Consider the following 144179-nt stretch of genomic DNA (forward strand, 5'->3'; position numbering starts at 1 on the left):
GGTGCTGACTTAGAAATCTACACATCATGTGTGCTTTCCTATATCCATTTTTGCACTGATGCTGCCCCTACCCACAAAGACAGAATGTTTCCTAACCAGAAACCATTCAATTTTTCAATTCAATTTTATTTATATAGCGCCAATTCATGAAACATGTCATCTCGAGGCACTTTACAAATTCAAATCAATCATATTATACAGATTGGTCAAAAAAATCCTATATAAGGGAACCAGTTGATTGCATCAAAGTCCCGACAAGCAGCATTCACTCCTGGAGAAGCGTAGAGCTACAGGGAGAGTCGTCTGCATTGTCCATGGCTTTGCAGCAATCCCTCATACTGAGCAAGCATGAAGCGACAGTGGAAAGAAAAACTCCCCATTAACGGGAAGGAAAACCTCCAGCAGAACCGGGCTCAGTATGAACGGTCATCTGCCTCGACCGACTGGGGGTTACAGAAGACAGAGCAGAGACACAACAAGAGAGACAAAAAAGCACAGAAGCACACATTGATTCCAGTAATCTGTTCTACATTAGATGGTAATAGCCGGTGATATGTCTTCTCTGGATGATGTCACAGTCAACAGAACGTCAGACCAGGTGTACCTACTATGAACCTACCAGGTGTACCTACTATGAAAAAAAAGAACAAAAAGTTAAAAGCTGAAATGAGCTTTTAATGGAAGGTTATGCCAAATTTGAGTTATTAATTAAAACAACAGGTAAGGCAAGGCAAATTTATTTGTATAGCACAATTCAGTACAAAGACAATGCAAAGTGCTTTACATGATTAGAATATAGCAAAATAAAACAGAATAAAAGCAAGTAGGAATAAAATGTAGATAGAAAAAAGAACAAAAACGTGGTGATTCAGTTAACTAGAACAGTTGAAGGCAATCTTAAACAAATGTGTTTTTAATCTTGATTTAAAGGAACTCAGGCTTTCCGCACCTTTACAATTTTCTGGAAGTTTGTTCCAGATAAGTGGAGCATAGGAACTAAATGCTGCTCCTCCTTGTTTAGTTCTGGTTCTAGGTATGCAGAGTAGGCTGGAGCCAGAAGACCTGAGTGGTCTGGATGGTTGATACACTGATAACAAGTCTGTGATGTATGTAGGTGCTAAGCCATTAAGGGATTTATAGACTAACAGAAGTATTTTAAAGTCTATTCTCTGAGATACAGGTAGCCAGTGTAAGGACTTTAGAACTGGGGTGATGTGCTCTACTTTCTTAGTCTTAGTGAGGACGCGGGCAGCAGTGTTCCAGATTAGCTGCAGCTGTCTGGTCCACTTTTTAGGCAGACCTGTGAAAACACTGTTGCAGTAATCTATTCGACTAAAAATAAACGCATGGATTAGTTTTTCCAGATCCTGCTGAGACATCAGTCCTTTAATCCTAGAAATGTTCTTTAGGTGATAGAAAGCCGACCTTGTTACTTTCTTTAGGTGCTTTTGGAGGTTCAGGTCTGAGTCCATCATTACACCCAGATTTCGGGCCTGATTAGTGGTTTTTAGTTGAAGTGACTGAAGCTGTGTGCTAACTTTTGATCTCTCCTCTATTGGTCCAAAAATTATTACTTCTGTTTTGTTTTTTTTCAACTGAAGAAAATTTTGGCACATCCAGGCATTGATTTCTTCTAGGCATTTACTCAGTGCTTGAACTGGTTTATAGTCACCTGGTGACATGGTGATGTAGAGCTGTGTGTCGTCTGCATAGTTATGGTAGCTGATGTTGTTGTTTTTTATTATCTGAGCTAGAGGGAGCATGTAGATATTGAAAAGGAGGGGACCCAGGATGGACCCTTGGGGAACCCCACATGTGATTTTTGTCATCTCTGATGTAAAGTTACCTAATGATACAAAAAAAGTCCCTGTCCTTTAAGTAGGATTTAAACCAGTGGAGAGCTGTACCAGAGAGGCCGACCCAGTTCTCCATGCGCTCTAACAGAATGGAGTGATCAACAGTATCAAATGCTGCACTGAGGTCCAATAGAACCAGCACGGTGGTTCTACCACAGTCTGTATTTATATGGATGTCATTAAACACCTCAAAAGTCTGGCTTCCGTGCTCACCACAGTATAGAGACCACCCTTATCAAGGTAACACCTCAAAGTCTGCTAAAGCCAGGAGAGAGGGCTGGCAAAAAGTAGCAGACAAATTACGTGCATAAGTGCTGTCCATGGTAGATGTTTCTATCACTTTCTACAGTATGTATTTTTGCTTTTTAATAATTTCATATTTATTTTGTTCTTTAATGTCAGAGCCTCCACGGGACCCACTAGAATATGGGGCCAAATAAAAGTGAAGTACAAGAATATTCTACAGAATGGTAGCCTTTAATTATTATACTTTATTTTAAAAAGCCACTTGTTATGGCAACAGATCCAATATCGGTGTCATTCCTTAGACACTGGAAGTAAAGGACGCGTGCAAACCGGGAATTTAAACTAAAAATTATTTATCTCTAAAAAAATGAAGGTTTTCCTTTTCCAAGTCATACACAGTTTACACGGTCAAAAACTGTATTGCTCCATGTCTAGATAATCCATCCATAGTTTTTTCTAATACAATATACGGCTCGACAAGGAAGCAAGCCTTTCAAAGAAAAACTAAACTTCACAATAGAATGGCCTGAACAAATCATCTTACTGAATATGATAAAAATAAAAAGCAAACCATTTTACAAATAACTTCAATATTTTCTATTTATGGCTATATCACCACTTTTTCCTCTTTAAAAGCCACTGTTACATGATGTGTTTATTTATAACAGCCACCAAGAAAAATCTCTCTACAATTACACTGTCGCGCTACGCTAAAGGATCCTGTCTATTGCGCAATACGCGATTAATTCGAAAAGCTCTGAAATTATTCTTACACCTTCCGCAACAGGTTGCTGTCGTAAAAATGGACGACATGGATATGACAGACTTCCCTATCTCCTCCGCTTATAAACCTGCGATCTAATCCTGTTTACATGAAATAAGCCTGCTCTTGAGCAAACATTAAATAGGGTTGTTATTGAGCCAAGTTAATAACAATGCTAACAACTCCTCGTTACAGAGGAGTGGACCAGTTTCGGTCCAATCTGCTGGCTTAATGGCTTTAATGGCCTCCCATTACTAAGGGGTGGACTTGTTTCTGTTGAATTTGCATGTTATCTAAGCCATTACAAGGCCTTTATTTGGCAGTAGTATAAAGCGTGTTACTCCACATTACTCCAGACTTTTTGAATTGAGAAAGCTTCCTGGAGAGAAAGCGAAACGTCTTCAACTACGGAAAACAAGTCCAGTTGTTTTGTTTTTTACTTTTTTTGGAACTTCCAGGAAGAAGCATCACGCTTGGTCTGTGCACAATCGGCCCAGAAGTGTCCATGGGGGAGGCTGTGTTATCATAATATCGTTGATCAGCACGGATTATACCAGAAATCAAACTGGACCGTCCCCCTCGTAGTGTTTTGCTGCAGCACAGCAACATCCTTACTCCTCAATCTCTTCTCCAATATCCCTCAGGTGCTTCCTGATTTCTCTGAGGTCCTGCTCTGTGGATGATGTGCCCTTTCTACAGTGTGATTTGTGCCAAGATCTGCTTACCTTGGTTTCAGCATCATCAAGCCAGACTTTCAAACTGTAAGTGGTTGGGCTTACGACCTTAAAAGGTCCAATCCACCTGGGGTCTTTCCAAGTTCTGTGGAACACCTTCCTGTATATCCACTCACCAGGGGCAATCTGCTCCAGAGTCTCTCCTTTTGGTTCTCCGGTCAGGGCTTCCTGTGTGTTGTGAGATTAAAACTTCACAGCAGACTGCAACTGTTGAACATAATGTGTTTGCTCCTCTTTTTGTGAATCCAGACTGGGCTTACAGCCCTGCTGGAGAGAGGAAGTGAAAGGACAGGGCATTGTCCTTCCTGTCAAAGGTTCATGGGGAGACAATCCCATGCGATCAGTGGGTGATCATCTAATTGAGAACATCACCAAGGGCAGCACAGCCAGCATTGTCATTCTAGTATCAGCACAAACTTTAGCCAGCTGCTCTTTGATTGTGCGATTTGTCCTCTCGACAAGCCCTTGAGAGGCTGGATGATACCTCTGCTGACCCAAACCTCTGTTTGATCCCAAAGTACTCCTCCACTTGTTTTAAGGAGTCTGACGTGAAATGTTATCTGCAACGACAGCGTTGCAGATAACAGCATAGGAGGCCACAATACCCCCTGATGGGGTTGCGTGGCTGTGTCTGTGACCATCCGTAAAATCGTCAATGACACCTGAAATGGGTGCTGTCAAAACGGAAGGGAAGACGTTCATTTCATCCCTTACCAATGCTTCGCAGACGTGGGGTAAATGGTCCGATGTGGGGGCCACCATGTTAGCTTCGGTCCCTAAGTAGAAAACATTAGGCTGGAGCAAGATGTCCTGGAGTTTGCCTGTACGCTGCCTTCCTAGCATGAATCTGCTGCTTGAAATATAACTGACTACATCGTGGTTAGTGTGAACCCTGACATCTTGGCCACGAGTGACATGAGCTGTTCCCTTTAATGCTTTAGCGATTGCACACAGAGCCCTGGTGCACGTCGGATGTCCCTTTTCCACTGGTTCCAACTTAGTACTATAGTAACATAACACTCTCCTGCCCATAGCACCAGGTTGCCACAAAACCGATAAAACAAAACCATTTTCCTCCTTCACATCTAGCTCAAACATCTCTGTTAGATCAGGGGATGCTAATTCTGCAGCCTCATTCAGGTGTTGTTTTAGAAGAATAAATGCCTGCTCTCTGCCTCATTTGTCCAAATTAATGGTGCTTTCAGATGACCGTGCCCTGCCTCTGTGAGAAGTTTGCGCATGGGAGCTACAAGTGTAGTGTAGTCAGGAACATAATTCTTGCTGTAGTTTGCCATGCCTAATGTTGTGCAATTATACACTGTTAAAAGTTATTTAATGTTTCATAAATAACTCTCTGTCTGTTAAGTATTGTCTGGTGATGATCAGCTCTTAAGCTGATATCAAGACAACGGTTGAAAGGGATGAATTCGAGCACTAGCGATCTTTTAACAGCAAAACCTGCACACACATAGAATAAGAGGAGTGACAACTTCTTTTCAAGTTCAAGAATTTAATAACAGAAATAAAATGAACATCCAGAGAACATCACTATGTAATGCTGTTTACCTGAATTAACACAATATTTCGATTAAGAAATCCTCTCTACTAGACTAGTGAAACTTAACTAAACTACCAACCAAAATGAAGATAAAAAGAAGCTAAGCTAAGGAACTATTTACATGCAGAACAAACAAAAAGACAAAACAAAAGTGGTTGATCATAATCAGAATATTTCAGTGAATCCTGGTTCACTGCAGATCTGATTAACAAAAACATGGAATGGAGTTAAAACATTTGCCATGTATTTCAATCCATTCACAATGCAAAGCCCAAGTTGAACAAAACATTATTTGTTAAAATAATGTTCTGAGGACCGGTTTGTCCTGTAAAATTATTTAAACCCTTACGACCGAGTTTGTTAATGCGATTCTCCCTCCGGGCGCATGGGGTCGCTGTGGCAACTCGGTGGCTAAGAGGTTACAACATAAAGTTGCCGAAATTGCCTTGAAAACCGGCATTAATATACCATATTGATGCAGGAATAAGGCTTATAACACCATCGGAGGATGGCGGGGCAGAACAGTTACGCTTTATGCTTTAAAACAAACTCTTTGAAATGTCCGAGACCGGATGTTAGCAAGGCTAATAGCATGTTTGGCTAGCGCGAGCTACCGGTTAGCCCTTTTGTTCTAAACACCACGGTTTACAAACATTTCCCAATAAACCTTTTACTTCACCCTCAGCCCGCTGCCCAAACCTCTGTTCTTTGTTTCGTGTCAGTTCGGTCCAGTTTTGGCCATTCACGGGGAAGCGTTGAAGGAGGGAAGTTGTTGGCTAGCGCTAGCGGGCTAGCGCTCGGTTCTTGGAAGGCTAGCGTTAGCCTTGCAGCAGCATGTAGCTAACGGCGTGGTTGGGTCGGAGGCCTGGTGTGAGCACGTTCTCTTAACCGGCTGCAGTTCGATGAGCAGGGGTTTTCCTCAGCATCCAGCCTTCAGCTCCATTGGTGTTCACTTCCCTGTACAGGCTGAGGAAAAATACACAGAGCTGTTTCAGATGCAGGATTTTTTCCCTGCATCTGATTGTGAAGTTAGGACTGCAACTTAGCTCTGTATATGCCCGGACATGTTGTGTGTCCGGATTCAGTCAGGTCCTCTGCTGAAGCAGGCAGTCGAATCTAGCAGACCCTGGATCAAGTGTTGTTGGCCCAGGCAATCTTTCAGATGTTCCAGCAGATGAGGCCATATGGCCCCATGGTTCAGGCCCTCTCCCTTGTCCTGGAGAGGTGGTCTGTAGAAGAGTGCTGAAGAGAAGAGCTCTTTGTCTGTGCTGTGTCTTATCTGTTAGAAGGGCTCACAGCTGACCTCCTGCTGGGAGAAAGGGCCGTCCAAGCCTTGAGAGTCTCGTGTTACGGGCAGAGTGGAATTCCTTTGTGAATCATCCACTGTTCAGGATTCAATCTGTGTTATTATCATCATGGCATGTTATGGCACAACACTAAAAAGGACATAATTTCACGTACCGTGTGCGGCTTTGGGTGGACAAGGATGCTCTGTTTGTGACTGTGATTCCCACACCTGCTGCTGTGATAATTCTCCCAAGAAAGACGACCCCGGCACGACAACACTGCAGCTTTTCTCTGGAGACCTTGAACCCTTTAGAGTTTAACCAGGTCAAAAAATCTGCACTTAGTTGACTGACCTCTTGTTCCGTGGGGCCTGCCAAAAGGATGTCATCCACGTATTGCAGGATGCTGCACCTATCCAACAAAGGATGATGAAAACCCTGCATCAGCCTCTGCAACACATAATTAAAAAGTGAGGGGCTGTCCGTCAAACCCTGCGGTAACCTGGTGTAAGTGTACTGCTGACCCTCAAAGGTAAAAGCAAACAGCTTCTGGCAGTCTGGATGAATCGGAACACAGAAAAAAGCATTAGAGAGATCCATCACAGTGAACCATTTGAAGTCCCGCTCAAGGTTTGAAAGCATTGTGTAGGGGTTGGGCGTGTCATAATGAGTTGATTTTAGCTCAGAGTTTATCTTTCTCAGGTCATGCACCAAGCGATAGGTTTGTTTACCATGTTTTGCAACAGGTGTGATCAGGGTGTTTTAGGGAGAGTCACGGGAACCAAGACACCAGACGACAACAAACCGGAGATAGTACCTCTGATAGCGTCAACCTTCTCAGGTGAGAGTGGGTACTGCGGCTGGTTCACAACATCAGCCGTGGTCACCTGTAAATGGATGGGTGAAACATCAGAGCACTGCCCAACATCAAATGGTCCCTTGGACCAAACAGTGTATGGAACAGATTTCAGAAGCTGCAATGCTATCTCTGAATCTGTGTTTTCCCTTACGTGACTTGTGCTCCTTTTCACTCTCTCCAAATTAACACATACCTTACCCTCATAAATTAGTTTGTAGGTGTTGCATTTGGGGCCGTATTCCATAAGAGGTGTGCCCTGCACCTGTTGCCAATCTGTTGCTTCAACTGCTTTTTTGACAATGGGACCCAAGTTTTTTGCCTGTTCACAATTTGCAACCTTTAAGGTGAAGTGGGGATGCATGTCTGGATACAGCATCTGCAACTCCTCGGGTAATTCAGCTGCAGCGGCGACCCCTTGTGGCCCTATGAAAATGTTGCACCAACTCACCCACAGCAAAGGTTCATCAGAGTTGTACTTTTCCCGCAGAAATGTCATCATCATTTCCCATGCATCCTGATATCCATCAATGTCAAACACCTGTTCCGGGGATCTCAGATAGTTCAGCGTAATATGAAGGGGATCTGCTGGGGGAGAGTAGGGGCAGAGAGAAGTTATCCAACCATCCCAGCGCTTTGCAACTTCCAACAGAGAATTGTCAGAAGAATGCAACAAATTTCCCTGCCACACACACGCATTTTGTTCTTCAAGACATGGAGCCTGGTTCATTTGATTTGCGTTAGAGTTCTGAGTTCTAACAATCCTGCCATTTGGGAAAACCACGTCAGTGTAGGAGAAGGAGCAAACCACCGCTGCCCTTAGTACTGCTATCAAACCATGCGCTAACAAGTTTATAGGACACTGCTTTTTAATAAGAAACTCATGCAGAAACACCATGTCGGAGTCATCAAAAGGAAGCACACATTCAACTGGTTTTGAAAAATAAAATTTCTGGCTGTTACCGGAAAATCCCATAACTTCAGGGAATCTGTCAGAGGTTATGAGATCAAAATTTACAGTGCTGTAACGCGCCCCAGTGCCAAGCATAAAAGGGTAACTTTCACCTTGAATAAGAATGTCAAAAATCGGGGCAGGAAATTCCTCTAAGACCACTTCTGAAACGGTACTGTGGCATCTGGTCGTAATTGGGTGCCTGGTGTCCATATCACAGCTGTGGGGGTGGATTCTGAGGTGCTCGCATTTGTTGGGATGGGTACATTGGTTGCTGCGACTGTTGTGGACCCCTACAACAGTCAGGGCACCGTTTTTCAAAATGTCCTGGCCGGCCACACGCCCAGCACAAGCGCACATCATTGTCTTGCCAATGTTGGGGGCTTCTAATTGGTTTCCTTCTGCTATTTCTGTACCGCTGTGTACCAGGCATTTGTCCCCGCGGAGCCCTCTGATACATCTGATATGAGATATCTGTAGGAGTGGACCCATCTTGCTGCCCTAAGTGAAGCATGGGTTTGGAATCACTAACCATCTGAGTTTTCCCTGCCTTAATTTCCTTCTTCTTTTCATTGTTTCTCTCCCTTTGTTCCCACAGCTGTTCAGTTAAAAGCTGTTGCTTAAGCTTTTTTATTCCACTGCTACCTTGCTTCTCACTCTTATCCGCCCTCTCCAGGTGATGTACCAAGGTGGCCATCCACTGATCTAATGCCATAACTTCACCCGCAACCAGCCTTTCCATTTCTTCTTTCACAGCCCCTGTCTGACCCTTTATCATGGCCTGCTTAAACAGCTTCTGCAGCGTGCTTGACAATGGACAAGATCCTGTCTGTTCTTCCCATACTTTCAACATTCTGTTTACAAATGCTTCAGCTGCCTCTCCTGTATGGCGTGTGGTGTCATTTAAAAGGTTAGAATGTGTTCTTACCGGGTAAAACATCCTCAGGTTGTTCCAAAGTCGATGCGCCACCGGGTCCAAAGGGGCAGCTGCTCCTAGGTTGCTGATTTTGGCACAATCCTCAATGGCATGTATTTCATGTGGTTTAAGGTAAGCCGATAAAGCAGTTCTCGCTGCAAAGGGTTGCACGTAACTGTCTGCACCTGACCTGGAGCATTATAGGTTTGGACGAACGGCATCTGAAACTTATGGTTTGTAGCCGATTTTGAAGGACCCACTTCCTCACTGGAACGCAGATTGTATCTGGGACCCGACGCGTCCAGTGGCTGGGAGTAAGCTGCCTTTTTCTGCCGTAGCGCGTTTGAAGGCTATATTTTGTACCCCTCCCCCTTACCTTGTTCTGATTTCTGTACCTGGGCGCAGTCATCTGTGGACACAAGTATTTGGTTAATCAATTCTGTGCACTCCTCTATTCTGGAAGACATGTTAGTCTCTTGCTCAGTTGCTGCCCCAAGGTCAAGCAGCATTTCTGATCTTTTATGCTGTGATATACTTTCCTGTCCTTCCTCTTTTAACCCCCTTTTTTATCTGCCCTTTGTTTTGCTTTTTTCCGTTCGATATCTAATTTTTCAAGTTGCAACTGCAGCTCTAACCTTTTCCTCTATTTTTATCAGCTCTTTTTGTGTCACGTTATCGCCCTTATCTGCCCTGTATTCGCGTCTCTTAAAGTGCGTCCCGTCGGTTTCTATGTCATCTGATACTGTGGTTTTAAGGACGTTTCTTACCGCTCGTTCTATCGTATCCTGCAGCAAGTATCTTAGAAACAGCTTCTTCCCAAGAGCTGTTAGGGCAATTGGCCCCTGATGGGAGACTGCAGTCCAACGCTTTAAAATCACCCCGCTGTCACTAGCCCCCATACGTTACAATCACATTAATGTTACTTGCACACTATCATTTCATAATATCTAAATGCACATTGCTGTAAACGAAGCCTTAAATGATCATTGCTCAATAAGCACCTTACTACCTCATTATCTGCTATCTGTGACTCTTCTGAACGCTAAAAAACAAAAAATAAAAAACGAAACACTGTGACCCTTGTTCATTGTTTGTCAGTTTTTGCCTTCTTTATGTGTAATGTGAACCCAAGAGGCCAAAAACAAATTTAGCCATGGTGACAAATAAAATACTCTGATTCTCTGAAATGTTAGGGTTAAGGGCTGAAATAAAATTAATTTATGACATACTATTTGTGTAATTTATTAGTAAACGTCTAACAATTTAAAAACTAACACTAACTTTCTGAGCAAAGTTTAAATCAATGTATCTGTAGAAAATAATTAATTACCCAAGGATTAACATTAGATAGCTTTGACTGCCTGGTCAGCTGAAAGCCGGTAAAGTGAGCCGGCTTTTAGTGTATGTTAAGGATTATGAGATGACAGATACTGGAGCTGCAAAAAACAGTTAATGGGAAGACAACAGATAACCCTCAGACAATGGAGACTCAGAGGCTGACATACTTGCATTGGACAGAATAACTCATTAAGGGTAAATGTGTCAACTCCACCAATGTCATGTAGCAGCAGTGGACAAGAACTTGTAAAATAAACAACACTAAGCAGACATTTCCGGTTTTCTGAGCTAAATTCTTGCCAAAAAACTTTTTGAAAGTTACTGTTATGCCCTAGCAAGCGTAATGTATCCAACTTTATTCACATTTCGCTCCTCTCTGCTACAGCTGTTTCTATTTGAACAATTCTTCTCAACCTGCAATTAATCATGGGATAGGGTGGGGCACAAAGGATACACCGGACCTATTCTTCAAATTTGAGGAAAAGATGGTCCTCGTCACCATATTAAAAATGCAGCGTTTGAAGGATGCAGCCCCTGAATTCAGACACAGCTGTCATTTCGCTGTTCTAAACCTGCATGTGTTGACAATGCAACAAAAGCATGCCTGGGTTGCAACCAGACTTTGCGTTAGTTCCACTTGTAAAAACTAAAATATAAGTATCAGCACTTTTTAAGTTTGTTGAATATCGGCTATGTAATGTAAAAATGTCAAATTTGTTGTGTATGCAATTAATCTGCCATCTTATTAATGTATCACTAAAAGTTTTTAGTTACTTTAACCTACTCTGTTTTAATTTATTCACCTTTGTTTTTTCTTTTTTCCCTGAACAGCCAACAAATTCATGTCCACTAAAGTTTTTCGAAAAGACAGGCACACTGTGTCTGTTCTTGACCTTCCTGGGAGTGTGTTATTGGTTCCCCAAGACTCCTTAGTTGGTCAACCACTTGTCAACAGAAGGATGCAGTACAAAGACAGATGTGAACCATGGCTGGGTGCTCAACTTTTCTCAAACCTAGTTAGAGCCTGCAGACAACTCATGTCAGACTCAGCAAAGTGTTCAAAGGATGGCATGAAGGTTGAGCATGGAGTCTATGGGCAGAAACAGGAACTTATCTTAAAATCTCTGGAGCCACAATCGCTACTCTTGGAATTCTGAGGCACACTTGGAACATACAGGATTTGGTTTCAACCTAAACTCTCTTCTTGAAAAGGGTTTAAGAGATGCTTTGACAAACAAAAGATCTGTCAAGCTTTGTCAAGTATTACAGATGCCTTGTAAAGAAAGGGGAAGAAAAGAACCCTAGTATATTGCATATAAAATGTGATGGTGCTTTGAAAACCTCTGTATGGTTTTATAGTGTTCTACCATGTTCTATTCAGTTGCACCAAACCACCACTTTGTAAAGAGGCTTTTTTTTCCTTGTAAAATCCAAAGTTGGTCACAAATGTCTGGCATGTCCATTGTGTGCTGCATAATTTGGCAGACAGGATCAACAGGGAAAAGACGTTAAACAGTGGGATTTTTTTCAAGCTGTGAGCAACAATGAGAGGTCCATCAAGGAGTAAGGTAGAGAGGTTGTTTGTGCTGAGATAAAAACCTAGATGAAAGATTAAGGGTAACCTTTTGTTCTTTTTCATACTGTATAATTCAGAGAAAGACCACAATGTTCAATTATTTGTTGATAAAAAGGCATTGTGAATTATTTTCACCTAAAAACATGCATACATGACCCATGTTGCTTTTATTAAACTTAAATTGAAAGCCATCATCTAATGCCTCCAGTAAAATGTCAGAAATGGCTAAGTCTAGTTTAAAAATATACCTAAATGGGAATAAAGTGTAATCAAAAAGTGAAAGAAAACGTAGCAATTTCAGGTCATTTCAAAAAAGACATTGTATGTGGAACAACCAACTGTTAATGTTATATGTATGTAACTAGTCAGACTGTATATATAAAGCATAACATTGCAAATAAATACCGTTCTGGTTTTCTATCAAATGAGTGCTTCAAAGCATAGATGAACTATGTATATAAATATCTCACTTGGGATGTTTTCTTGAATATTCAATAATTTTGTAACATACTGCAAGACTTTTGCTGAATTACCCCTTGTAATGTGGATTTTAGAATTAGTCATAGAAGATTCACCAGCAACAGTAGATTACAGTGATTGTGCATTGAGTTTGAAATTCAAATCAGTGGCTGAAAGAATTTATAGCATGTTTCACTTTATTGTTAATAAATGCTTACATTTAGACTCCAAATATCTCACTTCAGAAAAAAGCAACTACTCCAGTAATGTTTAAACATTTTTGACTTGGTCTTCTCTCTTGTAGTGCTTTATGAAGTAAGAAACCATTTTCTCTTTCCCATAGCTGAAGCAGATCAGTCCCCCTCCCACAAACAGTCACACTCTCGTAGAAGGTTTCTCTGCCGCATTGTGGTGATGACTGTGATCCTGTTCTCGGACAGCTCCCGAAGCTCGTTGATAAGCTCCTGCACACAGGGGCTGGGCCAGGGGTGGCCATTAAGGTAATCTCTCAGGATAAAGGAGCGCTCAACCAGTAGCTCAAGCTGCACCAAGTGTCGGAGTTTGTGGAGACTTAGAAGGTCTTTCTCTGGCTCTCGGCGAAAGAATCTGCAGTAGACCAGATGGGAAATATGTTTGTATTGCATTATGAAATATCTGGAAATGTTGAGATCAAAGCCATCCAACGTCGATCTTAAATCTGAAATTAAGGACGATTTTTACCACTCATTTCACTTGTATACTTGTCTAAAAGGATACCCAAAACATAAAGATCTCTTGTGATTTTTCTCTCTCTACTGATTTAGAGAAATTAGACTCACAAAATTAAGTATAGGAAGAAAGTGTTCCTAGATACATTTGTACAAAATGTTTCCAGTTATTTATTCAAGGATTCTGAGGATGGACTTTTCTTTAGTAAGTGTATGGTTAAAAGCTATAGTGAGTCACATCCAACACATACAATAAAGTTTTCCCCCTCAAGCCAATTTTAGAGGAGAAAAAGTGTTTGGAACAAAAATAGTTTCTTCAAGTTCCCTTTTTAATTTTCTGTAAAATTTTAAACAATTCCAAAACCAACAGGCAAACAAACATGTTACCAATTCAGTTCCAGCATGTAGAAAATACCATCTTAATTTTAAGCAAATGTTTTCAGTCATACATTTGTTCTACCACTGACCGCATGAGTGTTTTTTCTCAAGTCTGCAATAGATATCACTGGTCGTTGCTGCATAGTCTACCTTACAAATCAGGTATTTCTCTGCTGAGCAACCAAAATTCATACCCAGAAATGTGAATAAACCACATTAAAATGTGAAAAATTCTAGAGTGGCTGCATGTTAGAGTAGTTCTGTTGTTTTTACTCTTATTATTTTTAAGGAATACAATTCCTGTTTTTTGTGGCTCATGACAGCATTTTTTAACAGTTTTCTCCACTTGTGTCGAACGCTATGCTGCTTAATGGATTTTTGTTTTTGTGTTTTTCATTTTTGGGACATGATGCGTAACCATAGCAACCCAATTGTTTTGTACAACTGGGAGCACCTGATTAACATCTTAAAAGCTGAGGAACTATGTCTACTACAAAACTCTGCCAACTATGTCCCCAAATCCCAAATAAGAAAAGGATGCAGATGCAGAGAAGGATGCAGAGAAGGAGCAAGAAGACGAGAGAGGAAGAAGAAAGTTAAGCAATCTCTTCCACTGATCATTATGGGCAATGTGAGATCTTAAGGAAACAAGTTGGATGAATGCCAGTCCTTAACAAGGACCCAGCCAGAATATCAGAAATGCAGTATTATGTTTTTCACTGAAACATGGCTGCAGGATCATATCCCCGACTCCAGCATCTCTCTGCCAGGCTTTCTGGCAGAGAGAAGAGCAGCGAGAGCAAAGGTGGTGGATTGTGAACAACAGGGCCCCTGTTTGAGAAAAAATGGCCAATCTAACCTGAGTAGAAAGCATCTATTCTCAGTAGTTCTACCTCATGCTGTCATAATGAGCATTTTTGGGTTTCAGAACAGATGATATCAATCGGGTAACTAAACGCAGCATCCTACTAACGCAGAGTTAAGCCTGAGCACGAGATGAAAGAAGCCCTCATCAATAGAAAGCAGATAACGCAATTCACCATAGCGACGACAGGAAATAAGCCTTGAAGTGTGCATTTCCCACAAGTGGAATTAGAAATCTTTAATGAAGGCATATGAAGAGTATTAAAACATAATTTGTTATAAGTAATGCTGTTGCTGTTGAAAAACCGAGATAACAGCAGACAATTGGTGAAAAGGTTAATGCATGAGTGATACGAGTGTTATTTGATGGAGAATTAAAGCTGTATTGTCACACTTCACACATTCAACACCCAATTAATGATGGGATGGTGTGAATTATTGAAATAACTGATATGTTCACTCATCTTTTTGGCAGAATTTGGCATTACCCATCCTTCTAAAATTTAGTTGACACTGATTTTGTTGTAGATGTATAAATTGTGGCAACCTCACTTTATATTAATCGTATAGGCTACATTTATATTTTAATTTGACATAAAGATGGTGTAATTTGAGTGAAGAAATGTGCCTCGGACTGGGGCTCCATGCAAGATCTCACCTAGTGGCGCATCAATGATCCTAAGGTGAGGAATCTGTCCAGATCTACACAGGAGGAGCTTGTCAATGACCTAAAGAGAGCTGGCACCACTGTTTCTGAGGTTACTGTGGGTAACACACTAAGATGTTATAGTTTAAAGTCACGCATGGCACATTAGGTTCCCCTGCTTAAATCAGCACATGTCCAGGCCCGTTTTAAGTTTGCCCATGACCATTTGGATGATCCAGAGGAGTCATGGGAGAAAGTTATGTGGTCAGATGAGACCAAAATAGAACTTTTTGGTCTTACTTCCACATGCTGTGTTTGAAAGATGAGGAATAAGGAGTACCATCCTAAAATCACCATCCCTACATTGAAGCAGGGGGTGGAAGCATCACGCTTTGGGGGTGTTTTTCTGCACATGGGACAAGATGACTGCACTGTATTAATGAGAGGATGACCAGGGCCATGTATTGTGAGATTTTGGGGAACAACCTCCTTCCCTCAAAGCATTGAAGATGGACACAGCGCACAGCAAGATAACCAAGGAGTGGCTCCGTAAGAAGCATATCAAGGTTCTAGAGTGACCTAGCCAGTCTCCAGACCTAAACACTATAGACAATCTTTGGAGGGAGCTCAAACTCCATGTTTCTCAGCGACAGCGCAGAAACCTGGCTGATCTGGAGAAGATCGGTGTAGAGGAATGGGCCAAAATCCCTGCTGCAGTTTCACCTGGTGAAAAACTACAGGAAACGTTTGACCTCTGTAAATGCAAACAAAGGCTGCTGTACCAAATATTAACATTGATTTTCACGGGTGTTCAAATACTTATTTGCAGCAGTAACACACAAATAAATTATTTTAAAAAATCATAAATTGTGATTTCCAGATTTTCTTTTTCAGATTATAATTTCAGACCCATCCATGATTTCTAAGTGTGAGAACTTGCAAAGTTGCAGGGTGTTCAAATATTTATTTTCCTCACTGTACGTTTTTATTCTACTGTTTCTCACTATACTTCTTCAGAGTTAATGCCACACTCCTTAATAACAGCAAGGCACAAAATGTAGGTGGGGCTCAAAGCAATTGCCTTACTTGGTCTGTGGAAAACCAAAAGCGGTACAGTGGAGCGGAGATCAGCAGGACCAGTAGAGTAGTGCATTCTAGACAATGGCCACGATTTTGGGGTGAGTTACACTTTAAGAGAGAAAGTAGCAGCCAGCTGAGATCAAACACTTATCAATTACATTAACTATATAATCATAAAGTCCACTTTTTCTTTACAACATATGATAGTTTTTGATAATTCTCAAATTTGATCCAATAGAACAAAGAATGATATAATATCCTAACATTTTAACATTTTCTTTCATTCGGTAGTGTTTAATGTAGCAATAATTAACATGTTAGGAGTTATTTTAGCTGTAAATCTAACCTGCACATCAAGTGGTTGAAAGATTAGTCGTCCATTCACTAGATGAGAGCAGTCTAGCATTCAAGTTTAACGCAGTCCTCAGTTTTAGGTATAATTTTTTATAATTCAATTGAATTTTATTCATATAGCGCCAATTCACAATACGTCATCTCAAGGCACTTTACAAAGTCAAATTCAATCATATCATCCAGACAGATTGGTCAAAAAGTTTCCTCTCTAAGGAAACTCAGCAGATTGCATTGCGTCTTGACAAGCAGCATTCACTCCTCCTGACACACCCATACCTCATACTGAGCATGCATGACAAGAAAATAATTAATGTTCAGGCTCACCGTATCCTAAGAGTCTTGAGCTGAGGAAATAGCATGGGGATTCGTCTGCAGAGGCTACCACTAGAGCGGTTCTGCTCTATGTCAAGGTGCTCAAGCCCTGGAACTTTAGGTGCAATGGAGTCCATGTCTTTCAGAGTTATAGCTACTCTCAGTGTCAGCCTGGTCACACTGGGTGGGATGGTGGTTGTATATGTAGCAAGGGAATTTCCACCTTCAGAGAAATAAAGAAATAAGTACATGAGATCTAACCAAAATTATATCAATTGATATATGTGTACCTACATACATTCTAAAAAAGATACACTGGCCACTTTCACTCTGCTGGTTCCCTTTCAAGCTTGGGTCTTTCACTATGTGTCTGGGCTGTATTTTAGCTGTTGGTAGTACTGCAGCCTTTCAGACAGAGATCTCATGGGTTGTTCCTGGAATCTGCTGTAGCCACCTCTCAAGTTTGGGGGATACAGCGTCCACTGCACTTATGACCACTGGCAATAGAGTGGCCTTCACTCAGCATTAGTGTTCTATTTTAACCCTTTTTTATTTCTTGAGCTCCTTGTTCTTGATACTGCTGTTGCTCGGGATTAATATATTGTTACTGAACTAATTTCTATTTTGTACACCACCACATTTTCTGGCTCTTTAGCCATCACCTGTTTTTTTGATTTGGATCTGGAGGTCCCAACGAATCTTAGCCCTATTATTCTCCATTACTCTGGTGATTTCTCCTACTTTGATTAGGGGACCTATAACCCTTACTCGGCACAGATGTTCCTGTACACTATTCTCGTCACTTGGTTATTACATTCCTTTTCCTGCCAGAATCTTGCATCCAGCTTATATGTACTATAATGTTTCAGGGGTATCTTTACACATCTTGGACTCTGTCTGGTCTGGAAGATTCCCTCCATAGTACTTGTTTTAATAATTATATGCCTAAACAAACTAAAGAATTTAATTTTCATTGCACCTGACAAAATGCTATTTTGTGAGGTTGCACAACTCACCAATGATGGTGAGTGATTCCAGCTGTCGCAGAGGACTCAGCCAGGACCTGAGTCGACACTCAATACCTTCTCTGATGTACCTATAGCGGATCGCAAGAGACCTAAGAGAAGTCAGACTCTTCAGAGCATTGTCAGGAAGGATGGTCTCTGGGTAGTCCACAAGCTCCAGGCTGGTGAGTGCTGGACCACCATACGAAGACACTCCTAGAGCATAAAAGACAACAGTAAATTGTCAGATCCAAGAGTCCAGAATGATGACCTTAAGACTGAATAACCTTATAAGCTATTTTTTTAAACATTTTTAATTACTCATTATGGAAACTAGTGGTTGCTTGCGGTCTGTTTCAGCTGGGGAATACATCTATGAAACTGCTATCGTTAATCAAAGATCAGGAATCAATCAAACAAGAATCAAGAATCTTTACTGTTATTAGCATTACCATAATGAAATTTTTGATGAGACCAACATCGGCTTAGAATGCACATAGATTACACATAACATGCAGACACAACAAGATGATCTTTCCAAACCTTTTTCCCCCTAAAATCAGTTAATTGCACTGAACAACAACACTTCCCGAAAAGCTTAAAGCATGCAAATAGTCCTTAACATTTAGTAAGACTCGATTTTCTGTCAAAATGTCAGCAGTGCCTTTACAGACGATATCGATTATCGTACAGTTGCATGAGTGTATCACATGAATGGTCGGTTGTTTGATACACTCATGCACACAGTAAAATACTGTGCAATTAATCTAGATATAGATCTTCCAAGTTACAGAACGGTGCAGAGAAGAACCTGAAGTGTGTAAATAGACATTAGAATCTGAGCGACAGTATACATAATTTTCACCTGGTCAAGAACATGTGGAATTAGTAGTACGTTGGTAACATATAAGACTATGATCTGGGCTGGTGGTTTATTTGTTCTCAGGATGGAGCCTAACAGCCCAGTAGTATGTTTGCCCGGGTGGTGGGTGGGATCTGTCACATGGGGCTATAAGTCTGTCACTTTTCTGGACTGCAAAAACCGTGGCTAAAGCTTGTGGACGGCACAATTTACCACAATTTCCTTTGCTGTCCTTACCACCTGTGCTAAATCCATACTCTTCTGTACCTTGCAGCCACCATACCACACTGTGATGCTGACACACAAAATGCTTTTTTGCATCTCTGTGAGAGCTCTGGGAATCATCTCCCAGAAAACAGTGATCTAAGTAGATGCCATTTTTGGCATTGTGGTGTATTTTACATGTTTTTAAACATCTGCTTTTACCTACATAAATAAACACTTCAACACAATACAAAAATGTAGAGACAGATTCCTCATATTCAGCTAGTGACCTTGTATCATCCTTGTATCACCACTGCTATGGCTGAGGTAATGAAATTAATGTTACACCTTTTATCACAATGACTTTTGGGGGTTGCATTTAACTTTTACATGGGAGGTAAAAGTTAAACTACCTCCCGTGTAAAACTTTCTTGATTTAGTTTAATTTTAGCACAGCATCCACTTGTGCCAAGCAATGCTGACAATCAACTGCAATGTTTAAGAATAATATTAACTTAACCCAATGAACAAATGCAATAGGGCTTGGGATTCGCGTTGCATTGTGGGACGTGGCGGCCATGTTGATGGCAATGCAACGTTAAAATACCTCTGACATAACGTTGTTGAACGAAGAGACGTAGAAGTAGAGTTGAGAAAGAATAGATAGAAAAAATATGTTAAAATCCCTAAAAGGATCTGAAATTCACCGGGACACATTAAATAGAGAAACCAGGGACCAGTATGTTGACAAAATCAGCATTATTATGGAGCGCCGACAACCACTTGTTGCCACTGTTTTGCATATTGGACGTGTTCGGCTACCTAGTTTGCGGTGTGAGCGCCTATACTTCAGAACAGTTCCAAAGCTACAAGTTCTTGGAGTCTCATGTGCAGTTCATGAATGGATGGGTTCAGGAGCGGCAGATCATAAAGCCAGCAAACAGTGGAAACACAGTAATTCACACAAAGGTAAGCTGTGCTCAGACGGGCTCTGGCACCTGCTAACCGTTAGTGCTAACAACCACTCACGCATGTAATGTACTTTTAACTAGCTGCTATGTGTTTCAAAGTTTTAGTTAGTAACGTTAACTGCCAACCCTCCCTAAACCCTCCTGGTTTCTCACGTATTTGAGCCTTTTCCCACTGCCGTTTTAGTATTTATGTGCATGTATGTGGTGTCGCGGCTGAAGGAAGGAAACAATGTAGGCTATAAAATATAAACCGTGCATCTTTAACTTACCAGAATGAAAATGGAGGGAACATACTCTCATTGACATCGGGATACTGTGGAAAGTTATGATCGGTAGTCTTAAAGCCGCGATCCAAGCGAGCCGACAACTCCATTGCGCTTGCTGTCTCTCCCGTGGTTCCGCCTCCAGGCAGGAAAGCGGTGGAAAGTTAACCCATTTTCTATGTTTTTCCCATGGCGATCATGTGTTGCGCTGTTACAGCCCACAACACAGCAACGGTTTACCATGGTTGAAATCAAGTTAAGGTAAAATTAATCAAATTAAAACACGGCTGAGAGAGGGAGTACAGTACGCGGTAGTCATAGGCAGTAGTCTGAGTAGCGGGGGCGGAGCCGCGGAGGCATTCAATATGGCGGCCACACAAAGTAATACGTCATGACGCCCAAGCCCTATTGTGAATTTAGGGCAGCATTTTACTATTTTCTTATTTAGTGATAGGCATACTTATACCTAAATTGACATGACATCATGCAGTGCTCATGAAAGAAATGAAAGGTAAAATTAAATAGACCTATAATTTTTATACTGGCCCAAAGACAATTTTCAGTTTAAGCACATCAAGAAGTTTAATCTAGAGCAGCACGCTTTGAAGCACATCATTGGGAACTTCGAGAGAAAATGGCACTCTATACATCTAGAGCAAGGATTCCCAAAGTGTGGTGCGTGCACCCCCAGGGGTGCATGAACTGCCACTAGGGGGTGCGCGAAATGAAAAATGTAATGGTGGTCTGACAGTGTTTTTTATTCACACCATAAAGACACGTAAATAAACATTTCCTTTGTACAACTTAAAATCACAAACTGTAAATTTAATAAAGTAATGTATTCACATGAAAATCTATTTATTTAGAAGAATTCTTCTACGCTTCATTTTAAGATTAAATATAGAGCAAGGTATCTTCTTCTACGCATTGTGCTGTAAATGCGCACCTAGCCTGTGGCCTCTACTTCACTTATTCTCCAAATATGCTCAACTGGCTGAAATCAGGGAAACTGTTATACAGGTGAGACATCTAAGGTCAACGTTAGAGGGGAAGGAAAGAAACCAAGAGCGAGTGAGGAATCGCAGGCAACAGATGAGAGCAATGGATCAGGGGGAGAACAAAACGAGCGGCAATCATAATTGCGTATTCAGATAGGAACAGGGAAACCGGCAACCGGTGGTAAGGGGTGCGGGGAGCAGAGCTGTGTTGCCATGGTGTTTACTTGCTGAAAGTAACCACTGTGAAATGCCTCTGCAATGGGGAGTCGCCATTGCAGAGGCGAGGACCAGTTTCAGGTCAACAATGATCTTAACGACTCCCCATTACTAAGGGGGTGGACCTATTTCGGTTCTAATTTGCATGTTATCTAAGCCATTACAAGGCCTTTGTTGGACAATACTATAAAGCTTGGAACCCCACACAACTCCAGACATTTTGAATTGAGAAAGCTTTCTGGATAGGAAGCAAAACGTCTTCAAACTTGGTAAAAAAAAAAAAAAAAAAAAAGTCCAGTTGTCTTATTTCTTTTACATTTTTTTAATGACCACGACCTGGATCACTGAGAATCTTCACCGGCACACTTCTTTGTGAAGAATATCCTATATCTAATGTCCATTTTGTCTGGGGAGGGATCAGATGTTGCAAACAAGTAATGGCTATCCAGGAATACCAATATATACCAGCCTAAGTATAGTTGCTTCCTCCTAATTTACTGTGCCCCAGGGCTAATTTTGAGCATAAAAAAATGTTTTAGCAAAAGCTGAACATTGTGACATGGGACTGACATCATCTACACCTGTTTTGAGCAGCCTGCACATCCGTGCACTTCATTTACACCACTGTTTGCCTGCCTGGTTGCTCACTACAAATTTAATTCTGGAGCCTATAGCTAAACTCTATAACAGGATTTGTAAGATCAACAACAGATAATGCTCTGCTTTATGACCGTGTGATTTCTTTACATTTCAAAATTACAGAATGAATGCAGGCATCAAACTGTATTTTCAAATCTTGCATAGTGGCAATCTTTGTTCCCGGCATCCTGTCTTCCACTGGTACTGTGGAAAGGATTTTCTCCTTTCCACAAACATAAGTGGACTGATGTGCGGAACAAATGTTCAGCTGAATTAATTAGAAGTGAGCTTATCATCAGTCTAAATTTATGAGATGTCTTGCTCAGAGTTTTACTCTGTAGCGTTGAAAGAGAACAACTCTTTACAGCAGGAAGAGCTCAAAACAAATACAAACTGGACAAAATACACTGTTTCCACGTGATGTAGTATTGCACTTTGTTGTTCACAAGTTCAATATTTTTTTCCTTTAACCTTAAGTCATGACCTTGTAGACAAGTATTTACGTTTCTACACTTTTTTGCACTAAACACACCATTACAGAAATGTTGTGCATTATTGTTATGATATTTAATAGTTTTTTTTTTTAAAGGTGGCCTATTATGACAAATTCACATTTTGTACTCCATTTGGGTCGCTACTGTTTTATATAAAAAAAAAAGAAATCCAGCCATTTTTTGGCAGTAACTAAGGCTACGTTCACATTGCAGCCTGAAGTGACCCAATTCCGATTTTTTTGCCCATATGCGACCTGAATCTGATCTTTTCATGACTGCACAACACTGATCAGATTTCTTTCTAATGCGACCCTGGCCACTTGGATATGTGGTCCTAATTCCGATACGTATCTGATCTCATCAAATGCGACCTGTGTCTGTATGGCCAGGTCGCATTTGTCCGAACTGTACATCACTGATACTCGACAAACGGCAATAATTTGCAGCCTACTATGCAAAAGCAGGAAGAAAAACGACACCCATGTCGGACAACAATGAGGACACAATTCTTCTCATTGAGCAGTCAATGGGGAAAAAGCTCCAGTTACAAAAGAAATTAAAGATCGCAAAATGCGCGCCAGCATTATAATCCAAGTTTACTTCCGCAAACACAGAGCACAATTGCTACGTGTGACGTCATAGCGTCCGCAATTGTGCACGCGGGACACTTAAAGTCTAACTCTTGGACTGAATGTATTTTTTGCCAGATGCATTCAAATAGTCACCAGAGTAAATAAATGTATATTATATGTGAATTATGTGCGCCGTTTGGAAGTAATTTCGATAACACTTGCTGTATAAGCGAAAAAGCCCGAACATTCTTCAATCGGGCTTTTTCGGAATGTGACGTCACAAACAGAACTAGTACCGTGCATCCAGCTGCTAACACTACGACTTTCGCTACCGATTTATTAAATTTAATTAATAACTCTTACTCTACGTACAAAAAATTTATAAAAAAAATGTCTGATACATCTACAAACTCCACCTCAAGCATCGGCGACTCCGATACCAAATATATATACAAAGAAACGGAGTTTGAACAAGGTGAACCAAAGGAGACTATATCTAACGCTGCCTAAGACATAGAGCCCATGCTCCATTGTAGGTACCCCTCACAATCCTCGCTCGTGAAGTGTGAATTGCATAAAACACTTTTGTCACTGCCGGCAATCCAGTCCTTTCGCGTTTCTTTTACGAATTTATCCTATTTCTTTCGGACCTTTTGATCCACCGGCCAAGTATGTAGCACTACTTTCTGGCCTGCACTAGACCGCGGTGAAGTTGGCTTGACATTGGACATTCAAGGTCCGCGGAGTCAGCAGAGCACTCTTGAGAAACAAAAATCAAATCAGATTTGTTGACGGTCCCACCGCGTATGGGAGAAGGGAGCAGCTGAGAGACGCTGGCCGAAATCGAGTCCTTCAACCGGATCAACCGTGAGCTAGATCCCGCTGACTCCACGGAGCTTGAATGTCCAATGTCAAACCAACTTCACTGCGGTCTGCACTACAGCCACTAACTACGCACCTAGAAGGCATTTTTTTTAATATACGTACATGTACAATGTATGCAAACCCTCTGGCATGAGTCTGTGAAAAGGATTAATATGACAAAAACACCGAAATAATCCTTAGTGAACAATGTTTGTTTTAACCTACCAGGCGGGTCGTCCTCTCTGCTGAAGCGTTGTGTGTCCACTGTGTCTCCGCTTTCTAATGTTACACAAACATGTCTGAACGTCCATCCATCCATTTTCTGACCCGCTTAATGCCTCATGGGGTCGCGGGGGTTGCTGGTGTCTGTCCCGATATAAAATAATTGTAGCCGTCCAGTGGTTTCATGCTTCCATGCTCTCTCGTGTGTACTGCCTGGCGTGTTTATTAGGCAGCTGTATATGTCGCCGTACGGAACCCTTGGCCAGCATTTCACAGACTCGCTCCGTCCCTTCAGGCTTTTGCTGTATAAATCTGGCAATCTGATACCATCAACCTACTCTTAAAACGATCTTGTGATATATTATCCAAAGAAGAAAAATACGTCGAGAACTCGTCAATTTCTTTCCAGTCCGGCGCGCATGTGCGAAAAACCCGGATGAAAACAATAGCAGTGAACTGGTCTATAAGCGACACTAGAAGGCATTTTATTGTGGTCTTAGTTCGGCGATTTTTTTTTTAAAGCACTTGCTCAAAGAAGACGTGAATCAGCAGATTTAGTGTGTGAAAGAAGATACTGGAAAGCATCCATATATCCTTGTTCACCGTACCGGTTGTACAACGTAAACGCCTGTGTGTTTCTATGCAAGTTTGCTGCGCGCATTCTCGGTGTTCTTGAACTGACGTCACACGTCGGAAATGGCCGATCGTAAACGAAGGCAGCACTCAAACGCGGAATACCAAAATTGGTGTCAAAAATGCGCAATATTTCATATTTAAACTGAATTTGAACACCTTTGATATATGAATATTCAAAGTTTACCTTGTTCTGGAAGTTATTCAACGGTTTTCAGGATTTTTTTTTCAGTCCAAGAGTTAGACTTTAAGTTGTATGAATTCAGCTCACACAGGAGATCACATTAAAGTCGCATATATTTGGAAATGTGAATGACCATGCAAAAAAAATATATATCAGATTTCACAACAAAAAAATCGGAATTGAGCATTAAGGCCTGCAGTGTGAACATAGCCTAAATGTTTTGTTGAGGTGCAGTTCCACTGGCTCAGCCGTTTTGGCCTGCCCTACTTGGCTCCTCCCTGTGTGGATTATCTTTCCCCAGTTAAGTGATTCCACTGGCCTAGAGAGGCCTGGAAGAGAGAAACGCCTCCAGGCTTTAGCCTCTGGCCCTCATCCCCCTACACTTTAATGAAATCTGCGAGAAATAGTAAATGACAAATAACAATAAAAGAAAAATATAATGTTTCTATACCTGTACAAGCAAGACTGTCTTGGATATTTTTAAGGAGTAATCCAACAGGATAAATATCTGGATCACACATCTAATAATAAAATAAGGAAGAGCCTGTCTGAACTCTGTCTGCTTTGAAACTATGTTTGAGAGTGTTGCAGCCAGTTCCCCGGGCAAACCGCTCCTTCTGCAGGCAGTTTGCAGAGTTAATATTTACACCTTTATATGAGATCCTTTGTCTCAACCATGAGGAGAGGAGAACACGTTACTGAAAAAGATTTTAACCACTGTGAAATTATTTTTATGGGTTTGATTTCATGAGACTCACAGGCTGCGGGTACCAGTGATAGTGACAGGTACGGACTGAGCCTGTCCCTGGAGCGGCGGCAGGTACCAGAGAAGGATGGTAAATGGTTAATGGCTTGTACCTGTATTGTGCTTTATAAAATCTGACAACCCCAAAGCACTTTGCACTTTACACTAGTCAGTCATTCACCCACTCACACCTTCAGGCGCAGGTGGTGAGCTATGTTTCTAGTCGCAGCTGCCCTGGAGCAGACTGAAAGAAGTGAGAATGCCATACATCGGCGCCACCAGACCCTCTGACCACTGCCAGGAGGCAATCCAGGTTAAGTGGCCAAAGGCCCCTTATCCACATGGATGCCCAACAAGTCATGTAATATGTGAAAGAATAAATGGTGCTACTTACAAGTGTACACCCTCTCCTCTCCGAACATTTTCATTGACTTTCATTAGTTTCGTGATGTTGGCTTTGCTTATACATCATGTAATGCAAAGGATTGTGCCGATAAGTGCTGTCTGAATAGTATAATGAGTAGAGAAAAAGCTAGAAATAGGAGCATGTAGGCTTCCTCTCGTAGCACATTAACCTTGTGAGGTCCCTTACTGACGCTAATGAGCTATAAGGAATACCCCAATCCTTAGCTCTGCCCTGGGCCACCACCTTATCGTGGTGAAGGGGTTTGAGTGTCCCAATGACCCTAGGAGCTATGATGTCAGGGGCTTCATGTCCCTAGTAGGGTCACCCAAGGCAGACAGATTCTAGGTGAGGGACCAGACAAAGGGTAGCCCAAAAACCCTTTATGATGAATGAGACAGATGGATGCTTTATTCCCTCGCCCAGACGCGAGTCAACGGGGCCCCACTCTGGAGCCAGGCCTGGAGGTGGCACACACTGAATGTCACCTCTCTGGTGAGGAAGGAGCCTGAGCAAGTGCGCAAGGTTGAGAGGTTCTGGCTAGAGATAGTCAGACTTACCTCGACGCATGGCTCTGGCTCTGGAACCAGTCTCCTCGAGAGGGGTTGGACATTCTTCCACTCTGAAGCTGCCCCTGGTGAGAGGCGCCAAGCAGGAGTGGGCATATTTGTGGCCCATATCTTGATGCCTGTACGTTGGAGTTTAACCCGGTGAACGAGAGGGTAGGCTCCCTCTGCATACGTGCAGGAAGACGGGATCTGACTGTTTGTGCGCCAAACAGCAGTTCAGATTACCCACCCTTTATAGAGTCTTTAGATAGGGTACTGGAGTGTGCCCCTCCTGGGGACTTCCTTGTTCTGCTGGAGTCTTCAATGCTCATGTGGGCAATGACAGTGAGACCTGGAGGGGCGTGGTTGGGGGGAACGGTCCACGTGATCTGAACTAGAATGGTGTTCTGTTGTTGGACTTCTGTGCTCGTCCATAACGAACACCTTGTTCAAGCATACGGGTGCCATGCCCATATGTACTCTTGGCACCAGGACACCCTAGGCCGTAGTTTAATGATCGACTTTGTTCTTGTTTCATCTGACCTGCAGCTGCATGTCTTGGACACTCTGAAGAGAGGGGAGGAGCTCTCCACCGACCACTACCTGGTGGTGAGCTGGCTCCGATGGTGGGGGTGGAAGCCAGTCAGACCTGGCAGGCCCAAACGTATTGTGAGTGTTTGCTGGGAATGTCTGGCAGAGTCCCCCGTGATACGGAGCTTTAACGCCAACCTCCGGGAGAGCTTTGAGTCTGAGTGGACCATGTTCTGTGCTTCAATTGTCAAAGCGGCTAGTCGGAGCTGAGGCCCCAAGGTTGTCGGTGCATGTTGCGGTGGCAACCCTCGGACGAGCTGGTGGATAACAGCGGTGAGGGAAGCTATCAAGCTCAAGGAGGAGTCCTATCGGGCTTTCTGATATGTACCGGCAGTCAAAGAGGCAGGCGCCTGTTGGTCACTGAGGCAAAAACTTGAGCGTGGGAAGAGTTTGGAGAGGCCATGGAGAAAGACTTCCGTACAGCTTCGAGGCGATTCTGGTCAACTATCCGGTGTCTCAGGAGGGGGAGGCAGTGCAGTACCAACACTGTTTATAGCGGGGGTGGTGTGCAGCTGACCTTGACTCGAGATGTCGTGTGTTGGTGGGTGGAATACTTAGAAGACCTCCTTAATCCCACCAACACGTCTTCCATTGAGGAAGCAGAGCCTGGGGGTTCTGCCATCCCTGGCGCTGAGGTCACCGAGGAAGTTAAAAAGCTCCTTGGTGGAAGGCCCCGGGGATGGATGAGATTCGCCCAGAGTATCTTAAGGCTCTGGATGTTGTGGGGGGAGTGGGGTGTTAGTTAACGTGACACTGCAACATTGCACAGACATCGAGGGCAGTTCCCCTGGATTGGCAGACTGGGGCGGTGGTCCGTAGGGTGTGTCCCAACTATAGAGGACTCACACTGTTAAGCCTCCCTGGTAAGGTCTATTCCGGGGTTCTGGAAAGGAGGGTCTTTCAGATAGTCAGATCTCAGATTCAGGAAGAGCAGTGTGGTTTTCATCCTGGTCGTGGAACACTGGATCAGCTGTATACCCTCCTGGAGGGTGCGTGCCCAACCAATCTACATGTGCTTTGTGGATCTGGAGAAGGCATCCAACCGTATCCCTCGGGGGGTCCTGTGGAGTGTACTCCAGAAGTATGGAGTACCAGGTCCTCTAATAAGGGCTGTTAGGTCACTGTATGACCGGTGTCAGAGCTTGGTCCGCATTGCTGGCAGTAAGTCGGACTCGTTTCCAGTGAGAGCTGTACTCCGCCAAGGTTTCCTTTATCACCAATTCTGTTCATAACTTTTATGGACAGAATTTCTAGGCGCAGCCAAGGTGTGGAGGGGATCAGTTTTGTTGACCTTAGGATTGCGTCTCTGCTATTTGCGGATGACGTGGTTCTATTGGCTTCATCAGAGTGTGATCTACAGCTCTCACTGGAGCAGTTCGCAGTCGAGTGAGAAGCGGCTGCGGGGAGGATCAGTGCCTCCAAATCTGAGACCATGGTCTTGAGCTGGAAAAGGGTAGAGTGACTTAGGGTAGATATACTGCCCCTAGTGGAGGAGTTTAAGTATCTTGGAGTCTTGTTCACCAATGAGGGGAAGATATACAGGTGGATTGGTGCGGCGTCTCCTGTGAAGCGGGCACTCTACCGGTCCGTTGTGGTAAAGAGAGCTGAGCCAAAAGGCAAAGCTCTCGATTTACCAGTCTATGTTCCTTATCCTTATCTGTGGTCCTTGGCTTTGGGTCATGATCAAAAGAACAAGATCCCGGATACAAGTGGCCGAAATGAGTTTTCTCCGTTGTGTGTCTGGACTCTCCCTTAGAGATAGGGTGAGGAGCTCAGTCATCCGGGAGGACTTGGAGTAGAGCCACTGCTCCTCCACACTAAGAGGGGCCAGTTGAGGTGGCTCGGACATCTGGTTAGGATGCCTCGCGGACGCCTCCCTGTTGAGGTGTTTCAGGTACGTCCCACTGGGAGGAGACCCAGGACACGCTGGAGGGACTATGTTTCTCGGATGGCCTGGGAACGCCTTGGGATTTCCCTGGAAGAGCTGGCCTAAGTGGCTGGGGAGAGGGAAGTCTGGGCCTCCATACTGAAGCTGCTATCCCCGCGACCCGACTCCGGATAAAGCAGAAGAAGATGGATGGATGGATGGATGGATGGATGGATGGATGGATGGACAATCCTTAGCGTGACGTGTAGAAGTTTGATAAACATCATTAAGGACATTCTGACATGGCTCTCAGCAATGGGAGTAAAGAAAGGAAACAACTGGATGTGGAGCGATAACTTTGTTTAACTGTAGTTTTCCAAGATATGTCAAGTAGCAGAATTAATCTGTTTTTGTACTCTTTGAGCTACGCGTTTCCCAGAAGTGGGTCCAGCCTGCCAAGAAGCTGGACGTCACTAGCTTGCAATACACACCAATGGAGGCACACATATTCTTGTTATAACGCACACACATCTGTGACTTACAAAGGTCTGTTCATGGTATTGTACTTTAGAACTTTTTGCTTGTACCCGTTTGTACGTGCAAGGTGTAATAACGGAAGTTCTCGTTGGCATTAGACAGAGGAACGATTTCTCCCCGAATCTTCTTTCTTTTTTAAGGCTTAATAGTTAAATAATCTCCCACACATGATGCAGAAGCACAGCCCATGCCCACCTCAGAAATTAATGTAAATGTCTGAAGAGAAGAGAGCGCACATATTACATGACTTGTTGGTTTTCCATGTGGATAAGAAGCATTTGGGCATCTCCCCCTTTGTGTGTACAGCAAACAAGATCCGATACAAAGTGTAACAGTGCAACAGTAGTTAGTTTTAAATCACGGGAAGCAATAAAATCGGCAGTTGGGATGTGATAAAATATAATGTATATATACAAATGTATTCCCCTTGAAAATTAAACCCTTATTTGTTTATGTTGTACGCATTGTTTTCCAGAAACGTGTATACAACATTTTCTGTTATAAAAAAAACCTAATTATAATAGGTAACCCTAACCCTAACCCATAATTAAAATATAAAAAAAAACATCACCACCCCTATGTCAAATCTATTTAAAAAGACAATAACACACAATTGGACCAATTACTGTTAGAACAAGAAAGTCTATACAAGTTAACATGTATTCATATGTTTTGGTTTGTGTAATGGCGAGCTTCAGCCATTCACTATATTTGTTTAACTGGCATGTTTTCTAGTTCTTAATTGGAAAGTTGTAGGCTTGGATTTGACACGTATCATCCATGTGTGTTTCCGTCTGAAATTGGCACAGCAGTCCAAAGAATGATTGAAAATGTTGTGTAGTGTCATTATGGAGGCTGGGTAGACAGAGCATAGGGCTGGACGATATAGAAAAAAAGCATATCGATAAAATGGAAATTGATTCATATTGATAATTATCAACAAAATTCAGTAAGTTGCAGATAACAGCTTTATGGTAGCTGGTCGTACTGTTAAAGGTTGAGTGTCGTCCGGCTTTAAAAAACAAGAAATACAAGAGCAGAGCATGAGCTTGTCACCGCCGATGGGGAACTGTCCAGCGATGTGTGAGAATTAATTTTGTTTTGACTGGGCTTATCTTTGCTGGTTGTGGAGGAGACTGCTTTCTGACTCTGACTTAGGATCAAAGATATCCGCCTGTATCATTGTGCATCTGAAATCTCATTATCTGAGAACTTTTTTTTTTTTTTTTTTTTTTAAATTTAAGGAATATGTTTGCTATAGCCCATAGACCTATCCTACATTTTTGAACGAAGCATAATAAGTCACCTTTAAATTAAGCAGGCAGGAAATCTTTTCAAGGCAGCTTTATGTATTTTCAAGACAGCTTTATGTATTTTAGTGTGGTAATCTCATTTGGCACTAAAATATTAATAAATTGTTAATTAATTTTGTTTTCTATGTATGTTGGTTCATACCATTAAAAAACATGCATCTACTTAAACTCAGGTTCGAGTCAAATGTTTACAGTCATTTCACACGGACAAAGGAGTGTATATGTTTGCAGGTGTAGTTGCAGCTTCCTGCCAGCTGGTGCCACTGTGGGACTTGCAGCCCTCCTGTGCCTCTTCCTGGTTTGCCTTCAGCCACTCCCTGTTGCAATCATCCTCATCTGGATTGGACACTGATCTGATTGCCCCACCAATCTGTGGAGAGACCTTATTTAAACCCATCTCTCCCACACAGACAAGGCAGCTGTGTTTTAGAGCAGCTTGCCTCTGCTGGGTGGCTTTTTAAACATCTTGAGCCTTAAAACATTATTGTTTAGCTGTGACACTTTGTAAACCTGTCCAAACCTGTCCAAAAAAAACATGGGTTTTTTTTTTTGTTTGTTTTTTTCTGTTCTGTCTCTCTTCGAGGTCGGTCGTGTCTTTCAGCGTTCCTGAGCTCCTTATCTGCTCTCCTACCCTGCCCCCTCTCTCCTGCTATTTGCTTTGTCTTGTCTTTCTAAGCACTTTCTTCATAATACCCGAACTCTGAAAAATCATGGATCTGGCAGTGTAACGCGGAAAAGCCCAACAATTTGAAATATTGGATTCGCTATTTGGAGCCAGCAAAAACTTAAAGCTGACAGGAAAGTCAGAGCAGCTTGCCTCATAAACAAATAAAGTATTTGGATTCTGCCTTCCCTTATCAATGTAACCCCTGGATTGTTATGGCTGAGACTGCTCAGAACTCTCCCCCGTTCCCTGCTTCCCCGCTGACACCTGTGGATGCTTTTCTGAACTGTTGGCCGGTGGATAACATCAGGGACAATGGCCTCTGGAGAGTGTTCACGCAAATATAAACACTTCACCCATACAGACACACATAACTGATGCTCACGAATACTGATGAACTTACACACGACAAATCTACAATGTTTCTTCTGCTATATGCGTCTCGTCTTATTTGTGATTTTTAAGAGGTTTTTTGATATCTCAAACTGTATCCTGTTATAGGAAAAAGTTTGAGTTATGTTTTTTACCCTCTCACCTTGCCTTTTTTGGTGGCCTTTATCTTTTCAAAGAGTAATGGCAGCGCCATGTGGGCACCGTGTAAGGCAGTTGACCTTGGCAGCAAGGCCTCAGGAAATCGTCTCCCCCTGAAATGTTTGTGATGTTTGTTTGTTCATGTTATGGCGATTGTACTGAAACAACAATTTCCCCTTGGGATTATTAAAGTATGTCTGATTCTGATTCAATGCTGGTTGTGTTACTAGTTTAGCTGTGACACTTTGTGAACCTGTTAATTGCCAGTTGTGTTACTAGGTCTTGCTTAAGGTAGTTGTCTTCTGAAGTGGGGTACGCTTTGTTTATATTGCTTTCTTGCCCTTTTTGTTTTGCTTAAGTGTTGATGCTGTTTGGAGCATCAGGACTAGGTTTTTGTGGCCTTAAGTCATTCTGTTTTTTTTTTCTTTTATTATTTGATTGTGTTGTGTCCCTTGGGGGTGTATTTATTGTTTCAACCTCCTTTGTTAATAACCTAAACTGAACAATAAATCATTAAGTTTTTTTAAACCTTCCTGTTCTTGATTTAAATCTTACTTCCCCTTTCCCCTAGATGAGTGGGGCGTAACAGACATTTTTCAACAGACTCACTTTGCTTGCCAATCAGTGTCAGTGGGATGGACCTGCACCCCCCATTGACTGATCCTTAAAAAGTGATTAGTTTTTCCTATCGGCTCCATAAACAGCTTACTATAGAGTGTGTCCTGAGCTGCATCCTTCGAAGGCTAGGCCTATTATGTTACAGCGGGCGACGAAGACTGTAAATGCAGCTGACTTTTGTGTCATTGCAGGTTGGAGAGCATTTGAAAAGCTGTGAATAAAGTTGTATATATTAAAATTTTTGTGACATAAAATTAACTTTCATAAAGGTTTTAGACGAAAGGTTAGCCATGTTACCCCGTAATATCTACTCTGTGTTTTGACATATTGCTTAATTTTAAAAATGCTCAGATGTGCTCGGACCTCGGCCCCCAGCTCGCCTAGTCGGCGTACAGTTGACCTGCTTCGTAGAGGCATTCTATGCCTCTACGAAGCGGGGAGAGAATGCCTCTCTCCCCGCCGATTCCTTTTCCGGACTCCCGCTGGCTTTCAGTTTTGCAGGTTGACTCTGCCCAAAGAGAGAATACCTTTCTCCTGAGTCCCGTCACATAGTTGCTTTCAGACTCCCAGTGGTTTAGCTGACTGGGGAAGTCTAGGCTCAGTATCCCAAGAGAGAACGCCTTTCTCCCAGCAAAATTCCTTTCCAACTCCTGCTGGCTTTCCGCAATGAGAAACAATGCAGATGTCAAACGTCACTGTTCAGTTAATTTGTTAGAATTCTCTATTATTTATTATTTAAACTTTGCTCAGAAAGTTATTGTTAAGTTAGAAAAGGTTTTAGGCTTTTTAATAAACTGCACAAATATTTCTCATCTATGAATTTTGTTTAGTGGTATATTTCTATATAAACAAATATTTGGTTGATTAATGTATGAGAATAAAATGAAAAATGTATAATGGAAAATTTTCTTGTATACTTCTAAATTTAAACCTTGTGCAACACGTCACCTTTAACAAAATGGCATATATAGTCTACAGCCTGTTTGCAGAGATGTAAGGTTAATCAGTGTTCAGTTTCTCAGTGTGCTTACATGGCCGTAAAGCATTCTTTGAACTTTATCTCTTGTGTGTGTCAAAGTGTGGGGGATAATTTAGAGTGGGAGAGGAGAGCTGGGTCCTACATAAGGTCAGGAGCCAAGATGGAGTTGTTTTATGTCACAAGAGGCTCTTTGTTCATCACAGAGGCTCCTCCCGTTTACGTACATTTGTTCCCTATAAAGAAAGGGTTTGTCTTACTGGGTGTGCATTTGGGGAAGAATGCACTTTGAATGCTGTTTGCCTTCAATAAAGACCAGTCTCTGTATTGAAAGAGTATCTTGCTTCTTGATAATAATTTTTTCATGACAGATGATAAAACATTATAAAAAGGATTGTGAGCCATAATTAAAACGGAAATGGAAAAATAATATCCGTGTACAGTCAGGGGCGGACTGGCCAGCCTTCGGGAGCACCGGAATGCTCCCAGTGGCCTGGCTGTGGCCTGGCCCGCTGGAACTAGCCCAGTCCGCTCAGCAATCGCAAAGGTTTGGTTCAATCTGTATAATCTGAGTTAATCTTCACTGCTGTTGCCGGTGACTTTCAGACCCCTGCTCCACAGATTTATTCATTTTCACTAAAGCAACTTCTCGTCTTTTTCCTGTGTTATTGGCGACTTCACGTGAAAACAGTTCTCCTTATATTATATTTGTATATATGTAATATTATATTATATGTAATATTATAGATTTTTCAGAATAAAAAGCTAACAGATGTGCATAATCAAAAAATATCAGAAATACAATTATAGAGCATTCAGTATTGTAAGAAAGCCCACACTGTTTCTGGATAAATACATTACTGTATGAGTTAAGTTGTATTCCGTTTTATGCCTCTTTCCTTGTAAGTTTGAAATGTCCCATGCTCCTGAATGCACCATAGCTTTCTGACGCTTCCGAATGCATCACACTGGTCTATGAACGCTGTGCTGTGTAGATGCATGTTTGATCTTCCGCTTAAAACAAAGCTTTGCAGTTTCAAAACTCACGTCTGCTCTCACGGTTTATTGTTGTGTGTGAATGACAAGAGACCACAACAAATAAATCAGCCGTACCTCACATAAAAACTTTGGATTTAATGTTGTTCATAACACCCGTAATTTTGTAAAAGAATCTGCCAAATAACAGTTTTTTATCCCCACAAGAGGTTTAATAAAACGTTTTGATATCATTAATTTAAGAACAAGTAACTGCATTGGTCACATTTTAATCTGTTTTCTTCGTCGATACTCAGTTGTACAGAGCGAGGAGCGCTACCGCGACAGGGGAGGCAAATCTCAGCAGGGATCCACTTTTCGGCATAACACCGGTCTGTGTTTTGATCGGAAAAGTACGATCTCGGTTGGAACAAGGACCCAATCACTCGTTAATGTTGCTCTAGTGGAGACAGATGCAAAGGTGATTTTTGGGATGTATAATCGGGGAAATGTAGGCGGCAGCAAGAGCTGCTATAAACGGCGATTTGCCGCCGTTGACCGGCTACTTTTGACTGCCCTGCAAGCCTCCATGGGGCCATAAGCAAAATTTGATTTTGGGGCAGTCTATTTCAGTCAATATTGATTGTTGAACATTCACACACCTTGGGCCCGTTCTTCGTACGTCGCTAACTCAGCTAGCTGAATTTGATTGTTGACGATTAGGCATGATCTTGGATCGTTTGGTTCTTCGAAAGTCATCCTGCACTTGCCGTCATAGCTAGGATTAAATTGCGGCTTTATAAGCGGAGGAGAAGGGAAGTAATTTACCAGTGGTTTTTAAAAATAGGAAACAGTGGCTTTTTAAAATGCAGTATAATAATTAAAGGCTACCATTTTGTAGAATATTCTTGTACTTCACTTTTACTTGTCCCCATATTCTAGTGGGTCCCGTGGAGGCTCTGACATAAAAGAACAAAGTAAATATTAAAGCCGCAAGCGGCATCGAGCGGCCCTCGCAGCCAAGCGCCACCCCGGCCTATTGGCCACCGCTTGGATTTGCGCACCGCCGGCCGCCAGCCACCACAGATGCTGTCATGCATTTTTCCCGCCCGTCCACTGGGCGATTCACATGAACGCGTTGGGCAGCGCTCCCCCACGACTCACAAAAAATCTGGTGCAGATCGGTCAATGGAGCGAGGAGATACAACCGTTGAATAATGATAATGCATTGGGCCACTGGACCGGACTAAAGCGTTCGGCGGGCCGGATTCGGCCCGCAGGCCGTATGTTTGACACCCCTGGTTTAAACATTAGTATACCAATTTAATTAAAGGTATCTTACTAGCTGTTAATCCAGCTTCATGTGAAAAGTTAACAAAACCTTTTGAGTTATTTAAAGTTGTTATTTCATGTGTTTAAGGGTTTCGTTTCTTGCATTAAGACAGCTTTTATAGAAGTCTGACATCTAAATTGGTGGATACACACCCAAAAGTAATAATGTAAAAGTAACACTTTAGCAATATTCCACATGTGTATGTTGTGTACCAACTTTCATAATTCCTAACAGAGCACTTCACTCTCAGACTGCAGGTCTTCTGGTGGTTCCTAAAGTCTCTAAAAGCAGAATGGGAGGCAGATCCTTTAGCTATCAGGCTCTTCTCCTGTGGAACCAACTCCCAGTTTTGTTCCGTGAGGCTGACACCCTGTCTACTTTTAAGACTATTCTTAAAACTTTCCTTTTTCCATCCATGTATCCATCTTCTTCCACTTATCCGGGGTCGGGTCGGGGGGGAAGGAGCTTCAGTAGGGAGGCCCAGACGTCCCTCTCCCCAGCCACTTGTGCCAGCTCCTCCGGAGGAATCCCAAGGCGTTCCCAGGCCAGCCGAGAGACATAGTCCCTCCAGCGTGTCCTGGGTCTTCCCGGTAAATCGAGAGCTTGGCCTTTTGGCTCAGCAACGGACCGGTACAGCGCCCGCTTCACAGCATACGCCGCACCAAACCGCCTGTCGATCTCCCGCTCCATCTTCCCCTCATTCGTGAACAAGACCCCAAAATACTTGAACTCCTCCACTAGAAGCTGGCTCTTGAGACCTTCCTTTTTGACAAAGCTTATAGTTAGAGTGGCTCATGTTACCCTGAGCTACCTCTATAGTTATGCTGCTATAGGCTTAGGTTACAGGAGGACATCAGGGCCTATAGTTCTCACTCTACCTAGTTCTACTCCAGTCTACTGTTCTCCAGTTTTGCATCACCTGTTGTCATTATAGCTTTTAACTTTTTGTTCTCTCTCTTTTTCTTAATAGTAAGTACACTTGGTCTGGCGTTCTGTTAGCTGTGGCATCATCCAAGCAAGACAGATCACCCGCTATTACCATCTAACGTAGAACAGATTACTGGATCAATGTGTGCTTTTGTGCTTTTTTGTCTGTCTTGTTGTGTCTCTGCTCTGTCATCTGTAACCCCCAGTTGGTGGAGGCAGATGACCGTTCATACTGAGCCCGGTTCTGCTGGAGGTTTTTTTCTTCCCGTTAATGGGGAGTTTTTTTCTGCTGTCACTTCATGCTTGCTCAGTATGAGGGATTGCTGCAAAGCCATGGACAATGCAGCCGACTCTCCCTGTGGCTCTACGCTTCCCCAGGAGAGAATGCTACTTGTCAAGACTTTGATGCAATGAACTGGTTCCCTTATATAGGATTTTTTTGACCAATGTGTATAATCTCACCCAATCTGTATAATCTGATTGATTTTGACTTTGTAAAGTGCCTTGAGATGACATGTTTCATGAATTGGCGCTATATAAATAAAATTGAATTGCATCATCTCTTTAGACCAAGTAAACCATCACATTTTATGAGACAGTTATCTCATTTTAAAGATATAACCATCTAACGTTATTACTCTTAGCAAGTTAAAGCTCCATAATAATTTTAGATCAGGTTTTAGTTCCACTCTTTTATTATGCACATCTAGGCTACCTATAAATATAAAGTATGGCATGCCAAAAAACTTTTTCAACAAAAGGCAATTTTAGTAATTGCCTTGCAATTTTATATTTAAGCCTTAAAATTTATAACATTTCACCAATTTTCACAGCAAGATTGAAAAAACGACTATCCAACATTTTAAGATTTTGTAAAAACTTTTTTCCTTTTTACCTACCTTTTGAAATTAATACTTGTTTCTACTTCTCCAAAATTATACTTCAAGAAAACTATTGTGCTGTCCTTACAACACGGGCCATATGAAGCTAGACAGCTAGGACAAAAGTTCCCCACACAAAGCTTCCTTTTCTTGCGTTCTCTGAATAACCTTTATTCACAAATCTGGCTTTAAACATTCTTTTTGTAAAAAGACGAATATTTTCCAAAGCAGAAGCGTGTAGAACAAATTCAACTTCAACATTAGCAGTTTCCCTAGCTTCCTCGCTGAAAAGCAGCTTTTACCAGAGCAAAATACATCAAAGATCTTTTTTGAGGTGAGAGCACTCACTATCTCGCGTAATTCACATAGAGATCTAACAAAGTTGTGATGTCTCACTCTGATTAAATATGAACCAAAGAACGTTTCTAACTGTTTTTACCATGGATTTCCTCTGACTAATGATTAATTAATATCTTATTTATGTAATGTATTCACAACATGAATTCCTTGCTGTCTTAACAAAAGGCAGAACAACTATATTGTTACTTTCTATAATTATTACAGGCTCTGCTGAGACGTCAAATTCTGGAGAGTGCTTAGCCACCCTGACACAAATATGGATTAACTTCATTTCATGTGCACTCGTGAACTTGTTTTAGTTGATTTAGTTTTCTTGATGTACTGTAGAGCGTGATGAGGTCTGTTGTGGTGTTGTGTGCACTGGATACAGCCGTTATAATGCATTTGGCCACCGGAGGCAGTGGCGACCCACCAGCTTAAAATCTATGTATTGACATCTTAAAAATGGTCTTATAGCTTAAAAGATCATCCTGTTTTGGTTGATTTTATAACCGAATAGAAGAGATGTTCTCAAAGCATTAAATAAGCCTTTTGACTTTTAAAAATGTTGTCCTTTTAAGGTAATTTTAAAGTTACTTTTCATTAAATTTGTCAATATCCTATGGAAGTCTGGACATATGGCAGCGGCGTTTGAGGTGACTTCCCCACGCCACCATGACCCCTGCTCCATCGAAACCAGTTGGGCCTGAAATCCACAACACACCAACATGTCTTCTGTCTCTGGACACAGTTTCATGTTGATTAGCTCAGAGGGGTAACATAGCAACCGTTTACAACAAAACATGACACTTCCTGTTTTCAGGGAGCGTGGCCTAAGCAATGTCATCATTTGACCATTGGATATTGTAGGAGACCTGATGTTGATCAACTACTGAAACTTTGGTGGCTCTGTGAGTTTTTGTGTATGAAATATAACAGTTTTGTGTTTCATGGCGAGTAGGTGAACTTTGACCCCTGCTAACCCCCTTTCACCATGCTCAAAAACTTACCATTTTGATAACTTGTAATTGGCCATGCCTTATGATCAGACTGCCTGAGTTTCAAGCCGCTCGCTCAAAATCTCTAGGACGAGTTCGATCAAATACCAATGCTATAAACGTGAAAAATGAGGTCAAATTACAACCTTCAATCTAAAATGGCCAACTTCCTGTGATACTTGCACTATGACATTAATTGTAAATTCTGAGCATCTTGTTGAGTTCTGCAACTGTACCAAATTTCATGTCTCTACGATGACGTAAGTGAATAGCAAAGGGTCCTTTGAAAATTTCTAGGTGGCGCCGTTGAGGCATTTCTTTTAGATTTTTGTGACAACCTTAAAATATAAAATTTTTAAATAGTCACCATGCATCGGCAAAGTTTGGTGAGTTTTTGAAAATAATAAAGCTTCCAAAAAGGCCCCAGGTTTGGCTCTGAATTCCACAGTTTTGGGCCGGGCTGCTTAAAACTCACTTGGATGAATCCTTATCCACCCCCCGACAGGAATCCATAACAAACTTTGGTGGGCGTGACCAAATTTCTCAATAGCGCCCCCTAGAAAATTTTAAATGATCAGCCCCAAGCCATGCTTTAAGCTATTCAATTCAATTTTATTTATATGGCACCAATTCATGAAACATGTCATCTCAAGGCACTTTACAAAGTCAAAATCCATCAGATTATACACACTGGATCAGATTATACAGATTCCTATATAAGGAAACCACTTGATTGCATCAAAGTCTTCACAAGCAGCATTCCCTCCTGAAGAAGTGTAGAGCCACAGGGAGAATTGTCTGCATTGTCCATGGCTTTGAAGCAATCCCTCATACTGAGCAAGCATGAAGCGGCAGCGGGAAAAAAAAAATCCACATTAACAGGAAGGAAAAACCTCCAGCAGAACTGGGCTCTGTATGAACTGTCATCTGCCTCGACCGACTGGGGGTTACAGAAGACAGAGCAGAGACACAACAAGACAGACAAAAAAGCACAGAAGCACACATTGATCCAGCAATCTGTTCTACATTAGATGGTAGTAGCGGGTGATCTGTCTTCCCTGGATGATGTCACAGCTAACAGAACGTCAGACTATGAAGAAAAAGAGAGAACAAAAAGTTAAAAGCTATAATGACAACAGTCATGCAAAACTGGAGAACAGTAGACTGGAGTAGAACTAGGTAGAGTGAGAACTATAGGCCCTGATGTCCTCCTGTAACCTAAGCCTATAGCAGCATAACTATAGAGGTAGCTCAGGGTAACATGAGCCACTCTAACTATAAGATCTGTCAAAAAGGAAGGTCTCAAGAGCCAGCTTCTAGTGGAGGAGTTCAAGTATTTTGGGGTCTTGTTCACGAATGAGGGGAAGATGGAGCGGGAGATCGACAGGGGGATTGGTGAGGCGTCAGCTGTGAAGCGGGTGCTATAACGGTTCGTTGTGGTGAAGAGAGAGCTGAGCCAAAAGGCAAAGCTCTCGATTTACCGATCGATCTACGTTCCTACCCTCATCTATGGTCACGAGCTTTGGGTCGTGACCGAAAGAACGAGATCCCGGATACAAGCGGCTGAAATGAGTTTTCTCCGTAGTGTGTCTGGGCTCTCCCTTAGAGATAGGGTGAGGAGCTCAGTCATCCGGGGAGGACTCAGAGTAGAGCCGCTGCTCCTCCACGTCGAGAGGAGCCAGTTGAAGTGGCTCGGGCATCTGGTCAGGATGCCTCCTGGACGCCTCCCTGGAGAGGTGTTCCGGGCACGTCCCACCGGGAGGAGGCCCAGGGGAAGACCCAGGACACGCTGGAGGGACTATGTCTCCCGGCTGGCCTGGGAACGCCTTGGGATTCCTCCTGAGGAGCTGGCCCAAGTGGCTGGGGAGAGGGACGTCTGGGCCTCCCTACTGAAGCTGCTACCCCCGCGACCCGACCCCGGATAAGCGGAAGACAACGGACAACGGACGGACGGGTCGTCACTGCCTCCGGTGGCCAAATGCATCGCTGCATCAACTGATCTGCACCAGATTTTTTGCGAGTCGTGGGGGAGCGATGCCCAATGCCTTCGTGTGTATTGCCCGGTGGACAGGCAGGGAAAATGCGTGACAGCTTCTGCCGTGGCTGGCGGCCAGCGGCGCGCAAACTCCTGCAGTGGCCAATAGGCCGGAAGCGGAGCACAATAAAGATTTAAAAAGAATTGTAAAATATTTTTCTGGACCTTGACTCAAAGCAAAACAATGTTTATAATTATTTGTAAACATTTGTATACTCTATGTTTATCTTGTTTTTAAGTATCCATCCTGCATGTTCCCCGGATCTAAACCCAATTGAGAACATTTGGGGATGGATGGCAAGGGAAGTTTACAAAAATGGACATCAGTTCCAGACAATGGATGCCCTTCGTGAAGCCATCTTCAACACTTGGAGCAACGTTCCCACTAGCCTTCTGGAAACACTGGCATCGAGCATGCCTAAACGATTGTTTGAAGTCATCAACAAAAATGGTGGAGCTACTCATTACTGAGTCCTTTTTTTTGACATTTTGATTTCTGTTTTGGGGGGTTTTTGGGTTTTTTTGAGCTATGGTCTTAAACTTTTGATCAGCTGAAAAAATCATGTTTGAGTATAAATGCAGTTTTCAGACAATTCCCTGCTCAAATGTTCTTGTCTCTTGCACTGATTTGTCCTTTTAACATTGTGAGCAGGGTCCGAAATTAACACTCGCCAGTCGCCAAATGCGAGTCAATTTCCCATTTGGCGAGTGAATTTCAGAGGGCTAGCTGCCATATGGCGAGTAAATGTTTGGACCAAATAAAATAAAAAGAACATAAAAATAACAAAAACTATCTGGGCTGCGGATGATCCGTTCACAGCTGTCTATCCAGAGCTCAGTCTAGACCCGCCTTCTACGGAGCTGGTTCAGCTCCTTTCACATTCAGAACCAGTCATGGCTGCACGCTGGATCAGAAAACAGAGCTGCAAACCAGATGCATTCTAAAATGCCAATTAGTCTGTTTATAAGTTTCGTTCTTATTTATTCAGCATTTTTTTAACAACGTGTGCTGCGGTTTTGCGCTTCGCCGCTCTTATTGCGCCGCCCCCCTTCCAGGTGCTTTTATCAGCGGCCAGCCTTCAAAACATGAATCACTGCGTTTAATGTCCTTCCACTCGTACCAAAATGTGCCAATTAAAGTCAAAAGGAGAGTCAGTAACTGTATTTCATGCTCTTTGGTTTTTAACGACACAGAACCAGCGGTGCTTCGGTGGGCGTGGATCCTTGCGCTTGAATTCAGGTGCGCAAAATTATGTTACATGTAATTTAGGTGCACACTTTTAAGGGTTATTTTAAGGAACATGTAACATCAGGGGCTGCAGCTCAGACCAATTATTTCTTATCTCCTCCCTAAAGGAGTCCTTTAGAGTCTTTATTTATGCATCCCCACTGTTTATTCCTCGCGCGCAGCGCACCACATGCCCGTATTAAAACAATGTGGTGCCCCTGGCAAAGCCCCCCCCCTTACCCGTGCTGTCCTCCGGTCAAAAACATCAGACATAATTAAGGGGATTTCTGTAATGTAATTTACTATTTACTAACTTACACAACTACATGTAGCCATATGAGCAGTGAGCAATATTCAAATATCTCATTTTAAAATGTTGAAATCAAAAAAATCTTGATTTATTTATCATTTATTATTATTGTGACATCAGTGTTCACAAAACGAATAATGCATGGTCTTTCAACAATTTCAAGTAAATAATATAACAATTTATGAAAAATATATTTTTAAAGCAAGTGGTGCCCCCCCATGGTATGTGCCCCTGGGCACTGGCCCACTGGCCCTTATGGATAATCCGGCCCTGGCGCACCAGGGTAAAATCCAGCAGCTGGATCAGCGTAAAGACGCAGCGTGAACCCTGCGTGCTTTAAGTGTTGCAGCTGAGGGAAAATGTTGGGATGTATAGGCTTAATGAAACTCCGCCTCATTCACCTACATGGATACACTAATGATAATCTGTAGTGTTTTTTATTGCTTGGATGTGAATCTAATAATTCATATTGTGTCTTTTATAATCAACTACAATATTTTTTTTTTTTATTAAAGTCAGGAAACAGATTTCTCTTCCAGGGTCCAGTCAGCCACGCTGCCAACCACGCCCCCGAATAGTAACATAATATCACTCTTGATTTTTATAAAAATTGAGGTCTGGTGAGGATTCATATTTTGGCCAGTAAAAAATATACCTGGCCGGTTGATTTTTACATCTACCGGCCAACTTGGCCGGTGAATCAGGAAGTTAATTTCGGACACTGATTGTGAAGCTCTACTTAGAACCTTCTTAAGATCCAATAGTGCAATTTGCAAATTCTTGCAATTTTTTGACTGGTCTTAAGATTTTGATCAGGAGTGTATATATGTGCGAAATATACATACATATATGATATATTAAAGAGTTATTTTTGTTCTTTGACTATGTATTTTGGGAAAAACTGGTTAGTTTTAAACAAAGAGCAACATACATGCTCGTGCCTGTTATGTTGCTCACATAAAACTAAGAACCACATGTGTTATTGTGCTATAACTTGTTTTAACTTGTGGTGGGAACCTATGACAATGTGTTGTGGGAAAGACTGATTCTGTATTCTTATTTTGTTTGATTTGTTGTATGCAATATTATTTTGCTTCGCACACTGGTGAGGTGCTGGGAACGGTTGATGTTTTGGGAAACATGCTTAGGGAGGCAGGGCAGCTGTGGAGGGAGAGATGGCCACTCTCGCTCCACATCTGACTCTTTGTTTACAAGTATATAAAGAGGAGACTGCCCTCAGCCCGGTGAGTCTGCCGTGAGTTCGTGTGTGGAATACCGGCATCGTGAACGCTGATCTTAACCTAGGACTGAGGGCTCCCAGTTCGTGTCAATGGTAAGAGCTGATTCTGAGAATCTGTTGAGCGTCACGTTTGTTTGAAAGCTTGTTGCTTTATTGCTTGCTACTTTGCGTGTGTGAAGAGCTAGTTGTTTTGATGTGCTGTATTCTGTGGGGAATAATAATAAATGTGTGCCTTATATTCTAACAGAAACAGTGTTTGAGTCCTTATTTGTGTTTGCCGATCTCTCCCGATCCTGAAATAAACATTTCATAAAACAATAATATATATATATATATATATATATATATATATATATATATATATATATATATATATATATATATATATATATATATAATTTCCTCTGAGTCCCTGTGTAGAGCTTCTAATTGGTGCTGATTGGAAGTGGAGGCAGCTGGCCAGACTGACGGCAGCCAGCTTACTCACCTGATAGCGCAAGCACCGTATGATCAACCCCAGGTGGGAGCAGCTCAGATCAGACCAGCTCGGAGGACCTCAGCTCATTCTTTCTCTCTCTCTGCCACCTACATCTCTCTTTCCCTCTCCTCTCCAACCAGTTATGATTTTTGTCAAATAAATCCCATTTTATGTTATCCCATGCGGGGCTTCCCTTTGATTTGTTATGGTTCAGGAGCCAGGCCATAACAAAAAAAATATAAATATCTATCTATCTAGAGAAAGATAAATGTGTATTGTAGCTGCTCTGTGAAGGCATCATGAGTGTGTTCAGCTTCAATCAACAGGATTGGGTAGCAGGTCAACCGCCCCAAGATGGCGGCTGTAATACCTGTCTGAAGCTGGCTGACGTCACTTCCTGTTTGCGGTAAGGCGTATTGTATCACTTCCTGCAACGGTTTGTTGCTCCAGATTCTCTCGCTTTTATCTTTAATCTCTTTGCTGTAACATCTGTTTCTAACACATAAGCACTTTTAAAACATTTTCTGTTGCTGCACATCACGCTTGGGAACTCCTCGTGTTTCACACAGTTTGCTCTCTTGGCGTGGTAGAAGGGCGCTAGCCTAGCTTTAGCCTAGCCTAGCTTTAGCTCCACAATGGCTTCCTCTCCTACTATTACTTCAGCTTCTCCGTCTCTGACTAAGTCTCCCCTTATCTCCTGCTCTCTGTGTCAGATGTTTAGCTATTCCTCTGCCTCCTTTAGTGATAATGGTACTTGTAATAAATGTAGTGTTTTTGTAGCTTTGGAGGCGAGGGTGTCAGAATTAGAGTCCCGGCTCCGTGCTATGGAAAGACCAGCTGATAGCCGCCCCTCTGCTAGCGCAGAGCCACATAGACCTAGCGTTAGTTCACTTAGTGGTCCTCCAGAAGCACTCGAGCAGCCGGGTAAGCAGGCCGGCTGGGTGACAGTTCGTAGGAAGCATAGCTCTAGATTTCAGCCCCCAGTTCACCACCAACCCGTCTGCGTTTCAAACAAATTTTCCCCACTCAGCGACACACCCGCTGAGAAGCCGATCCTGGTTATTGGGAGCTCAATAGTCAGAAACGTGGCACTAGAGACACCAGGGACCATAGTTAAATGCCTGCCAGGGGCCAGAACGGGCGACATAGAATCTTACCTAAAACTGCTGGCTAAGGATAAGCGTAAATACAGTAAGATTGTTATTCACGCTGGCGGTAATGACACCCGATCACGCCGATCGGAGGTCACTAAAGTTGGTGTTGCTTCGGTGTGTGAGTTTGCTAAAGCAATGTCGGACTCCGTAATTTTCTCTGGTCCCCTGCCTGATTTGACCAGTGATGACATGTTTAGCCGCATGTCATCATTCAACCGCTGGTTGTCTAGGTGGTGTCCTGAAAACGACGTGGGCTACATTGATAACTGGAGAACTTTCTGGGGAAAACCTGCTCTGATCCGGAGAGACGGCATCCATCCTACTTTGGATGGTGCAGCTCTTCTTTCTAGAAATCTGGCCGGATTTATTAGTCCTCCTAAATGCTGACAACCCAGGGTCCAGACCAGGAAGCAGAGCCGTAGTTTAACACACCTCTCTGCAGCTTCTCTACTGTTACCCATCCATTATCCTATTGAGACGGTGTCTTTCCCACGGCCAAAACTTAACAGATCAAAAACTTATCTAAAAGGAACAAATCATAAAAACCTAATAAAAATCAATACGGTTCACCTTGAACCTAAAAATAAAATAATAAAATGTGGTCTATTAAATATAAGGTCTCTCCCTCCAAAGACTTTGTTAGTTAATGAATTGATTTCTGATAATCAGATTGATTTGTTTTGTCTCACAGAAACCTGGCTACAAGAGGACTACGTTAGTATAAATGAGTCAACTCCCTCCAATTATTCAAATTTCCACATTCCCAGATCTGTGGGAAGAGGAGGAGGAGTGGCAACTATCTTTCAGTCTGATTTATTAATTAGTCCGAGGCCAATTAATAACTACAGTTCTTTTGAACATTTAACCCTCAGTTTCCCTCATCCAAGCTGCAAAGCAATAAAACCTCTTCTGTTTGTTGTTTTGTATCGTCCACCAGGCCCTTACACTCAGTTTTTGGATGAGTTGTCAGATTTCTTATCTGATTTGGTGTTAAATACTGATAAGGCTATTGTAGGAGCCCTTTTTCCTTTCCTGTGTTTATCGCCAGCAGGGGGCGTATTTCATTTTGAGTTCTGAGTGTCTGATGGGGGATGGGGTTATTTAAGGTCAACCATGATTGTGTTCAGGTGTTGTTAATGGGAAGAGGTAACAGTTTTCTACTGTGCTTGGTTTGGATTGAAGTGGAATGTTGTGGATCTAAATGGAAATATTGAGAATAGGGACATTGTTGTGATAATAAATGACTTTCTAATAAGTCAAACTGAAGATCGGCCTGGCGAATCTTAATCGAGCGCACGTAAAACCAACGCCTTTCAGGAAACAACAACCAGTAGCCTAAAATAGAGGATTTTAGCCGCTACATTTAGGTAGAAAACTGCCTCGTTTGGAAGATCCACCGATCCTTCTGCAGTGGTGTTAAGAAGCCGCAAAGTAAACGCCGCACCGAAGCAGCGCCGCCGGTCAAAGTGAGCGCAGAGGAGCGATTGGACACCTGACGTCGGAACCAGAACCGCAGAGGAGCGATCGGGACACCTGACGTCGGAACCAGAACCGCAGAGGAGCGATCGGGACACCTGACGTCGGAACCAGAACCGCAGAGGAGCGATCGGGACACCTGACGTCGGAACCAGAACCGCAGAGGAGCGAAAGGAAATCCGAAGCCGCACAGGAGCGATCGATACCGGACGATGGGAACGGAGCTGCATGGATCGAGCTATTGGAGCCACTGAGATTCGGAGCAGCGGACATCAGGACGCAGATCATCAATGCCGGCCAACGCACCATTGGGGTATGTGAGTCAGCGCTGATATCTATGAATGGCCATTAGTATTATGTGTGCACACAAAAATCCAACCTTAAATCCAATGCATTGGTAGCAGACTGAAGACTGCTTAAACAAAAAGAGAGCTCTCTATAAACTCTATAAACAAATAAATAAGCTATAAACTGTTGGCCATAATGGCAGAAGAGGAGAACATTGATCTGGATCTGGAGGGTCAAAGTAACATTGTGGGTAAAGAGGAAAATCCTCAATGGGAGACTGAAAAAAGACAGATAAAATTAACAGCCAAAGCTTTGTTGGTTAAAATCAGTAACTTAGAAAGTGAAAGAAAAACAAAGTTAAATAAGCTCACAAAATTAAAACAAACTATTACAGTGTTGAAAAATGACAAAGGGTGTGTGAATGACATTAAGGTGGAATTTAAAAGGTTTTTGGGTTTGTGTGAAGAAGCACAAAAGGTGCACCAAGGTTTATTGGGATTATTGCCTGTGGATGAAGCACAGAAGCATGACATGTGGTTTCAAGCTAAAATGTTGAATGTTCATGATTTTGTTGCTGCTACTCATAAATGGTTGGCTGAGGCTCAAGGTTGCTCAGCCGGTGTGCCTGATGGTATTAAAGAAAGTGAGAGTAAAGCTGAACCAAAGACTGCCAATGGTGGCATAACCATGGTGGAGGAGGAGCCACAGATTGAACCTCATGACAGCGTTTCAAATGTTTCCTTAAGGTCTTTTAGAAAAGGTGGGAGCCAAAGGGGTTCTTCAATAGCAACCAGCAAATCTTCAACGCTTTCTGAACAAATAAAAGCGGAAGCAGAAAGGGCTGCACTCTTGGCATGTGCAGCTGCTTTAAAGGAGAAACATGCACTGGAGGAGCAGGAATACCTGTTAAAGAAAAGAAAGGAACAACTTGAGATGGACACCAAAATAGCTGCTGCTAATGCCAAGCTAATGGTGCTAGAGGGCAGCACTAAAGGCAGCATTACATCTAAGCATTCTGATGGAATGGATTCATATGTTAGAAAAGGTGCTAGACCCAAGATCAAACCTACTTTACTCCTTTCACAAGCTTCACAGGTGGTTACCAAACCTGCAAAGAACCTTCAAGAAGATGCCGGACTGCTGTTGGATAAAGAGGTTGAGTTGGATCTAAGTACAGCCTATAAAAAGCATATTCCACCTCAAGTGGATGACACTGTTTGCAATACTTTGTTGTCAAAAATGGCTCCCCCTGCTGTCCAAACTTCTAAAGCTTCTGTTATTTTATCCGATCTCAATGTTACCACTCAGAACAGACTGCTTCCATCAAATCAAAATCAACCTGCTGGAGACCTTTACAATTTGCTGAAACAACAGAATGACATAACGGCTCTTCTGGTTCAAATGCAAACAAGCCAGTTACTGCCACACAGAGAAATTCCCATCTACGACGGAGATCCTTTACAGTTTAACTCCTTTATGAAAGCCTTTGAACATTGTGTGGAAGCAAAGAGCAGTTGTAAAGGAGACTGCTTGTACTACCTGGAACAGTACACCAAGGGGCAACCAAGAGACCTCGTACGTAGCTGCCTTCACATGACTGCAGAAAGAGGATATGTGGTGGCCAAGCAACTCCTCAAAGAACATTTTGGCAATGAATTTAATATTACTGCAGCCTACATGGAAAAGGTCACTGGTTGGCCTAACATTAAAGGTGAAGATGCTAAAGCATTAAAGGCATTTGGACTATTTCTTCGTGAATGCTGCAATGCAATGGAGGAACTGCAGTATTTGGATGAGTTAAGCATGCCAGCTAACATGAAAATCTTGGTTCAAAAGTTTCCTTTTAAACTAAGAGAAAAATGGAGAACAAAAGCAAATGAGATTTTTGAGAGAACTTGTCAAAGAGCATGTTTCACAGACATTGTTGCTTTTATTGAACACCAGATTAGAATAATCTCAGATCCGGTTTTTGGAGATATACAGGACTTACAACCTGCTAGGGCAATCATAAGACCTAGCAAACCTCAAATTAAGTCACAATTTAAAAGAAACAGCTTTGTCACCCATGTTTCTGTTAAAGATGACTGTAACGTGCCTTCTCTAAAAAATGAAGTAACTATTGCTGACAAATCTAAGTATTTATCCTGTCTGTATTGTACACAGGATGGTCATGTATTGGAACAATGTCGACAATTAGGAAAGAGGTCACACAGGGAAAAACTAGACTTTTTAAAGGACAAGGGTTTATGTTTTGGTTGCTTGGATACAGGACATATAAGCAAGAACTGTGATAAGCGCATCGCTTGCAAACACTGTAACCAAAAACATCCCAGCATTTTGCACATTGGACAGAAGGAAAAAACCCATCAGAAAGAGTTGGATCAGGCAGCAAAGGGCTGTAAAACCTCCTCTACTTGTGGTCATACTGGGGCTGGCCACCATAGAGGGATTCTTCCCATCCTGCCTGTGAAAGTGAAAAGTTCAAAGGGAACTAAAATCATTAAAACATATGCCTTTCTGGATCCAGGGAGCACCGATACATTCTGCTCTGAAAGACTTCTTAATGAACTCAACATACAAGGTCAAAAGGCTCAGATTCATCTCCGGACAATGGGTAATAGCAAAACAATGACAACCTCTATCATTAAAGGGCTGGAGATTTCAGAAATAAAACAAAGCCATTTCTATCCGCTTCCCATTGTGTTTACACAAAAGGAAATGCCAGTCTCCACCGACAATATCATCAGTGAGGAGGAGCTGTCAAAATGGTCGTACTTAAAGGATATTCATTTTCCTCGCATACATGCTGGTGTAGACCTACTAGTGGGCACAAATGCATCAAAACTAATGGAACCTTGGGAGGTGATTAATAGTCAGGGTGAAGGGCCCTATGCAATCAGAAGCCTCCTAGGATGGGTTGTAAATGCTTCACCAGAAGGTTACAAGGATCTTGAAAATGGCTACCCTTCAGTTTATGTCAACAGAACTACAGTTGATAAAATAGAAGAGCTTCTGACCAGCCAATACAACTATGACTTTATTGAGAAGTCCTTTACAGAACAAGAGGAAATGTCAAGAGAGGAACAAAAATTCCTAGATATAATGGATCACTCTGCCCAGCTAGAGAATGGACATTACAAACTGAAACTACCTTTCAAAAGTGAAGAACTCTTTATGCCAAACAATATTTCTGTTGCTCTGCAGCGCATACTTGGTTTGAAAAGGAAATTCAAAAGGAACAGAAGTTTTCATAAAGAGTACACAAACTTTATGACTAATGCCATTAATAGTGGACATGCAGAAAAGGTTCCACAGCATCAACTGACAACAACAAAAGGCAAGGTGTGGTATATACCACATCATGGTGTATACCATCCACAAAAACATAAGCTGCGTGTGGTGTTTGATTGTGGAGCAGAGTATAAAGGGGTCTCTCTTAACAGTCAGCTTCTACAGGGCCCAAACCTAACTAGCTCATTGGTGGGGGTTCTAGTGAGGTTTCGGCAGGAACGTGTGGCGTTAATGGCAGACATAAAATCCATGTTCCACCAGGTTAAGGTGTCTGATGAGCATGTGGACTTTCTACGCTTCATGTGGTGGCCTCAAGGTAATCTAGAACAAGACCTTGAGGAATACCGTATGACTGTCCACTTATTTGGTGCAGTCTCCTCACCGAGCTGTGCTTGCTATGCTCTCAGAAAGACTGCTGAGGATAATCAGTCCAACTTCTCAGCAGATGTCATACTATCGGTCAACAAAAATTTCTACATGGATGACCTCTTAAAAAGTCTGCCATCAGAAGAAAGTGCAGTTACCATGGCCAAAGATCTTATGGCTATCTGCAGCAGAGGAGGGTTTACACTAACCCAATGGATCAGCAATAGCCGAGAAGTGCTCCAATGTATCCCGGGAGAGCTCATGTCCCAGACTCTGTGTGAGTTGAATCTGGACAGTGATGAGCTTCCGGTAGACAGAGCACTAGGTTTACAATGGTGCACGGAGACAGACAGTTTTAAGTTCAAACTGAAAGTCAAAGAAAAGCCTTCCACTAAAAGAGGCATGTTGTCAACCATCAGCTCCATTTATGATCCACTAGGATTTCTAGCTCCTCTCATACTTCCTGCCAAACTGTTGTTACAAGAGTTGTGCAGGATGAAATGGGGCTGGGATGATCCTATACCTCTAACCTTTCAAAAACAGTGGAACCGGTGGCTGACTGACTTGGAAAAATTGGCCGACTTCCAAGTCAGCAGATGCATCAAACCTGAGGGGTTTGGAGAAGTGGTTAATGCTCAGTTACACCACTTCTCTGACGCTAGTGAGAGTGGGTATGGTACAGCTACATATGTCAGAATGCAGAACAGCATCAAGAGAGTGCATGTATCATGGTTGTTTGGCAAAGCCAGAGTAGCCCCATTAAAACCTGTGACTATTCCACGTTTAGAGCTCACAGCTGCTGTTTTGGCCGTTAGACTGAATAACATGCTTCAGTCAGAGCTTCAGCTGCCATTGAAGAAGGCTTGCTTTTGGACTGACAGCACATCAGTTCTAAAATATATAAAAAATGAAGACAGAAGGTTTCAAACCTTCGTTGCTAACAGAGTAACAATCATTAGAGATAATACCGACATTGAGCAGTGGAGACACGTGCCTTCATCTTTAAACCCTGCCGATTGTGCTTCCCGTGGGTTTAAAGTTGACAGTCTTTTGAACCAAAAATGGATGGAAAGTCCTACCTTTCTGTGGGAACCTGAAGACAAGTGGCCCAAGTCTTTGATGGATTTCTGTATGACTACTGATGACCCAGAACTAAAGCAAACGCCCTTGATCAATGCTACAGTCATTAACTCAAATGCAACTTCTCAATTAATAGCATTCTTCTCGGACTGGCAAAAACTAAAGTCTGCGGTTGCTTGGTTCATCAAGCTAAAGGGAGTTCTGCTAAAACTGAGTAAGAGAAGAAAGGAATTGAAGCTGGCCAATTCAAACACGACTGAAACATCAACACTGGAGTTGACAAAAGAGATGCAAACTCTCAAAAACTCACTGGGAAACCAAAGTGTGTCTCTAGAAGAGCTCACTCAAGCTGAGACAGCCATAATCTCCTTTTGCCAAAAAGAAAGATTCCCTGATGAGTTTGCCGCATTAACATCCCGCAACTCAGAAATACCCAGAAGCAGCCCAATTTACAAACTGGTCCCTGTGCTGCAAGACGAGCTTCTGCGTGTTGGAGGCCGGCTGAGTAAAGCAGCCATTCCTGAGAACATTAAACATCCTATCATTTTGGCAAAGGACCAGCACATCTCCTACCTTATCCTCCGACATTTTCACTTGCAGCTTGGTCATGGAGGTAGAAGTCATGTCCTCTCAGTCGTGAGAAGAAAATTTTGGATAACAAATGGAGTTTCAGCTGTGAAAAGGGTCATAGCTACATGTTCTTTCTGCAGGCTGTATGGAGGACGAACCGGTCAACAACAGATGGCAGACTTGCCAGAGGAAAGAGTGGTCCCTGATCTGCCACCATTCACAAATGTTGGCGTAGATTATTTCGGGCCTATTGATATAAAAAGAGGACGCAGTGTTGTAAAACGCTATGGAGTAGTGTTCACTTGCATGACAAGCAGGGCTGTGCACCTTGAAGTGGCATACTCTTTAGATACAGACTCGTGTATTAATGCACTGCGCCGATTTATCTCTCGAAGAGGACAAGTTTCACACATGAGATCAGATAACGGCACCAATTTCATAGGAGCAGAAAGAGAGCTACGAGAAGCACTAGCCTCTCTAAATAATGGAAGAATTGAGAAGGCCATGGCACATAAAGGGATTAAATGGAGTTTTAACCCCCCATCCGGATCACATTGTGGCGGGGTTTGGGAGCGCCTCATCCGCATGATCAGAAAGGTTTTGCACTCAGTGCTCCGTCAACAAATGTTGGACGATGAAGGATTCCACACTGTACTTTGTGAGGCTGAGGCAATACTTAATGATCGTCCCATCACAACGTTATCAGAGGACCCCAATGACCTGGAGGCTTTAACACCCAACCACTTGCTACTCATGAAGGGAAAGCCAGCCTTTCCGCCAGGACTGTTTGACAAAAAGGATCTTTATGCTAAAAGAAGGTGGAAACAAATCCAATACATTTCAGATCTCTTTTGGAAACGTTGGATTCGAGAATATCTACCGTTGTTACAAGAACGACAAAAATGGATAAAGAAACAAAGGTGCTTCACCCCTGGAGATGTGGTGGTAGTAATGGACTCCACAACACCTCGAGGGTCTTGGATATTAGGAAAGGTTATTAAAACTTTTCCAGATAAAAAGGGTCTGGTGCGAGTGGTTCATCTTCAAACAAAAAACAACATCATTGAAAGACCTGTAACAAAAATTTGTCTGTTATGTGAAGCTACAAACTGATAAACTGGTATGTGTAAACCTGATTTGCCTCTTATGTATACTTATATGGAGACATATGTTTATTTCTGGCTCCTTGTAATTTAAGTTTGATAATTGCTATGTCTTTTGCCACACGCAATTAGGGGCTGGCGTGTAGGAGCCCTTTTTCCTTTCCTGTGTTTATCGCCAGCAGGGGGCGTATTTCATTTTGAGTTCTGAGTGTCTGATGGGGGATGGGGTTATTTAAGGTCAACCATGATTGTGTTCAGGTGTTGTTAATGGGAAGAGGTAACAGTTTTCTACTGTGCTTGGTTTGGATTGAAGTGGAATGTTGTGGATCTAAATGGAAATATTGAGAATAGGGACATTGTTGTGATAATAAATGACTTTCTAATAAGTCAAACTGAAGATCGGCCTGGCGAATCTTAATCGAGCGCACGTAAAACCAACGCCTTTCAGGAAACAACAACCAGTAGCCTAAAATAGAGGATTTTAGCCGCTACAGCTATTATAGTGGGTGATTTTAACATCCATGTTAACACAGAATGTGATAACCTTAGTGTAGCCTTTAAAACTATCCTAGATTCAATTGGTTTTGCTCAAAATGTGCATGAACCGACGCACTCTTGGCTCCATACTTTAGACCTTGTGCTGACATATGGCATTGATTGTGAAGAATTAACAGTATTTCCTCACAACCCTGTCCTATCTGATCATTTTTTAATAACATTTGAGTTTAATCTAACTGAGTTCTCCACCCCCAAAAGAGGGTTCCATTATAGTAGATCTTTATCGGATAATGCTGTATCAAAACTTAAAGAGTCTGTCCCCTTTTTAATATCCTCCGTATTGCAGAAATGCCCTGTAGATGGCAGCAATGTTGTTTCTTCCAATTCACAAATAGATGTCTTTGTAAACGGTATGACTTCGTCATTGCGTTCTGCATTAGACAATGTAGCTCCCTTGAAAAAGAAGGTGATTATTCACAGGAAGCTGGCTCCCTGGTTTAATTCAGAGCTGCGTTCCTTGAAGCACAATGTTAGGAAATTGGAGAGAAAATGGCGCTCTACACACCAAGAGGAATCCTACTTAATCTGGAAGAACAGTCTATTGTTGTATAACAAGACCCTTCGAGTTAGAGCAGCATATTTTTCATCATTAATTGAGGAGAATAAGAATAATCCTAGATTTCTCTTCAGTACAGTTGCCAAACTTACCCAGAGCCACAGCTCTGTTGATCCATCCATTCCCTTAGCTCTTAGCAGTAATGATTTTATGGGATTCTTCATAAATAAAATTGCACCAGTGTATATATATATATATATATATATATATATATATATATATATATATATATATATATATATATATATATATATATATATATATACACTGGTGCAATTTTATTTATGAAGAATCCCATAAAATCATTACTGCTAAAAATGCTAAATTTTTCAGCACATGACTTTCTCAGTACTTGATAGTTGTAGAACATAACATAAAAGTATATGGCATTTGACATTTTCAAAGTTTTAAGTCCCCCTGAACATGAGAAAATTTCTTGTTATTCGATGCTGTAGCGCACATATTCCTTAGTTACTGGGGGGAAATATGGAGTACCAATATGGCAGCTGGTGGCATCAAAGCGACTCGTTCTAACAGACGGTGATTAGCACTCCAGTGTATAATATAGCTCAGTGGTTGCACCGGGAGGGAGAGAAAGAAAGAAGAGGGGAGCTTGATGCATCATGGGAAATCCCAAAGACCACAAAAACCTTCTTAGATGTAGCTCAATTAAAATTGCTTTTTTTAATGTAAACTTAGACAACGTCTTAGAAGTTATTCAATTCACCGTTGTCCACTTGATGAAGACTGGAAAACAAAGAAATTGTGCTTTCCAGCAAGACACTGTCATGACTGCGGTTACAGTGGCTGGTGCAGAACCTGGAGACTGTGACAAAGACTCCGGGCACCATCGGACTTTGGCACTGTGACCCTCTGCCTGAAAAGTGAAGTACCGGTAGCTGCATTATATGCAGGCTGTCAGTTAAGCTTTTACAATTCCCTCCCCTGTTACGTCAGCATTTCCAATATGGCTGTCCTTGATGTGAGCGGGGCTTGATGTCAAGCACCGCCTTCCCGCAGGCTGCAGTGGGATGCTTCTCCCTAGGCCGGCGCTTAGTTTGCTTATCCCTTGGGCCGGCTCTGTTAACGGGTTTTAAATGGGGCCGGAGGCCCTGTGCTTCCAAAATATAGCCCTTCTAAATATTACGCTATTTAGGACTGTCAGTTGTAAAAGTATGTCATGACAGAAGATAAGGAGCAGGCTCACCAGGCTGGTCTGGATCCGGTGGACTCAAGTAGTCGTCAGGAAGCGGCTCTGGTGGCTCCCCCTTCATTCCCCAAGACAGGTGGTTGAGCTTCTTTAGTTTCAGCATCATGGTATGAAAATCGCTGCGGGGCACAGGCCTCACCGTGTCCAATCCATAACCCTCACTCTGTTGGTGGAAAAGAAGGTACCGCAGGTTGACCAGCTGTGACACAGTTTTTATGAATTCCGCGGTGCTGGGCAGCCGCACATTGCACACGCTAAGGTGGGTAAGTCGCTCTCGAAGGTGATCCGTCAGGCTTTGGCCAAGCAACGCTTCATCCCAGGTCGCGTTTCTTACTCCGAGGTCCCGAAGGTTAGGAAATCGGGCAAGGTTGTCCATGTATTTCTCTTTATACTGTCGCCCGCCATCCACAAACACTATAGCCGTGAGGGACGGGAGAAACTTAACGAGACGGCGCCATTCTTTTCGCCGCAGGTGTCGCACAGCCACCCGAGTGAGCTTGCGGTAATTTAACATGTGCCAGAAGCCGTAGGTGTAGCGGCGCAGTTCGGACATTACCACCGTGTAGTCCCTCCACAGGGATGGGTGATCGATAAGCTTTTTCAAGTGCCTACAGCAGGAGCGAACCGTATGCTTTTCCTCTGTGCTAAGATAGCTAAACACATAAACCCAAAGTTCAGGTGGTAGCTGCGGCGGTCCTTCCATTAGTTCATTCACTCAGCATGCAGAACAAGAACAACAACCTAACTAATGCCTGGCTATACTGTTAATGATTTCGGGTTTTTAATGTATTGCAAATATTACGCCGTCTGCGAATGTATTTAAACTGCAGGCTGTATACACCGGAAGACGGTCGAGTGTTACATCGAGAACTGTCCGGCGGGAAACACCCTTTATGTCCATCCCACTCTCAGGAGTGGTTTTGAATGATTCGTTCAAATGATCGAATCACAAACTGAACAAATTCACTGATTAGTCCATTTCTCAGTACTAGAGGTGTGCGATACCGGGAATTTTTAATTGATCCGATACCAAGTAAATACAGGGGCAGTATTGCCAATATCGATCCGATACCGATACTTTTAACATGAAACTGTTGACCTTCCAGGTTTTTTGATTTTTATTTTATTATTACAATTAAATAATAATAATAATAATGTTATGTTCAGTGTTTTTTTTTTTCCTAATCCACCTCTTATATCTTCCAATCCTTATGTAATTTTGTCTGTGTTTTGTGCACCTGCCTGTTGCTATAATTTTCCCTGTCGTGGGACAAATAAAGGATTAGCTAATGTTATCTTAAATAACACTTTTTAATAGGATATATGTACTGGGTTCTTTCACGGTCTTAATTATATTTTCTGTGTGGGCTCCAGTAACATATGATAGATAATATCTACTTTGAAAGTTAACATGAAGTGCTGCTGAAGATGACCAGTCTGATCTACCTGGATGTTCTGAGGAGGACTGAAACGCCTCAGTCACGTCAGTCTGTGGGTCTGGGGTCCGTTTTTCGTACGTCGCTAACTCAGTTAGCAGGATTTCATTGTTGACGATTTGGCATGATCTTGGATCGTTTGGTTCTTCGAAAAACATCCTGCACTTGTTGTCATAGCAACATGTGCGCCAGCTTAAGCCTGCTCCAGAGCAGACACATCATTTAACAATGGCTTTTAAAGAGGAAAAAGTGGTGTTGGAACCATAAATATAAAATATTTAAGTTATTTGTATGATGGTTTGCTTTTTATTTTTATCCTATAGTAAGAAGATTTGTTCGGGTCATTTTATTGTGAAGTTTAGTTTACTTTGAAAGGCTTGCTTCCTGTCGAGCCGTATATTGTATTAGAAAAAACTATGGATGGATTATCTAGCCACGGAGCAATACAGTTTTACTGTGTAAACTGTGGATGACTTGGAAAAGTCCCGTGTCTAAGGAATGACACTGAAATTTGGATCTCTTGACATAAGTGCCTTTTTAAATAAAGTATAATAATTAAAGGCTACCATTTTGTAGAATATTCTTGTATTTCACTTTTTCAATTTTGAGATCCATGTATTCATCTTTTTAATACTCATAGATCATGTTCTAGTTTGGTCATCTTCTGGAGGTAGAGAACTTCCTTTCAAAAGGATCTTTCAGAGCACTTGTTAAAGGTACTTTTAATGTATGTTCTTCTTTGAGTTGATGTAACATTGCAGTATAATGTTATGTTTCTAAGGAAAGAATGAGTTGGTTTGATCACAAACCATTGCACTTTATTTTGTAATGGGTTTTTACCAAAGATTCATTAAAAGTTTTCATGTTACACATAAGCATAGGCACTTTATTTTTCATCTCATTTGACCATATCATCATTGTCAAACAGTACATAACTTGGGTCTCAGTGTTCAGTAACAGAGAACTATAAGAGTCTTGCTGTTATAAGTATAAAAATTATGTCTTGAATATGAGGAGCAGTGGTGGGGTTTACAGAACATGTCATTTAAACATTTTTTCCTACATGACAGATTACAAGGCAAATGTGAAGTTAAATTTCTTGTTATTGTCCTAATATATTTAGTAGCATATATTTGCTGTCACACACAACAAGAATCACACAAAATATAACACCTGTTACCAAAATTCAAAAAATTATGTACATCATGATGAAACATTTAAGTACATGGGAGTCAGTGAAAACAGAGGTCTGTTTTTTATTCCTCCATCTGTATTTCTTTGACTGCTTTTCCTTTATTGGTTGTGGGGTCTGCAGCTGCCTAATTCTGATTGTGTCAGAAAGTAACAGGTTCATTCTGGACAGGCTCACAAGGTCATTTGCTCCACAAACTCTTTTTTACAAGAAAATGTCACACGTGTCACAGGTTTGTGTGCATACAAGCTCTTAAAAATAAGCATAACTCAATTGTTTCATCATGTGTGGACGGTGCATGAAGAAAGTTTTCCGTCATCAGAAGGTATGATAGTTCGAACTGTCTCATCACGTGTGAACGGTCCTCTGAAGACGTTGGACTGTGCAAGTTTCTGCTGCTTGCTTAGAAACCTGTTTGAGATGATCTTGTTCACCAAAACGCCGTGGAAGGGTTCACAGGTGTCAAAGTCCAGTCCTCAAGGGCCGGTGTCCTGCAACTTTTAGATATGTCACTGGTCCGACATGCCTGAGTCAAATAATCAGGTAATTACCAGGACCCTGAAGAACCTGACTGCAAACTGAGGAGCTAATTGTGCCATTTGATTCAGGTGTGTGGGACCAAGGAAACCTCTAAAAGTTTCAGGACATGCCCTCAAGGACTGGAGCTTGACACCCCAGGTATACATCATGTAGGGCCGGCCACCTGGAGCAATTGCATCTCTAATCTTACAAATGATGTTCCATAAGTGAACCACTTTTTAGAGTTGTTCCTGAAAGACAAGAAAATAAACAAGTTCTTAAAGTACATACTCCATATTTAAAAGGATGTATCATATATTATTTATCTTTTACATTCAAACATACCTCAGTGATATTTAAACAGGTGAGCAGAATTGGCTGCTTATCCAAGAAGTCCCCAGTAAAGTAATATGTATTCTTCAGTTTTTGAAAAAGGTTCATCCAGTACTGTGCACGACGTTTCCTTAAGAAATCCCACCAGCTGTTGATGTGCTGGCTGTGGGTGCTGGATCCCACAATGAAGTAGTTTTCAGGATAGCTGTCATCAAGACGCAAAAATCTTTGAATGTCTTTCATTGTACCATTCTCTGTCTCCATGTCTATATGAATTCTGGCTGTGGTACCCTCTCTGTTACTGCTGGAACAAAATATCCAGCAGTAACTTTTGGACAGCACCATCCATGTATTCAGCTTTAGAGATGCCAACCTGTAAACACAGCAGAGATTTTGTTATTGTTTTGTCAAGTTTTTTATTTTAAACAAAATGTAAAAATAACATAATTTATTCTTTCTAAAAATTGAGCACGTTACTTATGCTAAATGTGAGAAGCTAAATATTCCAAATTCAAAGTTTTTAAATATTTAAATTTTGAGTGTCAGATCAAATGCACAGGCATTCTAAGATGTAAAAGGGAACATTCATTTTCTGGCTGTATTTTTAATGTAGCTATCTTAATCCTGGTCCTCCTACCTTAATGTTTTTGTTTATGGGAATTTTAAAAAGTACTTTTACAGAATTCCCATCAGAAGGAGAATAGCTGCTGTTTAAAATTGTGATTTAAAGTTAAACTGGATCAATGTTAAAATTGCTTAAACCTAGACTGCAATGGAACAATGTTGTTGATTAAGATTTGTTTTCTTTTCTGAGTAAGTTTAAAGACATCAGAAAAAACAAATGGAACAACAAATAAACTGAGAACAATGGTGCCTTGCTGCCAGGAGCTTTCATTGATAAATTCTGATATTAACTTTTGAATTTGCAGCAATGATAATCGATTATCAGTTTTTCCTAAAAAAAAACTACTGACATGTTAAAGCATGTCAGTAGTTGACTGGGTCTATTAATGAAGTTCATATAAATAGTTGTCCTTCACTGGCTTGTGAATTGTCCCATTAGAAAGCTCTGTATTCATATCTTTGTTTTGACACAATAAAATATGGATAAATGTAGCTTTATCTAGCCTCACTTTCATTGTGTAGAATACACATATGTGAAAAACACAGTGAAAAACCTGTTTTCACTGTGTAAACAGAGCCAGAGACTGTACTACAGTAATGCAAGTGTATCCAAAGCAGAGTTGTTAACTATAAATAACTGCCGAATTGGTCAAATTTCAAGTAGAGGACTTGCTGTATATTTATGACTTACCTTGTCACTCCTCAGTGCAGAAATACATTCCTCCGACAAATGACGACTTAAAAAGTAATAAAAGGCGCCCCTCCGTCTCTCCTCTTCTCCATGACACTCAAATATCCCGCGAGCTGATGCCGGGTTATGTTGCGTTGTTATGAGACGAAAATTATGTCGTTTAAGCAAGATAAGTCTCTCATTAAAACAAGAAACTTGTTTAAAGGGAGAAAGTTATATGGTTATAGGAAGTTGCCTTGTCAGCCGTCTGTGCGGCATGTTTCCAGTGTCCTCCACAGATGGATCTCATGGCTGATCCAAGGTCGGTGGTGTGGGCGTGAACCCGATAGGGGGCGTGTTCAATTTGCATATTTTCGAAACATTTAGATATAACATTTAACATTTAGATATAGATTTAACATTTAGATATAGATTTAACATTTACATTTAACATTTAGATTTAAATTTAACATTTAGATATAGATTTAACATTTACATTTAACATTTAACATTTAGATTTAAATTTAACATTTAGATATAGATTTAACATTTACATTTAACATTTAACATTTAGATTTAAATTTAACATTTAGATATAAATTTAACATTTAGATTTAACATTTAACATTTAGATATAGATTTAACATTTAGATATAGATTTAACATTTACATTTAACATTTAGATATAGATTTAACATTTAGATTTAAATTTAACATTTAGATATAGATTTAGCATTTAGATTTAAATTTAACATTTAGATAAATATTTAACATTTAGATTTAAATTTAACATTTAGATATAGATTTAACATTTAGATATAGATTTAACATTTAGATATAGATTTAACATTTAGATTTAAATTTAACATTTAGATATAGATTTAACATTTAGATTTAAATTTAACATTTAGATATAGATTTAACATTTACATTTAACATTTAACATTTAGATTTAAATTTAACATTTAGATATAGATTTAACATTTACATTTAACATTTAAGATTTAAATTTAACATTTAGATATAGATTTAACATTTACATTTAACATTTAACATTTAGATATAGATTTAACATTTAGATTTAAATTTAACATTTAGATATAGATTTAACATTTAGATTTAAATTTAACATTTAGATATAGATTTAACATTTAGATTTAACATTTAGATATAGATTTAACATTTAGATATAGATTTAACATTTAGATTTAACATTTAACATTTAGATATAGATTTAACATTTACATTTAACATTTAACATTTAGATATAGATTTAACATTTAGATTTAAATTTAACATTTAGATACAGATTTAGCATTTAGATTTAAATTTAACATTTAGATACAGATTTAACATTTAGATTTAAATTTAACATTTAGATATAGATTTAGCATTTAGATTTAAATTTAACATTTAGATATAGATTTAACATTTAGATTTAAATTTAACATTTAGATATAGATTTAACATTTAGATATAGATTTAGCATTTAGATTTAAATTTAACATTTAGATATAGATTTAACATTTAGATATAGATTTAACATTTAGATATAGATTTAGCATTTAGATTTAAATTTAACATTTAGATATAGATTTAACATTTAGATATAGATTTAACATTTAGATATAGATTTAACATTTAGATATAGATTTAACATTTACATTTAACATTTAGATATAGATTTAACATTTAGATATAGATTTAACATTTAGATATAGATTTAACATTTAGATTTAAATTTAACATTTAGATATAGATTTAACATTTAGATTTAAATTTAACATTTAGATATAGATTTAACATTTACATTTAACATTTAAGATTTAAATTTAACATTTAGATATAGATTTAACATTTACATTTAACATTTAACATTTAGATATAGATTTAACATTTAGATTTAAATTTAACATTTAGATATAGATTTAACATTTAGATTTAAATTTAACATTTAGATATAGATTTAACATTTAGATTTAACATTTAGATATAGATTTAACATTTAGATATAGATTTAACATTTAGATTTAACATTTAACATTTAGATATAGATTTAACATTTACATTTAACATTTAACATTTAGATATAGATTTAACATTTAGATTTAAATTTAACATTTAGATACAGATTTAGCATTTAGATTTAAATTTAACATTTAGATACAGATTTAACATTTAGATTTAAATTTAACATTTAGATATAGATTTAGCATTTAGATTTAAATTTAACATTTAGATATAGATTTAACATTTAGATTTAAATTTAACATTTAGATATAGATTTAACATTTAGATATAGATTTAGCATTTAGATTTAAATTTAACATTTAGATATAGATTTAACATTTAGATATAGATTTAACATTTAGATATAGATTTAGCATTTAGATTTAAATTTAACATTTAGATATAGATTTAACATTTAGATATAGATTTAACATTTAGATATAGATTTAACATTTAGATATAGATTTAACATTTACATTTAACATTTAGATATAGATTTAACATTTAGATTTAAATTTAACATTTAGATATAGATTTAGCATTTAGATTTAAATTTAACATTTAGATAAATATTTAACATTTAGATTTAAATTTAACATTTAGATATAGATTTAACATTTACATTTAACATTTAACATTTAGATATAGATTTAACATTTACATTTAACATTTAACATTTAGATTTAAATTTAACATTTAGATATAGATTTAACATTTAACATTTAAGATTTAAATTTAACATTTAGATATAGATTTAACATTTACATTTAACATTTAACATTTAGATATAGATTTAACATTTAGATTTAAATTTAACATTTAGATATAGATTTAACATTTAGATTTAACATTTAGATATAGATTTAACATTTAGATATAGATTTAACATTTAGATTTAACATTTAACATTTAGATATAGATTTAACATTTAGATTTAAATTTAACATTTAGATATAGATTTAGCATTTAGATTTAAATTTAACATTTAGATATAGATTTAACATTTAGATTTAAATTTAACATTTAGATATAGATTTAGCATTTAGATTTAAATTTAACATTTAGATATAGATTTAACATTTAGATTTAAATTTAACATTTAGATATAGATTTAACATTTAGATATAGATTTAGCATTTAGATTTAAATTTAACATTTAGATATAGATTTAACATTTAGATATAGATTTAACATTTAGATATAGATTTAGCATTTAGATTTAACATTTAGATATAGATTTAACATTTAGATTTAACATTTAACTATTTATTTTACTTTATAAACATATTGTTGACAATTGCATATAAGATCTTGTTTATTGTGAATTTCTGTCTTAAATGTGAGAAAAGGGAGTTAAATGTGAGAAAAGTGAGCTAAATAATCAAAATATATCAGCTATAGAATTTTATCTGAAATTTTACATTCGGCACCCCATACATCCCTGCCGAGAAATGCATCCCTTGTCGCGGGAGGTACGGTTGATTTATTTGTTGTTTTACTTCCTGTTTGCGGTAAGGCGTATTGCATCACTTCCTGTTGTTGCTGTGTGAACGACGGAGCTTTGCTCCAGGCTCTCTCGCTTTTTATCTTTAAACCTCTTTGCTGTAACATCTGTTTCCAAACATAAGCACTTTTAAAACATTGTCTGTGGCTGCTCATCACGTTTGGGAACTCCTCGTGTTTCACACGGTTTGTTCTTTGGCGTGATAATAGGGCGTTAGCCTAGCTTTAGCCTAGCTTTAGCCTAGCGCTAGCCAAGCCTTAGCCTCATAATGGCTTCTCCATCTCTGACTAAGTCTCCTATCTGCTGCTCTCTGTGTCAGATGTTCAGTTATTCCTCTGCCTCCTTTAGTGATGATGGTACATGTAATAAATGTAGTGTTTTTGTAGCTTTGGAGGCGAGGGTGTCAGAATTGGAGACCCGGCTCCGTGCTGTTGAAAAACCAGCTGATAGCCGCTCTTTTGCTAGCGCGGAGCCGCATAGAGTAACTTCACGTAGCGAACCTAAAGCAGTAGCACCCGAGCAGCCTGGTAACCAGGCTGGCTGGGTGACAGTTCGTAGGAAGCATAGCTCTAGATTACAGACCCCAGATCACCACCAACCCATCTGCGTTTCTAATAAATTTTCCCCTCTGAGCGACAATCTCGCCGAGGAGCCGACCTTAATTATTGGCAGCTCCATAATAAGAAATGTGGCACTAAAGAAACCAGGGACCATAGTTAAATGCCTACCAGGGGCCAGAACAGGAGACATAGAATCCTACCTAAAACTACTGGCTAAGGATAAGCGTAAATACCGCAAAATTGTTATTCACGCTGGCGGTAATGACACCCGGTCACGCCGATCAGAGGTCACCAAAGTTGGTGTTGCTTCGGTTTGTGAGTTTGCTAAAACTATGTCGGACTCTGTAATTTTCTCTGGTCCCCTGCCTGATTTGACCAGTGATGACATGTTTAGCCGCATGTCATCATTCAACCGCTGGTTGTCTAGGTGGTGTCCTGAAAACAACGTGGGCTACATTGATAACTGGAGAACTTTCTGGGGAAAACCTGCTCTGATCCGGAGAGACGGCATCCATCCTACTTTGGATGGTGCAGCTCTTCTTTCTAGGAATCTGGCTGGATTTATTAGTTCTCCTAAATGCTGACAACCCAGGGTCCAGACCAGGAAGCAGAGCCGTAGTTTAACACACCTCTCTGCAGCTTCTCTACTGTTACCCATCCATTATCCTATTGAGACGGTGTCTTTCCCACGGCCAAAACTTAACAGATCAAAAACTGATCTAAAAGGAACAAATCATAAAAACCTAATAAAAATCAATATGGTTCACCTTGAACCTAAAAATAAAATAATAAAATGTGGTCTATTAAATATAAGGTCTCTCCCTCCAAAGACCTTGTTAGTTAATGAATTGATTTCTGATAAACAGATTGATTTGTTTTGTCTCACAGAAACCTGGCTACAAGAGGACTACGTTAGTATAAATGAGTCAACCCCCTCCAATTATTCAAATTTCCACATTCCCAGATCTGTGGGAAGAGGAGGAGGAGTGGCAACTATCTTTCAGTCTGATTTATTAATTAGTCCCAGGCCATCTAATAATTACAGTTCATTTGAACATTTAACCCTCAGTTTCCCTCATCCAAACTGCAAAGCAATAAAACCTCTTCTGTTTGTTGTTTTGTATCGTCCACCAGGCCCTTACACTCAGTTTTTGGATGAGTTGTCAGATTTCTTATCTGATTTGGTGTTAAATACTGATAAGGCTATTATAGTGGGTGATTTTAACATCCATGTTGACACTGAATGTGATAACCTTAGTGTAGCCTTTAAAACTATCCTAGATTCAATTGGTTTTGCTCAAAATGTGCATGAACCGACGCACTCTCGGCTCCATACTTTAGACCTTGTGCTGACATATGGCATTGATTGTGAAGAATTAACAGTATTTCCTCACAACCCTGTCCTGTCTGATCATTTTTTAATAACATTTGAGTTTAATCTAACTGAATTCTCCACCCCCAAAAGAGGGTTCCATTATAGTAGATTTTTATCGGATAATGCTGTATCAAAACTTAAAGAGTCTGTCCCCTTCTTAATATCCTCAGTATTGCAGAAATGCCCTGTAGATGGCAGCATTGCTGTTTCTTCCCATTCACAAATCGATACCTTTGCTAACAATGTGACTTCCTCATTGCGTTCTGCATTAGACAATGTAGCTCCCTTGAAAAAGAAGGTGATTATTCACAGGAAGCTGGCTCCTTGGTTTAATTCAGAGCTGCGTTCCTTGAAGCACAATGTTAGGAAATTGGAGAGAAAATGGCGCTCTACACACCAAGAGGAATCCTACTTAATCTGGAGGGACAGACTATTGTTGTATAACAAGACCCTCCGCAGAGTTAGAGCAGCATATTTTTCATCATTAATTGAAGAGAATAAAAATAATCCTAGATTTCTCTTTAGTACAGTTGCCAAACTTACCCAGAGCCACAGCTCTGTTGATCCATCCATTCCCTTAGCTCTCAGTAGTAATGATTTTATGGGATTCTTCATAAATAAAATTGATGCCATTAAAAATAAAATAATTGGCATCCTCCCAAACATGATTACCTCGTCCTCAGTAAGTGAGGCAGCATTGGAGGAATCTTTAGAATCTGCGCAGTGTTTGAACTGTTTAGAAGCAGTAGAGCTTTCTGAGCTATCTAAAATTTTAGCTTCATCTAAACTTTCTACCTGTATGTTAGACCCAATCCCAACCAAGTTGTTTAAGGACATATTCCCTTTGATCAGTGGCACTATTTTAGACATGATTAATCTATCCTTAGTAAATGGATATGTACCACAGGTTTTGAAAGTAGCTGTTATTAAACCTTTACTTAAGAAACCTTCTCTTGATCAAGATGAGTTAGTAAATTACAGACCTATATCTAATCTTCTTTTCTTATCTAAAATTCTTGAGAAAGTAGTTGCTAATCAACTTTGTGAACATTTACAAAGTAATGACCTACTTGAGGAGTTTCAGTCAGGCTTCAGAGCTCATCATAGCACTGAAACAGCTCTGGTGAAGGTCACCAATGATATTCTCATGGCCTCAGATAATGGACTTGTGTCTATACTTGTCCTGTTAGATCTCAGTGCTGCGTTTGATACAGTTGATCACAATATTCTCCTACAAAGACTTGAACATACTGTAGGGATTAAGGGGAAAGCATTAGGCTGGTTTAAATCTTATCTGTCAGACAGATTCCAATTTGTTCATGTTAATAATAAATCTTCCTCAAACTCTAGGGTCACCTGTGGAGTACCACAGGGTTCAGTCCTTGGACCAATTCTATTTACTATATATATATATATATGTGCTTCCGATTGGCAAAATTATCAGACAGCATGGGATTAATTTCCACTGTTATGCTGATGATACTCAGCTATATTTATCCATAAATCCTGATGAATCCAATCAATTACTTCGACTGCAGTCATGTCTTGATGACATCAAAAGCTGGATGACTTTAAATTTCCTGCATCTAAATTCTGACAAGACTGAAGTTTTAATCTTTGGGCCAGAGTCCTCAAAAAATAAACTTCTTAACCAATCACTTAATCTGGGTGGCATTAACCTGGCCTCTGGTAATAAAGTAAAAAATCTTGGTGTTATTTTTGACCAAGACATGTCATTTAAATCCCATATTAAACAGGTTTCCAGAGTTTCCTTTTTTCACCTCCGGAATATCGCCAGAATTAGAAACATTCTGTCCAGGAGTGATGCTGAAAAACTGGTCCATGCATTTGTTACTTCAAGGCTGGACTATTGTAATTCTTTACTATCAGGAATTCCACAAAATGCAGTTCAAAGCCTTCAGCTGATCCAAAATGCTGCAGCAAGAGTTCTGATGAAAATCAACAAGAGGGATCATATTTCTCCAATTTTAGCTTCCCTTCATTGGCTTCCTGTTAAATCAAGAATAGAATTTAAAATTCTTCTTCTAACATATAAAGCCCTTCATAATCAAACTCCATCATATATCAGAGCTCTGATTACCCCGTATGTTCCTAACAGAGCACTTCGCTCTCAGACCGCAGGTCTGCTGGTGGTTCCTAGAGTCTCTAAAAGTAGAATGGGAGGCAGATCCTTTAGCTATCAGGCTCCTCTCCTGTGGAACCAACTCCCAGTTTTGGTCCGTGAGGCAGACACCCTGTCTACTTTTAAGACTAGGCTTAAAACTTTTCTTTTTGACAAAAATTATAACTAGTGACTCATGTTACTCTCAGCTACCTTTATAGTTTTACTGCTATAGGCTTAGGTTACTGGAGTATATCAGGATCTAATTTTCTCACTACATTGAGTTCTACTGTTCTTCAATTATGCATTATGTGTTGTCATTTCTGCTTTAACTTTCTGTTCTCTCTCTTTTCTCTTCATAGTAGGTACACCTGGTCTGGCGTTCTGTTAACTGTGACATCATCCAGAGAAGACGGCTCACCCGCTACTACCATCTAATGTAGAACAGATTACTAGATCAATGTGTGCTTCTGTGCTTTTTTGTTTCTCTTGTTGTGTCTCTGTTCTGTCTTCTGTAACCCCCAGTCGGTCGAGGCAGATGACCGTTCATACTGAGCCCGGTTCTGCCGGAGGTTTTTTTTCCCGTTAATGGGTGGTTTTCTTCCCACTGTCGCTTCATGCTTGCTCAGTATGAGGGATTGCAGCAAAGCCATGTACAATGCAGATGACTCTTCCTGTGGCTCTACGGTTCCCCAGGAGTGAATGCTGCTTGTCGGGACTTTGATGCAATCAACTGGTTTCCTTATATAGGACATTTTTGACCAATCTGTATAATCTGACCCAATCTGTATAATATGATTGAACTTGACTTTGTAAAGTGCCTTGAGATGACATGTTTCATGATTTGGCGCTATATAAATAAAATTGAATTGAATTGAATTGAAGTTGTGGTCTCTTGTCATTCACATACAACAATAAACCGTGAGAACCGACGTGAGTTTTGAAACTGCAAAGCTTTGTCTTAAACGGAAGATCAGACTGCTTCTACAATAAACAGCACAGCGTTCATAGACCAGTGTGATGCATTCGTGACTGTCAGAAAGCTATGTTGCATTCAGGGGCATGGGACATTTCAAGCTTACAAGGAAAGAGGCATAAAACGGAAAAGAACTTAACTCATACAATAAGGTATTTTTCCAGAAAATAGCGTGACCTTTCTAACAATACTGAATGCTCTATACTTGTATTTATGATATTGTTTTTGATTATGCACATCTGCTAGCTTTTTATTCTGAAAATTCTATAATATTACAACAGCTAATTATCAAAGTTCTTCAAAAGCCTGTTTAAAAGTTCCAAATGGGGCTTCAGATCATACAGCAACAATTGCTCAGTCATTGTTTTAACGGGCAGAATTTGCATTTGCTGACACTTATCCTTTAACTACAGATGGATATACAGGAATAAAGTCATACAAGTGCCAACCCCTCATAGATAGAAGGGGGTGCGTATTTTGGCAAGGGGCTGCCAAAAAGAATCCCCCTGGTTTTTAATCTAAAAATTGTCCCAGACTCATGAAATTCATACTGGTAGCTCAGAACACATGAGTAAACATGTAGGAAAATTTAAATCAGCTACAAGTGTATATTTAAGTAAAATAGCAAGGGGGTGCGTTTTTTGGCAAATGGCTGCCGGAAAATGCACCCCCTATGTTTTCAATCTAAAAATTGTCCCAGACTCATGAAATTCATACGGATAGCTCAGAACACATGTGTAAACATGTTGGAAATGTTAAATAAGCTACAAGTGTATATTTAAGTAAAAAAGCAAGGGGGTGTGTTTTTTGGCAAAAGGCTGCCGAAAAAAGCACCCCCCTGGCACCTCCTACATGTTTACACATATGTTCAATTCAATTTTATTTATATAGCGGCAATTCATGAAACATGTCATCTCAAGGCACTTTACAAAGTCAATTTTTACAAAGTAGACTTTTTTTTTGAGTGGCCCTAATCCTCTTCCGTATATATCTACATACATACACACACATATACATACACACACATATACATATATACATAAATATATATATACATATATACATAAATATATATATATATCTATACATAAATATATATATATATATATATATATATATATATATATATATATATATATATATATATATATATATATATATATATATATATAAATAAATAAAACCAGTGGGAAGGCAGAATGATTTGAGGAATGGGTGAATAGATGGATAGAAAGAAACAGGCTATCAACAAACATTGGCTAAAATATAACATCATGATCCCTTTGGCATGATTTACAATGCTTATTTTTGTGTGTTCTATTTGTAATACTTTTAAATAGACTGTATGTCGTAATATCTTTCTACATGACAATCAATCTAGTCTTTTCTTGTTTTAAATAATGGATGGTGCCATTTACTAAAAGGGTATGTTATAGTTCCCTTCTTACATTATTTTATTTCTCCGAAAATCTGTAGATAGCTCTAATGTTATTTACAGGCAGTTTTTTTTCCTACCCATGGGTGCAATGTTATTGGTGATCTTATTGATTTGTATGGAAAATGTTATCGAAAGTAATTCTTTTCTTGCTCTTTGTGCACAGATTGACTGTGATGTCATAGCGCTGATGGATGATGCAACTCTGGCAAATTACATCACCTCCTATGGAGACCGAATTGCCGTCTTCAATTTCTGCAGAAGCAAACAACCACTCTCAAAAAGAAAACAGGGACTTCTGCAGAGACTTCGTGAGAAAATGAAAAACAGAAAGGAAAGTACATCGGAGAACGCCTCATGCAAAAGAACAAGCCAGACAAAGAAGCAAAAAGCAACACGAAATGTTGAGATAGGATGAATACATAGTGATGGAAAAGTAACCAAACAGGTGAGAGCCAAGCAGGGAGGTGGCACCCGAAAAATTCAGATGGCCACTGATGCTGGATTAAGAGATATTCTTCAGGAAGGAAAGAAATTATTTTTCCCTGGTGGCAAATCTCCTAAGGGGCCAGAAACAGATTTTGAGTTTGAGGTTTGGGACTTTAAACAAAACCACCTTACTGAAGACAACTGCCAGAGTATTGCCGCTATGTATGAAGCAGCAAGGCTGACAATGTTACGTTTCTACATTTCAACAAAGCTAAAAGATCCTGAAGAAGACGAAAGTGAGACATCTGATGTCATATTTGTCTTGGAAAGCAATAGCAGTGAAATTAATCCATTGCAAGTGGTTGAACTCCAAACTGGTTCGGAACTGTTAGGTGATTCAGAAATCACTTTCCGTCCTATTCTTGATGCTGAAGAAGATACAGAAGACACGTTAAAGGCATACTATGCAACATTTTTCAGTTAATTAATGTGTTCCATACTGTTTTGGATGATTAAATGAATCATTTCAGGTCGAACAAAGGTTTTCTCGGCCGCACTGGTGGTCTGTGGGGGAAATACCGCACTTGCTATTGCAAGAGCCCTCAGCCCGCACTCACAGGCTCAGAAGTCTCGTGCAAGACCGCGAGAGTCGGTCTTGCTTTACGGCGAGAACTCCATGTGTTTTTGCCCTGCCATTCACTATATGCACGCGCGAAAGCAACAAAGAACCGTGTGTTAACGTCAAATAAACATGCAAGCATATCGAGTTTTATTATTATTATTATTATTATTTTATTTTTTTTATGTTGGCGAGACGCTAAGGCCGCGGCGAGGCTGCGGCTTGGCGAGGCGGCGGCGGTAGCGTCTCGCCAACATAAAATAATAATAATAATAAAACTAGCGAGGCGGCGGTGGTAGCGTCTCGCCAACATATATATAAAAAATAATAATAATAATAATAAAACTGGCGAGGCGGCGGCCGCGGCTTGGCGACGCGGCCGCGGCGGCTGCCTCGTCAAGATAGTGCTGCGGGAAGCTTGATGTTCATACTTCAATTCAATTCAATTTTATTTATATAGCGCCAAATCATGAAACATGTCATCTCAAGGCACTTTACAAAGTCAAGTTCAATCATATTATACAGATTGGGTCAGATTATACAGATTGGTCAAAAATGTCCTATATAAGGAAACCAGTTGATTGCATCAAAGTCCCGACAAGCAGCTTTCACTCCTGGGGAACCGTAGAGCCACAGGAAGAGTCATCTGCATTGTACATGGCTTTGCTGCAATCCCTCATACTGAGCAAGCATGAAGCGACAGTGGGAAGAAAACCACCCATTAACGGGAAAAAAAACCTCCGGCAGAACCGGGCTCAGTATGAACGGTCATCTGCCTCGACCGACTGGGGTTACAGAAGACAGAACAGAGACACAACAAGAGAAACAAAAAAGCACAGAAGCACACATTGATCTAGTAATCTGTTCTACATTAGATGGTAGTAGCGGGTGAGCCGACTTTCACTGTGTTAGTCATTGTTTGTACTGCCATTTTTTTTTTTTGACTTTTCGTTGCGTTCTCCTGTCTGCTAAGCTCAAAACAACCGCGCCTGGCTTGACGGAGAAACCAGAACAGCTGAGCATCTTTACGACAGTGCACTTTTACTTTCGCCCTCTGGGGGGAGCCTCGCTGGAAAATCAACCCCGGTTGCATAGTATACCTTTAATCTATGAGGGTTTTTTTGCACCGCTTAGTCCAGCTAATCCCGTGGATGTAACAACAATCACTGTACGTCACACTAACACTTTAAATGACATTATTAGTGCTTTCTCTGATGCCGATATTATGAGAAAAACACTGAACGTGAAGCGCATACTTCCAGACAACACAGAGGAAGCTGCTAGTGGATCAGGGATACTGGAGATGTACTGACCTGCTTCTGGAGTGAATTCTATGAGCGATGCACTCTTGGTACAACAGTTAAAGTGCCATTCATTCGCCATGATTTCACTGCTGAAAAATGGAAGGCAGTTGGACGAATACTTTTGAAAGGTTACCAGGACTGTCAGTATTTTCCAAATAAACTTGCAATCCCCTTTCTTGAACAAGTGCTTTTCAGTGGTGTTTACAGTGATCTTAAAGGACAGTTTCTGCAGTTTGTCAGCAGCCAAGAATGTGGTTCTTGGCTGCTGACAATGACAAAAACCAATGTTAGTCATTGACTGCTGGAGGGAGGTCATCTATCCACATCTTTCCACTACTCCAGAGGCACTAAGTAAGTTGTTCTCTGACCTGCAACCAACACCAAAAAAAGTCTGCAAGCTGCTGAAATTTTCAGATGATTTGTCTCCAAAGCAAAAACAAGTGGGAAACCATCTCAAAAGATTCATCAGAGAGCTGGATGACATTAAACTTCAGAAGTTTATGCGATTCTGCACTGGATCTGATCTTATAGTAACAAATGTTATCTATGTGGAATTTCAAAATATGACAGATTTCACAAGACAACCAGTGGGACGCACATGTGGGAGCATTCTGCAAATAGCTGACAGCTATGAAAACTTCTCTGACTTCCGTTCTGAATTTAATGCAGTTCTTAAAAGCTGTGGGTAACGGACATTGTCTAAACTCTTAAAGTAATCCACTACATTTGAACTACTCATGCAGACTACAGCAGAGCTGCAAAAAGACCCTAACCCTAACAAATATTATGCGTTTTGAACCTATGAAAGTGTCTCCTGTTTCATTTACCAATTTTTGCATGACCAGTTTTGGCTGAAAATAATTAATTTTCTTTTATGATGCTGAGTTTCAGATGATATAGTTGAAGTGTTCAAAAATTAATGAATACACTGTTATTTACTACATCCAGAACTGTCTGCACCAAATCCAAATTTTCCAGCTGCATTATAGAGACCCTAAGCAGCAAAAATGAAAAATTACTACTAGAGATTTGTTATTATGAGGCGTTTACTTTGTTACATATTTAGTGACAGTTTTGTATAATCCGAGACTCTTGTAAGTAAGGAGTAACAATAATTCAGATTTAGTTTTCTTTACAGTTTATGCACTTGTTATTTGGGGTAAGTTGATGTATCAATCTTTATTTTTTGCATTTGAACACAAAAGTACAATTGTAAATTACAGAAAACATGTTTATGTATTTTACAGTATTTTCTAAATGTGTATATATATATTTGTTTCATGCACCAATCAAGCTGCATAATCAGTTCAGTGTGTTTGGAAGAAATTTACTAAGTCCTTGTTATAAATGGAAACCCTATAATAGAGTGATCTGATTAAGAGCTCTGATATTTGGTTGTCCATATGCCAAATTATCATCTTCTGAAGTATGGTATTGATCTAACATCTAACAGAATTCCAATGAGTTATCACTTTTTGATATGTGTGTGTTTTTTTCCTAGAAAATTAGCACTTGTTGTATCTCTAAACCCTAAGTGATCTCCACGCTTTGGTATGATGTCTTACGAAAGCCCTGTATAAGACAAAAGACGTTTTTCTAAAAGTTGGCTCATTCTAAGTGCCATGTTGTTAGGATTAGCAAGAAAATGTTTCTGCTAAAGTTTTCCTAATAAAATGTTTTATCAAATTCTTTTTGTTTTTAATATTGTTTTTTTTATCTAGCTCCATCCATTTGAACAGGCCTCAAATCTAAAGCCTTACCTCTAGCCTTAAATATGGATTTTGCTGTTAAAGAAATATTTACATGTTCCTTGGCTTTTATTGACCAAATTAAAAATGTGGAAAAGGGTGGAATACCATTTATGTCTTTTTAAACATTTCGTTAAAATTGTTTAGGATACGCATGTATTACTTGTACATGGTCTCTTACATGCAATGGAAATATAACTTGGTACATTTTTTTGGCATAGGTGCAGGGATCCTGCAAATACAGTCAAATTATGTTGGGTTTGTGTTTCTCAGAGCTTCAGGAGTCACGTCAGATTAAGGGCTTTATATGACAGCTCACAAAGCATCATTATGGCAGGGACTAAAGTTAAAGGCATACTATGCAGCATTTTTCAGTTAATTAATATGTTCCATACCATTTTGGATGATTAAATGAGTCATTTCAGGTTAAACAAAGGTTTTCTCGGCCGCCCTGGTGGTCTGTGGGGGAAATACCGCACTTGCAATTGCAGGAGCAGTCGGCCCGCATCCACAGACTGAGTAGTCTCGTGTGCATCGCGAGAGTCGGTCTTGCTTTACGGCGACAACTGCTACACGCCCGCAGTGAAAGGTGTGCTCGTTGCTAGCGCAGTGGTGATATTTGTGCAGTTATCATGGCGGAACCAGCGAGAAAACAGCGAAAGCCCATGTTGGAGCAGGCAAGAAAGAGGAAAAGGGCTCTGGACAGAGAGAGGAGTCGTACACGGGTGAACATAGAAGGCTGCAAGGCTGACGCGGACCTCGCGTTTCTGCTGATGCGATTGTAAGTAACATTGTAGGGTTTCCCTCACGCTACCGCCTCGCCGACATTCCAAAAAAATAATAATAAAAAAATAAAACTAACTCGATATGCGCCGCTCAGCGGTGCAAAGTTTGTCTCCCCCCCGCTCCGCTCAGCGGTGCAAAGTTTGTTTCCCCCCCGCTCCACTCAGCGGCGCAAAGTTTGTCTTCCCCCCCCCCCCCCCCCCCGGCCCAAATTCCTGGGGGAAACACTGCATTGGAATGGTTTCTCTCTCTCTGTGTGCATGTTCATACTTTCACTGTTAGTCATTGTTTGTACTGCCGTTTTTTCGACTTTTGTATTCGTTGCGTTCGCCTGTCTGCTAAGCTCAAAACAACCGCGCCTGGCTTGACGGAGGAACCAGAACAGCTGAGCATATTTACGACAGTGCACTTTTACTTTCGCCCTCTGGGGGGAGCCTCGCTGGAAAATCAACCCCGGTTGCATAGTATACCTTTAATTTACATGAAAAGCAAAGGGGTCTTCAACTCCAGGGCTGATATACTGCACATTTTAGATTTTTCTCTGTTTCAACACACCTGATTTAAATAATCCTGTCATTTGCAAGACTCTGCAGAATCTGTATACTGTGGATGTAATTTGGCCATTTGATTCATATATGCTGGACCAGAGTCACATCTAAAAGTTATAGGACACAGACTCTCGTGGAGTTTAAGACCCCTGCACCCAAAAAAAAGAATGCAGCTCCAATTTAAATGAATCTCTTCACTTGCCTAACTTAATTTATTTACAGTGGTTTAACTAGACAATTTATAAACTGAATAAATTAAGATGGAGAAAATGAATCCAATTACTTATCAATTGAAGTACTCTTTTTAGAATGTGAGGTATAATATTAAGGTAATGATCTTCAAATAGGTGTATCATTATATAGCTTTTTTTTCATTTTATTAGCACTAAAAGCTCCCCAGAAGGCATAACAGCTTGAAATATATATGAAGATACATGTTTAGAAATGCTTTAGACCTAGAAATATTGTTAATGCACATGGGGGCAATTCCAGTCCTCAGCAGCTTTTATTCTGCAACTTTAGATGCAGAACACACCAGCACACTTAAATCTAAAGACTGAATACCCTCATCAGCATGTCAAGGAGTTCTGTTGAGGCCTGATAACAAGCTTGTTCATGTGATGCAGGTATGATAGCGAAAGGATACACTAAAGGTTGCAGAATGGTAGCTCTTGACAGGCCTGAATTTGCCCCCCATCCACAAGGTAATACAGGAGTGGTTTGCTTATAATACACTGGCTTACATATACAGGTGCATGGGTTGCTAGAATATTACAAAAAGGAGACTAAAGAGTACAACAAAGATTTTCATTTTATACCATGCAAAAGCTTTTCAACAAAACAAGTTTATATTAAATGGAATATGGTTATACAACTTTAATGACATTAGTTTTTGCTGTATTAATACCTCCAATTTTACATCTTACACATACATTTTCCAATTTAGTTTAGCAGGACAGCAAAGTTAGAAGAAAATAAAATTTTTGAACATGCAGTTGAATGCATAGCTATTCAGAAGGATTTACATTGCTCATATAGCTGGTTATATCACAATATTTAGCTTTAAGTAACAGACCATTATTGTTCCATCTAATTGAACAAGGTAAAGTAAAAATAATAACTATTGTAAAACGAGATAGCACCCAAACTACTTTTTATGGTGATCAGCAAAAACCTGTCAACTGCTGAAATTTGCAGAGGATTTGACACCAGCTGAGTGAATACATGGCTAGGCTATCCAGTCCAATGATCAAGATGAACAGAATCACTGTGTTTTAAATGTTCCTTTTAACTGCAGGAATTGTCTAGATACTTTGGAGTATTTCTTCTCTTAACTTAATATACAAATCAGCTGCAACAAGTGGATCTCTTGGGGCATCCCAGTAATTTTCTACCATAAGCAGACAACAAAGTTCAAAGGCTGTTTCATCGCATGGATATTGGCCTTTCGGTCTACACTCTTCCATACACACAGTGATCTCATCCGCAACAATTGGTTTCAATCTATCCTGAGCCCTGTGTAGCTCTGGAAATGAGTACATCACTACTGGTCGACCTGATGCTGCACTAGCACTGGGCCGGATTCTGTGTGAGTTCCATGTGTTTACAACGTCATCAAGTTCATCATGCATGAAAACAGAAAAGTGTAAATGTATTAAACAGACCATGTAATAAAGCAACATCAAAATAGCACTTTCATTTAACAGCACATGTGTACAGAATATGGAGCAAATTTGTCTTTTTAATATTTAAACAAACAAAAAAATCTCAATCGAAAAATATTTGTGAACAAAACCTTTGAAATGGCAATCTAATGTCTTAATTTATTTTTAGAAGTAAAATTATGTTTCCAAAACCTTTTTTTTAATTGATATAATTTTTTGTTTGATTAACTAATAAAAAGGAATACCTTCTATAAACAAAGAGGTGCAACACTTTGTATTGGGTGTACAATGATTCCTCAATACATTTCATTTAGCATTAATTAACTGATAAAACTGCTTTCTGAAACCACACTCATAGGAGCACTGGGGAACACAATGGTAATTTAAACCATTTGGTAATACAGACAAATATGCTTCATGCAAATGTGCTGAGAAAGGTCTATTAATAAAATCAATTCCAATAAAGTATTTAAAGCAAAACTGTATAACTTTTAGTCACTAAGGGTGCTACACTTGTAACATCCAGGTTTAGCACCCTGAAAGTAAATTGTAACACTGCACTGTAGCTAAATGAAAAAAGTTACCCTCTGTGTTTTGGGATCTGATAGCAGACCACTTTGGACCAACAGTGAGAAATCTCGGAGTTACTTGTAAAGACAAAGCTACATTCACACCTCTATATTAAATCCTTCATCAGAGAACAAAAAAGATGTCATATCTGTTTTGTTGCCTAGCAAAAGCTTTCAGCTTAGTTAGCTCCTGTGTTTAATGGGAGCTCAGACTGCTGTAAAGCTGCGCTCTGTGTCACATAACTCATTCAGTGATGGATCCGACCGTCCCTGGTCAAATAGGTGAGTTTTGAGAAGGGCAGCCCTTGAATCTCTAATTAAACTGATCCTTGGGTCAAACATTACACAGTGCAACTTGAAATGAAGATAAAACGGGGTTTTCAAGATGGCGGCTTAAGGGACAGTCGGGACGAGGGGCGCGGGTGCTTATTTTTACCTATTTCTCCAGTTTATACCCTGCAAAAAGCGACAAGGCAGTCTCTCTTCGTCGGCTAAACTTGCTATGAGCATTAGAGATTATTATTATTTTTTTTTTATTTTTTTTTTTTCCCAGTGTCCTGTCTAGCAATGTGGCAATAAAAATTGATATCTTAATGCCAAATAGAGCTTGACAGATTTTACTTTCACAAATGGAGCAAACAGCTTTCGCCATAATGCTCCGCTTGATTTGTGCGTGTAAATAGCTTTATTGTGATTCCTGCAGGGAGAATTTCAAATTATATGGACACTACAATGGGAAAGTAGGAGAGTAAAAGAAAAACAAGAAGAGAAAAAAAAAGAGAAAGAAGAGGTGAAAGAAAGAAGAGATAAAAGGAAGAGAATGATAAAACTTCCTCTGTCTGCTCCATCACCTGGAAAGAGACACAAAAAGAACAGCACAACCAACAGACATAAAGCAACAGATACAATCGTGTAACACCTTGATACCATTGCTAAATCATATGTATTATTATTTAAGCTGACATGTGTAATGTGATACCTAAAAAAAAAAAAAGTAAAAGAAAGTAAATAAATTATAGCCTTTCTGTATATAAGTGAACATTTAATACCTGGGACCCAGCACCTGTGGGAGATTGTGAGAGTGCACTAGTTTAGGTGAAAATTATCCAGAAGGAAATGGCTTGATAGTGATTGTGGAGAACCGAAGACCCACCTTCCCCGAGCACAGAGGCAGGGGTCAGGGGACCCATAACCCCGGACTCCCAAAGGGGCCCCCAAAGCAGTGCGCCCGAGAGGGGCCTTCACAGGAAATCTACAACCCCCCCCCCCCGAGGAAAGAGGAGAGACGCCCTCAAGAGCCGCGGGGACGAGCCCGTGGGCTCCGCCGGCAGCCGGCCGCGCTGAAGTGGTCCTGGCCATGGGCCCTGGGGGCCAGAGGCCCCAGGGGCGCCCCGCCCCCGCGGCAGGGGCCCCGGCCGCCCCCCGGGGGGCCAGGCCCCGCGAAGCCACCGCCGGGAATGGGCCGGCGCCCACCCGGGAACCCGCCCCAAACCCGAGGACCGTCAACGCGCCAGAGGGTCAAGGCGCCCGCCAACGCAGCGGAGGAGGGCAGGACGTGGGGGGATGGGCTCCGCACCTAGCGGAGACTTGAGATGATCTTGGGAGAGGGAGCGGACCGAACCCAAACCTGGAAAAAAAAAAAAAAAACACTCATTCACACCATCCCTCCCTTGTGCCCCACTCGCCACACACAGACACCAAAAAAATAAATAAATAAAATAAATAAAATAAAAAATAAATTGAAAAAAAGGACGCTTTACACACATTCCCACATAGCATTCACATCCAAAAATCCCAAGTGGGGGGGGGTCACCACAATTCAACAATACGACTGCCTGTGCCCGACCCCCGGCCCCGCCCCCGGACCAGGCGCCCCCCGGACCAGGCCCCCCAAAGAGGGGGGGCCGACACGACCCGTACGGGCCATCCGACCAGAGCCCCCCAGAGACTGGGGAGCCAACCCAGGGAGCCAGCTCCCCTACTGACTCCAATAGGCACCCCCGCTCCCCGAAAGCCCCACCCGGAGAAAGGGGCCCCTCCAGCGGCACCACCATAGCCCGGGGGCTGGGGAGAGGCCGCAGGGCCCGCCAGCCAACCACCCACCAGGACCAACACCTCTACCTCCCCCAGCCCACCCCCCATGCCTACTGTATTTAACCCCCCCCCAAAAAAAAAATAAAAAAATATTAATAATAATAATAATAATAATAACAATAATAATAATATATAATTAAATAAATAAATTAATAAGATGGGGGACCCTGGCCAGCCAGCCCGCATGAGCCATCCCAAACCCCACCCCCCAGGTGAGACCCGCACCGGGAGACTACACGGACCAGGACCGGGACAGGGGGCCGGACACAAGCCCACCAGAACGTCCACCAAACCCCCCCCCCCCCCCCACACACCACCCGTAGATTTAAACCCTCCCCAACACTAACATTCAAACATCTCACCATACATTCGACACTAGACATCCAGGCTGGGTAAGTCACTACTCCCCCTCCATCCCCTCCCCCCACTAGCAGAATGCCAACCCAAAGAAGGGGAAGAGCATCTGCCCTGAGATGTTAATGACCATGCCCCCCTACCAGCTCAACAGGCCCTGAGGACCTCCAGCGCACCAGAGGCCCCGTGCAGGGGCGGACACCCGGGCGCACGCCGGCCCAGACCCCAAGCGGCACACCCCCCGGAACCGGAACCCCCGCGGCCCCGCCGGGGCCCCCGCCCGAGGGCGGCGCGCCCCAGGGACCCCAGGCCCCCAGACCCACCCAGGACCCACCCAGCGACAGCACAGCTACCAGGTCAGTAACCCACGTCCGTCCCCGCGTAGCTCCCCAAGAGCGCCGCAAGCGGTGCTGTGGGCCACCCGTAGGCCTCCCAAGCTCCTCCCATATGGGGGCAACAGACCCTGGAGTCAGTCCCACCAAGCGCCCCACTCCAAGTGCCCCCAGAGTCCCAGGAACCCCTCCACCCAGCCACTGCGCCCTGCAGGAAGCAACCCACCGCCCCCCCATTCCACTAAGTGATAGTGCTAATCAAAGGAGCCCAAAGAGATCGAACAGATGTGGATGCAGATGCTGTCTCAAGATTAATATGATCCAACAAAAGATCTCTATATTGATTGATACTGAGATTCTCCTTACTTTTCCAATTCATGAGGATAGTTTTCTTTGCGATACATAGTGCAGTGAAAACCATGTAAACTATTTTATTCCCCAGAGGGCTTTCCTCAAAATTACCAAGCAAGCAAACTGATGGGGAAGGTGTAATTTTACAGCTCAAGCACTTTGATAAGTCCTTACATATCTGTGTCCAGAACCTCTGGACTGGTGTGCATAACCATAACGCATGAATATAATTATCAGGATGATTGCCTATGCAGTGTGGACAGATATTAGAGTGTGCCAGACCCATCTTGAATAATCTTTGTCCTGTGTAGTGTACTCTGTGAAGGATTTTGTATTGTATTAGTTGTAAGTTGGTGTTACTAGTCAATTTGAAAGTTCTTAGACATATCTGAGCCCAGAAGTCTTGTTCAAAGTTGACTGATAGATCCTCTTTCCATTTCGTAATATGAAGAGATATTGAATCATCTATTTTAGTCAGTGTCCTGTATGATTTAGACAGTAGTTTGGGGGGGGGGGGGGGAACTCTAATATATTACTTGGAATTTGTAAACCACCTTTAATATGCTTAATTTTTTTTCTAATTATAGATTTAAGTTGTTCATATTCCAAAAATTTATTTTTACTAATGCCATATTGCATATTTAGTTTGGAAAAATTGATGAACTCGGTTCCATCAAGTAAATGTTCCAGATATTCAATACCTTTATTCTTCCAGTATGTAAAGTTTATCATATTATTATTTTGTAGGATGTCAGGGTTTTTCCAGATGGGTGTACGACTGCATGGGATAAGTGACGACTTTGTCATTTTAAGAAACTCCCACCATGCTGTCAGAGTAGAGCTGATATTGATATTTTTAAAGCATGTATGCCGTTTTATATTTGAGCTAATAAACGGCAAATCTGAAATCATGATATTATTGCATATTTTCTGTTCTATATCTATCCAGGGCTCGTCTAACGGATTTTGCTTTATCCATTTAGTGATATATTGTAGTCTATTTGCCAAGTAGTACTTATGGAAGTTAGGCAAATCTAGTCCCCCTCTGTCTTTAGTTTTCTGTAGCGTCTTTAAGCTGATACGGGGCGGTTTATCTTTCCAAAGAAATTTAGAGATTGAAGAGTCTAGGGATTTAAACCAGACAGATGATGGTTTATTGGGGATCATTGAAAATAAGTAATTAATTCTAGGTAAGACCATCATTTTAATCGAAGCTACTCTACCCATGAGTGAAATTGGAAGCGATTTCCATCTATCCAGGTCATCTTCTATCTTTTTTAAAAGTGGGATGTGATTAGATTTTACTAAATCTGCAAGTTTAGACGACACAGTGATACCCAAATATGTGATGTTTCCTGAGCGCAAATGTAAATCTAGGGGGTTTTGGAAAGAGCAATTAATTGGCAGTACCGTAGATTTAGACCAGTTTATAGAGTAATCAGAAACCTTTGAGAAGGATTCTAGTAATCTAATTACTTGAGAAAGGGAAGAGTTTGAGTGCTGAAGATAGAGTAATACATCATCAGCATAAAGACTAATCTTATGCTCTATATTCATGCATTTTATACCTTTAATAACCTTTGTTTGTCTAATTGTTGCTGCTAGAGGTTCAATAAAAATGGCAAAAAGTGAGGGGGAAAGTGGGCATCCTTGCTAGTGCCCCTCTGGAGACAAAAGCTGGAAGATGTTTGATTATTTGTCCTGACACAGGCTGTAGGAGAGCTGTATAAAATTTTTAACCAATTTATAAAAAAATTGCCAAAACCAAATTTATGTAGAGTAGCGAATAAAAAATTCCAGTTTACTCTATCAAATGCTTTTTCTGCATCTAAAGACATTATAATAGTTTTATTATTTGTACTGTAGGAATAATCTATTAAATTAAGTAATCTGCGTGTATTTGTGGATGACTGCCTTCCTCTGATAAAACCAGTTTGGTCTGGGTGGATTATGAAAGGAGTGACCTTATCTAATCGTTTTGCAAAAGCTTTACATATTTTAATATCCACGTTGATTAAGGATATGGGACGATACCTGGTAGAGAACATAGGATCTTTGCCTGGCCTAAGCAGAAGACTAATGGTAGCATAATTCATATTAGCTGGAAATCTGCCATTTTCCTGAATTTCTTGCAACATTCTGTGAAACGTTGGTGCCAGAATACTCCAGAACTCCTTATAAAACTCAGTAGGGAATCCATCTGGGCCTGGAGCCTTTTTATTGGGCATGCTTGTTAAAGCTTCCTGAACTTCAACTGTTGTCAGCGGTGAGTCCAGTGTCGTTCTTTGGTTATCTGATAGTTTAGGAAGTGTAATTTTATCCAGAAACTGCTTGATGACATTGTCTGATGGATTTATCTGTGATGTGTATATAAAGTTTTGTAGAAATCACGGTAGGTGTTATTTATACATTCTGGATCATGTAATGTATTCCCATTGGAATCTGTAACTGCAAATATAGTCGTTTTCTCTTTATTTATTTTTAACTGATTAGCTAAGAAGCTTCCTGACTTATTGCCATGTTCAAAATTTTCTAATCGAAGTTTTTCTATTAGAAATTTGTTTTGCTTTTCAATATACTGGTTTAATTCTAGTTTTATTTTACGGATTTTTCCCAACTTTCCCTCTTCCAGGGAAGTTTCTAGTAACTTAAGTTTTTCTTCTAATTCCTGAATCTTCTTGTTTTTCAACTTCTTTTTGTGAGATGAGAATGAAATTATTTTACCTCTCATCACTGCTTTCCCTGCTTCCCAAAGTATAGATGCTGAAGTGCCTGGCAGATCATTGTGTTCTAAGTATGAAGCCCACTCTTCTTTGAAAAATTTATTAAAATCTTCATCTTTAAGCAACGATGTATTAAATCCCCAGCTCTTGTTTTGTGGGGTAATTTTTTTTATTTGTTAGGGTTAAAGTAACAGGAGCATGATCACTAATAGCGATAGGATGAATTACAGCATCTGAAACGTCCGACAGCAGCGAACTGCTGATTAAGAAATAGTCCAAACGAGAATAAGAGTGGTAAACATTTGAAAAAAAAGTATATTGCTTACTATTAGGATGAAGAGAGCGCCATGCATCGCAAAGACCAAAATCACTCATGTATTGTTTGACTATATTTAATGACTGCCAACTACGCTGAGACCCTGTTGTATTCAGCCTGTCTATTTCCTCATTTAGACCAAAGTTGAGGTCACCCCCAATAATTAGAGAACAATCCCCGTGTTTTGAAAGTGCATGGAAGAGTTTGTGGAAGAATGAGGGTTCATCAACATTTGGACCATATACACTAACAATACATAACTTCTGGTTATGAATAGATATTTTAATTATATGAATCTACCTTCGGGATCAATAATTTTAGTCTAATATTTTAAAACTAACGTTTTTGTGGATTAAAATTGCTACTCCTCTCTGTCTAGAGTTATAGCAGGCAGCAAACACATTGGGGAACTCAGGTGAGTTAAGATCACTTACAGTTGTATCTGATTTATGGGTTTCTTACAATAAGACAACATCTGCCTTTAATCTTGTAAGCTGGTTAGAGATCTTTAGTTTTTTTTCCCTGGTGCCTGCTCCATGACATTCCATGACACAAACTTTACATTCATCATAGGTGAAAGTGAGAAGTTGAAAAGTGCATGTCTTCAGAAGAATAGTTATACAAAGAACCAGGTAGCATCATCTGACGTGCTTGTGATTTCCTGGTCAGCAGGAGAGGAGCAGATGAATAATATAAAGAAAGACAGAGAATTAAGAAAGTGCAAAGAGTGAGAAAAGATGAAAGAGAAATAACCACCACCCATGCCTCGTGTACCCAACCGTGACTAGCAACCATACCGTGCAAGCGTCCTCTTGAGCTGTGCGTTTATTTCTTTTATCACCGTGTTCCAAACACTTTTTTTTTTCTTTTCAAGCGTGACAAGCTATAAATCCACCCTTTGTGCATCTAATAAAGCCAAGGAGTGATCTTCTGATCCCTGAACAACTGACCATTGATATAAAGTTTGTCAACTGCAACGTTAGCTCTGACGCCATCATTAATGTATTTTTTCCTGATTGGAAATAACACTCGCCTACGGTCTAGGATTTCCTTTGGAAACTGGTCATTAACACTGAAATCCGTTCCTCTCAATTCGCGGCCATAGCTTTTAACAAACACCTTTTGTTTATAATGCTCAAATTTGGCTACAATCAGACGAGGGCGGATTTTATCGGGTTTCTTACCTCCGAGCCGGTGAACGCGATGGAAGGTGATGTTTTTTACCTGATCCGCCGGGATTTTCAGCTTCTGCTGGAGAAACTCACGTATAGCAAACTCAGGGTCCTCTTCTTGGCGCTCCGGGATGCCTGCAAAGACGAGGTTGTCTCTCATACTTCGCGACTGTATGTCCAGAATGGATTCTTTTTTAAGACCGTCTGAGAACATGCCACGAAGGAAAAACGTTGTGACGGAGACGACAGGGGAATCGAGCGGAGAAGCTAATGAGGCTACTGGCGGTTTGGCTAGCGAAAAGGTTTGCGACTCTGAGAGGATGGACCCAGCTCTTCAGGAGGTGATTCGTGCGGTAACCGAAAACCTTACGAAGGTTTTCGAAGACAAATTAAGGGACCAACTTGATCCGATATCGAGATTTATGCATGATTACCGGGAGCAGCTCCAAGAACACGAGAAGCGCATCACGGAGGCAGAATCCCGTATCTCCACCCTGGAAGACGAAACAGCCCCTGTCGTTAATAAGCTGAAGTCACTGGAGAGACAGGTGAAAGAGCTCACGGATCACATTGATGACATGGAAAATAGGGGTAGGAGACGAAACATACGCATAATTGGGCTCCCAGAGTCTGCGGAATACGCGGAAGGGAATGATCCCGCTTTATTCTTTGAGAAGTGGCTGCCAAAAGTGCTGAACATCCAAACGGAAACCGGGAAGCTAAAAGTGGACAGAGCTCATCGCACCGGAGGTCCAGTCCCTGCCGCTGGCCAAAGGCCACGTCCAGTCCTGGTCAGGCTGCACAACTACCGTGACAAGGAGAGGATCATGCGCGCGTCTTTGGAAAAGGGCAAGAATGGGCAACCCCTGGAGCACGACGGTGCCTCTGTGATGATCTTTCAGGATTTCTCAGCGGCTGTTGCACAGAAGTGTAAAAGCTTTGATGGCGTTAAGAAACGTCTGAAAACCGTGGATGCTAGCTACAGGCTCCTCTACCCCGCCAAGCTTAAAGTCACTCACCGTGGTACTACAAGGGTGTATCGGAACCCAGCTGAAGTGGAGCGATTTCTGGATATGCTTAAATAAGCCCCGTTGTCAGCGCCATGGGACACATAGGTACTTCGTTTTACTGTTTTATACACCTATGTGAATTCATATTATTGTGATGAATAGTATTCTTATGCAGAGACATTATGCTTGTCGTTATTCATTACTTTTTTGTAAAATGGGTAAATAATGGTTCTTATTATCCAAGCGCCGGCCCCCCTTTTTTTTTTTTTTCTCTTTTTTTGGTTGTTGCTCTTGAATTAGCTAAACAGGCGACTGTTTGTTGTCAGAAGACCTACACACTTGCTCTTCACCGTTTGGAGGAGAAATAGTGTATCTGTTATGCCAATGTTAGGCATTGTTTGTTGGCAGTTAGTTAGTTTTACTGTTTGTTACATGTTATTCCAGCTCTTCTTGAAGTATAGAGGGGGAGGGAAGAGAGAAAAATGGTCGACCTCATTATACCAAAGATACTATGTCAGAATCCACGCTCCTTGTTTTTATAGCTAAATGCTATTATGTCAGCACTTAATATTTGTACATGGAATGTTAACGGCATTCACACACCTCTTAAACGGAGAAAGGTCTTAACATATCTTGAAAGGGCACAGGTTCAAGTAGCTTTTTTACAAGAAACCCATTTGGATGCGAAAGAACATGCAAAATTGCAACAGGGTGTTTTCAATCAGGCCTTCTTTTCCTCCTTTACATCTAGAAGCAGGGGTGTTATCATTCTGATCCGGAAAAATTTACCATTTAAACTTATAGATTGCATAAAAGATACCGGTGGGAGATATATTATTGTGAAGGGTATTCTGTTTGGGGAGGAGATCGCCTTTATGAACGTCTACTTCCCCCCTGGTCAACCAGGCAAATTTCTAATGTCTGCTTTTACAAAACTGGTGGAATTGAACATCAAGAATACAATTGTGGGTGGAGATTTTAACTGTCATCTCTCCCCCTTGGATGATAAATCCCCAACTGGCAAATGTCGTATTTCATCTCAGGCTTTTCATCTCAGTTTTGACTTTGTGTGAGGAGTTGGTATATGTTGATGTGTGGAGAACGCAACATTTAACAGATAAGGAATTCACATTCTTCTCCAAAGTACATTCTTGTTATACAAGAATTGATTATTTTTTTGTCCCCAGGCAGTTCCTACCATCAGTCATTTCTAGCTCAATCGGCAACATAATAATATCAGACCATGCCCCTGTATACATTAAATGTAACATGGGAACTGTGGCCAGTCGATCAAGACGGTGGCACTTTGACTCCTCTATTTTGTATGATGGAAAATTTAAAACTTATTTTGCAGAGGAATTCAAGCATTTTATCTCAGTTAATGCAGCATCCACCGATGATCCATCATTACTGTGGGAGACCTCCAAAGCTTATTGCAGGGGCCTCATTACTACTTTTACAAATGGTAAAAGACGCAGGCAAGCAGAACAAAGATTAATTTTGGAAGCCAAATTGAAGAAGGCTGAGCAAGTCTATCAAGTCAGACCCTCCACGGAGAAACTAAAGAAATCCAGACTCTCCGCTCAGCGCTAAACTGTCTGCTAACAAATGAAGCAGAGAAAAAAATAAGATTTGCAAAACAAAAACTATATGAACACGATGACAAGCCTGGGAAATATTTGTCATACGTGATCAAAACGAAATCAGACTCTCAAAATATAGCATTCATTAACGACAGGAATGGCAAACAACTCTTTGACTCAAATGATATTAACAACACCTTCAAAAAATTTTATGAGAATCTCTACAAATCTCAGATCTTTATTGACACTACAGAGCTAATGAACACCTTTTTTTCCAACTTTAACCTTCCTTGTTTGACAGAAACCCAAAAATCTACATTAGACAGTCCTATAACCATTAAGGAAGTTACGGAAGCCATTAAAGGTCTGCAGTCTGGAAAAACAGCAGGGCCTGACTTTCTTGTTGTAGAATTTTACAAGGAGTTCATCACCCTACTAGCCAAACCCCTGCTGCACATGTTTAACGACTCTTTTCGAAAAGGTCACTTGCCCATGTCATTGAGGGAAGCCAACATATCTCTAATACTTAAAAAAAATAAACCGCCGGAAGATTGTGCCTCGTACAGGCCAATTTCCTTATTAAATGTAGACTTAAAGATCCTTTCAAAAATATTAGCGAAACGTTTGGAGATCCTACTCCCAACACTTATCAATGAGGATCAAACTGGCTTCATTAAGGGACGTAGCTCCTTCAATAATATGCGTAGGTTGCTCAACGTGATCCAGTTCTTTAATCAAAGTGCAATGCCTGGTCTAGTTGTTTCCCTAGACGCCGAAAAGGCATTTGATCGCGTTGAGTGGTCATATCTGTTCTATACTATGAGAAAGTTTGGCCTGGGGGAAAATTTTGTTAATTGGATCAGAATACTTTACAGTGAGCCTTGCTCAGCTGTTATTACTAATGGTTTACGATCGCCAAATTTCCAGGTGCAAAGGGGAACACGCCAGGGCTGCCCTCTATCGCCCCTGCTTTTTGCTCTGGTTATGGAGCCTCTGGCAGAGGCGGTGCGGACCCATAGGGGGATATGTGGTTTGACCATTGGGGAGAGACAACACAAGATTACTTTATATGCTGACGACGTGCTCATATTTCTATCTCAGCCTGAGGACTCTATCCCACATCTCATAGAGACCATTAACAGGTTTGGGGATTTTTCGGGCTATAAAATCAATTTCAACAAATCAGAGGTCATGCCACTAGGCACATTAAAACATCAACCATCTATACCTGCTCCATTTCCTTTCACTTGGTCCCCAGAAGGATTTTCATACCTGGGAATAAAAATTACCCCTTCATTTGACAAAATGTATAAGGCCAATTTCACCCCCTATTTGAACGGATTCGGTTGGACCTTGAAAGATGGAGAGTGCTGCCTCTCTCGTGGTTGGGCCGCGTGTCTCTTCTAAAAATGAATGTCTTGCCCAGACTTTTATATCCCATACAAATGATTCCAGTTCTTTTTCTCCGTAAAACGATTAAGGCTCTAAATGGATGGCTAAGTTCTTTTATATGGGCAGGAAGGAAACCACGCTTAAAAATTTCTACACTGTGCCTCCCGTCCGCGAGTGGAGGCCTTGATCTCCCAGACATACGAAAGTATCAGATCAGCGCTCACATGCGTGCTGCTGCTGATTGGACAGGGGGGCCTGCTTCTCTGTGGCTCGATATAGAAAGCTCTATGTCCAGGTTCCCTTTAAAAAAAATTACTTTTTTTGGGAAAAAACTATACTATAAAAACATACTGCAGTAACCCCATTACTATTAACACTGTGAGGGCATGGCAAATGGTCCAAAAACTTGAGGACAGGTTCCAAATTATATCACCTCTTACACCTATTTGTGATAACCCGATGTTTCTACCAGGCGCTATGGACTCTGGCTTCAAAATATGGTCAATAAAGGGAATTCATACGCTTTCTGACTTGATGGAAGGTAAAACATTATTATCATTCTCCCAACTATTGGATAAATATGATATTGGGAGGCAGGATTTCTTTCGCTATTTACAAATTAGAGATTTCATACAGAAAAAAACCACACTCGATGTGGACCAAACAATTTCAGTGTGTGAAAAACAGCTTTTTTCCTCCAGGGTAAAAACTTCAATCAAAACCTTTTACAACTTGCTGAAAGAGCACCCCTTACCAAATACATTTCACCTAAAATAAGTTTGGGAAAAGGAATTGCAGTGGGCAATAAATCAGGAGGGATGGGATGAGGCTTGGAAGAATGCAAAGTCTTTAAGTATTTGCAATCGGGTTAAGGCCATACAATTTAAAATTTTACACCGTGCGCACATTTCTCCTTCTCAGCAAAGTAAATTCAATGCAAGCCTCTCACCATTTTGTCTGAAATGTAGAGTGGATATTGGTAGTCTTACACATTGTTACTGGTCCTGCAGGGAAATTCAACATTTTTGGCATATAATAAAATGTGAATTAGATAAGATTTTCTCTGTTTGCGCACAATTCAACCCATTGTATTTACTACTTGGTTTAACCGACACCGGTATTACTGGTAAATATCAGCGTCAACTCTACAGAATGCTTACTTTTTGTGCAAGAAAATGTGTGGTACTGAATTGGTTTTCTGACAAAGCACCAAGTAAATCACAATGGCTAAATACAGTACTGGACTATATATCTCTGGACTATTTGACGAGCAAACTGCACAATAAAGAAAATAACTTTTATAAAGTTTGGGAACCTTTTATTTCTTGTGTAGGATTTGAAACTTCGGTTCTTCTTCAGAGAGGATTTGTAATTTGAGGATGTCCGAATTGTAAACATCTGAAATGTTTTGGTATAGACCATTTGTCTTCCATTGCTATCCTTTTTTTTTTTTTTTTTTTTTTTTCTCTTTGATAGGTATGTATATGTATATGTGTGTATGTGTACGCATATGCTCGTATATAGGTATGTAACTTTAAGAGCTGGATTGTTCTCTTGTTCTTGTCCTGTATTGTATTTGTTTGTTTGTCAAAAGGTTAAAAACCAATAAATATAATTATAAAAAAAAGAAAAAAAACAAAAGAAATGAAGATAAAACTTTTTTTTTCATCAAAAGACCTTTCACTGTATCACTGCAAATAACACCAAAATACACCAACAATAACATTTTCTACTTTACAAACAGTGACAATACACTGCATTGGCATAAGTTTTTACCTTAATAAGATTAAGAAAGCAGAATTGGATAAGACTTTTGTCCAAAAAATCTCCTGTGAAGTGGCCATCATCCTGAAAAGTTTGAAATAAGTTAATCCAAAACTGTGCATTTTGTGGGAGTGTAGCCCACCAGCCTTCTATACGCTGGTTGGCTGTACTTCTTCCATAAATGAAGCTTTTTTCCCCTGCAAAATTGTCTGTGTGGTTTCTCCGCAGAAAAATCTGCATTTGTTCAACGGAACTGTTTTCTGTGCCTCTATCGGCACGTATCCTCTCTGGACATCCATTGACACCTGAAACTGTTTTCAGAAAATAACTTGAAATCAATTTAGGGTCATTGTTAGTGGTATAAGCCTCCATCCATAAAACATAGCGACTAAAGCCATCTATACAGCCACCGATGGCAATGCCATAGGGTTTTAGTTTATCGTAGCCATCCATGTGCCAAAGCGCATTTGGTCCTCTGCATTGGTACTGGCGTCTTCTTAAACGTCGAGCTCGCCTCAGTTCTACACCTTGTGGGTCAACCAGTTTGATTATCCTTCTTACAGTGTCTTGTGACACCACAAATTTCATTTTGAACTGCACGAAGATGTAGCCAACGATAACCTTGCATCTGTCCCTTGGTCATGATTTCTTGTTGGACAAAAGCTAGCACTTCTTCCAGGTTTGACTGATTCTTCCGTCTGAACAGCCCAAGTCTTTTACAAATTCTTTTTTGAGTTTGTACACTTATTATAGTCTGATGACTGTGTGCTAACATTGCAAGTATTTCTTTGTTAGTGAAAGAAAGCCTGAAGTACAGGCTGACTAGGTCATCTAAATCTGACATTTTAGGAACAGTGACTTTCACTTCAAGAGGTTCTGCAGAAGTCCTTGTCTTCTTTTTGAGACTGGTTGTTTGCTTTGGCAGAAATTGAAGAAGACAATTAGGTGTCCATTGGAAAGGATGTCATTTGCCAGAGTTTTTACATCCACCAGCACTATGACATCACAGTCAATCTGTACACAAACAGAAAGAAAAGACAGTTACTTTCTTCAGCATTTTCCCTACAACTCACTATGATCACCGTTAACATTGCGCCCATGGGTATGAAAAACAAACTCGCTTAATAATGTAAGAGCTATCTACTGTTTAGAGGAGGAAAAAAATATTGGAAGAAGGGAGCTATAGCGTACCCTTTTAGTAAATGGACCACCCATCATTTAAAAATAAGAAAGGATTGTAATGTATAAAGATATTGAGAAATACAATTTAGGGTGAAAAGTATTAAAAATAGAACACGCAAAAGGAAACATTCTAAATCATCCCAAAGTGATCCTGTTGTTATTTCTCATCTGTATATTTGTAATGTTTCCGTGGTTATTGTTAGCTAGTAAAGTTAGAGATCTTTAGTCCTCCACCACCTATAACTATGTAAGCAAACAATCTATTCACATTATTAATATATATAAACATGTATTTAACCTTTATTTCAACTTCTAAAAGTTACTCAATTCAACATGTGAGATATATTATTCATATAGGTGAGTAACAAACTATAATACAGCTCCTGCTCAATTTCCTTGGAAAACATTCAAATAGAAGAACAATAACGTGCAACAGACCTAACTGGGATAATTCCAGCAATCGGCATCTGGTAAAGCCTCTATTCATGTCTGTGATGTTACATTATGAGAGCTGTTTATTCCTCCATTGGCATAAGATGACAAATATGCTAACAGCTAGCTGTAACCGTTCTGTTTTAGATACCAAACTAGCTCTCTTGTTTTACTCACCTTCTGCTTTTCCATTAATGAAACAGTATCTTCAGGGACCCCTCGGGCACGTAAAAGGTCGCTTAATTCCATTAATTTCCACCAGTATATGTTACCTGCCCTCCCACACAACTCACATCTTTATCAATGAAACTGGTTGCGCCAACATCCCTTCCTTCCTGGCGCCCAAAAAAAAAAAAAAGTCAGAATTCTGGGAAAAAAAAGTCAGAATTCTGACTCTAATCTCAGAATTCTGGTAAAAAAAAGTCAGAATTGAGTAGACTTTTTTTTTGAGTGGCCCTAATCCTCTTCCGTAGAATTCTGTCTTCCGTCCGTCCGTCTTCTTCCGCTTATCCGGGGTCGGGTCGCGGGGGTAGCAGCTTCAGTAGGGAGGCCCAGACGTCCCTCTCCCCGGCCACTTGGGCCAGCTCCTCAGGAGGAATCCCAAGGCGTTCCCAGGCCAGCCGGGAGACATAGTCCCTCCAGCATGTCCTGGGTCTTCCCCTGGGCCTCCTCCCGGTGAGATGTGCCCGGAACACCTCACCAGGGAGGCGTCCAGGAGGCATCCTGACCAGATGCCCGAGCCACCTCAACTGGCTCCTCTCGACGTGGAGGAGCAGCGGCTCTACTCTGAGTCCTCCCCGGATGACTGAGCTCCTCACCCTATCTCTAAGGGAGAGCCCAGACACACTACGGAGAAAACTCATTTCAGCCGCTTGTATCCGGGATCTCGTTCTTTCGGTCACGACCCAAAGCTCGTGACCATAGATGAGGGTAGGAACGTAGATCGACCGGTAAATCTCTTCACCACAACGGATCGGTACAACGCCCGCTTCACAGCAGACGCTGCACCAATCCGCCTGTCGATCTCCCGCTCCATCCTCCCCTCATTCGTGAACAAGACCCCAAGATACTTGAACTCCTCCACTAGGGGCAGCACATCCTCCCCAACCCGGAGAAGGCACTCTACCCTTTTCCGGTTCAAGACCATGGTCTCGGATTTGGAGGCACTGATTTTCATCCCGGCCGCTTCGCACTCAGCTGCGAACCGCTCCAGTGAGAGCTGTAGATCACGCCCTGATGAAGCCAATAGGACCACGTCATCCGCGAATAGCAGAGACGCAATCCTAAGGCCACCAAAACGGATCCCCTCAACACCTTGGCTGCGCCTAGAAATTCTGTCCATAAAAGTTATGAACAGAATCGGTGACAAAGGGCAGCCTTGGCGGAGTCCAACTCTCACCGGAAACGAGTCTGACTTACTGCCGGCAATGCTGACCAGACTCTGACACCGGTCGTACAGAGACCTGACAGCCCTTATTAAAGGGTCCGGTACTCCATACTCCCGGAGTACCCCCCATAGGATCCCTCGGGGGACACGGTCGAATGCCTTCTCCAGATCCACAAAGCACATGTAGCCTGGTTGGGCAAACTCCCATGCCCCCTCCAGAATCCTGCTGAGGGTATAGAGCTGGTCCAGTGTTCCACGGCCAGGACGAAAACCACACTGCTCTTCCTGAATCCGAGATTCGACTATCCGACGGACCCTCCTTTCCAGAACCCCCGAATAGACCTTACCAGGGAGGCTTAAGAGTGTGATTCCCCTGTAGTTGGAACACACCCTCCGGTCCCCCTTTTTAAATTGGGAGACCACCACCCCAGTCTGCCAATCCAGGGGAACTGCCCCCGATGTCCACGCAATGTTGCAGAGCCGCGTTAACCAACACAGCCCCACAACATCCAGAGCCTTAAGGTACTCCGGGGGAATCTCATCCACCCCCGGGGCCTTGCCACCGAGGAGCTTTTTAACAACCTCGGCAACCTCAGCACCAGAGATGGGAGAACCTGACCCAGAGTCCTCAGGCTCTGCTTCCGCAATGGAAGACGTGTTGGTGGGATTAAGGAGGTCTTCGAAGTATTCTGCCCACCGAAACACAACGTCCCGAGTCGAGGTCAGCAGCACACCACCCCCACTGTAAACAGTGTTGGTACTGCACTGCTTCCCCCTCCTGAGACGCCGTATAGTGGACCAGAATCGCTTCAAAGCCGTACGGAAGTCTTTCTCCATGGCCTCTCCGAACTCTTCCCACGCCCGAGTTTTTGCCTCGGCGACCAGCCGAGCCGCCTGCCGCTTCGACTGCCGGTACACATCAGCTGCTTCCGGAGTCCCACAGGCCAAAAAAGCCCGATAGGACTCCTTCTTCAGCTTGACAGCTTCCCTCACCGCTGGTGTCCCACTGTCATTAATTACTCAAGATTAAACTCAGAATTCTGTCTTTAATCTCAGAATTCTGAGAAAAAAGTCAGAACTCTGAGAAAAAAGTCAGAATTCTGAGTTTAATCTTTTTTTTTGAGTGGCCCTAATCCTCTTCCGTAGTTATACAAATAATCTTGCACTAAAAATGAGTTTTATTAGAAAGTTAAAACTATCGATTAAAAGTTTAGCGCCCCCTGGAGTATAAATCATGAACAAGAGAAGACCCAGTCATAAAATTATTATTTTTTACAAAAAACGAACAGGGAATAGAACAAAGAACACATAACAAAGCCAAGGCATACCTTTTTAAATACAAAATAGACAAATACATATGCAAATCAAATAAATGATAAAAAAACGAAATAAAATACGTTCTATACTCCTAAACGTGTTTACAGCTGGGTTTTTTTATGTACTTTAAGAAATGGTGCATATATTGTTATTTCCCTAACCACAACTAGGAAACATTTTTGCTATAAAAAAAACTATATATATATATATATATATGCAATATTTACGCAAATACAAAGATATACATAAAGAAACCCCCCCTCGAAAAAATACGGAAGAGTATTGCATTCACCAAAGAAAAAAAAATCAGGCAGCTTATCTCATAATTACGAGATCCTGATCTTGTAATTATGACATCTTATCTCGTAATTATGAGATCTTTTCTCATAATTGCGAGATAAGATGTCATAATTATGAGATAATATGTCATAATTACGAGATAAGATGTCATATTACGAGATCCTGACCTCAATATTATGAGATCTTTTCTCATAATTACGAGATAAGATGTCATAATTATGAGATAAGATGTCATAATTACGACATCCTGATCTCAAGATTATGACATCTTTTCTCATAATTATGACATCATCTTTTTTATGAGATAATATGGCATACCTAGGAGATCAGGGAGGACAGTCATTGCTACTACGGGAGCGTATTGTGCTGAGCTGCATTACATGAAACGTGAACAATGAGTGCGTTGTCGGATTTAATATGCTTTTATTTTCTTTGAGGTATGCGTCACTGGGAAATACTGAGTTTCCTCAATATGGACGGAATTAGTATTAGTTTGTCAACATTGCGCCGGTACCTTAAGTCCTTAGGATTGTTTAGGCGAAAAGCCCACTCTGATTTGCTTGAAGTCGCACTGTTCCTGCAGGAGCAGTTAAACCAGCACGGAATGCTTCATGGCTATAGATTAATGCATCTGAAATGCATCCAAGCTGGTTTGGTGGTGTCCCAAAGAACGGTCCGGTACCTGCTCAAAATCCTAGATCCTCAAGGAGTACAGCTGAGGCTTCAGAATCGCCTAAGACGACGTCTCTACAGAAACCCAGGTCCCAACTTCATGTGGCATGTCGATTTATATGATAAACTAAAACCATACGGAATCTGTATTAATGGAGCTGTTGACGGATTTTCGCGTATAGTCATATGGCTGCATGCTTACTCCACAAGTAGTAATCCCAGGGTTATAGCTGGGTACTTCATTGATGAAGTGGAAAACAGGAGCGGAACTCCAACACGTATCAGGTCAGACCTGGGTACAGAGAACTGTTCAGTGGAACAGATGCAGATCTTTTTAAGAAGTAATCATGAAGACCAGTTTTCTGAAAGATGTTACATTACTGGCTCAAGTAATCATAACCAAAGGATTGAACAATGGTGGGGATTTTTAAGAAAACACCATGCACAATATTGGATGAACGTCTTTCAAGATTTAAAGGACCTGGACCATTTCTCAGGAGACTTCCTTGATAAAAATCTAATACTGTTCTCCTGTCTGGAAATAATTGAGGTAGGTAGCCTCAGTTTTTCTGCTTTTTGGTTGAATTAAGATAATACTTCGAATTGGTTGAGTGGCTAATAAATTCATTGTTAACCATCATTTGCTTCAATAAACAATATAGTCCTCTGTCTTGTAGGAAAGTATTAATAGTCACTTCACGCTGCAGTTCAGCTATTGGATACTTTTACAATCACATCTTTCCACAGCTTATGCTACTGTTAATATTTCTAACAGAATTCCAATGTAGTCAAACAAATACACAATCCGCTGTCTTTATTTGCACAGATGCATTCCTAAATTAACCTAATCTAAAACTGAAATTAGAGTTTAACAGGGCTATACAATTCCAAGACTGCCTGTCTTCTGTTAGTACACCTGTTAATTTAATTCTTAAAGCCTCTGTCTGTATGTAAGACTCAGAAAAATCTCTACTGTGTGAATCTGTTGGGCTACGCCACCTAGAGATCTATTTAAGCATTGCTCCTTAATAGTAACAATTTAACTACAGCATCACAAAAAACGTATACACATTTTGTTTATTTTATCAATAGATTGTACCATAAATAACTGTGCTATTTTAATGACTGTTTAGCATATCGTTACAAAATTTAAATAACCATATTGAGATTTTTTAATTCTTTAGATTTAAGATAGTAGAAGAATTAAGACGTGTTCTAACAAAAAAATCTGTCAAAAGTATTAAACACACCAGCCTTCTCTATTGAAACCTTATTTATGGTTCAGCAGAGCTTTAGAATGCGTTTTACAGAGGACTATACACATTTGTAAAATATCCATAGAATTATCCCTGTAAATATTAATTTTAATTTCTTTTTCAGAGGGAACTGCAGCAAGTTGCCCATCTGTGGAACTGCCACAGAATTCGTCACACCAGGAATGCCGTGTCCCCAAGTGGACGACCACTGATTTTGTACAGCTTTCCCCACCTGTTTGGCACTACAAACTACCTTAGACCAGTAGTCAGTCAACAAATACAAGCTTGTAGAGAGGAATGCCTGCCAAGAGGCCCGCACCCGTGTCATAAAATGGTTTTTGACATTTGTTGCCTTGCAATGGCAGAAAACCATCTACACCCACCTGCTACTCCAGAGGAAGCAATTGAGCTTTACCTGTTTCTGCGAGCTTACATCCATACTCACCTGTAAAAGTAAGCAGGCTACTAGTGCTGTAAGAGTACTTTAGTGAAAACTAGCCTAATCTAGAGAACATAATAGGCAAGTATCATTTATATATCTATAATGTAAATTACCAGGTTTCCTATTTAGTATGTTTTGATGTTTCTATTTCTTAACATCCCTCGGTGAACAGTCAGAAGAATAGTTGACTGTAGGCTACCTGTCTCACCAAGCAGATATAAGGCTAATAACTTACTAATTTTTAAACATGTATATTGCAAAGCAAACTCATTCTGTAGAAAACATATATTCTGATATGTCTTAATTGTCTAAATAATCCTCCTTTGTTGAATTATTGGTTCTGTGATCAACACATCTGGTGAATGACAAAGTTATTTGTATTACATGTTCTATAATTTGTTATCTGCATTGAAAGTTATGGTAAAGATGCTCTCAGCTCTGATTAGTGAATGTATCTTTGCTGTTGTTATGTACTGTATGCACACTGGCTTTTGACAAACCAAGAACTGCAACTTATAGGTGCTTATCGTGCTTTGACCCGACACTTCAACACTTGTCAATCCCTGTAACTGACTAATTAAGGAGTTTTTTAAACACTAATGTGGAAATAATTTCAAATATTACATGTCACAAACCATGTTTAGAAATTGTGCTATACTGCAAATGATCACTATACACTGTAATTTAGCAATACATACATAAATAAAGCTATTTAGAAATGTTTGTCATTATTTGATTTTTAGGTGAATGCAAATACTGGCACATAACCCTAAGGTGATTTCACAGGTAAGTTGCAATAAAGAACATGTTTATTAAATGGTACTTCAGTCAGCCAACATGAAAGCACAAAAGATTACAGTTGAATTAATCTTTTAATAACCACCAACATGGCTCAACTTTACTATGACTACTGTACATAGTATTTAAAGCTGAATATATTAAATCTGTGACATATTTAAACAGTCTAAATAAAATAAAAAACATTTTGATGGGACAAGCCACCAAAACTTTATTGGCCCCATCCATAAGAGCATTTCAAAACATTTTTAACAAGTCTTTTGCTCATAAACTGAAATAAAAGTGGAGGGGTGGAAATAAAAGTGTAAAACAGTTAGGAATTAACATAACAGGCATTATTAATAATGCTCTTTTCTCATGGAAACAACAACCTGCCAAATCACATTTTTTACAACACATGTTCTTTTCTGTCATAAATTCACACCAATTACTAACAAAAGCCCTCTCTTTTTCTTAAAGCTTTACAAGCTGGCCAACTTCATAATTGTTGAGCCTCACAGTACTTCCATTGCTCAAATATTAGCTAACTGAAATTTGAAAACCACTAAGCTTTTATTGGAATCATTTACTTATCAGGCACAATATGTATTGCAATATTTTTATAAACAAAAATAGCACATGGAAGACTGCACAACAATAAATTATCTGGACATTGTTGCAGAGACATTCTTCAATCAAATCTACAATTGCCAGAAGTTACAGATATAAAGAAACATAGGCAAGTTTGACTGCATTTTGGTTGTTAATCTCTGACACAGAACATGTCAAGTTTACATCTTCCTGAGGTTTTAACAATTAACAAAATATAAACAAAAGACATGGACCCTGCCTCGTCTGTACAGGATTTTCTAACTACACAATATCCATAGTGTAGTAGTTGCTTTTTAGCACATTCTCCATCTCCACCCTTAGCTCTGGGTATGAGTTGTATGTACAGGGTAACTCCAAAACCGACCCACAAGTGTGTGCAATTGGCCGGTGTTCCAGTCCTACCAAAGTTGTAACTTGAACTTTTGGGACACAAATGACATCTGAGCCTGTTACAAATCTCAGCAACCTTCTGAGACCCACCTCATCTAATCCTCTAATGTACTGTTGTAGAAATCTAAGGGCTTGTTTCTCAGCTGGTGAAATTGGACTTGCTTCAATCATCTTTAGGACCTTCCTGCCAGTTGGTTTTTTGTCGTCATACATGACCTGCATTTTTGTTGTTGTGGTTATGGCGCTCCACAGGGGTTTCTGGGCAACTGCAGACATGTTATCAAGAGCATATTTAGGTTCTTGAATTATTTGTATGTGTGCTACTTGAAGGAGAACTGCTTTAAGGTTCTCTCGTGACGGAACCATTTTCACTCCAAGTCGATCAAGTAGATCTAATAACTCATCCTGGCTATCACTGTCAATGTCTCCCTGTAAAGCAGTTTGTTGGATTTATTATAGTTATTCTACTTTTAATCTATATTCTAGTTATATTATGTTTCACTTATAATAACTAAGTGACTATGCAATCTTATATTTTACTAATAACATTCTTGACCATTTACAATATTATATTATACTTATTACTGAAGTGTTATTTCTCCTTGTATCAGAACACAAGCATGCGAGCAGTTGCAGGTTGCACCCAATTGTATCTTGCAGCTGCCTGTGGAAGATAAAGAAGTTACTCCCATAACAATGAATGCTGTTGTTGTGTATTGGTTCCCTGCCTAATGGATTTCAACTGGTTTGTTCCCCTTCCCTCAGCAGTTGAAATCCTGTGTAACTAGGGCGTTCCAATTTTCAATAAAAAGCCTGGCGAGCGGAGACTGCTTCAGAGTGGTTTGGAGGATTGTAACTGAGCAGTCTCCGAGCCCTCTCCTTGCAAGACAAATTTAACTGATTCTCTGTGTCTTCTTTGTGCAGGTTGCTGAATAAGATGTTTGGTGTTTAAACCTAACATTAAATGGTCCTTCGAGCCGGATGTCAACATACCTAACGATCCCAGCAGGTAAAGTGAGGTTCCAGCAAGTCTGTGGCCACAGCACTAAGACCCTTTCCGGGACTGGTCCCTCCTTTACGGGCTGGGATCCGAAGGTTGAAGAATTCCAGGGACACAGAATTGTGAGTAGAATTTCGTTAAAGAGGAATGAGTGAACATTTCTGAGAAACAAGATAAAACCCTGACAATCCTAGGCACTATCAGGTAGCAGATAAAAAACAGTTAAAGTCCGCAGGAGGACAGACTCCTCTAGTTTAAACTAACTAGTTAAATTCTGTGAAGGACGGCGGCGTCCTCTGTGTTAGATTAAAAGTAAGAGCTCAAAAGTGTGACTGTGTGTGTGTGAGGAAATACAAATACCACTAGGTATTTTATTTCATACCAAAACAGGCAAGAACAAATATGACGAGCTTTTGTGGATGCATGTAGGCAAGAAAACTCCACCTTGAAGGTTGAAGTGAGTTTTACCACAAACAGTTATTGATCGTCATCTTGTCTAAATAAACCCAGTGTTAGAACACAGCAGGTGTTGCAACCCACTGGGTCCAAACATTCACCAAAATGGGAAAGGGACAAAGTAAACAAAAACGCGAGCTGCTTGAAGAACTTACATGTAAAGATTGGAAAGTTGTTGAGAAATAAAATAAAGCAGCAATTGTGCCCTTATGTTATTGGATAAAAAAGTACAACTTCAATAGCAAACTATCCACTTCTGGCATAAACGAACTACAGGAAAAAATTAAATTAAAATGCAAAAACAAGGAGAAGCAAATGGCAAAAGAAGGTCTTGCCCAGACCCAAGTCTGGATAAAAACAGCAGGACCCACTCTGATCAAATTTAACATTTAGCTACATGGGTAAAATAATACAATTCAGGTTTAAGAGGTGACTTAACAAACAGAAAATAGCTAAAATTCCAGGAAGCTATCATTAATAAATCGGGAAATTTAAAGGGGAAATACAGAGCAACACTCTGGGAGTTTTTTAGATCAAGGAGGTTTCGTGAAAAAAAGAAAGAAAAAAAAGAAAAAAAAAAAGAAAGAGAGAGAGAGAGAGACGTCTCGCAGAACACTACGCGCAAGCTGTCTGTCTGTCTTGTACAACATATTGTGTCTGTGGAAATGAGATCATTTTGTTTGAGTGAGTGGGGGAGAGACTGCTTGGATCCGCAGAGATTGATGTCTGTGCGCAAATGGGTTTTTGTGTGTAAGTCTGTGTGTGTAGATTTGTGCGTATGACAGAGCTGAGAATAGCAACTGAAGCGTAAGAGAATTACGGTGCATTTGATCAGGATATTAGTGAAAATAAATAGAGTTGTGCAGCATGGATATCAATGGATTCATGACAGCTGTAAAAAATAATAGAGTAGGGTCTTTTTATATTGTAATGTTATAACTTTATTAACTTGGCAAACAGCATATGGGGAGATTATATGGGAGAAGTGGAGCTGGATGGAATATGTGTAGGGGAGACTTTTCACACTGAGCTGAGGCGAACCTCGGGGGGACGGTTTGACCTAAAGCAGGACAATAGATATGATAAACAAACCTGACCATGATTTAAACATCTGAATGTGTTGGGCGGAGAATTAACGGTTCCTGGTGACACCCCCAGGAACAACACATTATTAGAAACACCCACCAACCTTGCACGTCATCTGTTACTACACCTACAGCCCCAACATCGCTGAAAACAGCCGAGGATTGGTCACTGATAGTTGGTATGTTCCGCCTGCTGCTCAGGGCGCAGCCCTCCCCTCTAGAGGCAGACTTGCTGTCTCTGCATTTGACTAACTAAGGGACCGCTCAGGAATATGTGTTTGAGAAAGAGAGTAAATAATAAATGAATAATAAAACTTATATCTGTGTTTAGGAGTTAAAAAATATTTCCGCATGAAATATTTATTTATTCACTCATTTGTTTATACATTGTGTAAACATCAGGGCGTAATAATTTGTGATTTAGCTCATTATTGGCTATAGTTCATCATTTTATGGCACCAGAATGTTGTCATTCCAATTCTGAAAAGTACCTAAAAAGAAAAATAGTTTTTGTATAAGCATAATTTTAACTAGTGTGGTTTATTGCAAAAGTGCATATTAAAATTTCCAAATGAGCTTTTATACTTTCAGAAATAAATAGATAGAATACGAGAATAACTGAAATTAAAATTTTAATAGTTTGAAAGCCCTAGTTTGAATATAATACACTAGACTTAAATCTGGTTGATCTAAGGAAAGCAGGAATTAGCTCACTAACAACTTCTGCTAATTGTAGGTCTAGGAATCACCAGTTAGCAGAAACAAAAGTTAAAAGTTAAAATGGAACTTAAAGCTGTTTGGTAAAAGTACAACCCGGTTGATTAGATAGATTTTATCAGCCCTAGGTCTAATCATGCATCAGTTTTACAGTTATCCTCAGATGGAGTTGCTGATGTTTAAGACTTTATGAAGAATGTTACTGGTTTAAATCGTTTTACCACAAAAGTTAAACTTTGCAGAGCGACAGAAATCAACAGGAAGAAAAAAGGATTTGAAAAAATTAAAGAGCATATCCCAAAGTATTTCTTTAATGTAAACAAATTCTCTAAATTAGATAATTTGACTAAAGGCACACATGATTGTGTGCCCTCTTCTGCTGCAAATTATATTGAAAATGATGCTTGAACGTTCCACATGCCAGATGTAACTTTGTTTTCTTTACTAATTTCTTACTTGGAAGATGGAGTTATAAAACATTCTCCCTTAACACCCCAGCAGTGGTTCTTAATTTGACTGGGACTCACAAACTATTGTAGAAGCTGGGTTCCCAACTATGCAGAAATAACTTTCCCCTTGAGTGCACTGATGTATAAAGAGGAACTACAAATGTCTGACAGCCTAAAATGGACCCCTGAAGCAGAAGAAGCCTTCTGCAGCATTAAGCAGGCCCTAGTAAGCAGCTGCACGCTTGCTCTGCCTGATTACAACAAACAGTTCATCCAAATGGTAGACTGTAAAGGTCATTTTATGACTTCAGTCTTAGGTGGCAGCGCAACGGTGCTGTACAGACAAATGGCTTGTACACCTGACCGGCAAATAAACCCATTCTGCCTAAAAATCTCTATAAATGGGCAGCAATTTTGAGCCATGGGAAGTCCCATGTCTCAACAGGAGGGATGGTGGGGTTAATAAACAAAGTATACACCACCTACGGGTTTAATTCTTATGGGGTTAATAAACAAAGTATACACCACCTATGGGTTTAATTCTTATTCAAAAAAATTTTGTAGATCATGTCTGATATGTGCAAAACACAATGCTCAGGGGAACCTGAGACCAAAAAGAGGTCAGTTTCCAAAACCTGATTATCCGTTTCAACATCTACACATGGACTTTATTGAATTAAGTCCTAGTGAAGGGAAAAATTTTTGTCTGGTAATAGTTGATTCATTTTCCAAATGGATAGAACTATTTCCCACAAAACATCCAGATGCGTTAACAGTGGCAAAAGCTTTATGTAAAGACATTATCCCTCGTTATGGGATACCAGAAAAAATCTACAGTGATAATGGATCACAGGGTTAGTTGAGAGAACTAACGGAACAATAAAGAACAGACTAAGAAAGTGCATGGAAGAAACAGGAAGGCCGTGGACTCAGTGCCTAGACCTTGTTAAACTGCACATAAACATTACTAGCACAAATGGCCTGACACCCTATGAAGTGGTGTTTGGTAAACCATATAGACTGCCCTATTTTGAGAACAAATGGGAAACTGACGATGAAAGCACTCTAGCAGACTATATGAGAAAAATGCTGGAAAAACAGAAACAAGTGACAGAACAAACTGACAGTGTTACAACTTCTGTGTCTCCACAAGAAAACCAGTTAGTTGAACCAGGGGACTGGGTTCTGATAAAAAGCATAAAGAAGAAACATTGGCATTCACCTAAGTGGGAAGGACCTTTCCAGGTTTTGCTGACCACTGGAACTGCTGTAAAGATTGCAGAGCGGAGCACGTGGATTCACTTAACACATTGCAAAAGAATCATTAAACATGACTAAGGTCACAATTTCCATTATTGCATTCAATTTGACTGTATTAGTCTGCCTCCTAGTGATTGCTTTGTGGTATCTGTTGTAGTATTGTAATTCTTCAACGACCCTCAGAGTAAGTCCGTTGTACAAAGGGGGTTGTATTTCTAGTATACAATCGTCTCAAATCGGTGAAGATTGTCCACACCTCTGCCGAGCGGTCTTTAGGAAGGATTTCAATCTGCAAACAGAATGCTAACTGAAAAAGGGAAAAGACTTGTGTGGTTGGGGATAGCCATCCTAACCGTGGCAGCAGTAGTTATATGGCTATGGGAAGCTCAAATTCCTCATGGAACTAAAAGAGCCAGAGAACCAAGAAGAGTGGGCCACTACAATCCTAAACCTTCCCAAATTATGAAACTATTACAAAATCCATGTAAAGAGTCGAAAGATGACAAAAGAACTGAAGAGCTATATTTTTGTTATCAGAATAATAAGATCCGGACTGTGATTAGTTTTAATAAAGACCAATTCAAGATAGGAGGTTACAAAGCTTCTGATTGGAAAGGTTACAAATGGTATTTAGATGGCACAGGAATGAAACAGACAGGGCACAATTGGGAAAATGTGTTTGAGACAACAGATCATACGTGGAGACAAAACACATATGGTACGAGTAACATTGCCAGACAGTGGAAAGGAAAGGTGAAACTAACTGATGCCAGTAATACTATTTTCCTGACGATAAATACCACCCATAAACCTTTTGGAAAACCAGCCAGTTTCAGAAAATTTAAAGATCCTCCCTGTCATGGTTTAGCCCTGTGTATTTGGCGCCCTCACCAGACAGATCCGTGCATTACCTTGTTTTTCTGCCCAAACCTGACAACAATAATGATGCCTGAAGTTACTTTAGGACAAAAAACTGTCTCTCCAATAACTCCACACATATATGTAGATCCTACTGCAGATGATTGGTTCAAAATTACCACAGGAATGTCCGGAAAAAGCAATAATTGGCTTTTATTGGTGGAACAAGCTGCTCGTACTGTATCCACAGGTTGTTTAGTTTGTATGGGTCCCAGACCCTTGCTACAGGTTGTACCAGCAACAATGACTCCTGAATGTCTGACTGAAATAATGAATAACACAGTGCCTTCTGGAAACTGTACATTCTGGGACACTATTTACCCTCTAACTACTGAAGATAAAGGAAAACCGCTGTTTTCAAAACATGTGGCTCCAGGTAACTTCACATGTGTAAATAGAACTGGATCAGGCAAAAAATTAGGAAAGTTAAATGAGACCCAGTGTACAGAAATACTTTCAGTAAACATAACTTTCAAACCTGTAGCACGTAGTGACATCTGGTGGTGGTGTGGTGATAATAGATTGTTTGACAAACTCCCTTATAACACCATTGGCCTTTGTGCATCTGTGACATTGATTTTGCCAGTTTCTATAACTCCACTTACAGTACGGGAATTATTGACCGCGGTGAAAAGTGTTTTTCCACACACTTGGCAAAAAAGAAACAAGAGAGCAGTACAAGGTTGGAGTGAGGACGATCCAACTTATATTGATAGCATAGGAGTTCCCCGCGGAGTTCCAGATGAGTACAAAATCGTAAATCAGATTGCAGCAGGATTTGAATTTTTTTTTTTGCTGGTGGTGCACTATAAATAAAAACGTAGACAGGATCAACTACATCCATTATAACGTTCAGAGATTAGGTAATAAAACAGAACAAGGTTTTGCAGCCATCCATGAACAACTGTCAGCTACCTCTATAATGGCTTTCCAGAACAGAATTGCTGTTGATATGCTCCTAGCAGAAAAAGGAGGTGTCTGTGCCATCTTTGGAGAACAGTATTGTACCTTTATTCCAAATAACACTGCGGCAGATGGCAGCTTGACAAAGGCCCTAGAAGGCCTCCGTTCCTTAAACAGCAAAATGAAAGACCATTCTGGAGTTGATACATCTATGTGGGATGGCTTTGGAGAAGTGTTTGGATAAATACAAACAGCTAGTGGTATCAATTTTAATGTCTATTGCTGTGTTTGCAGCTATTCTGACCTTATGTGGATGTTGCTGTATTCCGTTTATAAGAGCATTGTGCACTAGAGTGATAACAACAGCCATACAGCCCGTAAAAGAGGAAATGTATGCGCTGCTTGTAACTAAAAAAAATCACCAGCTGAATCTGAAAACGAAGACGAAGAGACATTTCTTAATTTTCCAGACCTGTATCCTGATCCCGACGACTGTGATGACCTCTGAGTATAACCTTTAAGTTGTGAATGAATTTATGGTTGAAAATCTGACAAGAAGAGACCAATAAAGGATGAAACATAGCTTAAAGTGAATAAACAGGAGGGTAATGTTGGATTTATTATAGTTATTCTACTTTTAATCTATATTCTAGGTATATTATGTTTCACTTATAATAACTAAGTGACTATGCAATCTTATATTTTACTAATAACATTCTTGACCATTTACAATATTATATTATACTTATTACTGAAGTGTTATTTCTCCTTGTATCAGAACACAAGCATGCGAGCAGTTGCAGGTTGCACCCAATTGTATCTTGCAGCTGCCTGTGGAAGATAAAGAAGTTACTCCCATAACAATGAATGCTGTTGTTGTGTATTGGTTCCCTGCCTAATGGATTTCAACTGGTTTGTTCCCCTTCCCTCAGCAGTTGAAATCCTGTGTAACTAGGGCGTTCCAATTTTCAATAAAAAGCCTGGCGAGCGGAGACTGCTTCAGAGTGGTTTGGAGGATTGTAACTGAGCAGTCTCCGAGCCCTCTCCTTGCAAGACAAACATAACTGATTCTCTGTGTCTTCTTTGTGCAGGTTGCTGAATAAGAATTAAACCCATAGGTGGTGTATACTTTGTTTATTAACCCCACCATCCCTCCTGTTGAGCTAACACAGTTGCTATGAGATCTCTCTCACACTGACTAAGATACAAGAGCAAAGATTCAAACAGTATATCATTGGACACAGCATGTTCTCCAAATATCAGTGCTGTGGTAAATGCTGGGGCAAGGCGTAATGGAAAGTATCCTTGGTCCAGAAATCCTTTGGCCAGTATTCTTCCCACAGCCTTCCATTCTTCCTCCTGCCATTTTGGTGACAGGGATGGCACTCTCATTTCTGCCCCCTCTGCGGCACAATCTAAAAATTCTGTCCAAAAACCAGCATAGACATCTCTTGCCACACCATCTGCATCTGTGCCCTTTTCATCAACAAAGCTGAAACTTAAGGGGTAGTCAAGAATCATGTCATTTTTGAACTGACAAATCATTTCCTCTAACAGATTTACTCTATGCAGTTTGATAAACACTGTAAGTAGCTGATAGCCTGCATCTAAACCCAGGTGGTTATGTTCAACGTAGATCTCTGAGACAGGAGTAGATGTGGAGGGGGCAACGCTGACAGGTTCCTCTGCTGGAGGGAAAACTGGAATGGCGTCACCTAGTTGGATTTCTGAGAGCACACTATTAGGTGCATTGAAAGGACAGTTTCCTCTGTGGAAAGGAAAACTGGAATTAGTGTCATCCAGCTGACTTGCAGACGATACAGCTACTAGGCCACCTATAAACACCTCTGAATCATCAGACTGGGAGATAAGATCAACTAGGTCAAACACAGCTGACTGGGAACTGGAGCTCCCATGATTGTATTCAGCTGCTGTAGACAGTCCTGCTTGTGATTCATTCACACTAAATGGCTTTTCCTGGGTTAGGCTGATCAGAATAATCTGCCTGGTTTTGCTTTTCCCCTATAGTGGCATCATGTCTGTCCATCTCGCTGTCTGTCTCATTCAGTTTTACGCGTCTCGTTGTGTTTAGATAAAACCGTCGTATCCCAAATTTTGACAGTGTGTACAAGTCACCCACAGTAGTGCTGTCATCAAGTACTGATTTCTTAAAATCATAAACATCGTGGATAAAGTCCTCCCATTTTCCTTTTGTTGACTCACCGTATGGAAAAAACAGTTCTTTTGCATGAGACATAAGGTCTTTTTTGGTGGATGACTTGGATACATTTAGCAACCTGGTGCCCCCACCAGAACGCTTTCTGACTTGTTTGCCCTCATGTATCCACCTCAACTCAATTTTTCGTTCAGCCTTTAAAGCGTTTTTAGATCGGTCAAACCTTGCTTTTCTTGCAGGCCAGTTTTCCCGTTCAGATTCCTTCCCATGGCTGGCTGTTGCTGTCCTCATTTTCTTTCGAAGTTTTTCAAGAAGGGACTGTGGAATGTATTAACTTTGATCCGTTTCTTACACTTTTATGAAGGTATAACATGTGTTTATATGCTTTAATATGCTTTTAAGATAGCTGGCAGAAAGCTACAAAACCGGGCCTGTTGGTAAAAGAATTTGGAATTCTTGGAATTTGCAAGACGGGTTTCTGTCTTCCAAAACCTTTTGTTGGTAGCACAAGGTCCGGGGTTGTGGTCAGCGTCTTGCAGGCGATGACCGGAAGAACCAGTGTAGTGTAGCAGCCTGCAAGCAATGACCGGAAGAACCAGAACAAGGCAGCCAAAGAAGCAACCCCATATAGGGTAGAAGTATTGTTAAGCTCTGTCATTTGCTCATGTAACTCTGTGAGACCCTCCCCTTTGAAGTTAATAAAAAGAGCCTGCACAAGGAAGAGGACAGAGTTGTTGCTCGCAGATGTTGGCTGGTGCAACTTCTCTCCCTTTGCAAAGGTGAAACTTCAATTCTGTTTCCTTGGCCAAGTTTTTGTTGCACTCTTAGAGTAAGTCCTGCACATGACTCAACGGACCCGGGGAAGCAAGCGGCTTCAACAATTTGGGGGCTCGTCCGGGAGTCAAGGTGACAGGCTGAATTGGACATCGGACTGGGACGAACGGACGCGGGACACAGGCTAGCCACAATAAATAAGGTAAGCAGAACCTGTTTTATCGAATCTGCATTTTCGGCTTAGAAGAATATAGGCTAAATTATATGTGTCCCAAGTCCTTGTAGACCAAGTCTGTTAAATTAATTATTTGGAGTGCCTTGGAGCAGTTTTGAATAAGTGTGGTTCAGAGATGTATAAATAGAGTCTTGAGCGTGGCGGCTCGCTGTTGCTGGGTTAGAGGCCCGAGGACTGAGAAACCTCAAATTCTACATAAAAGATTGAGAACGAGACCAGGCAAATAGTTCTGAAATAAAATAATAGAACTAAGAATAGAGTAAGTCCTGTGAGTTCGAGAAATCTAAAGAGATTCTTGAGCGTGGCGGCTCACTGCGGTTCTCGACGGGGAATCGTATTTTGCTGGGTTAGAGGCCCGAGGACTGAGAAACCTCGAATTCTACATATAGATTGAGAGCAAGACCAGGCAAAATACACATTGTATGAATGCGGAGATTTAACAGGGGGTAACTCTGTGAAACTCCGATTACAGACGTATAGAGTCTGACATAAAATGACAGAACTAAGAACAGAGTAGAAAATAATAAGTTGTGCGGGATAACACAACAAGAATAAGTCCTGTGCGTTCAAGAAATCTTTTTATAAGGAGCCGTGACCTGCCGTAAAACCAGGAAGACCGGTATGAGCCGTGAGCTGGAACACACACAACCAGCAAGACCGGACAGGGAATAAAGATTAAAAAATAATAATAAATAAATAAACCGTGAGCTGGACACACACAACCAGCAAGACCGGGCTAATTTAGCGGAAAACAGTGTGAATGTTAAGAGTGTGACTGGGGAAGACGCCAAGAGCGAGCGATTCCCATTGCGGGTTTTAAGGCAACATAACATTGTGTAGTGATATATTATAATTGAACAATATATACAGATTTCATAATGGAGGGTGAATTTGATAGAGAGACTCATGATGATGGGTGGGGACCTGATATTTTGTGGAAGTCAGCAGCAGAACAGTTGGTGGTATTGCGGCAGGTGATTGAAACAGCTCAGGGTAGAAAGGAAGGAGAAAAGATTGGAAAGAAAGTGCAAACACAGGTGGTGAAAGAATTGGAGAGAGATGGAAAGGACGACCAGTGGAGCGGAAATTTGGGTAAGTATTTTTGGGATAAAGCTAGGGAATGCAAAAAGGAGAAAGAGTTGGCTGAGAGAAAGAGCAAGGAAAGTGGTTGGATGTCGAAAGGGAAATGGAGATATGTGAAAGAAGAGGCAGGTAAAAAACAGACAGAATGGTGTCAGATGGGGATTTGGTGGCAGAGTGCAAGACATTTAATGTCAGAAAATAAGAAAGAAAAGACAAGAGTTTGTGCAGAAAAACCTCCACCCTATGCTCCCCCGCCTCCGTCTCAGTCAACAGCGCCCAGACCAGTAGGTAACAGTTTGTACCCAGTCTTAAGTGTAACACGGGGACAAGTGGTGGTGTCTGACCCTGCGCAGTCGCCTGGCTCGGACACGTCATCTTTGCAGTCCTCGCAATGTCCATCTTCTTATGACCAACCCTCACAATGTCCAGCTTCATCAACATGGGTGTCTTTTCCCTCTGATGAGTCATCAGACTGGAGCAGAGTAGAGATAGACCCATTTGAGGGCAGAAAAGGCAGGGAGTGGCCGCAGAGGCCACATTCCACTAATCCTGTTTTTCCACCTATATCTCCCCCAGCTGCTGAACAGCAACATAGGCAGTCACAGGGTCCCCTTGCAGGGACTCAAGGGACGGTAAAAATGTCAGTAACAGGGATTTGGGTACCAGATAATGTAAAATTGGAAGATCAGAATAAAACAGATATAAATCAGAAATCTATGAGTATTTGTCTGACCGATTTGGGTAGACACAGCAGTGCTGATAGCAGCACTCCAACAGAGCACAGACCAATACTTTCTCCCTCACCCCCATCCCTCCCTGAGGAGCATGAGGAGGTGCACATAGGTCGCAGAATAACTGCACCAGAAATAGGGGGTTCTGAGCAGCGACCACCACGCGAATATGACTTAAGACCCAGAACAGAAATTAATTACCAAATGCCCTTACTACAGCAGCCAGGAGGAAGGGGACATAAATATAAACCTTTTAGCCTGGGAGATTTGTCTGCACTTTGTGATAAATTACCACCAATTGTAGACGGGGCAGCACCATGGCTGCAGGTTCTAGAGACGCTAACCGCAGGTAATACACTGGCTCTGGGTGATTACAGGGCCATAGCAGGAAGATGCATGAGACCTCATGTGAACAGAGAGGTGGAGCAGGTGGCAGGAATTATGGGCTTTCCTGACGATGATCTGTTTACCCCACACTCTACTGAAATTGGTTTTGCCCTTAGAGAAATATACCCAGTAACCAGGGGTAACACCATTCCTCAATTTGATTGGAATTCGGGCAAAAATCCCAAAGAATATCTGGAGGGCTGCAAAGCCAAGTGGCAAACTCACACAGGGACCAACCCAGATAGGGTTGGGCCCCAAAGGGACTGGTACAGGGATGCAGTTCTGAAGGGAGTACCTCCCTCAGTGAAAACAGCCATGGATGATAATCCAGACATGGTGGGTGCAGACCCTGTGGTGTGGGAACGCCATTTAGTTCATCATCTCACTAAAGTAAGAGACACCCAGAGAAAAGAGGAAGATCAGTTGAAAGATTTACAGACTCAATTACTTAAAATGCAATTGGCCGAAGCTAAACAAAAGGCGGGAGAAAAGAAGAAAGAACAAACAAACAAAATACTGTATGAAACTCCGGTGCCCCAATCAGCACCTGTTCCTCCCTTTGCAGCAGGGCCAGCAGCAGCTGTAAACCCACCACAGTGGGGCCCAGCTTATCATCCAATTCAGAGTTCTGGAGGGAGGTTTGGGGGACGAGGGGGATCTAGAGGTAGGGGATTCCAGAGGGGACCACCAAGGGAACCGCCAGGGGGCGACATCTGCTACTATTGTGAGGAACCAGGCCATTGGGCCAGAGACTGCCCCTATAAGCATGGTAATCATCACGGCCCCCAGCCCAGAGGTGGACCAAGGGGATGCCCCAACAGAGCCAGGGGTGGTCCACAGCAAAGGGGTTACAGACCTGCATTCCAGATGCCTGCTTGGGAGGATCCCAACGGCTGGAATGAACAACATTGACACGCCCCACCGAGCCAGGCAGACAGCGACACCACGGCAGAACCACTGCTGTCTGTGACTGTATCAGGGACTGAAGTCCCATTTTTGGTCGACACAGGAGCAACATGTTCAACCATCAGACAGGCTCCACAAACTCATGTGTCCAAAAAGACCACAACGGTCGTCGGGTTCTCGGGGGCGAAACAAGTTCTGCCATTTACCAAGCCACTAAAAATACAGCTGGGCAATCAACTGGTTGACCACCGTCTACTGGTTTCCCCCAACACACCTGTTAACCTATTGGGAAGGGATCTTCTCATTAAGGTGGGAGCAACTATTTTGTGCGGACCTCAAGGCCTACAGGTCCTGCTGCCTGATGGAACTCATTTACAATGTGGACTGGGCTGCACATTTTCTCATGGACAATACCTGATTGGTCCTTTGCAGGAGCAATTAGCGGACATTTACTGGGTTCTCCTCCATCCTGAAACAACTGCACATCTGGGCATCCTGTCGGTTTTCCAACAGTGGAAACCCTGGATCACCTCCTTGGCTCCCTATGTTCCTCCCCCTGACCCCCCGCATGTTACTCTATTTTATGATCGCAACAATTGTGAATGGTATCAGGACTGTTTTGTATCTGACTTAGAAGGTGAAAATTGGACCATCACCTCCCAAAACATTTATGTAGCACCAGAAGACGTTGTAGCGCAGGTGCTGCTTACAGAGGAACAGTTCCCATGGTTCCAAATGAGTGCAGACGGGGCACTGCATGTTTCACTAGCATTGCATCCAGGCCATCAGGCCAAAGAACTGGGAGGGGTGCTAAAACGCTCCCTGGCTCAAATTGATTATCAGCAGACCCACATTCCACAGGTGTGTTATTCACCATCGACCAAAACATACCGCATTTCCTGCCAAACAAGCGACACAGGTCGGTTGGAACATGTGCAGTTGGAAAGACATCATGGGCGTGAAAAAACAGATCACCCTTTAGCAGCAGCACTAATCAAGGACATGCCCCCCACTTTGTGGGCTTCTGGACCCACAGATGTGGGACTCATTGCATGTCCACCAATAACATTTGATCTAATCCAGACCCCTCCTGTGTGGGTGCATCAGTATCCACATAAACCACAAGCAGAGAAGGGCATCACAGACACAATTCAGGGTCTTTGGGATTCTGGAGTGCTGGAGTGCTCACATTCACAGGACTGGAACACACCTATCCTACCTGTTGAGAAACGCGGTACAGGTAAATGGCGCATGGCACATGATTTAAGGGCAATTAATGACATTTTGGTAACTCCTACTGTACCAGTTCCTAACCCATATGTTGCACTTACTAATCTGAATCCTGACCATTGCTGGTTTACCTGCATTGATTTAGCAAACGCATTTTTCTGTTTACCATTAGCAGAAGAGTGTAGGGACATTTTCTCTTTCACCTTTAGAGGTGTTCGTTATCGTTACACACGTTTGCCACAGGGATTTGCACTTTCTCCTGGTATTTTTAACCAGGTACTGAAAGAAGTTTTGGCAGACTGCCCATTGCCACCAGCATCCACTCTGATTCAGTATGTAGATGACCTTCTCATTGCAGCCTCCTCAGTGGATGAGTGTTTGGAGGCAACTGGGGCAGTTCTCTTACATTTAGCAAAGAGGGGCTTTAAAGTCAGCAAAAACAAATTGCAATTGTGCAGAAGTCAGGTTGAGTTTCTGGGCAGAGTGGTGTCTCAACAGGGGACTGACATGTCTTCTGTGCATAATTCTGCAGTCTTGTCTCATCCACAGCCAGTGACCGTGAAGGAAATGCTTTCATTTCTTGGTCTAACAGGTTATAGCAGAACATATGTCCCAGGGTACACAGAGCTCACAGAACCTTTGAGGGCTATGGTTAAACAGCAGGGGATGAGAAACCTCAAAGCTCAATTGACATGGACTCCAGAAGCTGAATCAGCTTTTACAGAATTAAAAAACAGACTGGCAACAGCAGCTCACCTTGCAAACCCAGACTATCAAGCGCCATTTTACCTGGATGTTTCTGTAACAGCACACACAGCCAATGGTGTGCTGTTTCAAAAAAAAGGGGGAGTACGGACTGTACTAATGTACGTCAGCGTGATGCTAGACAACATGGAAAAAAGACATCATGAGTGCACTAGACATGCTGCAGGAGTAGCTAAGATAGTGCAAAAAACAGCTCATGTGGTGATGGGACACCCACTCAGGGTGTTAACATAACATGGGGTGGTTGCATATGTGAACTCTCAGGCATTTACACTCTCCCCATTAAGACAGCAAAGGCTGAGCAAGGTGCTGGAAGCACCTAACATCACCTTCACGCATCAAGGAATTAACATGGCAGAAAGAATGACCACAGGAACTCCTCATGTGTGCGCAGAAAGAATAGAAATGCAGGAAAAAATCAGACCTGACTTACAAAGCAGCTCACTTGTGGGTGCAAGAGACTTATACACAGATGGATGCTGTTTTAGGCATGACACGGAGGGGTTAAAGGCAGCATATGCAGTGGTGGAAGAAGAGAATGGAGTTTGGATCACTAGACAGGCAGAAAGGCTGACAGGGGCACAGTCGGCTCAGAGGGCAGAGGTGTTGGCAGTAACAGCAGCACTGAGATTGGGAGAAGGGCAGAAGGTGAACATTTACACAGACTCCGCTTATGCTACAGGTGCAGTGCATGTGAAAATGAAACAGTGGATGAGGACAGGTTTCAGAACAGCTGGACAGAAGCCTATAAAACATGAACAGGAAATGACAGATCTAGCAGAAGCTCTGCTCTTCCCAGAACAGGTGGCAGTCATAAAGTGCAAAGGTCATGACAGCAGTGACACTCAGGTGGCCAGAGGTAACCAGGCAGCAGACCAGGCAGCCAAACAATGTGCAGGATATCAACTCAGGCTCATGGTGGTCTGCGCAGAACCTGAATGGGAACCAGAGCCCAGTCTGGAAGAAACAATCAGATTACAAAAGGGGGCATCCCCAGAGGAAAAAACAATGTGGAAAGCTAGGGGAGGAACCAAGGACCAACAGGGTCTTTGGAGAAGTCCAGACGGGCGTCCCATTTTACCTCCAGGCATAACAACATCTGCCCTTGAAGAAGCACATGGTGTAGGACACGCAGGTGTGGGCCATATGAATGAAACATCAATGTTCCGTCGTGGGTATTACAGTGCTCTCCACAGTTTTGTTTCAGCTTTCAATAAACAGGTTCCAAACGTGGTGGAAGGGGAGAGCAGTGAAACCAGCGCAGAACCAGAGTGGGTGCTCCTCAAAGTCATCAAAAGAAAGTGGTCAGAACCAAGGTGGACCGGTCCATACCAAGTCATGGAAAGGACATCACACGCAGTCAGGCTTAAAGGCAAAGGCGACATCTGGTATCATTGAAGTCACTGCGCAGCTGCAGAGGCACCTCAACGCTCTTTGGCCCAGGTCCAGGAGGACCTGAGGAACACACAAGGAGAGGGAAATGCAACTTCCACACCTAGCATCCCACTAGGGGCAGAATAATCCCCGGGAGGAGTTGAAAGCTCTGAGGCAGTCTACCCTCAGAGCTGAAGAAAGAAGCTAGAAGAATCGACTCAACTCAAGGCAGAGGAAGAGGCGGAGGTGTTGGGAGTTTCCCTCACACCGGGGTGGTTGAGTCCCTCTCCCATTCCAGAAGACATCATGTATAAGATTTAATTTAAAGTATTACTGTTTTTGGGAAAATGTGTGTTTTTTCTTTTACTGCTTATTGCCGTTACAAGACAAATAAGTATTTACCAAATGTGTCTTAACAAACCAGCAAATTCAGGGTTTTCTACTGCAATAGTTTATGGGTGAACTCTTAAAAGAGTTCAAAAGAGGGGATTGTGGAATGTATTAACTTTGATCCGTTTCTTACACTTTTATGAAGGTATAACATGTGTTTATATGCTTTAATATGCTTTTAAGATAGCTGGCAGAAAGCTTCAAAACCGGGCCTGTTGGTAAAAGAATTTGGAATTCTTGGAATTTGCAAGACGGGTTTCTGTCTTCCAAAACCTTTTGTTGGTAGCACAAGGTCCGGGGTTGTGGTCAGCGTCTTGCAGGCGATGACCGGAAGAACCAGAACAAGGCAGCCAAAGAAGCAACCCCATATAGGGTAGAAGTATTGTTAAGCTCTGTCATTTGCTCATGTAACTCTGTGAGACCCTCCCCTTTGAAGTTAATAAAAAGAGCCTGCACAAGGAAGAGGACAGAGTTGTTGCTCGCAGATGTTGGCTGGTGCAACTTCTCTCCCTTTGCAAAGGTGAAACTTCAATTCTGTTTCCTTGGCCAAGTTTTTGTTGCACTCTTAGAGTAAGTCCTGCACATGACTCAACGGACCCGGGGAAGCAAGCGGCTTCAACAGGACATCCTTGAACTTTTGTCTTCTTTTCCTTTTTGCTTGTCCAGACAGTATCGTCTCGTGGCAGTCCTGTCCCCATACACTGGTATATAGCGTGCAAGGTAGTCATCCTCTATTTCTCCAATAAGTGATGTGTCGATCTATAAATATACATAAAAGGTTAGCAAAGCTATCTTTAAATTACCTGCCAAACTTTTTTACCACAGTATATATGCTGTAATATGCAATCTTGTAATCAACACTTCTAAAGTTTTCTTTGCAAACGAGTAAATCAATATGAATCAATACCTTTTTTTGTGTTCCCATCATGCCCTTTGTAGCCTAACCCACACGAAAAATTTAACCAAGATGTGATTTGAGGATGCACTGCACATAAACTTAATATACAAATATATTTAATATTTTAAAAACAACTTAATATTACATTATATGGCAAAAAGATAAACAGAAGGCAATTATTTTGAAAAAGAAAAGTCCTGGAGTTACTGTGTCAGAAATTGTGGAGCTTACACGCTTAAAAAAAAACACAGTTATGTAAAGCCCTTTTAGTAACAGCTCAAATCTTCTCTTCCCATTTAAAATTTTGTATTTGTCCTGCAGACTCCAAAGGCTATTAGGTCTTATACAGCCTCAGACATTTAGTCCAGATTTAATGATCCAATATTTCCTAAATGCAACACAAGCAGAGTCATACATTCCATCTTTACAGGTCACTGTTTTGTATACTGTATGGTCATTAGTCCAATTTTTCCTAACAGTGCTAACTAAAACCCCATGTTAGCCTACACAGCCATTATTAAGGGAATAGTAGCTTCATTTCTGACATGAATTACCTTGTCTTCTTTCATTTCAGTAATTTTCTCCTCAGCAACACCTTGCCTTCTGAGAAACACCCACAGATCATCAGAGTCCTCTGCCATTTCCTTGCTGCAGTGACCTAACTGTTGAGAAATTTGTAGAAAATAAAGGTTAGTTGAGTTCGGTTTTGTTGCTTGCTCAGGTTCTGGCACCACTGACGTTAATTAAACTAACGTTACTTCAGTTTAACGTTAAATATTAAAAACATTCCCCAGATGTTCTACCTCCAGGTGTCGTGCCAAACGATTTATCCCTGCCAGAATTTGTATCCCCTTTGTCGGGAGAGTGCTTGAAATCAATAAAAGTTTAAACCTCCTGTATTGTGAAGTCAAATTATTTTTAAACACCATCCATCCATCCTCTTCCGCTTATCCCCAGCTACTTGGGCCAGCTCCTCTGGGGTAATCTCAAGGCAGTCCCAGGCCAGCCGAGAAACATAGTCCCAGCGTGTCCTGGGTCTCCCTCTGAGTCTCCTCCCGGTGGGTCTCCTGGTGTACGCCTCACCAGGGAGGCGTACAGGAGGCATCCTAACCAGATGCCCCAGCCACCTCAACATCACATTCTAATAAAATTAAATAGATTTTATGTAACTCCTCATTTTGTTCTACTTTTTAAAACCGATATATCTCGTTTTCTTAATATGGTGAATATCTTAATATGGTTTCTGGTTGAATTAAAATGTCATTAGATCTGATAATTTTGGCTGTAACTTCATTCAGTGTTAATTTGCTCACACTTATATGATCCATTCATGAGGATCAATCTACCAAAAAACGAGAAGAAAAAAGAGAACAAGCAGACAACTGTGATGGACTCAGGAAGGTGGATTTGTAGTTTCAGCAGACAGACATGCGACAATCTAAAAACATAAAGCTAATATTTTCGTGACACATCTGGAAATGAACAGAGCCGTTTACTTTCTCTGAACGTGTTATACTGAGTGATCAATCGAGTTTTAACCGACATAGCAATCCCCTACAATAACACTAACAAGTGTTACAATTTCAGCTTTAACCCACTAACTGAACGATAATGTAACGACACCATTCCTATATTCCGTTAAGAAAAGTAAAAGATCTTCATTTCCATGCCCCGCGACAGACTGGCGACCTGTCCGGGGTGTACCCGCCTCTCGCCCATTGAAATGCTGGAGATAGGCACCAGCACCCCTCGCAACCCTATGAGGGATAAGCGAGTAAGAAAATGGATGGATGGATCTTCATTTCCACGCCTAACAGGTTGGAAATGAGGCGGAGTTGGCTGGCGTCAGATCAGCATAACTGTCAGATTGGCATACATTGCTGTACTGCGCATACCAGTCAGCTAATATGACCACTAGTTGCACAGCAACATAATCTATAGAAAACAATGTTTTGTTGTTTTTGGGCCAATTCATATTGGTTTGACATGATGCAATATGACATATTTTGTAAATGTGGCCTATATTAATTCCTCCATGCTAGCTAACGGCTAGCTATTTAGGCTACACACTAGCTCGTGTTAGCTTTGACATCTCGGCTGAACAGAGACGACACCACCTTGACCAATGACGGTAGCAATAAAGCACATAAAGTAAATAACTATAAACATTCTATGAAGTCTAGCCACAAAATGTCCCTTAAATTAGCATTTGCACTGGAAGTATATAGCTAATAACTTACTTACCTTCCTGCTCCTGTGCAGCGATTCTTCAGCGTCACGACAGTGAGTGACCAGTAACTGGTCACGTGCCTGCAGTTATCTCGTAATTACGAGATAAGATGTCATAATTACGAGATACGGATCTCGTAATTATGAGATAAGATGTCGTAATTACGAGATCTGTATCTCGTAATTATGAGATAAGCTGTCTAATTTTTTTTTCTTTGGTGAATGCAATACTCTTCCGTACAAATGAGCTGATGGTACGGATCCTGCTACCAGTACGGATCGGGTAGTGACACAGCCCCTGAATTACGACTGTAACGACACAGAGGCGCAAGTTGATGACATAGGCTGTAGTGTCCTAATTCTTCAATTTTGCACACTTATAACCTGCGCATTTGTACGGAAGCGTATTGCCTTCACCAAAGAAAAAAAAAATCAGACAGCTTATCTCATAATTACGAGATCAGGATCTCATAATTACGAGATAAGATGTCATAATTACAAGATCATGATCTCAATATTATGAGATCTTTTCTCATAATTTTGAGATAAGATGTCATAATTATGAGATAATATGTCATAATTACGAGATCAGGATCTCATGTCAAAAGGACAGTCATTGCTGCGGAAGCGTTATAACTTGGCATCCGCTCGCGGGATATTTTAGTGTCATCAGAGAACATGTAGAGACAGAGGGAGTCCCTTTATTTCTTTTTAAGAAGTCGTCATTTATCGGAGGAATTTATTTCTGCTCTAAGGAGTGACAGGGTTACTGTCAAGCATATAAAGCAAATAGCCTAATTGAAAGCTGATCGATTCGATAGTTATTATTTATAGTTAGCAACTCCATACTGATTACACCTGCAGCACTGTAGTACTGTCTGTGGCTCTGTTTACACGACGAAAGTAGGTTTGCATTTGTGGGAGAATTACTTAACTATTAACCTTTTAAAAAGAAAGAAAGACTCGAGAAAATGGCGTTCCTTTTGTCTTAACAACGAGAATTCGTCTTTATTATGCCTAGAAACGTACAAACGGGTTTCAGGAGCGAATTCTGACATTCAAATACAAAGCTTGCCATTTTAAAGGCTCATATTGTGTGTGCGTTAAACACAAGTGTCTGTGTGTCTCCATTGGTGTGTGTGTGTTACACGCTATTGACGTCAATTGGCAACAGGGCTTAAGTTCTGGGAAGTGTTTATCACAAAAAGTACAACAACAGAGCGATTAATTCCGCTACTTGACATATCTTGGAACGCTAAAGTTAAACCAATGATATCCAGATGCTTTCCTCTCTACTCCCATCGGCGAAAGCCAGGAAAAAGGTCAAAATGACCCTAACTCCCATACATTACGTTTGTACTGTCCATTTATACACTGCAAGGTTTAACTGTTGCTTAAGGGGACTTTCAGCTATAGCTGTGGGTTTATTCAGAAGAGTTTGCAGCCGAAACAGTACTCTAGCCAATGTTTTCTTCTTCTGGGCAATTTGATTTGGAATTTCAAAGATCACAGAACTAATAGTGGTGCGGCATGGGAATTACACCATTTAAGTACTGTGTCCGTGTAAACAGTGCCTGTGACCGCAAAGTATGGAGGACCAAGTCTTCCATATTTAAAAATAAATACAGAAATAAATAAATGCTCAATAAATAAATAAGCATACAAATAATTGCCATTAATTAATAAATGTAGGTAGAAATTAAATTATACAATGAGACATAAATGCATATATCTCTTTTAATTAGCTTCTTTATTTATTCGCCTTTGTAATAATTACCTTATTTATTTATTTATTGTCTGTTATAATCTTCAACTTTATTTATTAATTACTTATTTTTTTAAGTATTTATTTATGTGCATGTTATAATATTTTTGTCTGTTTTATTCTTCCTTTGTATTTTTTTACCCTATATATTTCTGTTATGCTATTTATTTCTGCCTGTCGTTTTTACATTTCTGCCTGTCCTTTTTACATTTCTGTATGCATTTCTGCCCCATTATGCAAATGAGGAGGGGCTGTGTCTTAAGGGCTCAACTTCTGCCCATTGGTTGGTTAGCATTTTACTGCGTCGGTCAAATCTACATGGCTTTTCCCCGCACTAATGCGTTGTTTAGTAACGTCAAACTCAGTAGGCAGACGTTCAGTGTCCAACCTCTTAAGGGAAGCTGCTAATAGACTGGAAGAATTAGAACGCTGTACACAGGGTCCGAAATTAACACTCGCCAGACGCCAAATGCGAGTAAATTTCCCGTTTGGCGAGTGAATTTCAGAGGGCTAGCTGCCACATGGCGAGCAAATCTTTGTGCCAAATAAATAAAAAAATAACAAAAAAATAACGAAGCCCATCTGGGCTGCGGATGATCCGTTCACAGTTCTGTCCATCCAGAGCTCAGTCTAGACCCGCCTTCTGCGGAGCTGGTTCAGCTTCTTTCACTGCTTATTTCTGCTGCAGGTAACAGAGCAGCAGAAAGAGCGATCAGAGTCATGATTTTTTTGAGCGGCTCCCAGATAAAGCCTTTATCTGATTTGGTGATTTCTTATCTGATTTGGTGTTAAATACTGATAAGGCTATTATAGTGGGTGATTTTAACATCCATGTTGACACAGAATGTGATAACCTTAGTGTAGCCTTTAAAACTATCCTAGATTCAATTGGTTTTGCTCAAAATGTGCATAAACCGACGCACTCTTGGCTCCATACTTTAGACCTTGTGCTGACATATGGCATTGATTGTGAAGAATTAACAGTATTTCCTCACAACCCTGTCCTATCTGATAATTTTTTAATAACATTTGAGTTTAATCTAACTGAGTTCTCCACCCCCAAAAGAGGGTTCCATTATAGTAGATCTTTATCGGATAATGCTGTATCAAAACTTAAAGAGTCTGTCCCCTTTTTAATATCCTCCGTATTGCAGAAATGCCCTGTAGATGGCAGCAATGTTGTTTCTTCCAATTCACAAATAGATGTCTTTGTAAACGGTATGACTTCGTCATTGCGTTCTGCATTAGACAATGTAGCTCCCTTGAAAAAGAAGGTGATTATTCACAGGAAGCTGGCTCCTTGGTTTAATTCAGAACTGCGTTCCTTGAAGCACAATGTTAGGAAATTGGAGAGAAAATGGCGCTCTACACACCAAGAGGAATCCTACCTTAATCTGGAAGGAACAGACTATTGTTGTATAACAAGACCTCTCGCAGAGTTAGAGCAGCATATTTTTCATCATTAATTGAAGGAGAATAAGAATAATCCTAGATTTCCTCTTCAGTACAGTTGCCAAACTTACCCAGAGCCACAGCTCTGTTGATCCATCCATTCCCTTAGCTCTTAGCAGTAATGATTTTATGGGATTCTTCATAAATAAAATTGATTCCATTAAAAATAAAATAATTGGCATCCTCCCAAACATGATTACCTCGTCCTCAGTAAGTGAGGCAGCATTGGAGGAATCCTTAGAACCTGCGCAGTGTCTGAACTGTTTAAAAGCAGTAGAGCTTTCTGAGCTATCTAAAATTTTAGCTTCATCTAAACCTTCTACTTGTATGTTAGACCCAATCCCAACAAGTTGTTTAAGGAGGTATTCCCTCTGATCAGTGGTCCTATTTTAGACATGATTAATCTATCCATGGTAAATGGATATGTACCACAGGCTTTTAAAGTAGCTGTTATTAAACCTTTACTTAAGAAACCATCTCTTGATCAAGATGAGTTAGTAAATTACAGACCTATATCTAATCTTCTTTTCTTATCTAAAATTCTTGAGAAAGTAGTTGCTAATCAACTATGTGAACATTTACAAAGTAATGACCTACTTGAGGAGTTTCAGTCAGGCTTCAGAGCTCATCATAGCACTGAAACAGCTCTGGTGAAGGTCACTAATGATATTCTCATGGCCTCAGATAATGGACTTGTGTCTATACTTGTCCTGTTAGATCTCAGTGCTGCATTTGATACAGTTGATCACAATATTCTCCTACAAAGACTTGAGCATACTGTAGGGATTAAGGGAAAAGCATTAGGCTGGTTTAAATCTTATCTGTCGGACAGATTCCAGTTTGTTCATGTTAATAATAAATCTTCCTCAAACTCTAGGGTCACTTGTGGAGTACCACAGGGTTCAGTCCTTGGACCAATTCTATTTACTATATATATGCTTCCGATTGGCAAAATTATCAGACAGCATGGGATTAATTTCCACTGTTATGCTGATGACACTCAGCTATATTTATCCATAAATCCTGATGAATCCAATCAGTTACTTCGACTGCAGTCATGTCTTGATGACATCAAAAGCTGGATGACTTTAAATTTCCTGCATTTAAATTCTGACAAGACAGAAGTTGTAATCTTTGGGCCAGAGTCTTCAAAAAATAAAGTTCTTAATCAATCACTTAATCTGGATGGCATTAACTTGGCCTCTGGTAATAAAGTTAAAAATCTTGGTGTTGTTTTCGACCAAGACATGTCATTTAAATCCCATATTAAACAGATTTCCAGAGTTTCTTTTTTTCACCTCCGGAATATCGCCAAAATTAGAAACATTCTGTCCAGGAGTGATGCTGAAAAACTAGTCCATGCATTTGTTACTTCAAGGCTGGACTATTGTAATTCTTTACTATCAGGAAGTCCACAAAATGCAGTTCGAAGTCTTCAGCTGATTCAAAATGCTGCGGCAAGAGTTCTGATGAAAATCAACAAGAGGGATCATATTTCTCCAATTTTAGCTTCCCTTCATTGGCTTCCTGTTAAATCAAGAATATCCATCCATCCATTTTCTAAACCGCTTTATCCCTCATGGGGTCGCGGGGGGTGCTGGTGCCTATCTCCAACGTTCACTGGGCGAGAGGCAGGGTAGACCCTGGACAGGTCGCCAGTCTGTCGCAGGGCAACACAGAGAGACAAACAGGACAAACAACCATTCACACACACACTCACACCTAAGGACAATTTGGAGAAGCCAATTAACCTAACAGTCATGTTTTTGGACTGTGGGAGGAAGCCGGAGTACCCGGAGAGAACCCACGCATGCACAGGGAGAACATGCAAACTCCATGCAGAAAGACCCAGGGGTGTACTCGAACCCAGGACCTTCTTGCTGCAAGGCAACAGCGCTACCCACTGCGCCACTGTGCAGCCCTAAACCAAGAATAGAATTTAAAATTCTCCTTCTAACGTATAAAGCCCTTAATAATCAAGCTCCATCATATATCAGAGCTCTGATTACCCCGTATGTTCCTAACAGAGCACTTCGCTCTCAGACTGCAGGTCTGCTGGTGGTTCCTAGAGTCTCTAAAAGTAGAATGGGAGGCAGATCCTTTAGCTATCAGGCTCCTCTCCTGTGGAACCAACTCCCAGTTTTGGTCCGTGAGGCAGACACCCTATCTATTTTTAAGACTAATGTTAAAACTTTCCTTTTTGACAAAGCTTATAGTTAGAGTGGCTCATGTTACCCTGAGCTATCTCCATAGTTGTGCTGTGATAGGCCTAGGCTGCTGGAGGACATCAGGGTCTAATTTTCTCACTCTACTGATTTCTACTGTTCTTCAGTCTACTGTTCTCTAGTTTTGCATTGTATTACATTTAAATGACTGTCGTCATTTCAGCTTTTAACTTTTTGCTCTCTCTCTTTTTCTTCATAGTAGGTACACCTGGTCTGGCGTTTTGTTAACTGTGACATCATCCAGAGAAGACGGCTCACCCGCTACTACCATCTAATGTAGAACAGATTACTAGATCAATGTGTGCTTCTGTGCTTTTTTTGTCTCTCTTGTTGTGTCTCTGCTCTGTCTTCTGTAACCCCAGTCGGTCGAGGCAGATGACCGTTCATACTGAGCCCGGTTCTGCCGGAGGTTTTCCTTCCCGTTAATGGGGAGTTTTTCTTCCCACTGTCGCTTCATGCTTGCTCAGTATGAGGGATTGCAGCAAAGCCATGTACAATGCAGACGACTCTCCCTGTGGCTCTACGGTTCCCCAGGAGTGAATGCTGCTTGTCGGGACTTTGATGCAATCAACTGGTTTCCTTATATAGGACATTTTTGACCAATCTGTATAATCTGACCCAATCTGTATAATATGATTGAACTTGATTTTGTAAAGTGCCTTGAGATGACATGTTTCATGATTTGGCGCTATATAAATAAAATTGAATTGAATTGAACTTTATTCAGAACCAGTCATGGCTGCACGCTGGATCAGAAAACAGTTCTGCTAACCAGATGCATTCTAAAATGTTTTTATTCCATTTTAGGCCTTTGTATATTTTTAAAGATATTTTATTATACAAATAATTGATATTTCTTCAATAGCTTCCAGGTCATGTGACCCACTGACTCCAAATCTATGTCAAATTGTTCTACTACTTTAGTCAGATGGGGCACACACATTTTTATTCCATTGTAAGCCTTTGTTTATTTTTAAAGATTTTTTATAATGAAAATAATTGATATTTCTTCAATAGCTTCCAGGTCATATGACCCACTCACTCAAATTCTTTGTGAAATTGTTCTACTACTTCAGCCAACTTTTGTCTTTGAAAAAATCTTAAAAATTGAAAATAGCTTAAAATGGAATAAAAACAAGTGTTCCTTACAGATGTTATTTAGTGGCATGATTTTATATTAGTTTTGTCATAGGTGGTCACAAAATACGGAATTTATTGATTTTTGTTTATCAAGAGTGCTTGGTTCAAAAGTTTTTTGACGGTCCCTAACTGCACCACCGCGTGTGGGAGGAGGGAGCAGCTGAGAGACACTGGCCGAAATCAGAGTCCCTCAATCAGCTCAACCGTGAGCAAGATCCCTCTGACTCCGCGGAGCTTGAATGTCCAATATCCAACTTCAAACCAACTTCACTGCGGTGCTGGATCATGCGTAAAGACGCAGCGTGAACCCTAAGTGTTGCAGCTGAGGGGAAAATGTTTCAGATCCCAAATGTACAGCATTCTAATGGCGTACCGCGAGCGAGCTATTTTTAGAAACGTAACGTCACGATGACGTCACATCACGTGGTACGCAGTAGGGCAAGCTTGCATAGTCCGCCGCTGTGTTGCTGTAAAAGAGACGTGCGTTAGCCTAGGTTTTACTCGGTAAACGACTGCTTTTTCCAAATCTAAAACCATGGTTTTTAAACATTGTTGCTATGGAACGTGCAACAGCGACTCGAGGTACGCTGATCGGCCGCATATGAAGGATGTTTTCTTCAAGACTGCCAAGGAGAAATGTGTGCGCTGGGTACACCGGTGCGCTCAGCCTACACAACAGTTCAACCCGGAAAAAGTTACCAAATTCACCTACATATGTAGCAAGCATGTTTGTTGGAGGAAAGGGCCCAACCGAAGAACATCCTGACCCAATTCCAGCGACATTAAGTAGTGAACAGGTAAGAGTATTTTGGTGGCCGACATGTTAATAATGAAGCGCCTGCTACCATGATAGCATATAGGATATCATGGTAGCAGGCGCTAACATGATAGCCTGCTACCAGGATAGCTTACTCAAAAACATTTCAAATAAGACAAACATTAAACATATACCGATTCCTGGACGGTGATTACAAACAAAAAAACGGCCGACGACGCCATGACCGCCGCGCAGTAAAAAAAAAACAAAGCTTACCGTTCGATCAAGTCGGCCCGTTTTCCGTTTTTTTAAGCCCTCGACACTCAAGCCATCGTTTGAGGTGAAGGTTGGTGTGTTCTTCGACAGTGCGACCAGTAAACCGTGCGCCTGGGACATCGTCTTGGGAAAGTTTAATGGCTGTAAAGTCGGTCATATCGTTGGTTCTGTTGCGCGTGTAATAGCTGGTTGCTACGGGCGTTCTCTACCTGTATGTCCTACCTAAGCAGCAAAAGGGGCGTTGCTCTTGAGACGGTGACGTCACGTGCGCGGTACGCCATTCTTCCAGTCTATTAGCAGCTTCCCTTAAGAGGTCGGACACTGAATGCTGCCTGCTGAGTTTGACATTATTAAACAATGCTTTAGTGCGGGGAAAAGCCATGTAAATTTGACCGACGCAGTAAAATGCTAACCAACCAATGGGAAGAAGTTGAGCCCTTAGGTCACAGCCCCTCCTCATTTGCATAATGAGGCAGAAATGCATACAGAAATGTAAAAGGGACAGGCAGAAATGTAAAAACGACAGGCAGAAATAAATAGCATCACAGAAATATATAGGGTAAAAAAATACAAAGGAAGAATAAAACAGACAAAAATATTATAACATGCGCATAAATAAATACTTAAAAAAATAGGTAATTAATAAATAAAGTTGAAGATTATAACGGACAATAAATAAATAAGGTAATTATTACAAAGGTGAATAAATAAAGAAGCAAATTAAAAGAGATACATACATTTATGTTTCACTGTATAATTTAATTTCTACCTGTATTTATTAATTTGGTGGCAGTTAATTGTATGCTTATTTATTTATTGAGCATTTATTTTTTTCTGTATTTATTTTTAAATATGGAAGACTTGGTCCTCCATACAAATGTACTTGTTGATGAAAATGGCTGACAAAAATATATAGAAATAAGGATAAGTAGCTTAATTTTTTTTTAAAAACATGTCATGTATTTAATCAAATTCTGTTGTAAACACTAATAAACAGTAATTTAAAACAGTATATTTTTGTTTTTGTTTTTCTATTTGATATGACTATAATTTCATTGTTCTTACAGATTGACATATCAGCTATATCAAGCATGGACGATGAGACCTCAGCCACCTACATTCCCACCTATGGTGACAGAACTGCCACCCGGAGATTTTGCTCCGAGTACCAAGGAAAAGGTGAAAGAGATGTGCATCGACAGACATTGCTTCAAAAACTCAAAAGAAAGATGGGAATTGACAAAGATCCAGAGGAACATGACCAAAAAACTCGGATGCAACTCATAAAACCCCAAAATCATATTTAAGGAACAAACTGGCTTTGAGAAAAACAAGACGGGTTTAGTTAGGATGGATACATGAAGGAAAGCAGCTATGCAAGAAAAATGGAGGAACAAGGAGAGTGGGTTTGCCAAAGGAAGCAAAGAATTTGACATTTTAAGTGTAGCAAAATAACTATTCTTTCCTAACAGAAGATCTAAAAAGGGAAAACTGATAGAATTCTTTCATGGAAAAAATGCAATTTGTTATGGAAATTGTTAAATGTTTTGGTGCAGGTAAAACCACTATGTAATATATTTCAGAAGAAAGCTTACCATTTGACTCAGAAACATAAAGTTTATTAAAGATTTTGTGAGGAACATATGGCAGTGAGCCAAAATAGAATCAGGTTGCTTTTGTTTTTGCTGACAAAAAAAGATATAGAGCAAAAAAATGGTTAAAATGATTACTCCAACAACATTGTGAAATACAAGTTTCTGAAGTCAAATTATTGCTGTTGATATGAAGTTTCTTTAATTCTTTAATTTAAAAATGTTGAAACATGTCTTGAACTATACTTATTTTCCTTTTCTTTCCACAGGGCAGGATTTTTCTTGTATATTCTTCAAAGTTGATTGTAAAATATATAAATGCATTGAGCGCAATAGTGCCCTGATTTATAATAAAGATTTTCTCATGTTCAACTTTGAGATTCATGTATCCACTTTTTAAATACACATAAATAATTTTCAAGTTAAGTCATCTTCTGGAGGTAGAGAACTTCCTTTCAAAAGGATATTTCACAGCACTTGTACTTGTAATGTATGTTCTTCTGTGAGTTGATGTAACTTTTCTAACAAAAGAATGAGTTGGTTTGATCACAAAACATAACACTTTATTTTGGAATGGATTTTTACCAAAGATTCATTAAAAGTTTTCATGCTCAACATAAGCATAGTCACTTTATTTTTCAACCAATTTGACCATATCATCACTGCCAAAGTACATAACTTGGGTGTCAGTGTTCAGTAACAGAGAAGTACAAGAGTTTTGCTGTTATAAATATGAAAAGTATGTCTTGAATATATGTTGCCCTGTGACAGACTGGCGACCTGTCCAGGGTGTACCCCCCCTCTCGCCCATTGACAGCTGGAGTTAGGCACCAGCACCCCTCGCGACCCCATGAGGGATAAGCATGGATAGATAATGGATGGATGGATGTCTTGAATATGAGGAACAGTGGCCATCCATTTTCTGCCCGCTTAATCCCTCATGGGGTTGCAGGGGTTGCTGGTGTCTATCTCCAGCATTCACTGGGCGAGAGGCGGGGTACACCCTGGACAGGTCGCCAGTCTGTCGCAGGGCGTTTATAGAACACATATAATTTAAATAGTTTCTGTCCTGTATGATAGATTACAAGGCAAATGTGAAGTTAAATTTCTTCCTAATAGATGTAGCAGCATATATTTAAAAAATATATTTTTTATTGGTATGATGTAAAATTTTCAGAGAAACTTGTAATATTCTGGTTTCTGTTCGGGTTTTATTTTTGAGTCATTTTACTCTCCTGCTTTAGGTTCTCTGCTTGCTTTGAGTTTTTGTCCTGTCTGGGTTTTTATTTACTGTTAGGTTATCTGGTTTTGTCATCTGTTTTAGTCTAAGCTTTATTTTCTGTTTTAGGTTTTTTCTTTAGAGTGATTTTGTTTCTTTGTAAGTTGTGTGTGTAGTTTGTTTCTGTCCTCTTGTCTTGTCAGCTTTTTAGATTTGTCTGTTCTTGTTTTGAGCCTCAGTACTGATGTCTGGTCTAATTACCCACTCTGCACACCTGCCCTACTCCACCCCTGTTGCAATCATCTCTGACCGGTTTCACCTGCTTCCACCTCCATATAAACAGTTGAGACCAGACATCAGTGCCAGGTCGTCTTGTTGAGTATGGGTGAGTCTCCTCCTGCAAGTTCGGTATGGTTTGCTTTTGGATTTTTGACCCCCTCGTCTCCAGTTATCTGAGCCATCCTGTTCCTGTCGGTTCCTGTCCTGCCTGCCCCGTTAGTCTGTTTATTTTGGTTCCGTCTTTTGGTTGTGAGGTCTTTTTTTGGTTTTTGCCTCAGTCTTTGATTTTTGTTAATAAAGAACCTGATCTGAACCTCTGCTGGTCTGGCTGAATTCTGGGTCCGCTTTCTCTGATCATTACAAAACTGGACTTATTATTATTATTATTATTATTATTATTAGCACATATTTATGATCAGAATCAGAATCAAGTTTAATCGCCAAGTAGGTTTGCAAATACAAGGAATTTGACTTGGTGATGATGGTGCAGACAGAAATAGGAATACCATAAAATAAAGTAAAATTGAACAAAATCAATATATATACAGAAGTAATATATACATTCAGTAGACTGTGTGTTAATGTAATGCAGAAGCTTGTAAGTAAGCGAGAGACAGTGTCCAGAGTTACAGGCGGCTGGTAGCAGATGGGAAAAAGCTGTTCTTGTGGCGTGAGGTTTTGGTCCTGATGGACCGCAGCCTCCTGCCAGGAACTTCAGGAGCTTGACAGACTGATGACTGGAGGTGCAGCTGTTGGTGTACAGGGAGAAGAGCAGAGGAGAAAGAACACAGCCCTGGGGGGAACCAATGCTGATGAGCTGTCAGTCAGAGTCCTGTTTTCCCAGCTTCACGTGCTGCTTCCTGTCAGACAGGAAGTCTGTGATCCACCTGCAGGTGGAGTCGGGCACATTCAGCTGGGAGAGCTTTTCCTGAAGCAGAGCTGGGATGATTGTATTGAAGGCAGAGCTGAAATCCACAAACAGGATCCTGGCGTAGGTTCCTGCAGAGTCCAGGTGATGGAGGATGTGGTGAAGGGCCAGGCTGACAGCGTCGTCTGCAGACCTGTTGGATCTGTAGGCAAACTGTAGGGGGTCCAGGAGGGGACCTGTGATTTATTTTAGGTGTGAAAGCACAAGGCGTCCAAAGGACTTCATAACCACAGAGGTCAGAGCGACGGGTATAAAGTCATTAAGTCCTGTGGTCTTTGGCTTCTTGGGAACAGGGATGATGGTGGAGGATTTTAAGCAGGCTGGTACGTGGCATGTCGCCAGTGAGGTGTTAAAAATGTCTGTGAACACTGGAGACAGCTGATCAGCACAGTGCTTCAGGGTGGATGGAGACACAGAGTCTGGTCCAGCTGTCATACACAACCAGAAGCACACAAAATATAACAGCTAGCAGCAAAATTCAAAAAGTTATGTACATCGTTATGAAACGTATAGGTACATGGGAGTAAATGAAAACAGGTCTGTTTCTTTTTTGTCCCTCCATATGTATTTCTTTCACTGCTTGGACTTCAGTGGTTGTGGGGTCTCCAGCTGGTTATTTCTGACTGTGTGGGAAAGTGACAGGGTCATTCTGGACAAGTCAAAATCATTTGCTGCACAAACTTTTCCATCTTTTTACAAGCAAATATCACAACTCTCACAGGTTTGTATGTATTTAAGCTCTTAAAAATAAGTATAACTCAATTGTTTCATCTGGTGTGGACGGTGCATGAAGAAAGTTTTCTGTCATCAGAAGGTATGATAGTTCAAACACTGTCTCATCACGTGAATGGTCCTCTCTGAAGACATTGGGCTTTGCAAGTTTCCACTGCTTGGTCAGAAACCTGTTTGAAATGATCTTGTCCAAGAAAAAGCTGTGGAAGGGTATACAGCGTGTAGGGCCGACCACCTGAAGAAATTGCATCTCTACTCTTACGAATGATGTGGGTGTTCCATAAGTGAACCACTTTTTGGAGTTCTTTCTAAAAGCCAAGAAAATAAACATGTTATTAAAGTACATACTACATATTTAAAAGCATCTATCATATAGTATTTTTATTTTACATTCAATTAGGGAATGTAAATGTCCCCTATCTGCATCCATGAATGACGGCAGTCTGTGCTTCTTATTCCTTGACAAAATCTTTAGAAAGGAATCTTTTCACTGTAGATGAGCTGGACAGCTACCATCCAAGCATTCAGCCTCAGAGATGCAGCTGTCATTCACTTGCTCGTAAATGCTAGTCACATTAGAAAGCTTTGTATTCATCACTTTGATTTTACACAGTAAAATGCGAATAAATGTAGCATTATCTAGCTTAACCTTTCATTGTGTTGAGTACAGATATACTTCATTAGCTTTACAACTGTCGAATTATAATGTAATTTCATTTAATTTCATTAAAATTCATAAAGGTATAGGTGCAGTCACAGGCCCTGTTTACACGGACACAGTATTTAAATGGTGTAATTCCCATGCCGCACCACTAGTAGTGCTGTGATCTTTGAAACTCCACGTCAAATTGCCCAGAAGAAGAAAACATCGGCTAGAGTACTGTTTCGGCTGCAAATTCTTCTGAATAAACCCACAGTAGAGGCCTGCACAGGCCTAAAATTTCAGGCCCGGCCCGGACCCCTGGCAATCAGGCCCTAACCCGACCCTGCCCGACAAATTAAGCGATTAATGAGCCCGAACCCGAGCCTGACTAAAAGGGTCCGCTATTTAGACATGACTGTTTCCCGACACTTCGGTCGCGTAATAGTTTCTCAGAAAGCCGACTCGAACAATTAAACAAATAATACTTTTAACACACGATTAACCCTTGCAAAGACAAGCGTTTATGTATTTAATTAGACCTCAATGTCGAAATCATGGAATGTCATTGTCGCAAAAGCAGCATGTAACGGACAGCCAGGATATATGACATCGGTAAATCTATGTGCCACGGAAGTAGATAAATGAGCAGCATACATGAGCTCCTTGTCCATAGCCAACTTATAATGGACCGTGTAAATAAATAAAGGAATTGAATCACTTTGAATTGAATATTTATTAAATTATTATTTTAATATTTAACAATCAAATAAATGTATTGCTCACCTAATAAAGGCAACAAGTGCAAAGTAGGCTAGACCGCTTCCAACACAACCGTCTATAACCGCCTAACAAAATAACAGCAAACACTCACGTTCTTTGAGTTGCAGGTCCATCAAAAAACACATGCAAACCTATTTACAGTCCATCGATTGTTCATTTCGCTGTGCTGTGCAGGAAAAGAATCACGTCCACAGTGGATGCGATCATGAATACATAAAACCAACTTTATCAGTGTCAAGCCCGAGCCCTACTCGAGCCCGTGCTATTCATTGAATTTAAGGCCCGTACCCGGCTCGAATTTGCATATTGTGTCGGGGCCTGTTGGGTCCTGAAGGGCTTGCAGGCCTCTAACCTACAGCTATTCAATTCAATTCAATTCAATTTTATTTATATAGCGCCAAATCATGAAACATGTCATCTCAAGGCACTTTACAAAGTCAAGTTCAATCATATTATACAGATTGGGTCAGATTATACAGATTGGTCAAAAAAAAAAAAAAAAAAAAAAAAAAAAAAAAGCTATAGCTGAAAGTCCCCTTAAGCAACAGTTAAACCTTGTAGTGTATAAATGGACAGTACAAACGTAATGCAAACCTACTTTCGTCGTGTAAACAGAGCCACAGACAGTACTACAGTGCTGCAGGTGTAATCAGTATGGAGTTGCTAACTATAAATAATAACAATCAAATCGATCAGCTTTCAATTAGGCTATTTGCTTTATATGCTTGACTTACCCTGTCACTCCTTAGAGCAGAAATAAATTCCTCCGATAAATGACGACTTCTTAAAAAGAAATAAAGGGACTCCCTCTGTCTCTACATGTTCTCTGATGACACTTAAATATCCCTTGAGCGGATGCCGAGTTATAACGCTTCCGCAGCAATGACTGTCCTTTTGACAGTCAGAGATCCTGATCTCGTAATTATGACATATCTCATAATTATGACATCTTATCTCGTAATTATGAGAAAAGATCTCATAATTTTTTTTCCTTTGGTGAATGCAATACCCTTCCGTACATTTGCACTTCACCCGGGAATACACTTCATAGAGGGGTGTAGGGTATAGTGTGAGTATTGAGGGAAGGCAAGTAATACTAATGATCTGATGAATTATCCCTTCTCTATTGGAGAACTGAAAAGAGCTTTGGGTAGAACTAGGAATAATGCTCCAGGTAAAGATGAAGTGTGTTATATTATGCTGAGGCATGTGAATGATGACGTTTTAAATAAATTATTAATTTTGTATAATAAGATTTGGAAAGAGTGGAGCCTTGTAAATGGAAAGAAGAGAAGATAAGATAGACTTTATTGATCTCACAGTTGAGAAATTCACTTGTCACATCGGCTCAATATTTAAAAGAAGGTGCCAAAAGGAGGAAAAGGTGCATAAGGTATATACATTGCGTCCACATATATACAGTGGATAGATAAAAAAAAAAAAAAAACCCAAGGAAATTAAGCAGAGATTTAGGTTGACTTATGTACATTCAAGGTGACTTATATACATATGGATTTGACGTTGTACATTAAAGTGGTACCAGGTAAAGAAAGAAGCCATTGTTATTCCAATGAAGAAATCTGGGAAAGATCATTGTAAGTGCTGTTGAATTTGTGTTAAAATGAATCATTCATAATTTATGTTAAATAGTTTAGGTAAAAATTTTAAATGAGTAAACTCATGTGCGTGTTATAAGATAAAACACGGGTTAATTTCATAATGTATTTTATAAATTTTTTTTATCGGCGCTGTTATATTTCAGCCAGGAACCAATGTTCGTACTTGTGTACCGCTACAGTAAATTAATCGATGCTGCACTATGAAACTAGATTGCAAAGCCTGATCCAAGCATGTTAAGAACCTCTCTTCATGACAAGGGGCTAATGAGGTATTATTTGTTTTAGTAATGCATTTGTTTATACTTATGCAGCGCAGCATCTTGTTCTTATTTGTACTTGAACACTCTTTGTTTGAGCTGATATATATATATTTGTGTCTGTACAGTTCTCAAGACATGAAGGCATGAAAGTATGAACGTCATAAAGGGTGTAAATGGAGTGCCATGTTGAACAACATGAGAGAAAAGATGAAATAAATGCCAGTTAAAGAGAAACCGATCCATGTCTGTCGTGACGAGAGCTACAATCATAGTAATCTTGGAAACTACAGACCGATTGCTTTAACATCTAATTTGTGTAAATTGATGGAAAGGATGGTGAATGAGAGATTAATACAATATTTGGAGTCAAGAAATATAGTTGCTCCTTATCAGAGTGGCTTTCGTAGAGGGAGAGGAGCAATAGATCCTGTTCTATGTTTAGAAGAGGATATTAGAAAAGCTCAGATTTGTCAGTCTGCAGCTTTTGCCTGCTCTATCCCTGAAGATCTTTTCAGCACCTCCCTCCTCGCCACAGCTCCCTCTCCCTCCACTAATCACCTACACCTGCCAAGCTCTAATCACTCCGGACTCAATCCACCTGCAAGCCCTGCTATAAAAGCTCACCTCGGCCTCCTGTTCCCTGCCAGTCCATCTTTCCTCCTCCTCAGATGTCTGATTCTTCACCCAAACCTCGTCTGCCAGTCAGTGTTTCCCATGTCTGCCAGTCAGAGATCTTCCCATGTCTGCCTGCCAGATTTTCTCACGTCTGCCCCTGTCTGCCGGCCTGCAAGTACTCTCTCCGCTGTCATCTCTCTGCTGTCCTGCTGGTTCTCCTGCTGCCCCAGCGCCCCAGGTCATCTCTCTGCTGTCCTACTGGTTCTCCTGCTGCCCCAGCGCCCCAGGTCATCTCTCTGCTGTCCTGCTGGTTCTCCTGCTGCCCCAGCGCCTGTGGAATGTATTAACTTTAATCCGTTTTTATACACTTTTATGAAGCTTCAAGGCTGTGCAGAATTGGTCAGAGGAATAGAATGTGAATAGATTAGGGTAAGATGCGCTGTTGGTGAGCAAGGTAGCAGAAGCAGAAGGCTTTTAAAAAATACTCACCTGTACACTTTGATCGCACACAGTCTCTTTCTCCTGCATTGTTTACATTTCAATTGTTGTACTGTTAAATCACTGCTGCACCTTATTCTGTAAACTTTATCCTGTGCATTCTATGCTGTAAATTTTATCCTGTAATTTACTTTATCCTGTAATCTACTGCAATTCACTGTAATTTTCAAGCTGTATGCAAACGAAATTTCGTTCTGCACGCACTCTGTGCATACAAAATGACAAATAAAGTTGTCTAAGTCTAAGAAGAGTCTCAAGGCCAGGTCAGCAATTAGCAGAAGAGAAAGTTTCAATAGAAGAGGAAAACAAATTCATAAATGGTTAATGTAGCTGTTAGGGAGTAGAACCGATACTGTGTGCGTCATTTGTTGTGTGACTCTGTAAAATCCTCCTTTTATTTGAAATTAATAAAACGAGCCTGAACGGGGGAGAGAGTTAGAGTCAGAGTCGCGGCCCGCAGATGCAGCGGGCGCACCTGCTCTCCCTTCGCAAAGGTGAAACTGAATTCTGTGTCATGGCTGAGTTTTGTTTTAAGTCCTGCACAACGAATCAACGGACCCGGGGGAAGCCAGATGGCTTCTCCTGCTACCCCGGCGCTCCAAGTCATCTCTCTGCTGCGCTGCTGGTTCTACTGCAGCCCCTGCGTCCTAAGAACTCTCTCTGCCGTGCTGCTGGCTTAACTACTACCCCAGCGCTCCAAGGAGTCTCTTACCTGCTCTGAAGGCTTCCTGTTTCTGCAGCGCAGCTCCCCAGCGCTCTCTGGTCCTCCAGCTCCCTCCTGTCAGCCAGCTCCAGCATTTCCCATCCATCTTCTCCACCCCGGTAAAAACTGGTTCTCTCCATCCACAGTCCTAACCTTTCAATAAACTGCTTCTTAACAAAGCTCTTTGTGTGTGTTCGGATTCACCGAGACAAATCCGGACAAGATTAATAAGCAAACTGTTGTTGCTGTGTTTTTTGATGTGGAAAAAGCATACACTATGCTATGGAGAGAAGGGTTAATGTTTAAATTACATCGGATAAGGATAGGAGGTAATATGTTTAATTGCTTATGGGATTTTTTATGTGATAGAACTATTCCAATCAAAATAGGACCTTATGTTTCAAAATCATGTAAAATAGAAAATGGAACTAATGGAAGTGTGGTAAGCCCAACATTATTCTCAATTATGATTAATATTTTTAAAGAATTCTTTTAAAGAATTATCAATTAGTTTTGGCAAGTCACTCTTTGCTGATGATGGAGCATTATGGAAAAGGGGAAGAAATGTAGAACATCTTATTTTAAAACGTCAGGAAGGCATACATTAAGTGGGGGATAGAGTGGGGTTTTAAATTTTCAATTGAGAAGACAAAAGTATTGTTTTTTGTTTTTTAAATAAAAATTGGGGTTGATAAAAAGTTGTCTTTATATGGGAAAGGGTTGACTGTTTTTGGGAGTAGTTTTTGATAAACTAACTTGGGAAAATCATATGGAACATATGGAGAAAAGTAAAAAAGTTCTTAACATTATGAGGTGTTTAGCAGGGTTAACATGGGGTGCAAATTTGAATCACTTAAAATGTTTGTCACTAATTCGATCAACAATAGATTATGGGAGTGTGGTATATGGTTCAGCAGCTAAAACTAGGTTAAAAAATTTGACATTATTCAAGCTAGAGCATTGAGAATTTGTTTAGGGGCAGTTAAATCAACTCCAGTATGTGCTTTAGAGTAGAATCAGGAGAAATGCCATTATGTATCACCAGACAACAAATGATGAATGTTAATTATTGGATAAATTTAAAAGGACATAATGAAGATCATCCAGTTAAGAAAATATTAGAAAGTTGTTGGGAAAGAGAAAAGGGTCAATTTAATAGTTTTGGATGGATTTGGGATGATAGAGCAAAAACATTTAATGTATATAACAAAGAATTCAGTCCAACAGTATTGTGGACTTTGAGACCTATATGGATATTGAAATATATTAATATAGATAGATCATTATTAAATATTAAGAAAAGAAATATAATATATATATGCCAAGAATTTTATAATCAAATACAGATTAAATATAATGATTATTTGGAAATTTATACTGATGGTTTGAAAAATCCAAAAAATGAAGCAACTATTGTAGCAGTAGTGATTCCTGAATTAAAAATTAATATTTCAAAAAGAACATCTAATTATCTTAGCACATATGCTGTAGAATTATGTGCTATAGTATTAGCTTTAGAATAGGTGGAGGACACTAATATGAATAAAATAATTTGTAGTGATTCATTATCTGCATTATTAAGCATAGAAAAGGGATGTACAAATAATCATCAAAATATATTATATGAGATTATGGCTGTTTATTATAGAATATGTGAACAAAATAAAAATTTTATATTATTTTGGACTCCTGCTTATGTAGGCATTTTGGGAAATGAAAGAGCAGATAGGTTGGCTAAGGAGGCTATTAAAAAAGAAGATATTGATATGTCAGTAAAGTTATCAAAATCGGAAGGCAAAGTATAGTTTGGACAGAAAGCAAGAAGATATGGAAAATTAGATGGGATAATGAAATAAATGGAAGGCAGTTGTGTAGGATACAAAAACCAGTTGATGTAACAAGGATTAGAGGAATAAACAGGAGGGAGGAGATAATCATAAATAGAATAAGAACCGGTCACAGTTTATTAAATGGCACTCTTTTTAAGATGGGGAAACATCTTACTGGTTTTTGTAGTTAGTGTGGAAATGTAGAAACAATGGGACACGTTTTTATTAGTTGCAGAAAATATGTAAATCAAAGAACATTATTAAAAACAGAATTAGGTGTTAATGGGGAATTGACATTTGAGAATGTGGTTGACAAATTAAACAGTATTGAGGGGAAGAAGAAGATTTTTCGTTTTTTTTTTTTTTTATTCTGGGATGATGAGGATTTGAAGGATATATATTAGGATCCAATAGATGGCAGTAATGCAACAATAATGGAAGAAGAAGAAGAAGCCGAACGTGACCTATTTCCCATAGACAGCTATAAAGAGTAGACGCGTCATTGGGCGGGTTCTGCCTGTGCTGCGATGCGTCAGAGCGTCCGCCATCTTAAATGTGGCAAATCTGCAGTTACTCAGTCACTTAAACAGTATCAGAGGGACTTTAATCTCTGAATATACTTTGTATTCGTAGTATTTTTGTTTTTGTAATATTACAAGTTTATTTTCGTATTCTCTTGAATTTATTCTCCTAAAGAATAAAAATATTTAAAATAATCTAACCTGGCCCTATTACTCCAGGAGTGAAAGTGAAATAATTCTGCAAACTGTGACTATTCTGGAAATGTTCCCTCTTAATTCTCATAATATGAGGTTTGTCTCATAACATTATCACTTTTGTGTTTTTTTTTTTTGTTTTTTTTTTTTTGTTTTTTTACTTTATCGACCTAGGACTTTTTTTTCTCATATTATTAACTTTACCTCTTTAATACTCCCCCAAAAAGTCTGTTCCTAAAGGTTCACATGTGACACGGTTTTATGAAATAATGAAGACCATAATGTTTAGATTTAACAAATTGATCCTTATATTCATAACACATACACACACAGATATATATATATATATATATATATATATATATATATATATATATATATATATATATATATATATATATATGTGTGTGTGTGTGTGTGTGTGTGTGTATGTATGTATGTATGTATGTATGTATGTATGTATGTAAGTATGTATGTATGCACCAGTTTTGCAACATGGTGCAGCCTTAGTTTATAGAAGGTAGATACAAGTAGTGAAATCAGCCAGAATACATTTCCATGCAGCACAGGAATGAGGCATCTTCTCTGATTCACGTTCACAATAACAGAACTCAACTTTTTTCTGCCACATACAATATGGCGGTGACGTTGACGTGCGAACCTGCGCCCAATGACACGTCTACGTATATATGTCTGTGCTATTTCCGATGTACTGCGTCCGTTTCCTCTGGAGCTCTTAGTGTTTGCCTTGAAATCTTTCTCTTCGGAAAGGGTTAGACTGATAAATCAATTGAGAGAAAGGAAAAAAGAATACCTTGGTGGAATGATGAATGTACAAAAGCAATTAAAGAACGTAATAAAGCCTTTAGAGTGTTAAATAAAAATTTGAGTCAAGAAAATTTGATTAATTATCAGAGGAAGAGAGCTCAAGTTCGTAGAGTTATAAAGAATAGTAAGAGGAATACATGGAGAAGTTATTGTTCTGCAATAGGAGGTGAAGTTAGAATAGGAGAGGTTTGGTCAATGTTAAAGAAAATTAGTGGGACTAAAGTATTTGTTAAAATACCAGTATTAGAGGATGATGGAATAATTGCAATAACAGATAAGGAAAAAGCTAATGCTTTGGGAAAGAAGTTTACTAGTGTGCATAACGGGGACCATTTAGATAATAATCATAGACAGAATATCCATCCATCCATCCATCCATCCATCCATCCATTTTCTAAACCGCTTAGTCCCTCATGGGGTCGCGGGGGTTGCTGGTGCCTATCTCCAGTGTTCACTGGGCGAGAGGCGGGGTTCACCCTGGACAGGTCGCCAGTCTGTCGCAGGGCAACACAGAGAGACAAACAGGACAAACAACCTTTCACACACACACTCACACCTAAGGACAATTTTAAAGAAGCCAATTAACCTAACAGTCATGTTTTTGGACTGTGGGAGGAAGCCGGAGTACCCGGAGAGAACCCACGCATGCACAGGGAGAACATGCAAACTCCATGCAGAAAGACCCAGGGGTGTACTCGAACCCAGGACCTTCTTGCTGCAAGGCAACAGCGCTACCCACTGCGCCACTGTTCAAAAAGAAAGTAAGGAAAATGCATTAGATACAGAAATCAATATGAATGAATTAAAAATTGTGTTAAAAGGTGTTAGAAATAGTGCAACAGGAGAAGATAAGTTAAGTTATATGATGTTTCAGAAATTACCTGAGAAATTATTTGAGATTATATTATATTTATTTAATAAAATTTGGAAAGAAGGTCAAATGCCAAAAAGGTGGAAAAGTGCGTTGATATTGCCATTTAATAAGCCTGGGAAAAACCCTAATAAAGTTGGAAATTATAGACCTATTGCCTTAACTTCGCATTTATGTAAATGGATGGAAAAAATACTGGTAAGAAGACTAAATGATACTCTTGAGAAACAAGGAATATATGCACCATATCAATGTGGGTTTAGAAAAGGCTGCTCTACTATGGATGCTGTAGTGAAAGTAAGTAATGAAATGGAAAAAGCATTTAAAATGAAAGAAATAATGAGCATTGTTTTCTTAGATATAGAAAAGGCTTATGATTCAATGTGGACGGAAGGATTATTAATTAAATTAAATATGATGGGAATAAGAGGTAGATTTTATAATTGGGTTCTAGATTTTTTAACAGAAAGAAAAATTAGAGTTAAAGTAGAATCTGAAATTTCAGAGCAATTTGAAATAAATAATGGAATTCCACAAGGAAGTGTTATTAGCCCAGTATTGTTTAATATAATGATTAATGATATTTTTATAAAATTAGATAGAAGGATTGGATCAGCTTTGTATGCTGATGACGGGGCCATTTGGACAAGAGGACGAGATCCCATAATAGTAAGAAATAGAATAAAGGAGACAATAGGAGAAATTGAAAAATGGTCATATAAATGGGGTTTTAAGTTATCAACAAGTAAATCTTGTCATATGATATGTACAAAAAAGAAAAAGATAGATGAAAAGTGTTTGGAACTATATGGTCACAAAATAGAGACAGTAAGTCATTTTAAATATCTGGGTATATGGCTAGATCAAAAAGGAACATGGAGAACACATATAGAAAAAGTCGAGACGAAATGTAAGAAAATCATAAATCTCATGAGAGCAGTAGCAGGAAAAGATTGGGGAGCAAGTAAGCAAGCATTGGTGCATATTTACAAGGCGTTAATGAGATCCACAATAGATTATGGGTGTTATGTATATGGAGCAGCAGCTAAAACAAATTTAATGAAAATAGAAAGAGTAATTAATAAAGCAATGAGAATTTGTACTGGTGCAATGAGAACAACACCAACTAAAGCAAAGCAGATAGATTTAGGAGAAGTGCCTTTAGATTTAAGGAAAGATCAACTCATGGTTACATATTGGTGTCGGTTATATGGGTGTGGAAATGAAAATATAACAAAAAGTGTTATAAATGAGTGTTGGGAATATAATTCTATTAAAGGTAAAGGATTTGGATGGATAATAAAAGATAAAATAGAAGAATATAAAACTGGAAATAAATGGTTTAATTCACCTACACCTATAAGTAATATACCTATTTGGTTATTTTCAAATGTCGAGATAGATTTTAATATAAGGGAATTAAAAAAAGAGTGGGTAGAAAGTAGGAAAGGTCAAATGGCAAATCATTATATAAAAAACAAATATTATAGCTATTTAGATTTATATACAGATGGATCGAAAGATGATAAAGGGAACGTAGGTATAGGAATATATATTCCAATGATGGAGATAAGTATTGGGAGGAGATTACCTGATCAGATATTGGTATATACAGCAGAAATGGTGGCAATAATTATAGGATTACAATGGATAGAGGAAATAAAAACAGATAGAGTAGTTTGTTGTGTTGATTCTTTGGCAGCCCTTTACAGTATCCAATATATGAAATCAGAAAGAGAAGAGTTATTATTAGAAATTCATCAAAGTTTATTCAGAATACAAAAACTTTATATAAATGTAACATTCTGTTGGGTTCCAGCCCATGTAGGATTAAATGGAAAAGAAAGAGCAGACCAAATAGCTAAAAAATCAATTAGAACAAACAATATTATAAATATACCGTATGGGAAAGGAGAAGCTAAGGCAATAATTAAAAAAGAAATTAAGGAAAAATGGCAGGACAGATGGAACATGGATAAAAGTGGAAGAAATTATTATAGGATACAGAAATC

At 40.5% G+C, this 144179-nt stretch overlaps 1 protein-coding gene and 2 long non-coding RNA genes across 4 annotated transcripts; all 3 read right to left on the reverse strand.

Annotated features, from left to right (window-relative positions):
* Nucleotides 1-7079: 7079 nt before the first annotated feature.
* LOC110367684 lies at nt 7080-8965 on the reverse strand. Its single transcript, XM_021314048.2, has 2 exons — nt 7751-8965; nt 7080-7330 (listed from the first exon to the last, which is right to left on the reverse strand). Exons 1-2 carry the CDS (start codon nt 8741-8743, stop codon nt 7196-7198), a joined length of 1128 nt encoding a protein of 375 aa, XP_021169723.2. The 5' UTR covers nt 8744-8965; the 3' UTR covers nt 7080-7195.
* A 2951-nt stretch (nt 8966-11916) lies between these two features.
* On the reverse strand, nt 11917-57071 carry LOC105922422. Of its 2 annotated transcripts, XR_004928574.1 has the most exons (5): nt 56194-57071; nt 17898-18101; nt 16894-17104; nt 16222-16323; nt 11917-13146 (listed from the first exon to the last, which is right to left on the reverse strand). It is a non-coding gene; the product is annotated as an uncharacterized LOC105922422 (long non-coding RNA). The 2 variants fall into 2 exon arrangements; XR_004928573.1 differs by lacking the exon at nt 16222-16323 and having other exon boundaries at nt 56194-57070.
* Nucleotides 57072-59420: 2349 nt separating this feature from the next.
* On the reverse strand, nt 59421-61033 carry LOC118558976. The gene is made up of 3 exons (XR_004928575.1): nt 60992-61033; nt 59689-60049; nt 59421-59594 (listed from the first exon to the last, which is right to left on the reverse strand). It is a non-coding gene; the product is annotated as an uncharacterized LOC118558976 (long non-coding RNA).
* Nucleotides 61034-144179: the final 83146 nt, after the last annotated feature.

This window comes from Fundulus heteroclitus, unplaced genomic scaffold (assembly GCF_011125445.2).
Source record: "Fundulus heteroclitus isolate FHET01 unplaced genomic scaffold, MU-UCD_Fhet_4.1 scaffold_188, whole genome shotgun sequence".
NCBI lineage: Eukaryota > Metazoa > Chordata > Actinopteri > Cyprinodontiformes > Fundulidae > Fundulus > Fundulus heteroclitus.

Bases quoted from the DNA above. Each gene is read 5' to 3' on its own strand.
- LOC110367684 (XM_021314048.2), bottom strand. From the start codon at position 8,743: ATGGGTCCACTCCTACAGATATCTCATATCAGATGTATCAGAGGGCTC. The intron at 7,331-7,750 runs GTGAGTTGGTGC...ATCCATTTACAG, and splicing joins CTGATGAACCTTTGCTGTGG to GTGACCACGGCTGATGTTGT.